This window comes from Sebastes umbrosus, chromosome 20, assembly GCF_015220745.1.
Source record: "Sebastes umbrosus isolate fSebUmb1 chromosome 20, fSebUmb1.pri, whole genome shotgun sequence".
Lineage (NCBI taxonomy): Eukaryota > Metazoa > Chordata > Actinopteri > Perciformes > Sebastidae > Sebastes > Sebastes umbrosus.
Window position 1 is genome coordinate 10,261,126 of NC_051288.1, and position 135,532 is coordinate 10,396,657.

General features: G+C 40.1%; 11 protein-coding genes across 25 annotated transcripts; 6 read left to right on the plus strand and 5 right to left on the minus strand.

The window, feature by feature from the left end:
* Positions 1 to 255: 255 nt before the first annotated feature.
* On the plus strand, positions 256 to 9,248 carry LOC119479715 (ras-related C3 botulinum toxin substrate 1). Its single transcript, XM_037755623.1, has 6 exons — positions 256 to 554; positions 3,906 to 3,977; positions 4,179 to 4,296; positions 4,806 to 4,868; positions 6,103 to 6,262; positions 7,743 to 9,248. Exons 1-6 carry the CDS (start codon positions 520 to 522, stop codon positions 7,871 to 7,873), a joined length of 579 nt encoding a protein of 192 aa, XP_037611551.1. The 5' UTR covers positions 256 to 519; the 3' UTR covers positions 7,874 to 9,248.
* A 2,555-nt stretch (positions 9,249 to 11,803) lies between these two features.
* Positions 11,804 to 18,487, minus strand: crym (crystallin, mu). Its single transcript, XM_037753891.1, has 8 exons — positions 18,174 to 18,487; positions 17,173 to 17,323; positions 13,959 to 14,021; positions 13,760 to 13,861; positions 12,733 to 12,916; positions 12,511 to 12,632; positions 12,322 to 12,406; positions 11,804 to 12,234 (listed from the first exon to the last, which is right to left on the minus strand). The coding sequence occupies exons 1-8, from the start codon at positions 18,338 to 18,340 to the stop codon at positions 12,161 to 12,163; spliced, it is 948 nt and encodes a 315-aa protein (XP_037609819.1). The 5' UTR covers positions 18,341 to 18,487; the 3' UTR covers positions 11,804 to 12,160.
* Positions 18,488 to 20,392: 1,905 nt separating this feature from the next.
* snu13b (SNU13 homolog, small nuclear ribonucleoprotein b (U4/U6.U5)) lies at positions 20,393 to 22,687 on the minus strand. Its single transcript, XM_037755141.1, has 3 exons — positions 22,475 to 22,687; positions 22,186 to 22,306; positions 20,393 to 20,736 (listed from the first exon to the last, which is right to left on the minus strand). The coding sequence occupies exons 1-3, from the start codon at positions 22,475 to 22,477 to the stop codon at positions 20,474 to 20,476; spliced, it is 387 nt and encodes a 128-aa protein (XP_037611069.1). The 5' UTR covers positions 22,478 to 22,687; the 3' UTR covers positions 20,393 to 20,473.
* A 2,138-nt stretch (positions 22,688 to 24,825) lies between these two features.
* Positions 24,826 to 32,793, plus strand: LOC119479488 (cytochrome b-c1 complex subunit 2, mitochondrial). 2 transcript variants are annotated; one of them, XM_037755140.1, is made up of 14 exons: positions 24,826 to 24,984; positions 27,598 to 27,684; positions 28,098 to 28,247; positions 28,407 to 28,471; positions 28,569 to 28,625; positions 28,875 to 28,999; positions 29,473 to 29,570; positions 29,661 to 29,718; positions 29,828 to 29,923; positions 30,046 to 30,245; positions 30,388 to 30,468; positions 30,559 to 30,635; positions 32,133 to 32,286; positions 32,463 to 32,793. In XM_037755140.1, the coding sequence occupies exons 1-14, from the start codon at positions 24,952 to 24,954 to the stop codon at positions 32,544 to 32,546; spliced, it is 1,365 nt and encodes a 454-aa protein (XP_037611068.1). In that variant the 5' UTR covers positions 24,826 to 24,951; the 3' UTR covers positions 32,547 to 32,793. The 2 variants fall into 2 exon arrangements, with proteins under 2 accessions (XP_037611068.1, XP_037611067.1); XM_037755139.1 differs by lacking the exon at positions 27,598 to 27,684 and adding an exon at positions 27,720 to 27,821 and having other exon boundaries at positions 24,830 to 24,984.
* Positions 32,794 to 34,890: 2,097 nt separating this feature from the next.
* On the plus strand, positions 34,891 to 46,919 carry LOC119479956 (uncharacterized protein C16orf52 homolog B-like). Of its 2 annotated transcripts, XM_037755981.1 has the most exons (4): positions 34,891 to 35,056; positions 35,156 to 35,303; positions 43,128 to 43,340; positions 45,709 to 46,919. In XM_037755981.1, exons 2-4 carry the CDS (start codon positions 35,198 to 35,200, stop codon positions 45,891 to 45,893), a joined length of 504 nt encoding a protein of 167 aa, XP_037611909.1. In that variant the 5' UTR covers positions 34,891 to 35,056; positions 35,156 to 35,197; the 3' UTR covers positions 45,894 to 46,919. The 2 variants fall into 2 exon arrangements, with proteins under 2 accessions (XP_037611909.1, XP_037611908.1); XM_037755980.1 differs by having other exon boundaries at positions 34,891 to 35,303.
* Positions 46,920 to 49,048: 2,129 nt separating this feature from the next.
* tmem235b (transmembrane protein 235b) lies at positions 49,049 to 57,750 on the minus strand. Its single transcript, XM_037754314.1, has 4 exons — positions 57,150 to 57,750; positions 56,945 to 57,025; positions 55,929 to 56,066; positions 49,049 to 49,854 (listed from the first exon to the last, which is right to left on the minus strand). The coding sequence occupies exons 1-4, from the start codon at positions 57,325 to 57,327 to the stop codon at positions 49,601 to 49,603; spliced, it is 651 nt and encodes a 216-aa protein (XP_037610242.1). The 5' UTR covers positions 57,328 to 57,750; the 3' UTR covers positions 49,049 to 49,600.
* Positions 57,751 to 58,498: 748 nt separating this feature from the next.
* On the minus strand, positions 58,499 to 62,739 carry birc5a (baculoviral IAP repeat containing 5a). Its single transcript, XM_037756134.1, has 4 exons — positions 62,504 to 62,739; positions 60,485 to 60,594; positions 58,987 to 59,104; positions 58,499 to 58,793 (listed from the first exon to the last, which is right to left on the minus strand). The coding sequence occupies exons 1-4, from the start codon at positions 62,609 to 62,611 to the stop codon at positions 58,701 to 58,703; spliced, it is 429 nt and encodes a 142-aa protein (XP_037612062.1). The 5' UTR covers positions 62,612 to 62,739; the 3' UTR covers positions 58,499 to 58,700.
* Positions 62,740 to 65,241: 2,502 nt separating this feature from the next.
* Positions 65,242 to 66,593, plus strand: LOC119478901 (keratin-associated protein 9-1-like). 12 transcript variants are annotated; one of them, XM_037753932.1, is made up of 5 exons: positions 65,242 to 65,459; positions 65,499 to 65,702; positions 65,733 to 65,762; positions 65,793 to 66,002; positions 66,046 to 66,593. In XM_037753932.1, the coding sequence occupies exons 1-5, from the start codon at positions 65,437 to 65,439 to the stop codon at positions 66,389 to 66,391; spliced, it is 813 nt and encodes a 270-aa protein (XP_037609860.1). In that variant the 5' UTR covers positions 65,242 to 65,436; the 3' UTR covers positions 66,392 to 66,593. The 12 variants fall into 12 exon arrangements, 11 of the variants coding, with proteins under 11 accessions (XP_037609860.1, XP_037609856.1, XP_037609857.1 ...); XM_037753928.1 differs by having other exon boundaries at positions 65,499 to 66,002; positions 66,046 to 66,255; positions 66,286 to 66,593; XM_037753929.1 differs by having other exon boundaries at positions 65,499 to 65,762.
* Positions 66,594 to 68,655: 2,062 nt separating this feature from the next.
* faap100 (FA core complex associated protein 100) lies at positions 68,656 to 75,768 on the plus strand. 2 transcript variants are annotated; one of them, XM_037756004.1, is made up of 8 exons: positions 68,657 to 69,026; positions 69,731 to 69,849; positions 70,790 to 71,664; positions 72,572 to 72,728; positions 72,814 to 73,717; positions 73,793 to 73,903; positions 74,875 to 74,961; positions 75,063 to 75,768. In XM_037756004.1, exons 1-8 carry the CDS (start codon positions 68,871 to 68,873, stop codon positions 75,192 to 75,194), a joined length of 2,541 nt encoding a protein of 846 aa, XP_037611932.1. In that variant the 5' UTR covers positions 68,657 to 68,870; the 3' UTR covers positions 75,195 to 75,768. The 2 variants fall into 2 exon arrangements, with proteins under 2 accessions (XP_037611933.1, XP_037611932.1); XM_037756005.1 differs by lacking the exon at positions 69,731 to 69,849 and having other exon boundaries at positions 68,656 to 69,026.
* A 3,731-nt stretch (positions 75,769 to 79,499) lies between these two features.
* On the minus strand, positions 79,500 to 97,380 carry fscn2b (fascin actin-bundling protein 2b, retinal). The gene is made up of 7 exons (XM_037756059.1): positions 97,217 to 97,380; positions 91,128 to 91,226; positions 90,299 to 91,025; positions 81,809 to 81,965; positions 80,616 to 80,737; positions 80,332 to 80,499; positions 79,500 to 80,132 (listed from the first exon to the last, which is right to left on the minus strand). Exons 1-7 carry the CDS (start codon positions 97,217 to 97,219, stop codon positions 79,927 to 79,929), a joined length of 1,482 nt encoding a protein of 493 aa, XP_037611987.1. The 5' UTR covers positions 97,220 to 97,380; the 3' UTR covers positions 79,500 to 79,926.
* A 14,837-nt stretch (positions 97,381 to 112,217) lies between these two features.
* LOC119480002 lies at positions 112,218 to 113,382 on the plus strand. Its single transcript, XM_037756060.1, has one exon. It carries the CDS (start codon positions 112,268 to 112,270, stop codon positions 113,297 to 113,299), a length of 1,032 nt encoding a protein of 343 aa, XP_037611988.1. The 5' UTR covers positions 112,218 to 112,267; the 3' UTR covers positions 113,300 to 113,382.
* Positions 113,383 to 135,532: the final 22,150 nt, after the last annotated feature.

Consider the following 135,532-nt stretch of genomic DNA (forward strand, 5'->3'; position numbering starts at 1 on the left):
TGCCCTGTTGCTGAAATGTGCTCTACAAATAAAGCTGCCTTGCCTTGCCTTTGAAAATCGCCATGCCAGTTTTTACTCGCCAAAATTAAGCGCACTTTTCATCAAACTCACTTTTTTTTTATAATATGGCACCTTTAAATCAGCAGCATGTTCCTGTAGTGACCACTAGATGGCAGTGTTTGACCGTCCTGCTCTGACCGGATGTGACGTGCAGGGATCTGATCTGCCGCTTCCTTTAACGGTGGGCGTTTTTCCCCTCAGTCTTGCCTCCAGAGTTTTTTTCCTGGGTGTTGCCAGCCTGGATTACAATCTAGGAGTTTCACCGGGTGTTTGCTGAGAAGAAGGAAGAGAGAAGCCGGATAATATCTGTTAACGACAACATCTATCAACTTTATTAGCACCGCTTATCAAAACCCTCTGACTTTGTTAAACGTTTACTTTACAAGCGACTCTTCATTTCTCTGTAACCGACGTCGAGCTGCTGCAGCGAGGTTACCATCGAGAGAGAGAGGCGTCCTGATGCAGGCCATTAAGTGTGTGGTGGTGGGCGACGGGTGAGTTAAACCATCTCTTTTCATCCTTACTTTGACTCTTCAATGTCCTGATTGTACTCACACAGTCAGGGTTTAAAAGCCAGCATACTTGTTGTGGTTGACCCAGTTAACCAGCAGTTGTCTAACGAGCCTCAGATAGATCAGAGAGAGCATGCCTTAACTTGAGCGACAGCTGTTGTTGTTGTGCTGCTCTCTGGTCCAGCTGGGTCAGACAGATTTATCTACATTGCTCTGGTTAGGTGGGACTGAAAAGGGGTCACAGCATGTCATTTATTAGACACATGACTCAGGCTGTCCATGTGCACAGATAAGATACTTTTTTTTTTTTATATTGTTCACTATTTAATATTAAATCTGTTGTGCACACTTTGTATGTTTTTCACTATCAATGCAGCCACTCAAGGCCTTGAAACAACATTTATTTTTTGTTGTATTAAAGGTCCCATATCGTGCTCATTTTCAAGTTCATATTTGTATTTTGTGTTTCTAGTAGAACATGTTTACATGCTGTAATGTTAAAAAAAAAACTTTATTTTCCTCATACTCTCAGCCTGAATATGCCTGTATTTACCCTCTGTCTGAAACGCTCCGTTTTAGCGCATTTTGACAGAATTGCAACAGAATTGCAACAGAATTGCGTTGCTAGTCACAACAGTTTGGGTCCATGTGTACTTCCTGTCAGCTGATGACATTCACATACACTGCAACAGGAATAAACTGGGACACATTTAGAACGTTTACGTTTAAAGTTGTGTCAAGGGTCTAAATATTGTACATTTGTGACGTCACAAATGGACAGAAATCCTGACAGCTTGTTTCAAATGTAGAGTTTCTGAATACGGGCTGTGTGTATTTCCCTGTTGATTGAGTGTTTCGATACTTTCACAGTATTTATTTAGGACTTAAGCCTGCTTTATAATAAAAAAACATGAAAATCTCACTTTTTTTATAATATGTCCCCTTTAAATGAAAATTAAGGTCCCACCCCAACTTAATAGGATCCCTTTGATGTATTTAAAACCGATGTCTTAGTCTGAACAGTAGCTAGTAATTATTCTCAATAATCTAAAGAACCCAGTCCATTTTTGGATTATACTATAGAGCACAAAATGGAGCATTTATAGCCAGCAAAAGCTTGGTATTTTTACTTGGTACATTCCTTAAAAACACGGAAAAAAAAAAAAACTGTGAACTTACAAAACGCATCATTCCTTGTTAGGCATGAAATGTGCTGTGTTTCAACAGAGGTTCACCATTTTATTATAAAAACTTTTAGAACAACATTTAAATATTGAATAAAAAAATAAAGCAACTTTAAATAAAATAAATAAAAAAGAGCATTACCTGCATAAGACTAAACTGAGGAATAAAAGTGGATAGAGAATAAGCAAATCACTGACCTTGATTGACCTCAAAACACTACTTTAAACATTGTAATACATACAGATTTATTATTTCTGATCGGACAATGCCATTTTTATAAGACTTTTTTTAGCTCTTGTCATCATTTTCAGGTAGCTGTTCTGACCTCTGATAGTTCACAATAAATGGCATTTAATGTTTTCAGACAGATAAATGCAAAATTCCAGTATTTTATTTTCACATCTTTAATATGCAAATGTATCTATTAAATTATTTTTGCTAATTGAAAAGTTGTAATGCTTTTGCTATTTTTTATAATGGTATTGCCTCTGTTTGTATATGTCATTGTTGTCTTGTTTTCCCTTTCTTTGTTTTTGTAATTGACTCAATGTCCTTGTAAATGAGGATCGTTCCTCAATAATCTTTCGGGGAAATAAATATAGGTTGAATGAATGAATGAAAGTTATTAGCACTCTTTGGGATTTATACCTGACCATTTTTCAGCTCAACTATGGACATTGTCACAAGTTTGTATTGTAATATTAAATATAGTTACACGCGATTATTTTGTCGTCAGCTTTTAGTATCATTCCATGGAGAGAAACGGCATGCCATGACAGCAGAGCATTTCATGTAGTAGGTCAGTCCATTGACTGCTTGTCTAGGACATTGTTTTCTTAAACCAAAGCTTAGATCTGGCAAAGTCATACTTGAAAGATATCGGCCACGATAACAGAGTCACATACACAATTTGCAATCCTGAATAAATGACTGAGGGGACTGTTGGTTTAATTTTTAAGCTGTAGTGGTGTACAAAGTCTTGCCTTTTCATCTGATGTGTTATTGACCCTGTGCTCACATCTTGTATCCGTTAACCCTAAGAGACCCAACATAGACCCGTTTATGTCTTTTTTAGGGTGTTACAGGGGGGTCTTTAGGGGGATATAGCAGGTCAACAGTAGATGTCACATAGAAGTGGTGTACATCATCTGAAAGCTGGGAACCTGAAGATTAATTTGAGATGCAGCTCAGCACTGTGTGTCAAGTTGTTTTAGTCATAAATCAGGAATAAACGTGAATTAATGAATTGATTCAAATAAATAGTAAAAGTGTATAAGGGCTAAGAATATCATGATGGAAGTATATGAAGGCCATTCCCATACTCGCTTATGTCTCATAATTTGTTGCAGCAATTTTTGGGTTGATACCGTTTGTTACAGAGATTTAGTACTAAATTAAAACATTTTTTACCACTCGAGAATTGATAAAAAATGATCAATAATCCTTCCAAAATACCACATTAAGACACCCGAGACCTTGAGGTGTCTTAATGTAGAGAAAGCCATGCTGTGATTTTGGTGTCAAAATCTTTTGACATTTGGAGATTTCTGCGAGAATTGCATTTTTTCTGCGATTGGATGGCACTTCTGTTCTGGAAACTGCTCACAAAGTGACTTATTGTCTATATACCTAGGAAAGCCACGCATCGCCTGAATGCCCTAGGTCTCTAGTTATAAATTAACACATTTATACTGCATTCAAAAAAACTATCTGGTTTTTCCCCAAACTGCATGTGATTATCATAAAGTGGGCACGTCTGTAAAGAGGAGACTCGTGGGTACCCATAGAACCCATTTTCATTCACATATCTTGAGGTCAGAGGTCAAGGGACCCCTTTGAAAATGGCAATTTGAGTTTTTCCCATGCCAAAATGTAGCCTAAATTCAAAGTGTTATTTAGCCTCCTCTCAACCATAAAACTGAGCCTGCTACAGCCTCTGAAAGACAGTAAAGTCGGTCGAGATCGCCGGCGATCAGAGGGTAGATATATTTATTTGACGACTGTAAAAGTAAACACAAGACTGCAAACACCCAGTCCTGACACAATTTCACTCAAGAATATACCGTAATTATAAAAACTGTGCGAATAAATTAAGCAGCGATGTCCAGGTCTCATCATTGTATTTTCTCCTCTCCTTTCTAATCCCAGGGCGGTGGGTAAAACATGCCTGCTCATCAGCTACACTACCAATGCCTTCCCTGGAGAGTACATCCCCACAGTGTAAGTAACACACACAGACACACACACCTCACATAAACAGCTCTGATATGGAGATGGTCAGCAGTTTGTTGAGAAATGTATTAACATCTATGCACAAGTTTCTCCTCACTGTATTGTACATTAAGATAAGACTTTATTTATCCTGAGGGAAATTGTTTAAATGCTTAATTTGTAACCTAACCACCACCTCCCTTCCTGCAGCTTTGACAACTACTCCGCCAATGTGATGGTCGATGGGAAACCAGTAAACCTGGGCCTGTGGGATACAGCCGGACAGGAGGACTACGACAGGCTCAGGCCTCTGTCCTACCCACAGACGGTATGTATATGCATTCACGCGCAGCATTAACAACCGCTTGTCTCAGACCACTGCCGTGCACAGACTAGTATCAGCCAGACACTGTTTTCACTTTGCCTGAATTGATTTGGAGTTATTCACTGGCCTGTAATGCTTAAGACAGTCTTTGCACTCAGCAGAGTAGAGCCTTGTATCCATAGTACCTATACACTGTCTGGAGGAAGTGAAAGGGAGCTCTTGTTTGCACTCTTTGTCCTGACAACAAACTGGCCTCTGTGCCAAAGACTCACAGGGAGCTGAGAGTTGGAGTCAGTGTGTATTTAACCAACACAGTCCAGATTTGTCTAGTTTTGTGAACCCTCATATCTGAACATTTGGGGTCCATTAAGTCAATATTTTATGCTATAGCTTCAGCATCACAGTGTTGATCCATTTTAAGATTTGTTTGTCCCAGTTGCAACAGAAACATCTCCACAGTGCTGATTTAAGTTTTCAATGTTGTATTGATGTTCATCATTTTCCCTCCTCAGGATGTGTTCCTGATTTGCTTTTCACTAGTCAGTCCAGCCTCCTTTGAAAACGTCCGTGCCAAGGTGAGAACAACCTGCTCTTTATCTCTGCAGATTGTCACATCTGCATATAATGGTCATATTAGGTTGCCTGTTTTCCATCAAATGTCCTGGTCAGATGGGTGGATTTCAGCCATTTGATTTGAACCATTTTTGACACAACTCTAAAATAAGGGTATTTTTATATTAGGTACAATTTGATTCGTACCGTGCTCGAGTACGATTGCTCCCTCTCTTCACTCCCCCGCCACTCAGCTTTCACATTAGTTAAGTTGTTCTGTACCCAAGTACATTTGCGTCATCATCCAACGTGTATTTGTTTCTGCATTTTATGTTGAGATCAGCTGTTCTAGTGGCGGAGCATACGTAAAACACTTTATTCAAAACTTGACAGAAACAAAATAAAACTCACCAAAAACCGTCGTTGTTAGTCTTTCCAACAATCACCATCTCTGGTTTGGTAAAATAAACCCTTATTTCACAGAGTTTGATATCAAAGTATGCCGACTCTACGCTCTGGGCCCGTTCAGACGTGGCACTAACATGCGTCTTGAGTGACCGCAGACGTTGTGACGTAATGTTGCAGGAAAGTCAGTAGTAATATCCTACATATTCATGAATTTGAGTACATTTTATTAACATCAAAAATATAAGGTTATCACCAGAACGAAAACACTGACACATCCCCCACAGTATGATAATAATGCACTTTGCGTGCTTAGTCTGATAGTCTGTAGATATGTTGACTATAAATAAGATGTATTACATAATTTAATGACAATGTGCAAAACGTTACGCACAAGACCATTCAAAATGTTGTTAGATGTAACGACGTAGCCATAGAAAGACATATTTCCAGGCAAAAACCAACTGTCAGTGTTGATCATCTGCAGATGGACCTTGACTTTGCCCTTAGTTTGCAAAATTCTGATTTTCGTATGGAGCATTGTATTGCTTTATGGAAATGTATGTTTTTTTATCATTTTAAAACTTCTTCAGAGGTAATGGTTAAATAGAAATGGATTATTTGAAGTTCAGTTGGTAAAGTAACAGGAATAAATGCCATATATTGTAACAGCAGGACTGACAATTGTCCAGTGTATTCTCTCTCAGAGGTCACATCATGTTGAATTTGGATAAGAACCTCTATCCAAAGAAATCTCTTCTGTTGTCAACCTGCTCACATTCCACACTGTCTGCCATACTGTCCCTCTGCATCCCGCCAGCTCTGACTCTATCCCCCTCTCTCCTCCTTCAGTGGTACCCTGAGGTGAGACACCACTGCCCGAACACGCCCATCATCCTGGTGGGCACCAAGCTGGATCTGAGAGACGACAAGGACACTATCGAAAAACTCAAGGAGAAGAAACTCACCCCCATCACCTACCCTCAGGGCTTGGCCATGGCTAAAGAAATAAGTCAGTTCAAACACCACGCATACACAGATAAAATGTTTAAATGATTTTAAGGTTGAGGCTGTTAAGCATGCAGGAGACCAGAGAGAAAGACGTTGTGTGTTCAGCTTTCAGTGCGTTTGTAGTTTGTAGCTTGTAACTGAATCTCTTGCATCCCCTGTTTGTTGCCTACTTTCAAATATCTGCAACCATCTGTCAAATACAGTAACAGAATCTTGATTCATAATCGATTAGTGCTGCCTAGTTTGTTTTCGTGAGCTGTGATTGACAGCTACTGTAGAGACAGCTCGGCTGATTGGTTTTGACTCGGGCGCCGTGGAATCTTGCAAATGCCATAGAGAAGGCAGAGGAAAATTACTTTTTTTCAGATTACCAGTCTCATGCACTACTGTCCTGATATAGTTACAGTTTTATAGAAATAACTTTTTATCATATTTGCTCAAAGTTACCCAACTGCAGCTTTCAGAACGTACTTTGTTTATTCATTTTGGTTGTTAAAGCAGCAGTCGGCGAGATTAGATTGGAGCAAAATGATTTAAAAATCATTATTTTTATTTTCATAAAACGGTCACTATATCCTGACAGTAGTGCATGAGACAGTTAATCTGAAAGAAATCGTGTGCCTCTGTGTCCTCCGGTGTCCTCCAGTGCTCCTAATGGCATTTGCAAAATTTCACAGACCGGAGGAAAACAACCAATCAGAGCCAAGCTGGAGCCTTGTCGTCTCTGAGCAGCTGTCAATCACTCGCAAACTCCGATCAAACGGTGAAACTAGGCAGCGCTGATCAAATATGAATCAATATTCTGTTACTGTAATGCCTATTTCTCATGTAAAATGTTTTCAGAAACATCTTGTAGTGCACTGTTTAGCTGTAAAATAAGAAAGTTTATGACCCCGCAGCGATGTTGAGATCTGTTGAGGAAATAGTACCGCCCACCAGCCGGAGCAAACTTTCTAATTTTAGAGCTAAACAGTGCGCTAAAAGATGTTACTGAAAACATTTGAGGCGAGAAATAGGCATTAGAGTAACAGAATATTGAATAATATTTAATCAGCGCTGCCTAGTTTGACCGTTTGATCAGAATTTGCGAGTGATTGACAGCTGCCTCCTCTGAATGAAGTCTGAAAACAGAGCCATGAGGAGGTGCAGAAGTGTAGTTTTCTCTCGGAGCACTAGAATTACAATATGCTAAAAGGTTATTATGACATTTTTGCCCAATGTTGCCAAAAACATTCTGCCTACTGAAGCTTTAACCTAACTTTAAATTCACTTCCAGCTATCATTTAAAGGGTATTAAAAAGCCATATTTGTTCTAAAAACCTTATGCACCCCAGATTTTGTTGGAATTTTACAGTGTACAGTCATACTGCTAAATGTATTCAAGCTTTAAAATATGTTCTGTATGTATGATGATTGCATGCGACCAAAAACAAGTTTGGTTTGCTGACTTGTTCCTCTGCTTTTCCTCCTCCGCCCACCAGGTTCAGTGAAGTATCTGGAGTGCTCCGCTTTGACGCAGCGCGGCCTTAAGACGGTGTTTGACGAAGCCATCAGGGCGGTCCTCTGCCCCCCACCCGCCAAGAAGAAGAGGAGGAAGTGCAGAATATTGTAATGGGGAGAACCACAGGGAGAAGGAAACACGGTTGCAGTCAGAACTCAGCTACTCAGAGGGAAGAAGATGATGGCTGGGTTCCCCAAATATCTATTCACCCCCTGTGTCCTTGCTTACATAGAAGCTCTGGTTAGATCAGACTTCCATCTGAAAGAACTCGACAGATTTAAGCAGCGCCGAAGGTTTTTTTCTGTCAGATCTGGTTTCTGTTTGCTTACATCTGTTTAGTCCTTTCAGATTGACTGGAATGAAGTGCTAAGACCTCTGGGAATATGAGGGTGGGAGATTTTGATTTTGGATCTGGGGGTTGATTTTAAGGAGAAAGAGGGAGGATTTTACAAAAAAAAAAAAAAAAATCATGGCATTTTTCTCAGACATTGTGAAGAAACACTACTTGAATGTGATTTTATCATGACGTTATCGTAGATTTAACTCTAAAAGAGGAGGAGGTCCCGCACTGCACTCTTTCCCCTACACACTACAAGATTCCTGCTGCCTTGATGAAATTTTACTTTAAGAAAAAAAATGTTTTTTTAGAAACTCTAATTTCTCCTTTTTTTTTTATTGTCAGTCTCTTGTCACCAGTGGTTGACGGACCGTTTTTGTTTACATGTGTCATCTGACTAGACTGAGGTGTTGCCAAAACTCAGTCAACGGTCATCACTTTGTAGTCACTAAATGAACACTAAAAACGTCTCTTTCCTTTTTAATTTTTGTTTTAACCATGCAGAAACAGTTTAACCCTTAAATGACTTAAAAAGAATTGTTGTAGCAGCTGCTAAGATAAGTAATAATGACTCTCTACAATTAACAAGCATTTAAAACACACAGTCTCTGCTAGATATTTAACAGGTGATTATCTCGTTTTGTTCCTAAAAGCGTTTTCTAGGTGAATCCATTGCTCTCTTCTCGCTATGTGTTAAATCAACACACAGTATTTTATGACCGACTGTCAGGCATGTGAAGGTGCAGTGCAGCCAGTGTTGTTGTGCTGGTTCATTCTCAGTCTGTAAAGGTTATATCATTTCAAGTTCACACTTGTTCTTGCTAATTTCGACCACATCTTTTACTGTTTTTTATGAAGTCTACGAGGCCAGTGTATTTGCACTCGTAGGATGCAACTGGTTTTAATGTCTTGGTTGTACAATATGAGCAGTAACTATTCAGCAAATACATTTTATTTTGATATGAGCAATGATCAAATTTCATGGGTGCTCTTAGGAACCACTGTAGATCTGGACTAATTTTATCAGTGTTTCAATGGGGCAGTGGAAGTGCACACTTGGATTTACTTTCTTGCTAAATGTGGTTTCATTTTCACTTAGTAATATGCATATTTTCTTTTTTTTTAGCAAATAAAATCATTGAAAATGAATTCTGTTGAATTTATATTTTCTATTCAAACACAAACAGTTCCGGGGAAATAATATAATCAAGGGATGCAAGTAATGATTTTTGTTTGTTTGAAAATGAAAACAGCATTTGACATTTCATTTTCAAAGATCTAACCTGCAGTGGACAATATTCAAATGCAATAAGTGGAACAGCTCCCCCAGGCTATTGCATTTACATTTTCACGTCACCACGCTCTTATGGTGTCAAAATGAAAATGAAAATCAGTCCTCTCAGCAAGGCGGGTCTTAAGTTAGGATGTCACTTCCTCGCTCAGTGACTAATGCTGCGTTCCCGCACAGAGGTCGGAATTTCCCCAACTGAAATTTCCAACTTCCGACCTCAGTTCTGAGGAAGTGTTATTTATTTTTCATCAAATTTCTCAGGAGAACGAATTTGATAAAGAGAATATGATTATTTGTGTGTATGTGTGTGTGTGTGTGTATATATATATAGATATAGATATAGATTATTATGCATATCTATATCTATATCTATATCAATGGTTCAGGCTGGTGGTGGTGGTGGTGGTGTAATGGTGTAGGGGATATTTTCTTGGCACACTTTGGGCCCCTTAGTACCAATTGAGCATCGTTTAAACGCCACGGCCTACCTGAGTATTGTTGCTGACCATGTCCATCACTTTATGACCACAGTGTACCAATCTTCTGATGGCTACTTCCAGCAGGATAATGTCACAAAACTCAAATCATGTCAAACTGGTTTCTTGAACATGACAATGAGTTCACTGTACTCCAATGGCTTCCACAGTCACCAGATCTCAATCCAATAGAGCACCTTTTGGATGTGGTGGAACGGGAGATTCGCATTATGGATGTGCAGCCGACAAATCTGCAGCAACTGCGTGATGCTATCATGTCAATATGGACCAAAATCTCTGAGGAATGTTTCCAACACCTTGTTGAATCTATGCTACGAAGAATTAAGGCAGTTCTGAAGGCAAAAGGGGGTCCAATCCGGTACAAGCAAGGTTTACCTAAGTAAGTGGCCAGTGAGTGTATATATATGATTTTTTTTAATTTAATGAACATACTATACTATGACTTTTTTAATTTTTTATGACATACTACACTGACTTTTTATTTTCTTCGACATACTATAGTATGACTTTTATTTTTTTGACATAATATACTATGACTTATTTTTTTTACATACTATACTATGATATTTTCTCAACGTACTATACTATGACTTTTTTTCCAACATACTATAATGTGACTTTTTTTTTTTTTTAGACATACTGTACTATGACTTTTTTAAATTTTTTCGACATACTATACTATGACTTTTTTTCCAACATACTATACTATCGACTTATTTTCATTTTTTTTACATACTATACTATGAATTTTTTTTTTTTAATTAACTTCCTATACTATGACTTTATTTTATTTAATGAACATATTATACTATGACCTATCTCCAGGGCCGGAGTCTCTGTTGTACTCTGCTCCTCTGCTCCTCTGCCTGCCTGCCTGCACTCAGCTCGCTCCACCTCACGTGCATGCGCGCACACTACACACTGCGGAAGAGTTAGTAGCTCTGAGAATATTTAGTGAATGTACAGTGGACTGTTGGTCTGGCTCCTCCAGACCAACAGAGGTTTTCCGTATCTTGTGAAGTGACGGGGCTCCGCAAGCGAGTCATTTATCGTCTCTGAACCGGGTGCCGTTGTCTCCCTCCGGCCGTGGTCGGGAGGCTGAAGCAGGAAAAGCCAACACTAGGATCAGCATCGATTCATGGAGAGACCTTCGTCTGGTCAGCTAACATTACTGCCAAGCAGCTGAAATATAGAGAGATATTGTGGTTTTAGCTGACATGTGTCGCCTCACTGTTTTGTGCGGCGCTCGTTCATGTCTATGTAGAGCGAGCACAAGCACGACGCTGACTTTCGTTGACTTAACGGCCACAGGTGTCGCTGTTAACAAGCATTTCTGATTCTTACAAACAGTCCCTTTAAGTCTTTGGAAATGAAATGTCAAATGCCGTTTTCCTTTTCAAATAGTTTGAAAATTGCATTTTAATCGTGACTTAAATAATGCTTGCACAAATGGAAAATCAGGTTACATTCTGACCCATTGCTTGTATTGCATTTTAATTTTCAAATTTGATTGAACATTTAAATAGTATCCACTGTACAGCAAGTTAAGTCTTTGAACATGAAATGTCAAATACCGTTTTCATTTTCAAATTGTCGGAAAATTGCATTTGCATTTTGACTTAAATATTGCTTGCACAGAAGGAAAATCCGGTCACATTGTTTATATTGCTTTTTAATTTACAGTGGGGTATAACTTTGAAAATTTAAATGTCAAACAGCTTTATATGGTCCAAGAACGCCCTTGCGAGTATGTGAAAATGAAAACTGTATTGTTGCATTTTCATTTTTAATCACATATGTATGTGTAACATTATAATATTGTGGAATTACATTTTCAAGTTTACATTATTTTAATAAAGTCCCCCTCTGTGCTATGATAACTCAATATCAACAAATCAAGAATGAAAAAAGTGTTATTTATGTAATAGCAAGCAACTTTATTGGAAGAAACATCACAGCAAAAAATTATGTAGTTGTTTTTTACTTAGAAATTGCAAGTGGGCTTATATGGTGTGTGGGCTTAATAGGGACGTATACCCTAAATGATTAATCAACTAAGCATTTCAGCATTAAATATACAGCTCAATGGCAAAATCGGTGTACTTATTTTAGGAGGTTTATCAGCAGTGTTTTTTTTATATAAAGTGGAGTAAAAATCCATTTGGACTGAATAGTGTATTATTTTCTCTCCTGTCTTAGATTGCCTTGATCTTGACCAGCTTGTGTGCCATAAAGGTCAAACAGAGAGGTCAAGATTGAAGTACATGGCCACTTCATAGTTTTCTGTTTTTTGCGTTCCATTGGTCAAATACCAGCTGAGCAGACACAGCATCTTCAACTCCCATTCCTGTTGTAAAAAACAAAACAAGTCTTAATGTACTGAAATAATACCTTCCACATAATATGGACTAGGCATACATGAAGTAGGGCTTACCAAGGGATTTGAACACGGTTGTCTTCTCTCTGTGGGCAGGTTTTGTCCCATTAATAACATCTCCGAGCTCTGCAAACACCTCAACCTAAAACAAGATATTTTATTCTACACATATTCTGAAAAGGGAGCCAGTAACACACACTTCAGTTATCTTATTGAGGCAGTTAGAAAGCACAAAGACAGACTCACCCCGGAGAGGATGACGTCGCCGGACTCTGTCATTGCTCCCTCCCTGCTGTCAGCGTACACCACCGCCTCCTTCATCAACACGTCGTCCAGCTCCCGCCAGTCTGGCCTGCAAGCTCCGACCGCTGCTCGGCAACAGGAGATAATCACAGTGGGAAATGCTGATCTAAAAATGTCACCTGTGTCCTCTTTAATTTTGTTTGTGTGTCGATTATTTCTTCTCACCTGCCACGTGGGCTCCTGGTTTGACCCACCGACCAAAAAGCACTGGTTCTGTACTTCTGGTTACCGTCACTATGGCATCTGCTCCCCTCACCGCCTCCTCCACTGAGGCACACGCCTTCACCGGACCGCTGACAGAGCTGCAAAACCTCTCCGCTCCCTGTTTTGAGCAGCTCCATACACGCACCTGTAGCGAGGATCCAGGAGAAGTGTAACAGTTTGGGAAAAACATATGTATATCAAATAATTACAAAACTAAATTCAACAGTATTCAATTAGTTCTCAATGTTTTAAGTTAGTTAGTTGTTCATGTATTTTTAAAGGATTTAAAGCTAGAAATACATTTATATATCACCATACAGTATTGGTGGTATTTGTACCAGACAATTCCCTAAAAACACAACCTGTTGTTTTTACACTTGTTGCTTGTCTGTATATATATATATATTGCTTGTCTGTATATATATATATATATATATATACATATATATATATATATATATAAATATTTTTTTTTTTTATTATTATTTTTTTTTATTTAAATGTATTGTTATTTATTATTAAAATAATAAATTGTACTCCAGCAAATTGGTAAAAAATCTTCAAAATTAACCGGAATTATTTAAATGAATTACAATTCAAGTGTAAATCTTTTTAATGTAGCAACAAATTGGACAAAACTTAAACAGGAATTCAAATTCCCGTATATAATGTAATAGTTTAGTAACATAGAACTGAATTGAATAGATCGGACCCATTGTCACCGATACCCGGTCCAGCTATTTGAGTCGGTATCGGCCCAATATCCAATCAGGTATCGGTGCATCCCTACCTGGCAGTAGCTTTATGCTTAGCATACAGGCATGAGTGGTATCAATCTTCTCATCTAACTCTGGGCAAGAATGCCGATGAATTTATTTGCCATTTGGAGTTCATAAAGTATATAAGTTAATGATTTTTGTGTAAATGACAATTTAGTGTTGTCCCACTTTATCAGTCACATGCAAATAAAGTGGTTCCTTGTATTTACCTCTTTAAATGAAAACATTTCTGTGAAGGCGTTATAATGGCTCAAGGCCTGTTTGCCAGTCCCCAAGATGGCCAACACTTCTGCCTCAGGGCTCATCAGCAGCTGCGTGATAAAAACACAGCAGAACAGCGTCAGAGTCAGAACAACAGGGAAAGATTAGAGAACAGGCATGAATAGATGTTGGAAAAAATGGAAGAACCTTAGCAGAGATGGCCGAGGCTGCAGCTGTCCTCATGGCTGTGATTAATTCTCCATCTATGACCTGCAGGTTGGAAACATGTTATGTGTAGCAACTCTAAATGTAATAACTATGCATAATGTAATTATTTAAATGTGATGAAAGCTCATAATGTAATAACCAGTACATAATGTGATAAAATCATGAGCACATAACGTAAGAGTTTTGTGCTTAATGTATTAAGTTATTACATTATGAGATGTATGTTGAATAATGTTGAATAATGTAATAAATTCAGCACATTTTTTCCTGTATGGGAACCCTTCTAACATTACATTAAATACATGATGCAAGATGCATAAGAGCCAATTGGCATATTAACTATCAACCCAATGTTGGTATTGTGACATGAACAATGACATGTTACCACAAGAAACACAACCTGAAATACACGAAAACCCAGAAAACACAATTACAACTCTGAAACTCAAGAGACTGGGACATAACTGGGACATAACCTGAAATACACGAAAACCCACAAACATAATTACAACTCTGAAACTCAAGCTCTACTGGGACATAACATAATGAAAAAAAAGTAAGAATAATCAATAAACTAAATAAAAAATAAGATTATAATAAAATAGAAAATAAAATTCATATCAATAGTTTCCCCATGTACTGACCACGTTATATCACGTCATGTGACGCTATGTCACTGAGTCATATGATGTTACGTCCGTAGAATAAGTTACGTAACAAGCGTACTTATTTTAAGCCAAACCATGAAGTTTTTCTCGTACCCTTACCAAATAGTTGCCTAAACCTAACCGCAATGGTTTCAATATTAACCACATGGTACAACGTTAACCGTGACTGTTAACCATGTGCCAAAATGAAAGACACAGTTTTGTAGATTATGTAATATGGTTTACTGCTTGGAGCAGCTAACATTTATAGTAACTGGAATAATAGTGTTTGGAACAATTAGTTCACAGCCATTATATTAAATTCTGCATCATCAACTTTGTAACGGTTCTCATTTGTCCAGGTCACTGGATATCTTGTAGTCCTGAATTCTGTCACACATCCAAGAGGCTTCAACAATTTGGAACTGATTGATGAAAATGTCCGGTAGACCAAACAGACAAAGTCCAGTTGCTGTAAATTGAGGACTCCATTTGTGTCATGAAAAACTAGAAGGGTTCCTATACTTTAAGAAGAATACAAGTTGAGTCCTCTTTTTCAAAATCATTACACTGTGTGCTGAATTTATTACATCATTCAACTATTTTTTGTTTAGTTTATAATATAATGTTTTTCTCTATGTAATAAGTTATTACATTAACCACAAAACTGTTATTACGTTATGCACTCATGGTTTTCTTACATGTGTTGATTACTACATTATGAGCTTTTATTACATTTAAATTATTACATTATGAGCTTTTATTACATTATGCGTTGCTACAGGCCTGACTGGGTGACTGGCTGTTAAACTAGGGATGCACCGATACCAGATTGGATATCGGGCCGATACTGATTCAAATAGCTGGATTGGGTAACGGTGACAATGGGGCCGATCTATTCAATTCAATACTATGTTTATATACTCGCATTTTAATACCTGTCTAAATTTTGACCAATTTGTTGCTGCATTAAAAAAGTTTACACTTGTAATTCCTGTTAATTGTTGTTGCTGGTTTCCAATTTATTTTAATAATAAATAACAATTCCGTAAATTTATACATATGTAATTATTTGTTATATTTTGGTTTACAAATTTAAGAAGCCTTTACAGAGATGATGATGCAGAATTTAATATAATGGCTGTGAAATAATTGTTCCAAACATTATTATTCCAGTTACAATAAATGTTACCTGCTCCAAGCAATAAATCATATTAGATAATCTACAAAACTGTGTCTCTCATTTTGGACACTAGGTGGCTCCTGTCCGGTCATATCCTTTGGATGGGTCCAAATAAATATCGTAACGTTATATTTTATTGCTTTTGCAGATTGCCCCCGGTAGTATCTTGACGCAGAAGGTTTGCTCGTGGTTAACACCTGGTTAACAGTCATGGTTAACGTTGTAACACGTGGTTAATATTGTGAAACCATTGCGGTTGGGTTTAGGCAACTATTTGGTAAGGGTAAGAAAAAACATCATGGTTTGGCTTAAAATAAGTACGCTTGTTACGTAACTTATTCTACGGACGCAACATCATATGACTCAGTGTCATAGCGTCAAGCCTGATGATGTCTTACACATAAAAGAATAATCCTAGTCACTTCAACATAGTGAGGCATACAGCTTATTAATCAAACACTGGTATCAGATCGGTACTCGGTAAAGCCCAAGTATCAGTATTAGGAGTGAAAAAGTCAGATTGGTGCATCCCTATGTTAAACCTACCTTTGGGACCTAAATGTTTAGAGTGGTGTTTTTATACAGTTATACCCCCTAGACCTCTAGGAGAACATTTTTATTCTCTCGTTCCCTCGAGTTAGTTATGTCATTCCCTCAAGTTAGTTATCTCGTTCTCTCGAGTTAGGTATCTCGTTCCCTCGAGTTAGGTATCTCGTTCCGATATCTCGTTCCCTCGAGTTAGGTATCTCGTTCCCTTGAGTTAGTAACTCGTTCCCTCGAGTTAGGTATCTCGTTCCCTTGAGTTAGTAACTCATTCCCTCGAGTTAGGTATCTCGTTCCCTCGAGTTAGGTATCTCGTTCCCTCGAGTTAGGTATCTCCTTCCCTCGAGTTAGGTATCTCGTTCCCTCGAGTTAGGTATCTCGTTCCCTCGAGTTAGGTATCTCGTTCCCTCGAGTTAGGTATCTCGTTCCCTCGAGTTAGGTATCTCGCTTCAGTGTAGTACCACCAAAATTACTTCACACATCAATGATCTCCTCATGGTTGTACTACAACATTTAGTTTGGAAAAAATATTGTTTTGCATAATTCTTTTGAATTTGTAATGGGAAAAATATTCAATGACTTCAGTATGATGCAGTGTAGTACCACCAAAATCACTTCACACATCAATGGTCTCTTCCTGATTATACCTATTAAACTAATTAAGACATTTTGATGGCACTACACTTTATAAAAGTGAAGTTATTGAATATTTTTCCAATTAAAAATTCACCAAAATTATGCAAAAGCATATTTTTCCAAACTAAGTGTTGTAGTAGTAGTTGCAGTTTCTTTTATTTATACATGCATTAGTGTTACTCACAGCCTTCACATTCCCATACTCTGGGTCCAAAAGCACCACTGTGGCTTGCGTGGATGGCAAAGTTGAGCCATCCTCCCTCTTGTAGAAACACACAAACTTTGTGCACAAGAGTCCATCATTCTCCATGTATGTGGGCATCAATCCCATGAAGCTGTAACAGGAGAAGGAGAGAGTGAGCACAGCAATAGCAACAGCGTGTCAATGATTAATTTAAGACTGAACTTTCATAGTTGGTGTGAATGCTGGTAGCAACAACATATGTTATTCTACTGAGTTTATTTTTATTTTTCGTCAGACAACTTTTTTTGCAACGCTACTCGTTCCACATTTTTCAACATAGAAACTCCATTCAAACATCAAAACATGCAGCTCAATTAGGACATGATGGCTATTACTTTTGTCATTCATAACTTTCATATTTTCAGAATTATTAACCATAATTCATCAAAAATTCTCCATTGAAATGAATGGAAGAAATGTTCCGAATTTAAACATTCTCAAGCATTTTCAACTCTTCACTGCTCATTCATACTTTCACCTAGAAACTCCATTCAAACTGTAAAATGTTCCACATCTTAGAACAGGAAATCTAGGGATTCACCTATTTTTTCAAAATAAAAGCCCAAGGAGGTAACTTTCTTAACAGGGAACTCAGAACTAACTATTTATAAGGCTTCAGCTGCTTTTAATGCAATTACAACTTCTATTTACTGATTCATAATCTTTTGATTCTGATTCTGTATCCTTCTTCATACAGATTAAAGCCAGCAGTGCAGTCTAGTGTCAGCTATTCAAAAACCTTCAAATATTCAACATCTTTTATACACTATTGGTATTATTCAACTTTTCAATGATATTCATACAAATTAAACCCATTCCCACTTTTCCATCTATTCCTACTACTTCACCTTCTTACAACATTTAAGCCAGCATTACAACGTAGCGTCAGCTCTTCAGCAGACAGCATTCACACTGACAGCATTCATTGCTTTTCTAGTTACCCGTGGTGTTTCTGCAGCGGCACCGTGGTGCGCACCGGCTGGATCACCTCCTTGCTGTCTCGTCTGGAGAACTTCCCCAAAGCTTCCTCCAGACGAGGGACAAGCTCTCTGAGATGCAGCAGACGCTCCACTTCATGCTCCCAGATAATAACAGGAGGCCCGGCCATTGCTTCCGCTTCTCTGATTCAGAGGAGTCGGTTAACTGGAGAGAGTTTGGTCCAAAGTTTGAGGTGAACGAGTTGCATTCAAGAGCCGCAGTGAGGTTAAACACTATGGTGGGGGGTGGGCAGCAAGCACGTCAATCATTCATCACCATGCACCGACTATGCATATAAAAAAATAAATCTATCAGACTGGCACCGCCCACAAATGCCCGTATGTGTGTGAAAAAGCAAAAATAAATAATAAAATAATAAATAAAATAAAATAATAAAATGTGTTTTTTTTTTATTTTTATAATGACTCGACATTCACTTGAGTATTTTTATGATCTTGCATCGGAATTTTTTCAGATCCACTGTAGTATCCGAGTACTTATTCCATCACTGTTCATCACTATTATTAATGATGCATTTTAATCTAGTAGCTGGTCCATGGATAAAGGATTTTAACATATTGTCTCATATTGAATTTTATGACGGAGTATTAGGGTCACATTGAGGGAAAAAATAAATCGGAGATTTCGAGAATAAAGTCATAAATTTATGAGAAAAAAGTCGTAATATTACGAGAATAAAGTTGTAATTTTACGAGAAAAAAGTCGTAATATACAAGAATAAAGTTGTAATTCTACAAGAAAAAAAGTCGATATCTTACGAGAATAAAGTTGTAATTTTACGAGAATAAAGTCATAATATTACGAGAATAAAGTTGTAATTTTACGAGAAAAAAGTCGTAATATTACGAGAATAAAGTCGTAATTTCACGTTTTATTTTAGAGGGGAAATAGAGCAGTGTGCCGGCTGTGTGAAAATGAGGAACGTGGAGCATCTTGTGAAGTTATACTTTAGTAAAGGTTTCACAAATAAGGAAATAGATCGTGCAAGAAACTGCATTTATTCCAAAGAAATAAACCGAGACAAACAGCTGCTATCCGTCCAGAAGGAGGCTCAGGCTGCTGTCCTCTCGCCCGTTTTGTTGGTTGCTGGTAATATGTTTTCCTAATATTACGACTTTTTTTCTCGTAAAGTTATGACTTTATTCTCGTAAAATTACGACTTTTTTTCTTGTAAAGTTATGACTTTATTCTCGTAATAAAATCTCAGATTGTTTCCCCCCTCAATGTGGCCCTAATACTCCATTGTAGAATCTAACCTTTTCAAATAAGAGGGTAACTAAAATTCTTTACAATAAGATTTTGTTAATTTTTCAGTTGCATGCTGCAGTCACATTACATACAGTATATTAGACTATTTAAATAATAGATAAAGGTCAGGTTAATCAATGTGAGGCTATTTGCTAAAGACAAACAATGACAATTCACCCAAGAAGCCCCTCTCTCTGGGTTCAGCGCAATGTGCCCAAAGGTGCACACTTTTAAGCAGCGAAAAGCCATCGGAAATAATGGGTTTCAGAGCAAAGTGGTGCCGTTGTCGCGTTCTTTTTGCAAGGTCCTTATAGATGGTAAATGGACTTGCATTTATATAGCACACTCAAAGCATTTTATACTACATATTCACACACACACACACACACACATTTATACACTGATGGCAGAGGCTGCCATACAAGGTGCCAACCTGCCCATGAGGATCTGATCTAAATACTCATTCACACACCGATGTCACAGCCTTCGGGAGAAATTTGGGTTTAAAAGTTTTACTCAAGGACACTTCGACATGTGACCGAAGGAGCCGAGGTTCGACCTCCGACCTTCCGATTGGACGACCCGCATTTGGCTGCAATGAAGACATGCAAACTATCTCTGCCGCACATTGCCCTACCTAGGGCTAAAATTCATATTTCTCCCCAAAAATTATTGATTTTAATATTAATTACAAATGACTTAAGGCACTTCTGATATTGTTAAAGGTTAACTACACAATCTGAATGAAAACATTTAAGAATGAAATGACCAAAACACCAGGTTTAAATAAAAAATTATTTTATTGTGAATCAAGTGATGCCTTAGCAGACTGACACACTAAAGTGGACACACTGTCCGAAGAAGTAAAAAAGGAAAACATCTACAATTTCTTGTCATGCGAAACTGTTTTTTTATCAAACAGAAGGTTATTTTCAATCTGGAATTTGTCTTCCCCCTCTTTCAAGAAGACTTTGTCACAACAGTGCAACAAAAATCAGACGAGCAGTCGCTCAATAGCCAATTGAAGAGACTGAATCTGCGGTTTGAGCTGAGACCCCTCCTTTATGGTGACTGAGGTAGCGATGACGGGGCGAGACACCCCGCAGGCCCGGCCAAGGGCCTGCTTGGAGCGGACAAACACGTACGGGACGTTCTTGTCCTCACAGAGCAGCGGCAGGTGGAGGATGATCTCCAGTGGTTCGGCATCAGCAGCCATCACAATGAACTCAGAGATGCCTCTGTTCAGGGTTTTAGTGGCTGAGGAAGAAGCAGGTTACAGTTAGTACAATGTATAACTCTTACAGTCTTTAATGCACACAACATTTAAATATATACATATCTCTCTTGGCCCTAGCTGTTATTTCTATTTCTGTGCAAGTACATTTAGAGAGATGCGTAAAAACTGGAGACAAATTCCTTGTATGCATCTACTTGACAAATAAAACTGATTCTGATTACACTGGTAGCCTATAGGCTTAGTTACCCTATCAGAATCAGCTCTAACACACTGGTTTTAGAACAGATTCTAAGATTATTCTGCAGATTGTTTTCTTGATTATTAGTCTATAATTTTTTTAAGTAGTGCAAAACTGCCATCACAACTTCCCAGAACCCAGAGCGACATCCTTAAATTACTTATTTTATTTAACGTGTAACTGTTAAATAAAACTGTTCAAAACCCAAAATGTATTTCACGTATCATCATATATTATAAAATATATAAGTCCTAATATAAAATATATAAGTCCTAATATTTGAGAAGCTGAAAAATGACTGAAAGATTAGTCAATAATCAAAAAAAGTTGGTGACTAATTTTTTTTGTTCAACTAATTGATTAATCCTTGCAGCTTTACCAAGGATAACAGTGATTTGTTAAAGACCTACAGTGAAGTTATTTTTCCAGGTTCAGTATTTTAAATGCACACATTTGTTTTTGTTTGTACTTGTTCACCTGAAGAGACCACCATGTTACATTGCTTCTTAAAGTGGCGGATAATCGGATAAACCCACATTTGAGACGTGTGTTTAGCATTATACAACATCCTCATTAACTTAAAGAAAAACAGTGCTTTCTATTGCAACAAAACTAACCTTATGTGATGATAAAACATGTAATCCCAGGTCAACAACCAGCACTACATTTTTTTAAAACATAAAAACATATTTTGTGGTGAAGTGGTATGAATCCCTATGTGTATTGAACAAGGCTTTTAATGTGCTGATTGAAATAATACCAATATATATATATATATATATATATATATATATATATATATATATATAAACTGATTTATGATTGATTTTACATTGGCTGTCAAAAGTCTGAAATTATTTAGCTCAAAAAACAACAACGTCCATTTAGCACTTCTTCAGGAGATAGTTTACTACTACTTACTTTTCAAACCAACATTTCAATTCAAATCACTTTATTTGTCCAGAGGGGCAATTGTAGAGGCTACAACGTACCACAAAATATGTTTTTATGTTTTAAAAAAATGTAGTGCTGGTTGTTGACCTGGGATTACATGTTTTATCACCACATAAGGTTAGTTTTGTTGCAACCAGGGTCTGGAAGTAACCTTTTTCCTTTAAAGAAGTTCATGTGAAAGCTCCAGAAGAGATACCAAATAGACTCAAATTAAAGGAACCAGCTTGTACGTAAACCCATTAGTTTCATTCTATTCCCAGTATGTAGGTTTCCTCACCTTCATTAGCCCCCTTCCTGAGCTGCTTGTAGTTGGAGGCTTGCTGCACCAGGTCCAGGATGGTCTTGGACAGCGTGGAGTCGGCCAGCGGGTAGGCCTTTGGGTTAACCTGAGGTTCAGTCTAATCATGGTACAAAAACACAATAAAACCACATTAACAACAGGGAAAGCAACATGTTTATACAGCGAACAAACACGAAGATGTTATGAGTTAAAGGTTAGTTCGCTCTGTAGCCGAGGTTCTTTAGCTAACAGGCAAGCTAATAGATAGCTAGCCTTCAACACTCACCATTGTAAAGTTGTTTTTCTGGTATTCCGGCCCTCTCGGCGAAATGCTTCACGGAGGACTATTGTCTTTCAACTAGGTTAGTAAGGGCAACAAGAAACTAGATTTTGTTTCCTGTATTTGATATGTTTTTGTGGCGTTAGTAACTCTCTAAGCTCTGTTGCATGCAGCCAGTTCAGACGTTCACCACACGTGTGAAGTTCCACACATGCGCACTGAGGACACCAGATCAAATCCACCGGAAGTGATCTTCCCCCTCCTCTTTTTTTTTTTAGAATCAGAATTAGAATCAGAATCAGAATCAGAATCAGAATTGTGTTTATTGCCAGGTGTAAGAGATTTACACTAGGAATTTGCTTTGGTTATGTTTTTGCAAGTCAAACAGTATAATAACAAAATAATAGATAAAAACGTTAGAATAAAATAAGAATAATAAAAAAAAAATTTAAAATCTAAGAATATCCAATATACAAAATAAGCTATAAACAAAAATAAACATGATATAAACAGATGCAAATAGTGCAAATATTGCCAGAGTGAACACATTTTTTTATTGAACAAATTCAAATTTACAAACAACATGGCTCATAGATCATTGCATTAGAGTAAAAGGACAAGTTGCATACAGAACAAGAACAGATAAAATATTATTTATTTATTATAATTATACATGAAAATAATAATAAATTTAATTAAGGGCTAGGGCTGTACCTGTAATTCATATTCTTCTATTATACTAAGAAGTTTCAATGCATTTTTGTTTTTCATGACTTTAAGGGCTTTTATGTAAGAAAGAAACTCATAAGGAAACACATTAAACCTAGGTTTTTCCCCATTGGTCTTTGTTATTATGCCTAAATGGGTTACAAGTTTAACTTACTTCTGTGTTTTACATAGAGCTATATGAACATGTGATTGGTTGCTATTTATTTTACATTATTTACTGTTTTTTTTAATATATGTACATTCTGTATTTTATTTTGTTTTCTGGGATTTTTACTCTCAGTACTTAGTATCCATTTGTGTGTGTCATGATACATGGATGTTATAATGTCTGTCTAATGAATCTTTTTTATTATTATTATTCCCCCAATACAACCTAAACAATCCTGAGAACAAAATCCCAGGGAGAGTAAAGAAGGTGTCCTTATAAATGCCTGATTAAAACCTGTATTCTTAATTCAATTTGTGAATCAAGTTATTTATTTCTCTTTTTAAACTACATTTTCAAATTTTAAATTCCATTATTTATTTATGAATTCATTAATATATTTTTAAATTATGTACTTATTGACTGTTTTATGGTGTTTTTGTAAATCCCTTTTACTATTTAATTTGTAAAGTCTTTTCATAATTCTTCTTTTTTATTGCCCATTAAAATGTAAAATAATGAAATACTTTGTAATTTTGTCCATTTATTCATAGATCAATAAATTAATTTGTAAACTCATTTATTGCCTATTTTTATTGTATAATTAGTTATTAATCAATTAAATGCTCTAATTACTATTTACATGACTCTTGTGGTCGTCCATAGTAAACAGCACAGTACAGAAGAAATAGCAAGAATGTTATGAAATGAAAAATAACCACTTCTCATGCATTTTGTGTTTACCTTTTGCAGTGTGGTTATATGCTATATATTGCATGTCTTAAAGGTCCCATATTGTAAATAGTGAGATTTGCATGTCGTTTATATATAAAGCAGGTTTAAGTGCTTTATAAATACTGTTAAACTATCAAAACCTCAATATACAGAGAAATACACACAGCCCGTATTCAGAAATTGTGTGTTTGAAACAAGCCGTTAGGATTTCTGTCCATTTGTGATGTCACAAATATACAATATTTAGACCATTACACGGTTTTAAACGTAAACATTCTAAATGAGTCTCAGTTTGTTTCCTGTTGCAGTGTATGTGAATAACATCAGCTGACAGGAAGTAAACATGCACCCAAACTGTTGCCTCGCAACGCAATAGCGTTGAAATGCACTAAAACGGAGCGTTTCAGACAGAGAGTAAATACAGGTATATTCAGGCTGACAGTATGAGGAAAATAAAGGTGTTTTTTTAACATCACAGCATGTGAACATGTTCTAGTAGGAACACAAAATACAAGTATGAACCAAAAAATGATATGGGACCTTTAATGGAAATATGTGTACATATTTTTTATATTCTCATTTTCTTATTTTTAATTTGAGTACTTATATTTCTTTACATATATTTTGCATATATCGTAGCACTATGTACACATTGCAGCGTTAAGTACATAATTTACATATCACCTTTATTTTTATCTTCTTACATTTTGTATGTTTATAAAAGAGCAACCGTAACCCTCTATTCGTCTCCGTGGCAACAGAGGGCGCCCTCTCATTGGCTCAGCGGTACTTCTGAGAGTGGAGAGGAACGCGCTGTGCATTCTGGGTAGGGCACTTTCAGGTCCGCCATATTGCTGACTGAAGGAGAGAGGAGATGAAGGGGATCCGGGGAATCACTCAGTTATCGGTGAGGACTCTGATAACTTATCATGTTTATCTGTGTGTGTCGGGGCACCCTGTCTGTGTCTCTCTGTAGAGATTCAGGGTCGTGTCTGGACAAGGTTGTGATGAAGAGGAGAGGAGGAAGCAGCTAGTCCTGACTGTGAGCTCCAGCAGGCTGCTAGTCCCACTACTGATAACCTTACATACTAAACACCACACAGGTCGTTAGACATCTAAACTCACTGGTAAACACACATTTACTCAACACATGGTGGGAGAAATGACAGCTAGCTTCTTGTAGGCTTGATTTAACATCCTTTCTCCACCACTAATGTTGACTAAGCTTGTGTGGCTCCACTTCTATTTACACATAATATTCAGTTACATTAGAGACTTGTGTTTAGCATTATACAACATCTACATTAACATAAAGAAAAACAGTGCTTTCTATTGTAACAAAACTAACCTTATGTGGTGATAAAACATGTAATCCCAGGTCAACAACCAGCACTACATTTTTTTAAAACACATTTTGTGGTGAGTGGTACAAATCCCTATGTGTATTGAACAAGGCTTTCAATGTGCTGATTGAAATAATACCAATATATGTCTAAAATGATTTATGATTTTTTATTTAGTTAGTTATTTATTTTTCCTTTCCTTCTTGGTATCGTTATGTGTGTGTACATATATGTATAATATATATATATATACATACATATATATATATGTATATATATGTATGTATAATATATACATATATATATATTATACATATATATATAATATATATATATGTATAATATATGTATAATATATATATATGTATAATATGTATAATATATATATATATGTATAATATATGTATAATATATATATATGTATAATATGTATAATATATATATGTATATATGTATAATCCATATATATATGTATAATATATATATATATATAATATATATAATAAATATATGTATAATATATATATGTATAGTTTTTATATATATATATATATATATATATATGTATAATATATATGTATATATATTATACATATATATATGTATAATATATATGTATTATATGTATAATAAATATATGTATAATATATATATATGTATAGTTTATATATATATATGTATAATATATATATATTATGACTGATGACTGAAATATATATATATATATATATATATATATATATATGACACAAAAACAACAACAACAAAGCACTCGAGACTTTCCTGAGAAATTCAAAATCAGATCAAACCAGGAGTCACATCACTAAATGTTATTGTCAGCTTTAAAAATAAAAAGGGTAGTGATAAAATTTTTGGAAACAATTTTTTTATCCATGCTGCTCAATAATCCGCGCCATACTGACCATGTAGCACATCGTCGCATCAACAGGGACAGAAGGACACAGAAAAAAAAGGACAGGACTGAAATATATATATATATATATATATATATAAATATATATATATATATATATATATATTTATATATATATTTCAGTCATTGTCAGGAATTATTGCATTTTTCCAGCAACCCAAAAATCAAAGTATTAAATAATAAGACATTTCCCTCACAAAAAAAAAAGATTTATGATTGATTTTACATTGGCTGTCAAAAGTCGGAAATTATTTAGCTCGAAAGACAACAACGTCCATTTAGTAGCTGTTCTTGAGCTTTCATAATACATGGTCTTCATAAGCAGATGGAGTTTGACCCGTTGTCAAGAGATTATAGATGTTTCTGGGCACTTCATGGGCTTCTCATCCATGTTGGTTTGAAAAGTAAGTAGTAGTAAACTATCTCCTGAAGAAGTTCATGGGAAAGCTCTGGAGCTTTCGCATGAAGAGAGAAAAAATATACAGGAAGGAGAGGAAAAAAATACAGATTTCTTAAGGCGCTTTGTATGAGACACACAAGGACACGAGTGAAGCAGAGCTCTTACACCTCATAACAACAATTATATTGTACATAAATTAAGGAAATTAAGGTAATAAACATAATACACATTATAGAACATGTACAACTAACATTCAGAAACAACTCATGTGCCACAATGTCTTATGTAATTATCCATGAAAATCCAAATTACTAACAGATAGATCAAACTAAACCTGCTTTATGTTGCACAATAAAAAATATTATAATAAATAATCTATGCAAGGTTGAAAGGTGTCAATCTCATTTTCAACACAAGTACGAGTGTTGTTCATCTGAGATACTAAATAGACTTGTGGTGAGATTATTTTGTCATATCTGAAGTCAGCACAGGGGCAATTACGAGAACATCAGATTTATGTATGGGCTACTGTAAAAGTTGTAACAAAAAGAAGAATTAGAAGACATATAGTATTTTAACAGCACCAAGATAGCAGTACAGGGTGTCCAGCTACGCTATATGAACTGTATGTTCTATGTGAGGATGCGTTCAAACTGAATACAATTAGTTTTGTGAAATATGTTGTGCACGAGAAGAAACGTAAATCATGTCAAGAAAATATAACGCCACTGATTCCATCATTTCACAATCTTACCTGCCTCCGATTTCCCTCGTCCATCAGTACATGAGCAAGCAACACATTAGTTGTAATGTCCCGCCTTCCCATTTTCTTTATTTTTCCAGACAAGGCTTTACGCGGCCCAGGCTGCCCGTAAGGTGGAGTTCACTGGGGCCGCCGAACACGTTAAGTTTCAGCCGCAGGATGTGCAGGTCAGTGGTTGTTGACTTGTGTTTCTTCTCCACAGAGACGGTTCCATGTGGCTGCCAGAACAGGCCAGTCCCTTGCTCAGCCTCTCGCTGGCCTCAAGCTCTCTCCAGGGGCTGCCCACTCATACCGGGACGTCCATGTATGTTGGGGGAGTGATGAGGATGGGTTGGCTGGGTCCGGACCGTGTGGTTTTGGGTCTGAGAAGTTGGTTTGCCTGTAGAAAAGGCATATGTTGCTTATGTTAAATGCTTTAGCGGTTTGTCTCTTCTCATTATGTCGAGTGTAAAATGTCCAATCATCTAACTAAATGTCCACATGATCTTAGATGACCCTTGTAAATTGAGGCTTACATGTTTACCTAAATGTCTATCTGTACTTAATGGAAATGATGAAACTAAAGGACATCTCTGTCCAGGTGACCAGACTGCCCAGTGGACTGGTGATCGCCTCCCTGGAGAACTATTCCCCAGCCTCCAAGATCGGAGTGTTTGTCAAGGCAGGCTGTCGTTATGAGACCCCTGACAACCAGGGGGTCACCCACCTCCTCCGGCTGGCCTCCAACCTGGTATGATGCTGCATAGCTTGCTACAGTTTCAACACCTAGTATTCATTTGGTTGTCCTTTTCTCCCTCAGTCGTAATTCAGTATTATTCATATAGCTATAAAGCACAAGATTTGCCTTCTGTCTCAGCTCGGTGTTGACTTGCATTTTCTGCTTATCCAGACCACTAAAGGAGCTTCATCTTTCAAGATATGCCGTGGTGTTGAGGCAGTGGGAGGCAGCCTGAGGTCAGTAACCTCCAATAAAACACACAACCAACCTTTTGAGTACAATTTTCTTCCTTGATCCGTATTCTTATCTGGATATCTGCACGTTCCTCTGCAGTGTGACTTCATCCAGAGAGAACATGATCTACACCGTTGACTGCCTGAGAGATGACATGTGAGTCTTTGAATAACATCAACGTTGTGATTGACACTACACGAGTCCCATGTTTGTATTAAAAGGAGACGACATGTTTTAGCATAATTTAGACTAAAAAGGTAGTTGTAAACACTCGTAGTTTGAGCTTGAATCAATGTGAATTACATGAGGGTGATAACAGTGTCTTACACCATATTTTGTCCTGGTTATGTTACGGGGAAGGATATCACTAACACGTTTTTCTCCCTTTTCATTATTTGTCCCCAGCGACACAGTGATGGAGTATTTGATCAACGTGACAACAGCCCCAGAGTTCCGGCCATGGGAGGTGTCAGACCTCACGCCCAGAGTGAAGATGGACAGGGCCCAGGCTGCACAGAGCGCTCAAATAGGTGCGCTTTTATTTCCCATGCGGTGCACACACAGACTGTTTATTTGGCCTGCAATAATCTGACTTTGTACCTCATTCCACTATTTACTTTTTATCGCCACCTGCCTGCTACAGAGCACAGCCTGATTAGCCTGAAGAGATGCCTCTTTGATGCTTGATTATACATGTCAGAAATGCCCTTCACTCATATTCTGTTTTCTTAACTTTGTTCTGGTTATAAACAACAGCAAAGGTTGTTGTTGTTTCATCTAATGGTTGGTGAAAGTCCGGTAATTTCCACAAAAATCTGTTATTTACGTATATTAAGTGACAAAAGCAGATGGCTTTAGACGGGAGAGCCAAATCCAATCACTCGTTCTTGGTCTCCACCAAACAGGCAGATATAATGATGCATCAATTAAGAAGACATCACAAAATGTTAGCTTTAACATGAGAATATCGCATCATGATCATTCCTCTTTCTGTGTTTTCCAGGTGTGATCGAAGGTCTGCATGAAGCTGCGTACAAGAACGCTCTCACTAACTCCCTGTACTGTCCTGACCACATGGTTGGCAACATCCACTCTGGGCATGTACGTATTTTTCCAGTGTTTATTCTTTAAGCCCTATGGTGTTAATATACCCATTTAAACCTTTCTAATGTTTGCAATTTTTTCCTCCAGCTGCACCAGTTTGTCCAGAACAATTTCACAAGCGCAAGAATGGCTCTTGTTGGACTTGGTAAGGGTCATTATACTTAAAAAAAATAATAACTTTATAATGATAGCAGAACTGTTTGAACTATGATGTGGTTATATGACGCTATTAATGGAAATACATTTTCCTTCAGGTGTGGACCACACGGTGCTGACGCAAGTTGGGGAGCAGTTCCTCAACATCCGCAGCGGGGCGGGCACCACAGGAGCAAAGGCTCAGTATCGTGGAGGTGAGCTGAACCGACGTTGTAAAACAAATCTGTATGTTGGTTGCACACCAGTGTGTTGCAACATCTGGAGTTTTCCACAGCTTAAATACTTCCAGTAAAACACCCTGAATTCTTCTCTCTAGGGGAGATTCGTCTGCCCGGCATCAGCAGTCTGGTCCACTCGGCGGTGGTGAGCCAGTCAGCGGCAGCGGGCACCGGCGAGGCTCTGGCCTTCAGCGTGCTGCAGCATTTACTGGGAGCTGGTCTGCATGTCAAGAGGGGCTCATGCGCCACCAGCAAACTGGTCCAGGGTGTTGCCAAGGCAACTGCTGACCCCTTTGATGTGAGTGGTTGTCAGTTCCTAATAAAAACTTTTAAAGCGATTTATACGCCGGGGCCTTGTCAGGATTAAATCATAATTCCAACAGTAGCCTACCTGTAACAACATTCTTCTCTTTTTCTTTTTTTTTCTTTTTTCTGAACAGGTCAGTGCTTTCAACTCGGGCTACTCTGACTCTGGTCTGTTTGGAGTCTACACCATTTCCCAGGCTGCAGCTGCTGGTGATGTGAGTATCCCATAGTCATGACAAGAGTCTGTTCAACAAGTAGCTGCTGTCTTTGTTTAAATTAAATCCTGTCCTCCTCTGTCTCTCCAGGTGATTAAGGCCGCTGTTGCCGAGGTGAAGGCTGTTGCTGATGGCGGAGTCACAGCTGCTGACCTCACTCGGGCCAAGTAAGACATACAGACAGACAGAGACACTAACTTAAAGCTGGAGTGTGGGACTTTTACATAGAAATGAATGACAAGCAAGTTCACACAATGCTGACTAAGCCTATCGCTCTCTGTATTTCTCAATATACCGGAGTTGCGGTGTCTTTCTTGCGCTGTCGCACCAGAAAAATGCCGATACAGCACATTTGTTCTCAGAACGAGTAGTGCATGAACTCCACAACAACGTCTTTACATGAGTAGTACACAAAGTGCTGTCAACCAACCTTGCTCACTCACTTACAGTTGGTAACAGTACAGTTGGTTACAAGGTATGTGTCACCCTACCTGTATTACCAAATACAGTGACAGGCAGGAAGGGGGGGTAGAGACCATAGCGTCAGCAGCTAGGAGTATGGCGGAAGCTATGAAGGAGAATCCCAAGAAGCGTTCTAGAAAAGTTTCTGGAGTGGATACTCCAGATAAAAAACAAACTCAGCATTCAGAAGAAGGATTAAAGTCCAAAAAATAAAGCGATTGCCAGTTAAAGAGCGCTCCTTGGGGCGGGGGAGGTGTGGCAGGCTCCCCTGCAGGCATACGTCATAATGACATTGACAGTTTTCATGTAATTCAAATAATACTATTTTTAATTACTCCCACTGCCAGCGGAGGGAGACAAAAGTTCTGCACTCCTTTAATATGACGCCTCTTTCAAACATTTAGTCTAAATTATGAATGCATTGAGAAAACAAATCTATATTTCTATTCCAGTTAACAATTAACACCAAAATGGATTTAATGGTAAAAAAATGATGTGGAAGAGATGAAGCCATGCAACCACTACTTTAAAGTAATTTAGGATAACAACCTCTATAACATCTGACTGAAATTGTGAGTAAGCATGAAGTACATTCCAATAAGCAGCTAAAGGAATAGTTTGAGTTTTTTGGGGGGAATTCACTTATGTGTTTTCTTGCCCAAAGTTGGAGAAGGAGATCCAAAACCACTTTCATATATTTACAGTAAATGTGTAGCTGGAGCAGGTTAGCTTAGCACAAACACTGGAAACAGAGGGAAACATCTGGCCTGGATCTGCCCAAAGATAAGAAACAGTACTGCACATAACCCCTTGTAAAAGGTTGAATTGTTGCTATTGCACATTTCTTTTAAAATAAATTAATGAAACGGGTTATATAATGTTAATTAGAGAGCTTTTGTGATGCTCGTGGGCGTATTGAGTTGCTGCTTTGGACAGAGCCAGGCTTGCTGTTTTCCCTCCATTTACACTATTCTTCTGTCTGCTGAGAGAAACTAAAAAAAGGCTATAAACTGGACTAATTACTCAGCTTAGCCTGCTTCCCCTGTGACCCGGCCCCGGATAGGAGGAAGAGCATAGATGTACTGGACTACATCTCATTTCCCCCCGTCATTCTTAACATTCAGAAGAAAATACATCAAGTTTTCCTCCTAGTTTCGCTCTATAATACCTTTATGATGCGCTTGTGTTTGTTTTCTCTGCAGGGCCCAGCTGAAGGCGCATTTCCTGATGTCTCTGGAGACTTCGGAGGGTTTGCTGGAGGCGATGGGCACTCAGGCTCTGGCCGAGGGATCCTACTGCTCCGCTGAGGAACTCTCCAAAAACATTGACAACGTCTCCTTGACTGATGTCTCCAACGTAAGACGTTTGGTTCCTGTCAGGATGGGACATAGTCATACATTACCTAAATTACTCCAGTTAGATAACAACGTTAAGATATCGTATAGTCTTTCATTTACTGTGTGAAAAATGTGTTTTGTAGTTAATATGTCGTAGTTAATAACGGTGCTCTTAACTTTCTCGTTAATCTGCAGGCTGCCAAGAAATTTGTGACCGGCAAGAAGACTATGGCATCCAGCGGCAACCTCATAAAAACACCCTTCGTGGATGAGATCTAAAGCCCTCCTCGTCACCTCGTACTGTGCCCAAAGCACAATTTGTTTCCTCTACAGTTTGACGAAAAACGGAAACAAGGCAACGCTGACGTTCTGAGGGATATAATGTCATAACACCATTGGGTATTTATAGGTGTTGTAACAGTATATATTCAGGTGTTGCTGCTCTTGCGCATCACAATGTCGTGCTCATCTGTTCACATTAACTGTATAGCTGATGTAAAATAATGAATAAATTCTATCTACCTTACAGAGTGTTTTGTGTGGTGTTTTATGTCCTAGATACTATAACAGTTTGACAGTTTATTCTTGCTGCTCCCTTGACTTGGAATCAGTTACAAAATGACCTGAATCTTGTCTCACTGAATGTCTATAAAGTGCTGCTAAAAGACTTGGACGCAAGCACATCTGGCTGTGGATGTTTTTAATGCTGATGATTTTTTTTTTATTCTGTAATTTACTCTTTTGTCTTCATTTTAAATTAAGTTTGTTTTATGTCTGCAACCGTGTAAGTGTGCTGCTGCCTATCTTGGCCAGGACACTCTTGAAAAAGAGATTTTTAATCTCAATGAGTCTTTACTCCTGGTTAGATGAAATAAAACTAAATAAATTCTTGACATTGGAAACAAGTACAAAACAATGCTAACTCAAAATCTACTTCTTGTTCCGGAGCTTTTGACCGAATCGGACTAATAAATAAGAATGAACTGTCAAGTCAACATGGATGAGAAGTCCAATGAAGTGCTCAAAATTATGGAAAGTTGAAACATTTACAAATCTAAGTAAACAGATAACTCAATCTAATAATGATGATGGCTAAACCTCTGTTTTTAAAAGCAGAACATATACTCGGGGAAACCTCCAGTTGGTCTCGGTAAAGATGAACGTTACTTATTTAGAATACTCAGAATCACAGCACTGGAGCAAATAACAAAAGGGTGGGAAAATAAACTAAACCCCCAGATTTTATAAAATGGAAAAGTGAAATTCAAGAAGTAAAAGTTATGGAAAAGGGAACTCACAAAATAAGGAATATGGAGGATGTTTTTGAGAAGAGATGGAGTCTAACAGAAGGAAAAATATAGCTACATGGGTTAACACACATGCACATATACATACTGTATGCTTGGAGGTGACCTGACATGTGAAGGAGGATGCATGTGTGTGCCCATGTAAATGATATTACTATATATTTGCCCGCACCTGCCTTTTATTTTGTATTAACTTATTTGTTTATTTAATTTATTATTATTACTCTCTTATTTTTGTATTTTTTTTTAATTCTATTCTTCCTTGTTATTATTATTTATTTTCTTAATTTCATTTCAATTTTTTAATGTTGAAGTTGTTTTCTCTAGTGTACTTAATGAGTTTGTCTATAAGCTCAACTACATAAAAAATTGGTTTATAAACTATTGTAATTACGAACTGTAAATTGTATATATGAAAACAACCTCGGAAAAAATAAAGTATAAAAAATAAAATAATAATGAAGGGGGTGGGGGGACAAAGGAGGACGTCTGCAGGACAGATAATAATGCACTATACTAATTTTTAACAGTCTCTTCTGCACTATACTCATTTTTAACAGTCTTTCCTGCACTATATTCACTTTTTTAATAGTCGTGTATCAGAGTTGTTACTCTGCACCATATTCAGTTTTAACAGTTTTCTTCATCTCCTTGTATTTTTATATCTGGTATATTTTTTTGTGCTTTGTACTTTGCACTACTAACTTTTTTACTGCCTTTTTACTAACATGTTTTGCACTATGGAACTGTGATGCTGGAAACTTGAATTTCCCTCAGGATCAATAAAGTTACTATCTATCTATGTATATATCTATCTATCTATCTATTAGCTCTTAGAAAAGAAAGAAAGGTGCCACTCAATTGCTAAATATGCTCAGCTTCTTTAGGAACTCTTTAAATGGTCACCCCTTGCATAAATTGTGATGATGCAAAAAAAAGTACCAGGAGCTATTTACAGGTTTTTCTCGCGAGAGTTGTCCACTACAGACATGGAGATGCGAGCTGCCTGAATTTCTACTTCTCATTGCTGAGAGAAGAGGACAGCACCGCCTTGCAGGAAACACACTGCCACACTGTGCGTTTCTTACGCTTTTTTAAAGAGGTAATCTGCGGATATTTAGCATATGAGTGTGGATATTTGAAGGGCTTTGGTTGGTGAGCATGGGCGGAGAGAAACAGCCTCCATCTGGAGGCAGAGAGAGCTGCGGGGCTCTGTGCACACTCAGGAAATAAGTCGACTGCATGCATGAATTTCACTGCTGGAGATTTAATTTTAAAGCACTTCTGCAAATGTCACCTGCATGTGTTGGAGCATCCGGAGCTAAGCGGTCCATGAGCCCGGGCAGCGAGCCTCTCCTCCGGCTGGAGAAGGACCAGCAGGTCGGGTCAAGATCAGCTGCTGCTGGAGGAATAAATGAAAATGAAAGGGGATGTTTTTGAGGAAACAGCCTGCATATATCACCGCCTGCGATCCTACGCAATGTGAGGACAAATCGTGGATCAAACCGACCCCTTTCATTATCACAAGTTTCCTTGTAGCTTTATAGGCTACTGACTTCTAGATGTCCCACCTCCCTTTAGGTGAGACAGAGACAGAGACACACTCCACCTGGGTCCTCCGACATGGATAAACTCACCGTGATATCAGGATGCCTCTTCCTCGCTGCAGACATCTTTGCCATCGCCAGCATCATCAACCCGGACTGGATCAGTACTGGAGAGTCATCTGGTAAGCTTGTTGTTGGCACTTTGGTCCACTTCTGCACTTCTGTGATATAGGGGGGCAGTTCATTGGATATATCACTGGGGGCAAATGTAACCTTAAATGGCATCTGTAGGAAAAATCACATAAAAATATAATAATAATAATAATAATAATAATAATAATAATAACAATAAATAATTATAATAATAATCTTTATTTGTATAGCACCTTTCTAAACATAGTTTCAAAGTGCTTTCACAGATACAAAAAAATCACATAAAAATATAATAATAATAATAATAATAATAATAATAATAATAATAATAAATAATTATAATAATAATCTTTATTTGTATAGCACCTTTCTAAACATAGTTTCAAAGTGCTTTCACAGATACAAAAAAATCACATAAAAATATAATAATAATAATAATAATAATAATAATAATAATCTTCATTTGTATAGCACCTTTCTAAACATAGTTTCAAAGTGCTTTCACAGATACAAAAAAATCACATAAAAATATAATAATAATAATAATAATAATAATAATAATAATAATAATAATAATCTTCATTTGTATAGCACCTTTCTAAACCTAGTTTCAAAGTGCTTGCACAGCTACAATGAAATACAGACAAAATAAACACAACAATAAAAGAACAAAACATAAAGACCAAATAATGAGAAAACTATAACCAGTGGTATCTAAACAATAAGTTACTACATAGAAGCCAAAAGAGAACAATACAAGGTGTGGGGAAAAGGTGCACTAAGCTGTTGCCTTACAGAGTTAAAAAAGCCATTTTATAAAAATGGGTTTTTAAAAGAGATTTAAAATTGGTAGTAGAGCTAGCTAACCTGAGGTCCTGAGGTAGGCTGTTCCACAGTATGTGTCAGAAGTCAGTAAATATCTCATAGAGAGTGCATAAAAGCAAACAAACATGTATAAATTGTCAGTGGAGTGTGTTTCTCCTTCAAATTAAATAATGTCATCTAGGGCTGTGTATGGGCAAGAATCTGGCGATACGATACGTATCGTGATACAGGGGGTAACGATTCAATATGTAAGGGATAATGTACAGCGAGCCGGTCATTGTTGTGAAAGAAACCCCGACAGGGCAATGCCGCACCCTGACGCGAGGCGGAGGGGTCTCGCATCGCCCTGAAGGGGCTTCTTTCACAATAATGACCTGCTAGCTGTACATTATCCCGCTTATTACACGGCTACTTACTTAGGAAATCAATAATTTGACACAAAAACGGTACGCCGGAGTCCGACATCAGAACTGCGCCTATAGCAACGGTCTGTTATACAGAAATAACAGACCGCAGAACGCTGTGATTGACCAATCAGAATCGAGTATTCAACACAGCCGTGCAATAAATTGCGATATATTGCGATATTGTAAGCAAGGCGATATATTGCGATTTTTTTCAAATCTAATTTTAGGAAAACATTTATAGTGTAAAGAACACACCACCATATGTATAAAATTGGAGTAAGAAAAAGTCACTATATGAAATGGCTACTATGGGGACTAACATCATTACACATGAATACATTTGGATTTATTGGATCCACAAGAGTCTCTGCTTTCCAGTTTATGCAATTCTAAGACTGTTTAGGGACCCCAGTACGCAGAAATATTCAAATACATTTTAGTATAGGTGAAAATAACACATTTATACTGCATGCAAAAAACTGCATTGTTTTTGCCCAAAACTGCATGTGATTATCAGAAAGTGGGCATGTCTGTAAAGGGGAGACTCATAGGGGGTCCCCATAGAACCCATTTTCATTCACACATGTTGAGGTCAGAGGTCAAGGGACCCCTTTGAGAATGGCCATGCCAGTTTTTCCTCGCAAAAATTTAGCATAACTTTGGATAGTTATTAAGCATTCTTCTCAACATGCAAGTATGACATGGTTTGTACCAAATGGAATAAAACTGAGCCCGCCGTCTGATTTTTAAGAGCTTAATAAAAAATCAATACAGCGTTTTGGAGAATCGATACAGCATCGCGATACTCATGTGTATCGATATTTTCTTACATCCCTAATGACATCATAGGTTATAACATTAACATAACAGATTTTTTCCTTCATCTGATGGCCGCCCAGATTTATCTTGGGACTCCTTGTATTGGACAGAAATATTACAATGTAGTGAATGAGTGGCAATGAACCAAAAACTAGACAGTAATAATGCTGTGTCTAAATTGTCTTCTGAGTCCAGCAAAGGTCAAGCAACCAAATGTTTAGGTACAAAAGCAACAATGTAGTGCCAGTCGTGTCTCTGTTATGTTGTAGCCTATTTTATTGTAACACGTTCAAATGTCCATGTTCTTCTTGCAAGATCATCTTCACTCATCCTTCAAAGTAAAATAGGGAGTGTGGCATCCACAACATTCGGGGTTTCTCTCCAGGAGCACTCATACTGTAAATATATGCCGTGTCATTATAGTCCAGTGCACTTTAAAGGCACAGTGTGTAGGATTCGGCGGCATCTAGTGGTGTGGTTGCAGATTGCAACCAACTGAGCACCCCTCTGTTCAATCCTCCCTTTCCAAGACCGTGATAACATGACCCACCAAGTGCACGTTACCGCAGTTTCAAAAGCGTGTCGGAGAATCTTCAGGTAATATAAAAAAGTGAAAGGCTCTCTCTAGAGTCAGTGTTTGGTTTGTCCATTCAGGGCTACTGTAGAAACATGGCAGAGCAACATGGCGGACTCTGTGAAGAGGACCCGCTCCCTATGTATATATGAAGGGCTCATTCTAAGCTAACGAAAACACAACGATTCTTAGCTTCAGGTGATTGTAAACTAATGAAAACATTGTTATGAATATTATATTTCATTTCTGCTTAGCGATCCCCGGAAAAGCTACACATTGTTCCTTTAAAGGCCCTAAAGCTAATTTTCTCAATCACTTTGTTTCATATTATGAATATTCAATATTATAGCGAATATTTAAGATTTTAAATCATGTTTAAATATATTTAATATGCACCATGATTGTGTCTGAGAGGATAATCCTGATTTACATCTACTGACGATTTGATGAACATTGCTTTATTAATATGACGGCGTCTGACGTCAATGTCAAACAACCGTTGTTCTGGACATACAGGCGTTGGCCAAATCCAGCAGTCTTCTACTTACAGTCAGCCTCCCTGGTTATTGCAATAGAGTAACATTCAGATGCAAAGTCCAGAAGCTAAACATTGACTAAAATTGATGCAACAGACAAACAGCACCACTACAGTATATGCACAGCTGCCCGAGGTTCTTGTCAGCCTCCATCCATAATGCTCCAGTGGAGCAGAGATAAGCAGGTAACCGGCGTGCCAAGTGGTTATTACAGGATTTAATTTGTTGTAAAAAAAATACTGACTGCTGCTGCAGGTTGAGCACATAACAAGCAGTTTTTTGTTGCGTAATTAAATGAGTAACCACGCACCAAATCTTTCTTTCTCAGTCGTCACAGTACAAAACGGACTGTAGTTCAGACCAACTCACACTGAAGGTTTTCCCTCGTAGTAAACAATGGTGTGAAATGACTGTACTTACTGTACTAAAAGCTTTTTGTTCCTGTTTAATTAGCCGAATAGTAATTACCTGAAGGCAGGAAGTGTTGTTTGGGAATGAAGATGTGGGACTTTTAATTAGGCCTCCTGGGAAAGTAATGCTTTCCACCTGGAGAATTAAAGCTCCTCGGGCTCAGGCATGACGTATTTTACCTTGAGTGCATAGTATATACGTAGAAGTAACTGCATCTGCTCTGATACATCTATTTAGTTGGATCTAGATTTTTTAAACACCCAGAAGAACAAGATGATTCAAACTTATATAGATAATATAATAAGCCCAAACTCCCTATGAATATGCACAACTTCTTATTAGCTATCACGATCATTTAGAATCACACCGTCGGTCACGGCTACACTTCAGTTTATTGTAGCTGCTGTTCAAACACCGATGTGTTCACGAGCGGCCCTATCAGTAGTGCTTTTCCATCTACCACAAGGTCAATATGCCTGTTGTTCACTCTGTGTACGAGCATATGCGACGGCGTGTTTGTGTGCTGAAGTGTGTGTTGTGTCGAGGGATTTAAAGAAGCAGGAGAGTATCTGAGTTTACGAAGTGTTCACTGAGTACAGGTTGAGGTTGACCACTTGTGAAACACACACATTTCCCACCGCTTCTGTCTTTTATTGGTTTTTGTAAGGCCACAGCACGACTGCCAGGACTCTATGGGTCTGTCTTATCATGGACATCTCATGTGTAATATTACTAATCTTTGAGCTAAAGCTAATTTATATTATTATAATTTGGAAATCAGTTAACAGACCAAGCCTACAGCCTCTCTTGCTCTTGAAAAACTTACACCGACGATTAAGGGACTTAAAATACTCTACCTTTGAGAAAATATGGAGATCTTTTATGGAGTTTCTAGAGGGGGAGAAATCTGCAGAAGCCTGTTTGCCTTGAATATGTGCTGATATCAAAATATATGTGCATTATTTTTGTTTAATTGATTTACTTATAATCAATAAATAATTGATCATGTATTATTATAGGTTAAGATACAACTTTATTGATCCCTGTTTGTACTTAAAGTACATTTTGATGCTAGTACTTTTCTACTTTTACTTAAGTAAAAGTTTGAAACTTTTATTTGTAACGGAGTATTTATACACTGTGGTATTGCTACTTTTATTGAAGTGAAAAATCTGAGTACATCATCTACCACTGCTTAAAACCTGTATTGCCTTCATACTCTGGCTATTCCTTGTATGTAATATACTAGTAATACCTGAAGTACCCATAACCAGACAACATATACAGTTGTTGTGGCATGTGCAAAGTCAAATTACTAATTTACTTTTTTCACTTTTTCTTAGTTTATCCTTATGCTACCATGGCTCTTGTTCATTTCTGTTGCTTAAGTTTATTAATTATCGCTCTCTTAATCATATTTTCATTAAAAACAAAAGCCACTTTCCACAATGGCATGAGGCAAAAACACATTTCTGTTGGACTTTGTATGTTTTTTTGGGATATGGAGTCCAGTATGCGAGGAAATGAATGCACTATTTACATTGTCCCCCACCCTGCGGTATGAAAGGATGTGTTGAAGGGGAACAGGATATCCTGTGTGTAGGGGAGATAGGTCAGCGTGCAGCAGGATGTGGTTCAGGCCTGGTCCTGCTATCATCACCCAGCACTGTATCCATGATCAGGAACTGAAGCCATTTCAAGCCAGCGATAAATATTTAAAGGGCTGATGGATATGGGAGTAGCATTATGAGCATGAATTAAATCTGTTGTCTGTTTTTCTAAGATTCGTAATTTTACTTGTACATATTTTACACATTATATATCGTTAAGTAACCAGATGTTTATTCAAAAGCAGCTTATTTTATGTAATTTAATTACATGATGCTTCAGTGCTTCCCCGTGTTTTTCCTGCACTCTTTGTGATATTGGTTACTTGTAATTTTGGCCATCGTGACAATTATGTTAATTCTACAGTCGCAGGGTTTAAATTGCCTTGAATAAATCCATAAATCCATAAAATGTAGAAAGCTCCTCTTTCTTCTGCGTCGGCTTGGCAGCCACTAACTGCTTGCTCAGGATAATAAGAAAGGAAAAGGAGGGAGACAAAAGAATAAATGAAGGTGTGGGAGGATTTAATTTAGCATTTATGTGCTGTATGTTGTGTCTTCTATGTAGTCAGACTGGACGCCGAGTTGAGCAGATGCAGTCTCTGTTGGGCTCCGGATGCGTGTGTGTTTATATGCTCCTACATGACATCACAGCGCCCACCAGGCTCTGTGAGACAGGAGGCCGTCAAATGACTTGCCATCTGATGTAGGGTCATTGATCTGTCCATTTCTTACATCTTACGGTTTCTCTCTCTCTCTCTCTCTCTCTCTCTCTCTCTGATGTTTTGGTGGTTCATGCCAGAACCCTGAGCCTGTTTGACGTCATTCATGAATCACTGGGGGGTCACTGCTGCCGCTGGCTCGCCGCCCAACAGATTGTTTCCATAGTGGGGAATCAGAGGGACTCCTGGGAGGTCATCATGTCTTACAGCCACAGTCAACATATGAACAAATGATGTCATATGTTGCTGGGTATTTGGCTTGAGTCTGTTATATGAAGCATACAAACTATGCTATAACCTTTCATATAATGGCTTTAATGTGCAGTAGACTGTGGAGTGTTATTATTATTATGAGTCACTTTCCGCAATTTTGTACTAAAATACAATCTGGACTGATGTGTTCTTTACTGTGGAGCCAGGTTAATGTTTTATCTCTTACAATCAATGAAAAAGTAATCTGATCTGAATGGGGTTAAAGCCCCTGAAATATTTTTATAAGAACAATGTATCAAATGATAATGTGAAAGGGGTCCCTCGTAGTCATGAACCTACAGAGAATATAACCCAAATCTGCACTTCCCGTCGGTTTTGTCGAGTTTTAAAGTGAGTTTCAGCTCATTGTTATAGCGGCTGGTCCGCAACTTTAGTGTCTTGGTTCACTCTCACAGCTTTAAGCATCATTTTTGGCCACAGCAGGAGGCAGTTTTCAATGAAAAGGCTCTAAAAAGCCATTCTACACTACCTGCTCAGCACCAAACAGCAAACACACAGTTGGATATGGTAGAGACCAAAAACAGAGCTAAAAGAAAGTGAATATTGGACTCACATTCTCCAGGAGGCCAGAAACACGACTCCAAATGAATGGCGATGTTACGTAACTGCTTAATGTGTGAATAAGCTTGCTAACAAGTTCGCCATATCAACTTATTATACGTCAACGTTGTGTTCACATCTTGTATCTGCTGCCCCCCAAAAAGTGGCCAAAAATCGGTTATTGCAGGTTTAAAGACTAATGACTAAATAGGCGATAATTAAACTCACAGTTCAGGCATTTTCCATTCGGAGCTTAAAGGTGCTAAATGGTGAGATTGGGAGCATTTCACAGCTGAGCCAACGGCTCGTAGCTAACGGTGCTAACAGCGCTAACATTGAAAACAACGGTAACAGTGCTGACAGAGCTAACAGTGTTAACCTGGGGGGAAATGGAGGGTGTGTGCTACGCTGCCGCGACAGCGCCGTCGGTCGCAACGGTGTTATCAGCTGTTATCGTATGAGAGCAGTGCAGAGCGGCGGCCGTTGGCTAGCCAATGGGGCACGCTCACATGCACAAACATGCAGTAAAAGCACGCACAGCCGGCCCAGCTATGTCAACGATATGCCACTACATCTTTACATAGAAAATAGTTGTTAATGCTCTGGATATCATACAGAGAACCTTTCACTGTCAACAAACTCAGCTAATCAGCTCCAACAGGACTGTGTGGATGTGCTTTGATCACATTTTACATTAATGCACTGTATGATGTTATGTATTTTGTCGTACCTATTGTTGCTGTTGTGATTAAATGTTGTCTTGTTATGTGTTGGATGCTGCTATTTGACCCTGTCTTGTCTAGGTCTCACTTGTAAAAGAGGTTTTAATCTCAATGTCACTTCCTAGTTAAATAAAGGTTATATATATATATATTTATATCACAACTGTCATCTGATTTTGATTCAGATGCTGCTAAATCCTGATGAGTACACGAAAATAAATCACAAGTGAAATAACCAAAACTATTTTAACTTTTGTGGGATATTTTGTTTACATGACGGACCCTATCACTTATAGTAAGAGAAGCTGATTGAGAAAATGGGTTTCAAGGGCCTTTAATATAAGTTTATGGGTAGTAACATTTTGTTTAATTTCTCTCTGTGCACATCTTACCTTCTGTTTTCCTGTCTCCATCCAGGCTCCCTGACTGTGGGCCTGGTCCGGCAGTGCCAGACCATCCACGGCCGAGACCGGACCTGCATCCCCCCGCAGCTGCCCCCAGAGTGGATCACCACGCTCTTCTTCATCATCCTGGGCATCATCTCCCTCACCGTCACCTGTGGTCTGCTGGTGATGTCACGCTGGCGCCGCGAGGCCGCCCGATACGCCCGATGGATCGCCTTCACAGGGAGTAGGTGGCATCCTCTTTCATCATAACCAGCTCTCCTTGAATCAATAGTGTCAAATTTCACGTGGCAAAATGTTTATATTAATACACCATGCCCATGCAGTTTCCAATCCACACTATATATATAGACAGAAATGATTTTTTTTCTCTTATCAAATGACATTCCAGAGTCAAGGACAACTGGAGGTGGCAAAGTTGAGAGCAAAACACAAGCAGTCTCCTAAACAGCAAATATCCTGCTTTAGAAAACTGGCATTATATCTTTTGCGTGTTTTTCCTGTAAAGCATCAGCGACCTTGGTAAACATAATTGTTCTGTGTCCAGTTTGCAGCTGTTATATAACAGGATTTATGATTATATATCGTTGCAACGTTGCTTTAATATCACTTAAACCTTTTAGCTTTAAAATAGCACATCAGGGTCTGAAATTAACTGCAGGTGGAGGCAAAACTGCCTATTTTATATATTATAAAAGGCCTGTGTAAGTAAGAGATGCTACTTGAGAATCTCCTGTAAAATAAATGGGGCTCACTTCGACATCAGCTTTTAGTCTGGTAATTATGTACATCTTGACAAAGTGACTGCAGAGGAGCTCTAATTGATGGGCCGCTTTCTATTTTTACAGGAAAGAGGCAGAGTTTGTCTATTAGAGCGGACCAGAGCAGGAGCTGCACTTCACTCGGCTCTAAATATGGAAAAATATTATGAAGCAGGTTCTCGCGAGTAGACCATCGGTACTGGAGGGCAGCTTTTAGTCACACATTATAATGAATGAATGAATGAATGAAAGCTTCATTAAAAACTGGTAAAGACGTGTTTTGAAGTTGACATGAAAAAACAAATATGTAATGATGAACCAAGAGTTGAGCAGTGTTTCTTTTTGTCAGATGAACTCCAGCACCCTGTGATTGACACACTGCTATTTATTACAACCATTTATCCGTTACTTTTAGCTAACTATTTCAACACGTCCTTTTAGCTATCTGTTTTAGACATTTATTCATTCCTTTAAGCTAACTAGCTGTTTATCTATTACATGTAGCAATCTGTTTTAACCATTTTATTCATTACTTCAAGCTAATTTGCCATTTAGGCATTAGTTTGAGCTAATTCACCATTTAGTAGGTTACATTTAGCTAACTGTTTTAACCATTACTCCAATACGATTAGTTAATTCACTATTATACCATTACTTTTCGCCAATTATACATTCCGTTAAGCAATTTTTTTAGCTTTATCTATTTCAACCATCTATCCGTTAGCTAACTATTTGAAGTGTTTTTCCATTACTGTTAGCTAACTGTTATCTGTTGGCTTGCTAACTACTTTTCATGCACTCTTAATGTGGTATTTAGTTGTTACAGCTGGCCTGATATTTGGACATATTTGTTTTTCAAATATGTTGAGCTACAGTACTCTACAACCTCTCCTCATTCTCCCTGGTAACTGCAGAAGTACCCCTCGTTGGGAAACGCTGGACTAGACGGGAAGTTAAAGTGTAACTCCACTCACTGCTAAAAAACATGGGCAAGGGGCACAGAGGGGTGACAGGGCGGTCTCTGAGTGGTAACGTACGTTTCATGACAAAGATAAGTCCCAACTGGTCAACAATGTCAGTATTGGCCTTGCAAGGATTTGGGCTGATTTAAAGAGGACCTATTATACACATTTTCAGGTGCGTACTTGTATTTTGGGTTTCTACTAGAACATGTTTACATGCTTCAATGTTCAAAAAACAATTTCCTTTTCTCATACCGGCTGTACTGCATCACCTCTTTCCGCCCTCTGTCTGAAATGCTCTGCTTGAGACAGACGGTGAAACAGAGAAAAAGCTGTGTCTGCTCTGATTGGTCAGCTGGCCCACTCTGTTGCGATTGGTCAACGGGACCAAACTCCTCGGACTCCGCTCCAGCTCCGCTTTAACTAGCTTTGTTTGAGGGCGTGCCAAAATAGCCGCTAGGCAGGTATTATGCAAATTAGTTACTTGGTGACATCACCGCGTTACGGAAGAAAAGGCTGGACTTCAAGGCGTTTCAGGCAGTTCAGGAGCAGTGTTTCTGTTTCTGTTTTTGGCGTGGACTTTGGGCTTTGTAACTTTGCAGACCTTTTACATGCACAAAAAACTAAATAACACACTAAAGGAAAGAGGGAAAGCACAAACGCATAATAGGTCCTCTTTAAAACAGTAGGTGGCGTGTTGAGACATTTTCAACCCATGAAATGCAGATTCTTATAAATTTGGTAAAAAAAAGTCAATATTAACACCAGCATTAATGTGTTTCATCACGTTACAGTCATATCATATAGTTTGTGAAGTGTGCAGTACCTCTTTAATCTTCTTTCTGTCCCTCTGTTTTGTCCTCTGTCACAGTGGTCCTGTTCTGCATGGCTGCTCTTATATTCCCCATCGGCTTCTACATCAACGAGGTTGGAGGACAGCCATATAAGCTCCCCAACAACACGGTGGTGGGCTCCTCCTACGTACTCTTCGTTCTGTCCATATTCTTCACCATTGTGGGACTGCTGTTTGCTGGGAAGGTATGCCTGCCCGGCTGACTTCCTCCTCTTTTTGTATCTTTGGAGAAACACCACCATTGGAGGCATATTTTGTTAGAATTGACTCTTCAGTTGGAGGTATTGTTGAAGTAGAACAAAACTGAGAAGCACCTGTTTGTGTTTCCCCCTTTGGATGAATTGTCACGGGAGCCGAAATTGTCGTGTTTCCATCCGTCCATCTGTTTGTTCAGAGACTGAGCTGGCGCAGAGAGATCTGAAATGGCCTCCATCATCGTCCATCCCGAACGATGACTGTGAAGTGGTGAACAGACAGGAGAATATAAAAAAAAAAACATGTTGGAAATGGATTCAAACATCAGGACTTTCAAGGGAGCCCTGTGGTCACCTCCAGTATGATGGAGGCTCTTCCCTGATCACAGCTGTAATATACACAATGAAGTTCCACTTTCTAGGCACATTTTATTTATTTAATTGTTCGGTTTCTCTTTTTGTAAAGGTATTTCTTTAATGTATCCCAGAGTTTCCCTGCCATTAATATGTGTGGTGGATCACTTTGCCTTAAAGAGCTATTAACCTTAAAATAACTATGATAATTGTTGAGTTAGTGTCGTTGGATCAATTATAAAATTCTGGATACATGAAATGATTTAGCTTAAAATGTTAGAACTGGAATTTAAAATGGGCTATCAGGCAACATCTGTCCAAATGATGATCATAATGGGGGTGAGTAATGTAAAGTCGTATCCATGGATGAGCTGGTCTCTACGATGCAGATCAGCGGTGAGCAGCAGGTCAAACCTGTTCTGGTCTCTCTATCACAGCTTTGTTAACTTTAGTGATGTAGTGAATGTATTATTCGCCTTTTTTCGCCTGTCGTTTAAACACTGTATGAAGAAATGACTGAATCTATGACTAGTTTGTTTTGTATATTTGAGACGTTGACGCCGACTTCATATCTGTCTAAATGAACAGACAGCCAGTCTGTGGCATTACCTACATGCACTGTGATGTTCTTGAATGAGCATGGAAGATCTCATCTCATTAAAAATGACTCATTGGAACACTGATTGTCTCAATTAGTTGGAACAATTTCTTTTTAGAAGACCATGTTGCTGTAATTATTTGCAATCTGGAACAGTTTACAGTGAGAAGGCCAGATGCAGACGAGCTAGCAGCAGTTAAAGAGGACTTATTATACTTTTGTGCTTTTTTCCCTTTCCTTTAGTGTGTTATATAGCTTTTGTTCATGTAAAAAGTCCACGCCAAAGGGAGTTACTCTCCCCCACAGAAACACTGCTCCTGAACTGCCTGAAACTCCTTGCTCTTTTCTTCCGTAACGTGGTGATGTCACCAAGTAACGCATAAAACTTAAACTTGATTATGATAGTCATATACATACATAAAATTTGCCTTGTGCATCCCAACCTGAGCATTTAGGAGCAGTGGGCTACCCGGGGAGCAACTTTGGGTTCAGTGTCTTGCTCAAGGACATTTTCGACATGTGGACAGTAAAAGCCGGGGATCAAACTGCCAACCTTGTGGTTGAAGGACGACCCGTTCTACCCACTAAGCCATAGCCGCTCCAGCATATTTGTGTAATACCTGCCTAGTGGCTAGTTTGAAACTCTCTCAAACAAAGCTAGTTAAAGCGGAGTCAGAAGAGTTTGATTCTGTTGACCAATCAGAGCAGATGGGGCTTTTTGGGAAGGGGGGTGGGGAGCATTTCAGACAGAGGGTGAAAAGAGGTGCTGCAACACAGCCGATATGTGACAAATAAGGTGTTTTTTGAACATTAAAGCATGTAAACATGTTCTGGTAGAAACACTCCAAAAAAATATGCACCTCAAGGAGTCAGAGTTGCGTACATCACACATTTTTTTTTGTTAATTCAAAGTGACAGTATTTTTGAAAGCCAACATATAGCCGCGGTTTGGTGAAAAACCTATTGCTATGTTTTGGTGATTTTAATTTTCTTAAAACTTAGGCTGAAGGATTTTGTTTTGGGTTGGCTCATAAAACGTTTTCACAGCTAATTTAATATCATTAGAGGTTAAAGAAGAAAAAGAATTGCACACTTTTTGTTAAAATTTTAGATTTTGCAGAAACATGAAGTTCATCTGATGGCTAAATTTAATCTTCAGTTTTCTGCAGATGCTTCTGCAGTGAAGCAGAGCTCGTTTTTGAGCAGAATCTCACACCCACTTTCTATCCTTTGTGTGGATGCACAGGATGTTTAGGTTGCCATAGGAACGTCTCAAAAAAGAATTTGGTGATGTGCGTATGTGTCTTTCTGTAAAGATCCAGTCAGCTAATGGGTGACAGCAGCAGGAATCCACTTGTCCCAATCTGCCCTCTACTGCTGCCTAAAGTGAAGGATACAAACTGCCTCCGACCTTCAAATCAAATCTCCCAGTCACAAGTGCTGCTATTCTAAGCCCTGAAAATATTGTCTAAGTTTTTCCTATTATGTCCTTTTTGTTGAGGAAAGAGAAACTGTGGTTCTGGTACCATAAAGTGAAGAGTATCTTCTCTCTCTCCATGGTGAAACAACTTTAAGGAACCACCTTGCTGAGGGTGGGTTTTATCAGACGCTGCTTCACGTTCCACGAGCTACTGTAGGTCTGAACATGGAAAAAATGCTTTTACATTTGAGTGCTCCTGACTCCTGGAACAAAATACAGCATCAATCCACTTATACCTTTTGGACATTTTTGAAATTTGATCTTAAATCTCCCAACTTCTACTTGTAATTTTTTTCACATAACTTTTATTTTACAGTATTAATACATCTGTCAAATCAATCTATCTTAATTACAAAATGCTAGTTTTTTTTTTTTACATACTGTACTTCCTTTTACATCTTAAAAATCCAAATGTATCTATCAAATTATTTTCCCTAATCGAAACGTTTTAAAGGCTTTTACTCTTTTTATAATGACATTGTCTCTTATCTGTTTGTATATCTCCCTCTTGTTGTTTTGTTTTCCTTTTCTTGGTTTTTGTAATTGACTCAATGTCATTGTAAAAAATGTAAAACCCCCAGTATGATACAGATACTGTTGTGCATCATACCCATATAGCACTGAAGGACCATGGCAACAGTTATGACTCTGAGGATAAAATGGTAAGATCAATGGGTTCAAAATACAGACAATAAGTCGTTGCAGTAGTGTAACATTTTTAAAGCTGCAGTCTCATGGAACAAATATTTATTACACATTTTCTATAGAAAAAGATGTAACTAACATGTCATTATATATACAACACTTTTAGGTTTGACTAATGGTGTTATAACACTGTAAACATTCAAAAGCAACAAACAGATACAGCTTACATCAAGTTAAGATTATATATAGACAATATGAAATGTTGTGAGAATAAAACATCTTATGTAACGTGAAATGATTTTAAATTGTGAGCTCTTCAGTTTAGTTTGGCACGGATTACATTTCTACAGTATGAGGTGCACGGACAGTGGATAACATGGAGCCACCTCAATTCAGACCACAAGAGGGCGCACTTGGTCAAATTTAACACACCTTTAGTCCACCACTTTATTTACTCTAAATCATCAACCGATTTAAGGGCATTAAACTTATAAAACCCCCTTTTAAAACAGTCCAAAACATCTTTAGTTCAACACTTTGTATTTTGTGAAAGCCTTAAATGGTGTCCAGCTATTGTTTTGTTACCTTGTCCTAAGGCAGAAGAACCACATGCCAGCAACACATGCAGCTCAGTACAGTTCAATCCTCCATCCTGAAGGTTTTGGATCCAACGTGGAGGCTCGTGTCACGCAGCTTGATCATGCGTGCGGCCACGAGCAGCAGCACGCCGGTGAGGAGCTCCAGGCCGTAGGAGAGCCAGGCCAGACCCAGAGACCAGCCGAAGGAGGTGTGAATATAGGACAGACCCTCGGGCCCCACCAGCCTCTCCGTCTCAGCCAGGGCCTGGTTCGAGTAAATGATGTAGAGGGTCACGCCACACAAGGTCAGCAGACCTGGAGAGACACATCACACACACACATACACAGAAAAAAAAGAGTTAAATCAGTGCTTTACTCATTATCTTGGCCATCTGTTCATTGACAAAAGTCTTAGATAAATTTGTGTTTACAGGCAAAAAACACTCAAGCTGGCATTGTACTCTGGCAATTAAAAAGCGGAAATCCGTACCAGTCACCAGTTCCATGCGGAGAGCTCATCAATAACACCAGTAATAACATCATGCCATTAGCTACCCAAATACCTCAAACTGTGAGAGACAGGAAATACACTGACGCATGTGTTCTGGTCATGAGAGACAACTGAGACACATACACAGTCCTCGCAAGTTTCAAAAGTGTTGCTATTGGAAACCATTTTAATTTTCCGAGGGCTTGCTACTGGTTTTAAGAGGATGCAAGTGGAGCGCAGAGGTTTCCCAGGGCGGGACTAATAATCGTTTTATTACAATTACACCCCGAGGTGCTACGGGCTCAGAGAGCGAGGAGGAAGCTGCTTCTGATGTCTCATTTTTATGCAGAGAAACACAAACAGGAGAGACGGACTAGAAATGGCCTCACATATTGTACAATTAGAAAGGACAACTATTACTACTACTACCACTACTACCACTACTACTACTACTACTACCACTACTACTACTACTACTACTACTACTACAGCTGAAACAGAAAAGTCAATTTATTGATTAGTGGATCTACAGGTTGTTATCAGCAATAATTTTGACAATTGATAAATTGTTAAAACCATTTTTTGAGTAAAAATAAGATAAGATTCACTGATACTAGCTTCTCGAATGTGAAGATTTGTATCTTCTGTGACAGTAGACTGAACATCTCTGAGGTTTTGGACGTCAGCTTGGGCTCTGGGAAATTACGATGGGTATTTTTAGCTAGGGATCTGCCTGTCCACTACTTTGGTCCAGACTCAAATATCCACAACAATCGGATGGTAAAATCCCCCCCCAAAAAAAGAGACATTCATGGTCCCCAGAGGATGAATCCTGATGACTTTTGGTGATCCCCTGATTTTTCCTCCAGCGCCACCATGAGGTTGCCATTTATGGTTTTGGAGTGAAATATCAACAACTATTGGATGGATTGCCATGACATTTGGTGCATGTTACCATTTATGTTCCCCACACGGGAGAAATACGTTTCTGTGACTTCCCTAACTTTTGCTCTGGCGCCATCATCAGGTCAAAATTTCAATTGGTCCAATACTTGTGTTTATGATCAATACCTGAAAATCTAAAGACACTCCAATGTACTGTATAGCGCTTAGGGCTGCAACTAACCATTATTTTCATTGTTGATTATTTGTTTGATCAATCGATTAGTTGATTGGTCTATAAAATGTCAGAAAGAGGCAAAAAATGTTGATCAGTGTTTCCCAAAGCCCAAGACGACGTCCTCCTCAAATGTCTTGATTTGTCCACAACTCAAAGAGATTCAGTTTACTGTCATGGAGGAGTAAAGAAACCAGAAAATATTCACATTTAAGAAGCTGGAATCAGAGAATTTAGACTTTTTTTTCTTGAAATATTTCCTCAAACTGATTTATAGATTTTTAAAATAGTTGGTATTTAATTTAATATCTGAGAACTCATCAATAAATCGATTAATTGCTGCAGCTCTAATAGCGGTAATTAGCAAATGTTAGCATGCTTAGTCACAGTAGCGTTTCCGATTTTCAGGCACTAATGGGCAGGCAATAATGTTTCATGGATCAGCTTCACAATAATAATGCTGTCATATTATGTACTTCTGCTGGAGTGTCTGGATCAGTGTTTTTAACATGGAGGCATCTTGTAAATGTTCTCATTTCAGAGGAAACTTCGTCAGAATGTCAATTACCCTGAAACTGAAATACTAGAGAAGCAGAGGAATGGCCCTGCAGGGAACCCACACAAATCCCCATTAGGCTGTTTAATGGTTGGTGAGGAAAGAAGCTGCGATATTACAACAAAGACGGAACACAGCAATTAACAGAGGAGTCTAATTTTATATTTATACATATGAGTGTATGTAGTACATACTATACGTATACACACAGTCTTGTAATAAGGCATGATCTCACTCTCACACTCTCACTTTTGGTGTTAACACACATTTCCTGTTTGCGTTGGGGGGGTTTATTAACACAATACATGCATACTGAGAATGCACAGGTATTCAACTTTAATTAAATACTTGTAACAGAATGTAATTAATTAATAAATATAATTTTGAGAGCAGAAGAAGGCTGAAAAACAAATGGGTCAAAGGCAAATTTGGGGGACAACAAAGACAAAGAAATAGCTGGTTTAGAGGCTGGGGAGGCTGGGATAATTCAAAAGACAGACAGTCAACAAGTTCACAAGACAACTCCAATCTAATTCGAGGCGTTATTCCATTCCACACACACTGCCATGTGCTGCTTATTAAAAGGGAGAACATTAAGAGTCTATTTAAGTAAGTGTTTCTCCATCACAAGGTCCTCTTTATAGAGGTCATAAGGCGTTGGCAGGAGAGGACCAAAGAGCTACGTTTATGTACACTTGAATAACTTGATTACTGTAAATAGCCAGATTAACATAATAGCGTTAACATGGTTAACAGTAATCTAACCCAAAAACCCTTATTTATGTAATCTGTTTGAAAGTAAAATAGTGATCAAATCGGATGTGTGGTAGGCAGCGTGCAGGAAGCAGTAGGTAAAAGAGAGACTTTGTTTCTGTTGTTCATTTTATTTAAATCAGGACATCCCATGAGATCAAATCTCTCGAATCAATAAGACCTTTTACCAAAAACAGTTGCATGTAGTTTTAGTTGTGATTCAAACATCATATTTATTTTTTTGCCAAAAACCATTACCATTTTATAACCACCAGCTACGGCTCCATTTTTCTTTTTTTAAATTAGAAACACTCATCTGTTTATTCTGCCACCTTTGTGGCACAGACTCAAAACACACACCGAAAGAAACACGACTCTGGTGTGTAACTATATATCAAGTTTAATTTGAAAGACTGATAAGTAATCCAGTTGTGTTAACTAAATAAAGACCTATTCTGACTCCGACCTTGATTTAGATCAGATAACCAGGTTAAAGGTGTTACATGGCAGTTTTTGGCAATGTCTTAATGTCTTAATCTTGTTAGGCTTTTTTTTTTTTTCCAGTTAGCGGCATTTTCTGTCAGTTCTTTCAGATGTGTGGCGTCTTCATTTCCTCAGCTTTAGCTCAAACGCCTTTTCATGTTAAACAGGTCATCAGGGTGAGTGCTGGGACGGGAACTTATCCATTTGAACAACGAAAGACACTAAGACGTTACATCATGTAGCTTTAAAGATCATTTTATGGTTTTGGCATGCGCGGCAGTAACAGTAAAAAGTTAATTCCTGTTAGTTTAGTATTTGCACAGAATCAACAACTATTAAAATACATTTAGATTATTAGATTAGATTAGATTTTTATTCTCCTGCAGTATAGCTGCCGATCAAAGCAGTAGCACATTAGCACAGAAGTTGATGTATGAAAAGAGAGCAACCGCCTCAAAATACATAAGAGTTTGCTGTAATATTCTCCACATCTCCATATATTACTGTTGCTTACCTACATATTGGAGAGCTATGTCTCCTTCATGTCCTTTATTTTTGATATAGTATTTAATTCATAGCTTTTTTAAAACTATTGTTGAGTTAGTCAACTTCTATATTATCCTTGTTTTAGTGGAGTGAAAGGAGCAGTAGTGTTACAATACGATCATATCATCGTTATTATAAAAATATGTATTCACAAAAAAAGTATTGATACCAAACACATTATAATTGAAAATTAAAAAAATATATATATTTTTGTTAAATTTCTTGCTATACACATGAAAAATGTTGAATGTTGAGACGCACAACAGTTGAACAGAGTTTCCGCCATTGATCATCATTTCATTTTGTCATATGGATCAACTAAAAAAAAGAATTGTGATGATGATTTTAACCTCGTCACCAACTACCCTTTTCGTTTACAGTATAAAAAACTTCTTAAAAGACATAAATATTCAGTATATCGCTTGTCTGTTTAGTTGCACTGCATATATTCTACATGAACCACCAAGTTGACGTCCCAGGATGTGCAAGGTTTCAAGAGGCCTCATCAAGTGTCATCTTCAAATGTCCCACACAAACAATGTGAAATTAAAGACGGTATGAAATGAAATACAGAACATTAGAATGACGCAAATTTGGTCTGCAAATCGTTTTCGAAGCAAATTCATTTCACCGTTGTGCCTCCCCAAGGACCAATAAAAGCTCTCATAACCCATCCGACAGAGTACAGGATGAAGCCTTCTGATGTAACAGAAGGATGAGCTGCTGCTGCTTCTACACACACACACACACCTGCCAGTTCATGCATACTTAACCAATATGGCCAAATCAAACAGCCAATCAGTCTTGGGCAGTAATAAACTTCAGTCCCTTTGGCCACATGAGGTCAATAACTATGAGCGAGGTCAATTTCAGCCCTGAGGCCCTGCACATAAAGTGTTCCCGTCTGCACAAATTAACCACATGGCTTTGCTTTACTGCCACACTCTCCAGCCATATATATACCACCAAACCCCGTCACAGATTTCTAGTGTTTTCCACTTCCGCCTGTAATATCATCAGTGTATTAAATGCTTTATGAATGGAGAGTGCGACCGGAAATCAACACCACATTGATTGGGGGCATTTTCTAATCCAAATCAAAAAGCCAAGAAATGTTATCTGTTCTGTGCTCTTTTAATCCGATTATTAATCATTCTGCTTCTGTGTTTATTTATTTATTTATCTATTTGTTTATTTGCAAGGGAGATATACAGAGAAACATTGACAGTTGCGGAAGCAGTGTCCCGATGTACTGTACACGTGTAGCTAAAGATAAGTAAGAGATAACGTACAGCGAGCCGGTCATTGTTGTGAATTATTACACGGCTTTGTTGAATACTGTGCGGCACCCCTCCGCTTTGTGTCGCTCTGTCGGGGTTTATTTCACAACAATGACCCGCCAGCTGTACATTATCCCGCTTATTACACAGCTACTTACTTAAGAAATCAATCATTTGAAACAAAAACCGTCCACCAGAGTACGACATCGACTACTTATGCCTTGGTGGGCAATGACAGTTTGAGTAATCATTAAAATTGTAAGTTACAGTTTCCATCAGAACAACTAAAACATCAAATGAATAACAAAATACTTACAAAAAGGGACCTTGCTGTTATTTGTAGGTCATATTATATTAATGAACTGTGTTTCAATGAGCATATTCTTTGACTTAAATGTTTTGTGCGACAAAAACAAACCTTAAGAATGATAGTTTCCAATCTATTTAAATTTTTAAAGCAGTGGGAGCAATTTTCCATTAACAGGCACCACTCCCACACTAAATGTATATAAAGAAAATGCTGTTTACAATTGGGGGGGAAAAAGTGTGAAGGCATTGCACAAAGATGAAGTGCAACACTTCTGAGGTACCTGTTCCTCACCGCACACAGCCATTTGAGTGAAATGATCTTCAACAACGTGTGTCGCCACAATTGACTCCTTTTATACCACCACCTAATGGCTCCGGCTTTATTTAACACCGAGGTTAATGGTCCAAAGCAGAATTACGTTGATGTGTACCTCTCTCTCTTTTGCACTTACTGTGCTGTAGTTTTATATATGTCATTTTTATTAACAACATCTTATTCAACTTGGTGGCAATAATGTCTAATTTCAATGTTTCAACCATGAATGAATCTTAAATGTGATAAAAGCGGCATTGTCGTCTGGATAGAAGACACAGGCACAGTAGCTGTGAGAGAGCATTGTTAATACTGGGTAGATGGGAAGTCCCTACTCTTTTATCTTTTGAAACTATTTGAAGAATTGCTAGTATTAATAGTAGCACTGATTCATATTGGTGCATGAGTGCCACTGGGCATTGTGGTTTTTGAATAGCTACTAAAATATCTTACTGGGTGCACACAATAACACGTCTTCAGCTACTGCAGCACTACATATGAAGACTGATACCACTGGGTGAAGGAACTGAACCTCAACTTACTGCAGGTGAGGAAATAGGAAGCCGTGCCGGTGAGGAGGAAGGGGCTGCGAGCCAGTGAGCTGACCAATCCACAGATGCCACCAAACAGCAGCATGACCAGGCTGAAGGGGAGCACCACCACTATTGCACTGTGCATGCCTGCACACAAACACAGATGGATATGGAGCATGTGTACACTGTTAAGAATTTCCCAGTAAAATAACAGTAAAGAACTGGCAGCAGGGTTGCCTTTATGTTACTGTCAAATTAACATTATTATACTGTCGCTGAAATTTACACCTTTGTACTGTTAATGAAAAATACAGTTTGAACTGTTTTTTTTTAATTAATTTCACAGTATTTTACAGTTAATTTACTGTTTAAAGATATATTATATAGCTGTTTTTCACCTTTCTTTTACATTATCTTACTGATAATGCACTATTTAGGTTGTATTTTTTAAATACATTCTAATAAACATTATTTTTTGCCTATAGATGAATAGACTTAGCAGGTTACAGACATAGGAATAGTCACACTAAATACAATTAAAGGCACTTGTTAAGAAAAAGGCTATAATAGACTTGTTGACACTTTTCCCAAAATGTCTGTCTATAGCTGGCTACAAGCACAGAATGCAAACCATAACAACATGTGAGTGAAAAACAATAAAGCTAATTCACTGATTTTACAATCATGTACAATGTACAAGCCTCACATGTGCAGATCAGGTCCCAGAATTAAAAAAATACTGCATGAAACTGTTACTGATGATACTTTAGACAGTTGATCAGCAGTAAAGTGATGTTTTTTAAGAATGCATTATAGTTCAGTTAAAAAACGGCCTATGAGTTTAATTTAACAGGTTTTCTTTTGTATTAACAGTAAAGCACTGTTTTTAGCAATAACAGGTTAATACTGTTGAAATCCTGCTGTAAATTAACAGCATTTTTTTTACAGTGTAGAGTTATGGCTGTCTTGACAATGAAACTTCATTAGCAGAGCATATGTGTTATGATGAGCAAAAGAGGACTCACTCAGCATGCGCAGCTCAGTCTCAGAGTACCTGGAGTAGTCAGCTGTGAAAGAGCCAATAGAGTCTGCGTTCATCTTCCCACCTGGATGTCACAATTAAAAAAGCACCAAAGTTATGTAAATATCTGCAATTTCACTCCATCACTAATTATTATATTAAAGCACTGTATTCTCAATCATTATGAAAGTTATGGAAAAGTAGCCCACCTTCGTGGATGCTCCACAGTCCCGAGTGGGAGCTCATGTCCTCAAAGTCGCTCATGTTCAAAGGATTCATCTGGATGATGTACCAATACTCGGTTCCGAGGGAAGCCGCCAAAGACCCGAAGCTCAGAAGACCGCAGATGCCGGCTGTGATCACCAGAGCGCCAAAGGTAACCTTCATCCTGCGTGGGGTGCGGGGTTTTTAACTCGTGCGTAACGCGGGTTTTCTAGTGTTGATCCGGTCTTTCAAACGTTGATGCAATCATTACGAGATGCGCAATAAATCCCGACAGTATTATGGTGATGTGCCCAAAAGCTGGTGGTTAAAATCTACAGGATGGAGATGGAGATGAACTTCTCCCTGACTGAATGACAGCTCCAGGAGGATAACAGCCTGACTGAGCAGCAGCAGCTTCTGTCTGGGAGGGACTTGAATGTATTCTGGAAGCGCACACGTTTACGCATGACATGGAGGGAGAAAATAAAGGAATATGGGGAGAGTCAGCTGTGGTTTAACAAAATAAGAGACAGAATAAGGATGCATACATCCTGCAAATCTTAAATGAGCACCACTGGACAGATCAGTCCAAGAATACCATCACCCAACAGTTTCATAGTACCGGTGACATTAGATACAGCCAGATCTTTTGAGTATTTCCCTCTTGCTACACTGTAAAAAAAAACATTTAAGAAATTTTACATTTTTTTGTCTGTATTTCAAAATGACAGAAAAAAAATGTTAAAATTACTAATATGTAAATGGTCTTAGATTTACAGTATTTTTTGTAACCATAAATTGTAATTATCTGTATTTAAGCTTTTCTTGATCATTTTTAAAGATAATTATTCTGTTTTTTAGAGGTTTATGACTCTATTTTAACAATTAATTTATGTTAGAAGAGAAGGATTTCATGGAATTCTAAAGATATTTCTTGTAAAAATACAGATTTTTTTCAAAACTTCTGAGAGTTAATGTAAATTTGGGATTTTGCAACGTAAAATTACATGTTTCATTTGTGATTTATATGTAAATGGTCTTAGATTTACAGTGTATGACTATTCTAACAATAAATATATGTTAAAAGTAAAATATTTCTTGTAAAATTACAGTAATAAAGGCTAATTATACAAAGATAATTACTGTTTTGTTTTTTTTACAGTTTATTTATGTTAATTTTTTCAGTTTTTTTAACAGACATTTTCTGGCGCCCCTGCTGCCTGTAAATTTCCGTTATTTTACACTTTTTTTTTTTTTAACAGTGTAGTTTTCACACATCTTCAGACTCACCTGCTACACTTTAGCACAATTCCCATCAGAATATCCCCTCAAAATAAAAAAATAAATAAGAGTGGTAAATAGAAAGAATATATTTAATAAAAGAATAAAAACAGATAACATGACAAGAGAAAACATTAAAAGGTGACAGATAAACGGTGTCACAAAGAAGACATGAAGGAAACACAGAAATATGTTCAGTGAGAAAACCAGTCAGCCAGCTACAATAAACCTCTCAAACACCGCCCCCATCTCATTCATCTGCATCTATTATCGTGTCACTCTTCACCCATAGCTGTCTTGATGATATCTGCTCTTCTCAGTTTGGCTGCGTCTTCGAACTTGGTGATAGCCTCGTTACAGGATTTGTTCTGCGAGTGGAGGAAATGAAATCAGGATCAGGATATTCGCAACATTTTGTAGACGTTAGTCATGAGGAAAAACAAAAGATAAAAGAACAGATTGGAAAAGTATGTTGGCGGTTACATAGTTTTATCTAAATTATGAATTGTGCATTGTGTTAGTCAGTCATTTGAAATGTAAGGAGTTCTCTTAAGGACGTACAATGATGAACTTGTGCCTCTCCTTCTGTAGTTTTAAGAATTCCTCCACAGTCAGCTCTTCTACTTTCTTCTTCAGGGCGATGAATTGGCAGGATGATGAATGAGATGCGTGCTCCTTTCTGGCAACAAAACAAAAGAATGATGAGGGGGAGACAAATAATTTCAAGGACGTGTAAAATGTGCACACACACATATGGGAAAGGAATGGACATTGTACCACGCGAAATGGACATGAGCCTGACTGCACTGTTGTACTTTTTCTACATCGCCCATGGGCATCATTTAAAGGGATTATGGATGTGGGAAACACCTGTACAGATTGTTTCGGTAAAGTTTCAGATGTCTACTGTGACTGTGATTTAAATCCATGGCATGTCATTTTCTAAACAGCTCTGTAACACTTCTATGATCAAAAATAATCTATTTCCTTAACGTTTCTGCTTTGAAATGTTTGTCTGTTTTCCAATACAAGTCTGCTTGCCGTGGAGAAAAGAGCTGGTAAACACCAACACTAAATTATCATATATACACACCATACTGAGAAGTTCAACAACAGCGATTGGTGCCATATCAATGACCATGAATATAAAGCAAATATTTACAGAGTTGAAGGTCTTAGTGATAACATTTGCCCACTGAATCAATTTTTTGACCATTTTTACCCTCTGAAATCTGTGGGATCGCCTGCGACCCCAACTGACTTTACTGTCTTTCTGGGTTTTAGAGCTAGAATGAAGCTACTGGTATCATATGAAACTAGAAAACCTAAGGAATCCATAATTTATGCTTGCTTGTCGGGGAAGGAGGCTAAATAACGCTCCAAAGTTAGGCTAAATTTTAGCGAGGGAAAACTGGCATGGCCATTTTCACAGGGGTCCTTTGACCAGCGATCAAGTTGCCAGTTAGTGTAGAAAAAATTAATGAACCTACATCTGTGCCAAATGTGTTGCTTTTATCGCAAAATGCACAACTGGTATGAATATTTCAACTTAGCTGCCCCACTATACCAGGCAGGGAGGGAGGGTCTTAAAAAAAGATACTATTGCGTTGCAATATGACAAATTAAGGGATCCAGTGTTTTTGGAGCTGGACCAATAATTTAAAAAAAGAAAAGGTTGCGGTATCTTTGCCTATGACCATTCTTTGTTAAATCCATGTCTCACAGGCCCCTAACTTTTTGGAAGAGCAATATTAAATTGCTGGAGTGTTCCTTTATATTATATGCATATACTGAGCATTTATTTTACTTTACAACCTACTTTATTACTTTGCCATTTGTTTTTATAATTCTGTTGTGCCATTGCTGGTTGTGAGCAATTCATCTTTTTACCCTGCTGAGTCATATCACATTTGTTACTAAATCAACATATTTCTGTAGAGAATTAAACTAATTACAAAAATAAGATAAACCCAAATTGATAAGGAAATGAAGCTGCATAAATCTACTGTCCTTTTATTTGCATTTCGGACCCATGAGCCTTGTAATGTGATTATCTTACTGTGGGTCATCCTCCGGCTCCCAGCCCTCCAGCTCTTTGAGGCAGAAGAAACACATGGCGATGTCTGGGCTGTTATCTGAAGGGGTGTGAATGAAGCCAGCTTTGGCCATCTGGGGAAACGAACAACAAAAACAGACCACATTTTAAATAAAGGATATTTTCTGTAGTTGTATTTAATGCTAAAATTTAACAGAAAATAAATCAACAACCAATGTTTTGTTCAGTTAATATTTTATAAGCAAAAATTACCATAACTGATCAGATGAACAGAAAATTAATTGTCAACTATTTTGATTAATTGATTTAGTAATTTTCCAATCAAGACCCACAAAACTGTCTCTAGTTCCAGCTTTTCAAACGTGAGGAATTGCTGCTTTTCTCTGTTTTGAATACAGTAATTATATATTGAATGTTTTTTGAGTTTTGTACTGCCTGTCAAGACAAATTGTCAGGTAATCGTAATGGGCATTTTTCACTATTTTCTGACATTGTATTGACCAAATGATTAGAGGAGATAAGACATTAAGTGCAGGCTCCAAAACGTCAGATGTTTTTTCCCCCCAGCTTTTTGGACGTGAGAATTTGCTGCTCTTTTCAGTTCTATATCATTGTAAACTGATTGTAAATATCTTTGGGTTTAGGAAATGTTGGACAAAACAAGCCATTTGAAGATGTCACATTGGGCCCTGGGAAATTGTGTTTCTTCACCATTTTCTGAAATGTGTGGACTAATAAATTACTTGAAAACATAACCAAGAAATTAGTCCATAATGAAAAGAATCATTAGTTGCAACCCTAGTTAGCTAGCTATGTATTTTTTATTTATTTAACCTTTATTTAACCTGGTTAGTCCCATTTAGATTAAAAACCTCTTTTCCAAGGTAGACCTGGCCAAGACGGTCAGCAGAAAGAACACAAAGTTGCACACACATTGACACAAATAGAGATAAAATACAATTCACAAACACTAAAAGGAACTTTTCTGTGAGTCAGCTGTACAACAAGGGGGCTAAAAACATTGGCATGCCATATTAACATTAACTAAAACCTGCTGTGTCTGAGCTCCAAGGTATGCAGGTATTTCAGCAAAACCACATACATTTTTATTTTTTTTTCAGAATATTTTATTTTCAAATTTTTTAGTTAACCAAATATACAAAACACAAACTCACACAAACATGGCTCCAAATTCCCTCCCTATCCCACCCACATATAAACTGAAAAAGAACCATACTCAAAAGGAGTATAGGCTAGTTAACTATCAATTGAATTAAAAAGGATATAGAAAAAAACAAATAAAGAAATCATAAATAAAGAGAAGCAGTATTCTGACTTATTCAGATGACTAATGATGTAACAAGTCTGATGTGATGTTGTAGGTGTTGGTAAGGAGTCCATATAGGTTAAATAGGGTTACAAATCTTCAGAGAGGTGTTGTATTCATTTCTGAGGGTATATGTGATCTTTTCAAGTGGAATGCAGATGTTCATTTCTAAAAGCCATCTAGATATGAGGAGATGGGAATCAGACTTCCATGTAATTGCTATACATATGCATAAAGCTATTTCTAGTTTCTTAAAAGGTGTACTAATGACTGAAATTCCCTTATAAGCACATTTGAGGAGGTAAATCCTGTAAGTCTTGTCATAATGTCAGAGAAGTCCTGCCAAAAGATGTTAAGTTTTGTACATGACCAGGTGCAATAATGCAAAAACGAGCCCTCCTCTATACCACATCTAAAACACGTGTTTGATATCTCAGGTCTGTATTTATATGCAATCTCTGTGGTGTGAAATAGAGTAAGTTATAATGGATCAATCTGTATCTAGCATTAGTAGTGGCTGATTTAATGTTACATTTTACCTAGTTAGTGTGAAATCCTACGGAAACGTTTCAAACTCAACCTACAGATAGATAACACCCAAAGTTACAGCGTGTTTCATTGAAATATAAGCTAACTGCTGTTGTTGCTACCCAGCAACAGTCTAAACGATTTAAACGGTTTTAACGGTCACTCACGTTCTCCGGAGTACACGAGCAGTCTTCGTCGAAAGGCCAGCCCGCGAAGGTTTTCAGTCTGTTCTCATAAAAGTACATTTTGATGTCCTCTTCGTTTAACGGCTCCATTTTTATTCGACGTTGAAATAAACGTCAATGACTTCAGCTTGAACTAGTTAGTGAGTTACCAGCCACCTGAAGGAGCGAGAGGAGCTACAGGAGTCTGTTTTCAAATCTCCGAGACTGATCACTTCAACTGTTCTGATTGGCTGATGAAGATCACGTGGGTCCCGTATTTCTTCTTCGTGGATCCGCACCATGAAAAAAATACGTAAGTGCGCATCCTAGTGTTGACCGGCGATAAGTATATATATAAGTATATATATAAGTATATATATAAGTATATATATTAATTTTGTTAGTGATATTGACTTATTATTTTATATATATATATATATATTAAGCTTGTTAGTGATATTGACTTATATATATATATATATATATTAATCTTGTTAGTGATATTGACTTATTATATATATATATATATATATATTAATCTTGTTAGTGATATTGACTTATTATATATATATATATATATCTTAATCTTGTTAGTGATATTGACTTATTATATATATATATATATATATATATATTAAGCTTGTTAGTGATATTGACTTATTATATATATATATATATATCTTAATCTTGTTAGTGATATTGACTTATTATATATATATATATATATATATTAATCTTGTTAGTGATATTGACTTATTATATATATATATATATATCTTAATCTTGTTAGTGATATTGACTTATTATATATATATATATATATATTAAGCTTGTTAGTGATATTGACTTATTATATATATATATATATATTAAGCTTGTTAGTGATATTGACTTATTATATATATATATATCTTAATCTTGTTAGTGATATTGACTTATTATATATATATATATATATATATTAAGCTTGTTAGTGATATTGACTTATTATATATATATATATATATATATTAAGCTTGTTAGTGATATTGACTTATTATATATATATATATCTTAATCTTGTTAGTGATATTGACTTATTATATATATATATATATATATTAATCTTGTTAGTGATATTGACTTATTATTATATATATATATATTAATCTTGTTAGTGATATTGACTTATTATATATATATCTTGTTTGTGATATTGACTTAATATATATAAATATATATATACATATATATTAATCTTGTTAGTGATATTGACTACAGAAATATTATATTTGGTTGCTATGACTACAGTGATAAAGACAGTAATGCATTTTTTCTTATTAATTTAATTTTAATTCTCGCGAAGTTCCACATTCCAAGTGTAAATTTACCCCAAAAAAAGCCTAATTTTGTTGTATTTATCAAAGAAATGGATCAATTTCTTCCTCACAAAACAAAAAAAAACCAAAATGAAAACAATGAATGTATGCAACATCTTTAAAGTTTTTAAGTGAAATTATTGTCATACTCTCGCGTGGTCTCTTTTTAATTTATTTTATTTTATGTTGGTTTTGTTTCATTTCTGTTGTCCTTTTATGTCTGGCACAGTTCTTTGTTTATGTTTTTGCTATGTTTCTTCTGTGTGTAAATGTTTTTAATGTTTTTTGCTGTTACTATGGATACTGTCATTTTGAAATAAAAAAAAAAATTAAGACCACAGAGTATAACGCATGCGCAGTGTAGCTGATGACGCGTTGATGACGCGTGACCCCCTCCTTCCAGAGCAACGCTGCTTTTCCTGCTGTCGTAACCAAGACAACCACAGACTCATTCGGCTGAAAGTCGCAAGTTCGTTTGATCGGAGGAGTCGGTTCCTCTCCTCTCCTCCTCCTCCTCTCCCTCCCTCTCTCTCTCTCTCTCTCTCTCTCTCTCCTCTCCTCTTTTCCCCGCAGATGTTCACTCTGCTTGTTGTTCCTCTGTCAGAGAGGAGGGAAGAGAAGGTGGAAGAGAGGCTCATGTTTCTCACATCTGACGTCACTGAGGAGACTACCTATGGCACATGCGCAGAGAATCTCATGATGTGACTTCGCATCACATCATGATGTGACGTCATCTGCTGCCTTTTATCATGACGTCATGGCTTTGATCTGGAACTCATATTTAAGATGAGATGAGCTGTATTGGGGAGATTTGCAGTGAAGGCTACAACAGCAAAGGGGATAGTGCAGAAAACTAGGAGCAGCAGTAGAAAACGAAACTCGCGATACAACACAGTGCAAAAAGCAAATATAGGCCAGCTGCTTTCCACACTTTTCATTTACAATGAGTTCTGAGGAGAGTACGATAATCAATATGCAGACAGAGTACGAACACATGACACCTCAGCTGCAGACACCTCAGCTGCAGATAGACTCCCCGGACAGACACGACCTGCTGAACCGTTATAACAAAATGGAGGCCGACAACGAACGCCTGAGAGATCAGATCAGGACATTGCAGATTAGGACAGGTTACCTGGAACCAAATGACCGTTGTGACAATACGCAGACAGAGGACAAACACCGGACAGCTCACCAGACGACACCTCAGGAGTGGACAGCCTACATGAAGGTAGCTCACCTGCTAAACCGGCATAACAAATCGCTGACAGAGGCCGAAGTCCTGAGAGCTAATCAGATGACACCTGAGCAGATGACAGATATCCTGGAAACAGTGAAGAGGAGTCTTAAGGCGAAGGATACATCATCTATGACGCTCCATGATGCTCTATCTGGGGATGAGAGCTTCTTGTGGACTGCACCTGAGGATCAGAACCTCCCAGAGGCTTCAGCTGATGAGGGTCTGACCAGAAGTTGGTGGCCCGGCATTGCTAACGTTCTACGGAAAGTAGCTTGGTGTGCTGGCTTCGCCGCTGTGGGTGTAGCGGCCTATAGTGTGTGGCAGCATACAAGCGTATAATGACTCCTGTCTACAGACACAGTTTTGGAGGTGTTAGGGTGATAGACCTCACACCGCACAGGGTGATCACCTCATGCGACATGAGGTGTGGCGCCGTCACCTCGTGCGACGTGAGGTGTGGCGATGTGACCTTGTGCGACGTGAGGTGTGGCGCCGTTACCTCGTGCGACGTGAGGTGTGGCGCCGTCACCTCGTGCGACGTGAGGTTTGGCGACGTGACCTCGTGCGACGTGAGGTGTGGCGCCGTCACCTCGTGCGACGTGAGGTGTGGCGACGTGACCTCTTGCGACGTGAGGTGTGGCGCCGTCACCTCGTGCGACGTGAGGTGTGGCGATGTGACCTTGTGCGACGTGAGGTGTGGCGCCGTTACCTCGTGCGACGTGAGGTGTGGCGCCGTCACCTCGTGCGACGTGAGGTTTGGCGACGTGACCTCGTGCGACGTGAGGTGTGGCGCCGTTACCTCGTGCGACGTGAGGTGTGGCGCCGTCACCTCGTGCGACGTGAGGTTTGGCGACGTGACCTCGTGCGACGTGAGGTGTGCCGCCGTCACCTCGTGCGACGTGAGGTGTGGCGCCTTCACCTCGTGCCCTAACCTCGTGCGACGTGAGGTGTGGCGCCGTCACCTCCTGCGACGTGAGGTGTGGCGCCGTCACCTCCTGCGACGTGAGGTGTGTCACCGTGACCTCGTGCGACGTGAGGTGTAGCACAGTCACTTCATGCGATATGAGGTGTGTCCCCGTGACCTCATGTGATATGAAGTGTAGCACCGTCAACTCGTGCGATATGAGGTGTGTCCCTGTGACCTCATGCGATATGAAGTGTAGCACCGTCACCTCATGCGATATGAGGTGTAGAGTTAGCATGTTCTCTTCGTGTCAGTGGGGTTTTTCTCCAGGTGTTCTGGTTTCCTCCGACGGTCCAAAGACATGCCTCATGACCTCTCGCATAACGTGAGCTGTGAAGGCTCAAATTCAGTGAGAGGTATTCAGAAAACACATTCTGAAAAATAAAAAAACTATTAATAAAATAAAATAAAAAAATAATAATAATTTTGAGGGGGAATTTAATCTGCAAAATGAAATAAGAATTAAATAAGGAAAACTGAGTATCATGATAATGAGAAAAATAAAAAATGAAAAACAAAATGAACACTTTACTTTGTTTCACTTTATTTCTATTATTTTATGTCGGACAAGTAACAAATAAGTGAAAAACAAAACAAGAACTAGAAGTGCACTCGGAGAGCACAGACATCCGCCAAGGCAGGGTTTCATGTACGTCGTTGATTGTTGGAAAGAGTAACGACGACGGTTTAGGTGAGTTTTATTTTGTTTCTGTCCAGTATGAATGAAGGGTTTTACGATGCTCCGCTACCTACAGCTGATCTCAACATGAACAAAAATACACCTGGATGATGGCGCACTATTCTCATAATATTATTACTTTTTTCTCTTAAACTTCAGATTTATTCTCATATTACTACTTTTTTTCTCTTAAACTTCTGACTTTATTTTCATAATTTACAAACATTAAGGCATTGTAATCTTAACTCAATACTTCTAACATACAAGGCACGATTGGATAGGAAAGATAACTTAAATTATAAAAAAATAATATAATAACAAAAATAAAAGAGGGGGTAGAAAATAATTCAAGGAACAAAAAAGAAATGCATAAATAAATAAATAATAATAAGACTGCACTCTTCCATAGTAGCTCTTGGGGTCATCATCATATATGTTCAGTTCTTCATAAGCTCTGAGGAGGAGACACTTTGCATGTTGTCCTTTCATTAGTCTTAAAGCACTGAGATGATTGTCCACAAGGTCCCTTTTGAAAATAGGGGTTTCATTTTCCTCTATTTGGATGCGTGGATGAAAAAATTTGCCAGCAGTATCAGATTGTTCAATATCAAATCACTCTTAATGTCCTTCATGTTAATGCCAAACACAATATTTTCTCTTGTGAGAGGAACAAGTAGTTGTTTTCTGTTTGACAGCCAGTCCTGCAAATAAGCCCCAAGACAAAAGAAGTCCATTTCAAAATAATGTCTAATATTTATCCATCCAATGAATTGCTAAGACTGAGATTTAATGTCGATCACAATAACTGCAACTTTTGTGAGACTGAGATTGAAACTACTGATCATCTGTTTTTCCACTTCCGGTTACTTTTCTTTTCTTTTCTTTTTTTTTCATTTGGCAAAATTTTCAAAATGACAGTATCCATAGTAACAGCAGAAAACTATAAAACACATTTACATACAGAAATGAAACAAAATCAACATAAAATAACAAAATAAAAAATAAAAAAAAGTCCACGCGAGAGTATGACAATAATTTCACTTAAAAACTTTAAAAGAAAGATGTCAATCATTTTATACTTGTTAACATTTTCTCAGATTTTGCACTGTACTATAGAAATATTATATCTGCTATGATTGCAGTGACAAAGACAGTAATGCATTTTTTCTTATTCATTTAATTTTAATTCTCGTTAACCCTCCTGTTGTCTTCCCGTCGACCATGCAACTTTTGTATTCCCGGGTCAAAATTGACCCGGTCTGGTTTGACTGTTTTTAAAGCATACATTATAAATTATCAACCAATTCTGTATTACACCTTTTTGGCCAACTTCATTCCAACTCATTACCACAAGTTTTACACTTTTTTGTGAATTCATGGTCAATAAACCTAATTTATATAAAATTAAACCTCATTTTTTTTAGGAAAAAAATGCAGAAATTATGAATTATTTGGACTATACTCAAAATTGGAGGAATAATGTTGATGGATTATCACACACCGGTAATATGTCAAAGTTCAGTCAGAATATTACAAATATCATAACGTAAAAAAAATGTTTAATGACAAAATTGACCCGGGAACACCACAGGTGCTATAATTTTTTGCAAAGACCATATAAGGGAACCATCCATGTAATTTTGGGGCAATTAGGTAAAAGACATCCATATTTATGATATAATGAAGTTTGAAAATGGGTCAAATTTGACCCAAAGACAACAGGAGGGTTAAGTTCCACATTCACAAGTGTTAATTTACCAAAAAAAAGCCTAACTTCTTTGTATTTCTGAAAGAAATGGAATTATATCTGTCAACAATTTCTTCCTCACAAAACAAAAAAGCAATGAAAACAATGAATGTATGCAATATCTTTAAAGTTTTTAAGTGAAATGATTGTCACTTCCGGTTACGTTTCATGGGTAATGTAGTTCTTGGCTGTGATTGGTCCAAAACGCGACGCGCGGAACTTTGTGATCACGTCCTCTATCAACAACCGGTTCAGCACGAGTCCAGTTTTGACATACATGTTCACTTTTATCATGTCTCACTCAGTTAAAAGTGTGGCTTGCGTCACATATGCGGACTAGTCGACTAGTTTCTTCTTCTTGGTCGGTGTTGGTGTTGTAGTCATGGAAGGACGCTGTGCTGTTGAGTCCTGGGCTGAGTTTGGCTCTTCAGGAACATCATGCACTCTGAAGGTCATGTTTGGTTTAGAGACAGATGTGTTCATCTGCACTGGAGGCGACGAGGTCTCTGTGTTCAGCTCTCAGGAGAGAAAAGTCACAGTGAGTTTTGTATTTATTTGTAGAGCACATTTCAGCAACAGGGCAATTCAAAGTGCTTTACATAAACATTCAAGAACATTTTGACAAAGTGCAAAAGAACATTAAGACACATAATTAAAACAGTTATAAAAACATTAAAGATTAGAAAATAAAAACAAGCTAAAAATAAAAGCTAGGATAGAAGCTACAATAGAGTATAACACACAAGAGTAAAAGCTCTAGTGCAGTATAAGATCATTATCTGGTTTAATAAGAGGCAGCAGCAAACAGGAAAGTTTGAAGCTTTGATTTAAAGAACTCAGAGTTGGAGTTGGTCCTGCAGGTTTCTGGGTTTTCCAGATATTTGGTGCATAAAAACTGAACTTCTGCATGTTTAGTTGTGACTCTGGGGACACTAAGCAGACCTGATCCAGATGACCTGAGAGGTCTGGATGGTTCATAACACAGCAGAAGATCAGAAATGTATTTTGGCCCTAAACCATTTAGTGCTTTGTAAACCAGCAGCAGTATTTTGAAATCAATTCTCTGAGAGACAGGGAGCCAGTGTAGAGACCTCAGAACTGGACTGATATGATCCACTTTCTTGGTCTTAGTGAGGACTCTAACACTGTTCTGTACACTGATCAGGCATCATTACAGAGATAGATAACTACTTAAGATAACTATGTTTACATGTTCTGTGTTTGACTGTTGTGTTGTTGCAGGCTGTCCTCCAGTTTCCTGGTCCTGTGACTGACCTGGTTGAAAGTCATGACAAGCAGCTCCTCTATGTAGCCTGTAGGAGCGGAGTTTATTGTGTCAGTTTACAATTTCTGCTATCCAGGTATGAATTCTTCATGTAGGTGGTTCAGGTTTACAGCAGCACTAGTTCCTCTAGAGCAGGGGTCAGCAACCTTTACTATCAAAAGAGCCATTTCAGGTAAAAAAAAAAAGAAGAAAAATAACATCTGTCTGGAGCCACAAAACATTTGATCATTGTGATGAAGGTAACACAGTTTATAGTCTAAGTATATGAGTCTAATACAGTGAGGGCCAATGGTGAAAATGTACTACGGAGTATTAGGGCCACATTGAGGGAAAAAACATCTGAGGTTTCCAGAATAAAGTCATAATTTTACGAGAAAAAAGTCGATATATTACGAGAATAAAGTCGTAATATTGCGAGAATAAAGTCATAACTTCACGAGAAAAAAAGTCGTAACATTAGGAAAATAAAGTCATAACTTTACGAGAATAAAGTCATAACTTTACGAGAAAAAAAGTCGTAATATTAAGAGAATAAAGTCACAACTTTACAAGAAAAAAGGGTCTTCATATTACGAGAATAAAGTCATAACTTTACGAGAAAAAAAGTCGTAATATTACAATAATAAAGTCATAACTTTACAAGAAAAAAAGAAAATAACACGTAAAATTAGTATTTTATAATATTATGACTTTATTCTCCTAATATTATGACTTTATTCTTGAAATCTCAGATTTATTTTTTTTCCTCAATGTGGCCCTAATACTCCATCGTACCGTCGTACCATAGACCTACAACATGATAAATAAAAATGAAAATGTAAACACCAAACAGTTATTTATTTCCATTTTTAAAAATCCACAGGGAGCCACTGGAGAGGAGCTAAAGAGCCGCATGTGGGTCTGGAGCCGCAGGTTGCAGACCCCTGTTCTAGTTCATAATCCAGTTGCCCATGTGCTCTATAAAATGTTATAATCCTGTCAATGCCTCTTACTTATGTGACCTTTCACCTCTGCAGAGCTCAAAGCTCCCCAGCTGATGCCTCCTCCAGTCCAGCTGAGCTGAGCATCTCTTCTGAGTTTCTTGCTGTTGCCGTAGAAGGAGTGTTATCGCTGCTCCTCGTCGGCGATGTACTCCTGACTCTTTCCCAGAGAGACACTTCCTGGTCGTTGACTCTGTACAGATCCTCAAACTATGAGATGCTGAGTTCATTCAGTCTACCGCTGGTCTCAGGAGTTGTACACAATGACACGGAGGCAAAGACGGGAATGAGAAGGACGCTGATTTGTGTCCATTCTAGTGACGCTTCCCCCTCCACTTCTTCCTCAGAGGCAACTTTAAGTGACGGCCACCACCGCCTCGAGTTGCTCCTCTTTAAACTTCTCTTTGGGATCGACGCCGCCCTCGCCAAGTCGCCAGTCATCCTCTGTGGCCTGCCAGACGGGTGCCTGTGTTTCCTCCCTCTGCGCCTCCCAGGATCAAGGCTCCGAGTCCTGCACAGCCTCGAGCAGCCAGTCGTATTCGTCGGAGCATCTGTTGTCACGGAAACAGGCCCGGGACATGCACAGTGTTTGGTGGCAGTGGGTGAACTGGGGAGGGTGGTGCTAATCAAAACGGACAAGGGAGGGTCAGAGGGAGGGGGCAGCAGAGCTGGTTTTATTGAGGGGTGTGTGCCGGGGCCTGTGACGTGCGGCTGTGTGGATAGAAACGGTCTCTACTACAGCACTGGGTCAGACCTGCTGGTCCTGGATCTGTCAGAGGGATCATCTAGGAGAGAGGGCCAAGAGAAGGATGAGGAGACACCCAGTAAGAGAGACGCCGCCCTCCAAAGCCCCACCGGTTTAAATGTGTGTAGAGTCGTCGCCTTGGCTCAGCCTACACGCAACACTGCAGGTAAGCAGGTCGAGCATACCACTGCTGTATAAAAATGAACCTGCAGACAATTGAAAATGTGTGTGTTAGGCAATAGATATGGCATGGTTTAGGTAGGGGTCAAGTGTGTTCAAGGGGCATCTGAGTCGGCTGCAGACCGGCAACTTTTTTAATGCAAAGAAATCAGAAAATAAGGGTGATATCATCATTCACAGTGATTGATTTGCCATCTCAAGTCTCTGCATGTTAGTTTACTGTCATACTAGTGAAAGTAATAGAAACCAGCGGCTGTGTGAAGCCAGAAGAACATCTGTTTATGCTGTTAAAGTTTGCATCGAGGTGTACAGCAGGCAGTGATCCTACTTAACATTTAAAGGGGAACTGTGCCCATTTTTTTCAAAATTCATACATGTTATTCCTATAGTCTAAGACAGTCCAAAAAAATATTAGTAAACATGAACAACTCTCTCCCAAATCCAAAAACTAGAGTGTTAAAACTCAAACTTGTGATGTCATAGGGTATAAAGTGAGGAGCTGCTCCATAGACAATGAATGGGAGAGATGTTATAGATGACACTGAGAGCACCCAGGGGAATGATCTGAGTATATGAGAACATTTTCTGTTTCACAACTGCCAACACTACAATAGAATAAAGCTCATTTGGGTATAAAAAGGAAAACAAACAAAATCAGTCTCCCATTCATTGTCTATGGAGCAGCTCCAGACTTTGTACTCCATGACATCACAAGTTTGAGACTTACTTCTCTGGTTTCTGGCTTTGAGAGAGAGTAGCTCATGTTCACAAATATTGATTGAACTTTCTTAGGCCTTGGAAATAACATATTTGAATTCTTAATTTAGGTGGTGTTCCCCTTTAACTCGTGACTCTGAATTCTTAAGACTAAACTAATTGCTTTTACACACCAGGTGAAGTTCAGCTGCTGGGTCTGTCTGTCAGAGGGCAGCTCCAGAGGATTACCTTACCTGTGGGGGGAGAGGATGCAAAATTGTCCAAGGTTCCTTCCACTCAGGTGGGCCGCAGCGTCAGGGACCTCCTGTCTGCCATCGGGGACGTCTGTGAAAGGTATACTCAACACCAGTACACATTTATTGTAGTTAATATTATCTTTCTGGGTATATAAATGTGATTTTGCTCGCTTTCCCTTTAGAGCGTCAGTGCTGAAAACTGCCATCAAATCCAAAAAACTAATACTGAGGCACCTGAATCAGGTGCTTAACATCAGCTTCCTGCTGATGACCGGTACAAACAGTGAAGAGCATCATCCCATCCAGGAGAAGCCAATCAGATGCCACGCTGTGACCATTTGGAGCAGATTGCTTCAAAGAGACTCCCTGAACCTGACATGCGTCCTGGATAATTCAAGTCCTTATGTTTTGGAAGGAGGCTGGACACTGAGCATCGCTGTGTTTCCTCTGTCCTGTCCTCCCAGTGCAGGAGGGGAAAGCTCCTCCACGCATTATTCATTCCCGTTCCACAACCTCCAACCAGGGGAGACGTTAGAAGTGTCGCTGCCGCTAGCTGCTGCAGGCGAAGCATCCTTCCCCGTGACAGTGAGATGCTCGCTCATCTTCTCGCTGTCGTGTCTCCTGGGAGAGGAGGCCGCGAACTTTCCCGGTCTGCAAAGCAGTTACGTCAGTTTGCCGTTGAACACGCTGACGGTGGATTGGTTGCACGCCCTGCAGGTGAACGGTCCCCATAAAAAAGCCACATCTCAATCAAACAACACAACAGATCCCATCCAAGCTTTTTTAAGATCACGGCAGATTAGATGCCGCGGAAGAGGGGAGGGAGGAGGAGAGAGAGTTTCGAAGCCTGAGCAGTATTCAGCGAGTGTTCGAGTGTCGTCAGAGTTACTGAGGGACACGCTGGTGTCGAAAGGCTCCGATTTGGACGCTCACAATGTGGGCCTTTCTCTGCTGGAGTGGCTGTTGTCTGAAGGTCCCGGAGGAGTGACGACGGGACACCGAGGAGACAAGATGGTACTCAGCAGCAGCTCAGTGGTCCATGCTCGAGGTCCAAACGGACACGCCATCAAACTGACTGTAAAAGAGGTAAAGAATGATCTAATATCATATTGATAAAAGTGAAGTTTTCTTGAATAAAACAGATGCTCCTTCGTTCTCCAGGTAAATATGGGGGAGAAAGAGGAGTCCCTGACCACGGCGGAGGTTCAGGTTGAGAGCTCATCCATAGCAGCAGTGTGTGGACTGCACCACGCTGTGCTGCGCCGGGTACAGGTACAAACACACTGTCATTTCTTTCCAGTATTCTCAGAGAAACTTACAGCAGGACGAGCTTTGTCTGACGTTTGCAGATTTTTTGATCCTACTTGGCACAGATGTAATGGATGTTTTTGAGGAGGATTTAGAACTCAGTGTTTCACAAGTGCACACTACAGGATTATGGAAACTGAACTCATTGAGTAAACTAACGACCCCTGACTATGTGACATATTTTATGGATATTTTATATTTTATTCAATGCATTACAATAACGGTACAGAACAACTGATAAACTGCACGATTAACCCAAATAGTGAAACAGTTATTTCCTGTCAATATTGCATCAGAGATGAGTTTTCCTGTTATTTTTAGAAAATTTGAATACAATTTACAATACAATTATCTGTATTGTGTATTTTTTTTTTTTTTTTTAACAATCATTCATACTTAATAGGCGTCGTTTATGACAAATTCAGTGTTTTTTCTCCCTGAAGCTTGGCCATTGTTCTATTAGCTCTTTGGTTGTTTTAATTGCGTACTTTTCTAATGCAGGACGAGGCTGTTTAGCAGAGAGGGAAGGCTCTGTGAATATAACTTGTATTCAGGTCTTCACCGTGCCCGTATCCTGTTTAAAAATAACTTTAAAAATAACATTTTCATTTAGTTTTCTTCACAGAAATGAATGACATGCTGAGACATAGGCCAACTGTATATTTAAAAAAAAAAAAAGGTGTCTTACACCCCTAAAAAAACATGAAGGCCTCACGACCCCCCCGTGAGCTTTGGCGTCCCCTAATGGGAGCCGGGACCCCCAGGTTGGGAACCACTGCCTTACACAATCATAATAATAAAGACTGGAGCTGCGACTAGACACCACAACTACCTCACGACTCAGGCTTGATGGTTACGTCTGCTTACAGCTTCTGATGTGAAAGTTTAATTTGAAATTCCTTCATCTTCATCGTCTGCTCTGTCCCTTCACACAGACTCTGTTGCAGAGGGCTCCTGAGAGAGCGGCTTCCACAAAGAGGATCCAGAGTTTAGGTTTAAGACAGGCACTGCAGCGGGCCGAGGTAAGACCGGATCATCTACGATTGTGTTTAAATATAAAGTACCTTGGTGTTATATCTTTTTTTTTTTTTAACCTTTCTTCATTGTCCTCTTCTCATGTCAGCACCTTCTGCAGCAGATCCAGCAAAGTCGAGTCTCGGGGGCCTTCAGCATGGGTGCGTCCGCGGGGCAGACGACCCGATCGCTACTCAGCATTTACCAAGAACTCAGAGAAAACCCTCTCCTAATAATTTAACGCTTGTTTTCGGGCCGAGCCTACGCAGCTGCCCTCGGGCTTGTGCAGTGATGTGACCTGTTCTTGCAGCTGACGCTTGACAAATAATGTCCATAAATGTCATTGTTATTGTAATTGTGCTTTTGCATCACTGTAAATGACTGTTACTATTTCATATTTTACACAAAGAAGAATTTATGACTCATTCTTTTCCATCATTATTTTGCTGTTGTACATGCTCTATAAATAATAACCAGCAACATTGCTTGTTGTTTGTGAGTCGTGTTTGTTCAGCTCAACCTCGCTCTACAAACCATCACATTCAACTCAAGGCGACCGAAGAGCTCAGGCGGAGTAAAAATATCTGCAATTACAGTCCAAATGGAAAAAACTCAGTCTTACAGCTGGGTGAAGGTTGCAGTTTCACAGTCTCCTGAAATGTGTCAGGCATGTCGGTGTAACAGTGACACCTGATGTATAACAGTTGTTCTTGAACAAGTGCGCACATTTACAGACGACTGGTAGACCTGCAGGAGTTTGATAACGCGTTGTTGATTTCCAGAAAGAATAAAAAAAGTGAGTAAATGAATTTGAATGAAGCTTGTGAACATCCTTGTTCAAGCATACATCAACTGAAATGAAGAAATGCTCAGTCCTCTCCGCAGACAGACAGGAGGGATCGGTATGTTGTTAGCAGCCTTCAAATGGATTATGTGACTCTTGCCTTACCCTCCACATAACATCAGATCAGCTCTGGTTATACGTGTAGCTTTTGCAGACAGCCGAATTGATTGTCAGTAATTGGAGCATTTACACATTTCAGGTGTTTTTCACAAGTAGAAGGTCGTCTAAGGACAGAAATTTCACACATTCTTCAACACTGCACCAAACAAGTTTGGATTAAAGCTAGAGTGAGACACCCCGAGAAAGAAGTGACAAAACTGATTGAAAGAGCAGAAATGTGGCACCAGCAGCTCTTTGACTTTTTGATAAACACCATAACTATTTCAGGGATTGAAACCTGCAGCGTTCTAGTGATGAATCACCTCCCTAAAACTCAGGATTGCTGGCAATAACACAAGAGGAAAAGCTTGGGGTGGGTAAAGAGAGGGTAGTCAGTGCCGGTGAGGTTATCAAGTAGGAACCTCACATCACCTCTAGAAGGCTCTGCAGAAATTATGGTGACCTTGCATGTCTCCAAGACATGAAGCAGTTTCTGTTTTAAAGGGGACATGTCATGAAAAACTCACTTTTTCAACGTTGCGCTCATACATTTGGGTATCTGGAGTGCCTACCAACCCACAAACTGAAATAAGACAACCCTAGCCTATAAAATATGTGATTCAACAAGCCATTCAGATTTGGCTCCCCTTCCTATGTCACATGCAGATGCACCATATTTTTCTCGCAAGCCAATCAGAGCAGACTGGGGGTATTAAAAGAGACAGGCGCTAAAACGGAGCGTTTCAGACAGAGGGTGAATACAGGTATATTCAGACAGACAGTATGAGAAAACTAAAGTGTTTTTTGAACATTAAAACATGTGAACATGTTCTAGTAGAAACCCAAAATACAAATATGAACCTGAAAATGAGCACCATATGTCCCCTTTAAAGCTCCTGTGAGGTTTTGTTTTAGCAGTAATGGTGCTTTGACGGTTGTGTTTAATGCTGTAGAGTTGCAAAATAAAGCTCTTAATACACGGTCATTAGTGTCTACAATGAATACATAATGTTTAAATCAGCCACAAGAATAAAACAGGCTGATCTCTTGAAATTCAACACTGAAAAACTAACCTCTGTTTGGTACAACTTCGAAGAAAGAATAGATGATAAAGTATAATGTTATTCGTAGTTATAAAGTGGGACCTGTTGTTCCTCTTGCTTTTGGATCACTAAGTGAAGACACGTTTTCATCAAGAGATCATGAACATTTATTCTCTTAATCTGAAGAAGAAGAAGAAGAAGGAGAGGATGACAGCAGGCAGTCCCATCAGGGTTGTCGGCTGTTTGTCAAAATAATTGCTGTTTTTAATGAGGAATTGAAAGACATTTAGCAGGAGAACAATAAATCAATACAGGAGGTATACCAGCTGACCAGTTTGACCACAGTTGGTGAGTGTCTCTCCCCAGTAGCAGCTCCTGCTCGGGCAAAAACATGGACAACTACTGCTGCTCGCCCTACGGCAAGAACAGTGAGGACTCCTCACTATAAATGTTTCTGAGGTGAAAACAGCACAAATTCCTGCTAACGCCACATCAGAAACCGTGAAAACAGCTGCTCCTACCATGACAACAACAGTACTGCTTGTATCATGGCTGAAACACTTCCTGTTCTTGACCAGTTATAAAAAGCAGTGGCCGGACTGGAGAGAGACTCTATAATCTCATCCAACAGTAACTGGCCAGAAACAGCATCCATGACTGGTGAGGAACTGATGCCACCTCCTGCTATCATCACAGAAACAGCAACCCCTGCTCGCATCCAGGTTGTAAATTGCGTAAGCCAAACTAACAGCAGGTCCTGACATGTGGAGTGTCAGACTGACGTCTCTGCTTCCTGTACAGACGCTGATGCCCTGATGCTTATGAATCCCAGCAATAGCAGACAATGAAGACAGAATCCCTCCTCTGCTCCAACAGTTGTCATTTTCTCTCAAAAAAGATAAACGTTGACTTCAACAAATCACAAATAAGTTACAGTAAGACCTGGAAGCCTCAGCAGCAATGAATCTGCACTATAGCAGATGATGAAGAAGAAACCCCTCCTCTGCTCCAACTTTAGATTCTACCTCCTCGCTGATTTCTAAATGCTGCTGCTTACAGTTATGCATTAGCAATACATTTTAAATTCCAATATAATAAAAGTACACTGAACACTGCTACCTAAAGTGTACTTATGATACTTTGTGTACATCCTGCTGCTAATAGGATTGTTCTTTTTTTGACTTGTGAACCCATAAAAATGAAGCAATGTCTACTTATGCCCCTTAATAGCACGGACATTACCAGAGTTTGGATATGATTGGTGAGCAGTTCAACCAAAGAGTGATTTCTCCTTCTCAGACTGTGTTATTTGAATGGTAAATGGACTATAGCGCCTTTCTAGTCTTCCAACCACTCAAAGCGCTTTACACTACATGTCTGCATTCACCCATTGACACACATCCATACACTGATGGCAGAGGCTGCATAGTGATGCCTCACATTTATCCTGCATTTGGGAGGTAATAACCCCCTATATTAGGAGGGACTGGTCAGAGGAGTATGATTGTATGTTGTTTACCCGCAGTCAAAAGGAAAGAGTCAAAGAGAAAGAGTATTACAAAAGCTTTTAAGTTCTTGTGTCTTGTATTACTGAGGGTGCTTGCACACCTGTAGTTCAGTTCATTTGGTCAGGACTAAGGTAAAAACAAAACAGAAGATAAATTGTTGTCTTTTAGTTCTGGTTCATGTTCACATTGTTTTTTTTTTTTACAAACAAATCAAGAGGAGGAAACAAATAGTTATACAGACTGAGTTGTGGGTCCATGTAGCGATGATGGTGCAGGATGACAGTCTGCAAAACTGTCCAATAAATGAGTCGGTCTGTATAACACATAGACTGTATGTACATTTATGTTATAAATTCTTTATATACAGTCTATGGTATAACACAAACCAGACCCAATTCCTACAATCCTGGTTTCCTGTGAAGATGGAAGTTTATTTTGAAAAGACTGTAGGCGTGTAACATGCGTAAATTGACACGTGGTGCTGGACGTTTGTAGGAGAACGCACAAAAAATGCTTTTCGCAAGATATCATACGAACTGTATGAGGATATGTTGCAATGTGACATTACTAAAACAGAACATAACCAGCCATATAAGTGCATTTTTTTGATCTTTATGTTGATAAAAGAAAGAAGAAATGTAGAAAAACAAAACAGGAACAAATGCTAAATCCACCCCCTTCCAGTTGCAGGTTGGAACGATCCTATTAGCACCGTGCTACCATGTGCTTGAGTCTTAGTTACAGTCTAGAAACCCAATCACTAATAAATATCCTCAGACAGCAGTACCATGCTAATGACTTGTAAAAGGTGACCTTACTTGTAACGGTGACTACGTCTGTCTCAAATGGCACTCTGATTCGTCGTACTTCTTCGACTGGATGAGTGTCATCATTCATTACACACCTGTGTCACCGCTTTGGTGCCTTGCTGTCAATAATGTAATACCTGTAAGGAGTTGTAGAAAGGCTAGGGGAGATAAAGACAAGGAGGAGGAGGATGCCATGAAAGGATATAGTTTGCATCTGCAGGGGTTCAAGGACATTGAGCAATCTACAGGAGGATTTTTTAATCTGTAGTTTAGCCTCAGATAATAAATAGATTTTGCAGCGGATGCTCGTTGAAAAAAAATCGAAAGGAACAACACAAAAACTCTAATGTTCATTCACACTATTTTTTGCCGTTTTGACATCAAGCACTGACTCAAAACATTGTTCAGTCCATCAAGTCTTTTCTTGGCTCAGTTCTTCATGTACTTTCACCAATTTTCAACATTATCTGTTGTGAGTTCTCTGTTGCAACCTCTTTGTATCAAGAAAGAGAAAAACAGTGGGGTGAAATCAGTACAGGCTGTGACTCGTCTCTGATGAGCAACTGTCTTCCACCTCAAAATACCACAGATGCTGGCTCTTCATTGGTGAATATCAGCCGATCAACTCAACGACGAGAGGGGTCACAGTTAGGATTAATATTGGATTGTGTTAATACTCCCAGAGGGCCGAGCTGCTCAGGCTGAACCCGTCTCCCTTCAGCGTGCCCCCCTGGTCTCCACGCAGGTATTTGCGGTTCTTGCCACGGATGGCGAGGCGACCGTGCTCCAGGAGCTCCAGAGTGAAATCCTCAGGGGCCTCGCCGTCCGAGCACACCAGCCCAGCGCTGTTCACGTACCAGAACCGGCCGTCCACGCCTGCAAGATTGAACACACAAACAGTAAATCAGCAGCAGCAGCAGTGTGTCAGTGATTCAAAGTGGATTAACAGGAGTGCGATCAAGTAATGCACTACACTTTTTCATTGCTGAAACACACATTTGTTTGAGAGAAGGGAGCAAAAAAACAAGAAGTAGTGATTAAATAAATTTTGTTTGAGTGGGTAGTACATCCTGACCTTTAATGTTGTACGCCCCGTTACTGAATTGCAGGGTGAAAATGTCGTAGACGGATCTGCTGCCGTCCAGCGTGTTGGAGTTCTTGTGGTGGCAGATGAATCCGTTCTCTCCTCTCAGGATCAGCATGGGTCGGTTGATCAGCTTCAAAGTGAGCTGCTCGTCCTCGCCTGACAAAAGGTGACAGGAAAAGACACATCAGAGGGAACACAAGGTAAATCAGAGGGAGGAGGTATATTAGTGAAGAGATGGGTAGAGGAGAACAAAACCTAAAACTCTCTCTCACCTATGGAATCACTGACAGCCAGCAGCTGGCCGTTCTTCTTGGTGCAGATGTATTTTCCATTGTTAGCCTTGAGTGCCACCTTGTGGCCAAGCCACTCCACTGAAAACATGGAGTTTGCTGTCCTGCAGTTGGGTATCACAGGGGAGAAAATTAAGACCTACCTTGATTTTAAGTGATCATATGTCTTGTTTGAAAATTTTTAATTTGTAAAGTAGGGTTACTAGTAATTCCAGCTGTTAGATAAAATTAGTGGAGTGAGAATTTCAAGATTTCCCTCTGAAATGTAGTGAAGTAAACGTATAAACTAGCATGAAATTGAAAAATTTAAGTAAATTAAAAGTACCTCAAAATTGTACTTAAGTACAGTACTTGAGTAAATGTACATAGTTACTTTCCACCAATGGAAATTATTATGATTACATGTTGAACGCATGTTTTTTTTATAAAATCAGATTTGTCAAGATACGTTTAGGGGGTTCAGATCTCACATTACTCAAATCAGTAATTTATCACTACAGTATATGCATGCAAGCAACTATCCCTATTATTTTCTTTCTTTCAGTGTTAGTCTTCAATCACTTCTATTTTCAATAGATTAATATATGCTAATTTCCATGACTGACTTGCATTTTCAATTATTTATTTATCATTTTTTATCAATTCTTGAGTGGTAAAAAATTGTTCGATTTAGCACCAAATCTGTGTAACAAATGGTATCAATGACAAATTGCTGCAACAATGTATGAGACAAAAGTGAGCATGGGAATGGCCATCATATACTTCTATCATAATTTTCTAAGCCCTTATACATTTTCAAAATGTATTTTAATTAGTTAATAATTTTCTTTAATTGCTGATTTATGACTAGAGCAACATGACACACAGAGCTGAACTGAATCTCAAATTAATCTTCAGGTTCCCAGCTTTCAGATGATGTACACCACTTCTATGTGGCATCTACTGTTGACCTGCTATCTCCCCCTAAAGACCCTATGTACCCCTCTAAAAAAGACAAAATGGGCCTATGAAAAAGAGGGGTGTATTGGAAAAGGATTAAAGGGGAACATTTATGTTTCGATAGTGAAGTCACTACAGAACAGTTCCTTTTGTAAACCTATATCTGTATTATAAAATGTAGAACTGACACATACAGTTAATGATGTATTCACTTTCATATGAGAGCATTCACTCACACTTCAGTGGCAGTGATTTGGATGCCTCCGTGGGCCACCAGATCCCAGTAGTTCCCCTGGCTGGTGCGGAACGTGCACTTCCTGGTTTCCTTGTCGATCTCCATCTGAAACGTCTCCATGTCTGTCTCGTCTTCCTGATTGGCTGCGAGGCTTACTCCTGGGAGGGGCATAGCAAGCATGTGATGTCATTAATACTTCGGCATGAAAACTTGAGAACTATTTAGTGTCTGGACTAGAAATCCATCCATTTTCTGCAGCTCACAATTTTTCTTTATTAATGGTCACTTTTAGTCATTTTTGAATTGTATTGCAGTAAATTGCATGTGTGTAGCTACTGGTGAAACTTAAAGGAATACTTCACCCACAACATGACCATTTGTATATCAATTACTCACCCTGTGTTACCTTGAATTCTTGAAGAAAACTTTGTTTTGCTCACGGGCTTCCACGGTGCACAAAGAGTCAAAAAATTGGAGAGAAAAATCTTGATGAATTGAAGTAAATGGGGGCTGTCTTTAACAACAACAAAACTATATTAAAAAACATCCGTTTACAAACTCTCACGCAACTCATGCCGTATAATCCAAGTTTGCTGTTGTTAAATGCGGCCCTCATTTACCACAACTCATCAAGACTTTTCTTTATTGTTCGTTCACCGTGGAGGCATTCAAGAAAAACACAGGTCTTCAAGAATTCAAGGCAACGCTGGGCGAGTAACTGATATACAAATGGTAATTTTGGGGTGAAGTATTCCTTTAAAGCAGCATCAATATGTGTGTGTTCACAAAAATACATACTGAATAGGTATAATTTGTGCATGAAATGAAACAAATTCCTCTACAGACCTCTTTTTTTTTGCTTTCTGGATTCTCAGTGGCGAAAACCAACAAAGTAATTTGGGAAAACGGCGACATAGCGGCTTGCTAATCAGGTTGTATTGTTATGTTTAGCTTGGCCCAGCATGAAAGAGTTGGTAATCACATTTGATCCAGGAATGTTGAGTTATTTTTAAGCGATTCCGTCTTAAACTGCACCCTTGATCTGACCTGCCAAGCATGTACTTTCCTGAGGGGTAAATACATTTTCACTGATTGTGGTTCTGGATGCATTTATGGACAGAATATATATGTAAATAAAATAAATGCACTATATGTATGTGCCCGTGTGGGAAAATCTTCCAGAGACAAGCGATCACACACTAAATGTGTAGATGCTTACAAAAAATATGTGCTATACGGAGATAGCAGAGATAACACTCACACTCTGCATCAATTAAATTGACACCTCTGATTGCCAAACACTTTATAGAAACCACTCAGAAACCAATTATTTTAGCATTTTCATTGCTAACACATCAAACAGGATATTGGTGCCAAACACGTGAGAAACATATCACACAACATCCTTCCCTCTCTGCTTTGGCGGCAGCTTTGCTATTAACCTCTTCTCTGTTTCAGAAGTCCTTTGTGACATTAAAACAGGCCACTGTTATGTTTTCAAGCGTCAGCATTATCATAAATGTTGGCAGAAAAGAAAACAATTTCTCACCACCAAGAGACGAACTGTAAAAAAAATAAAGTGTAAAATAATGGAAATTTTCCGGCGCCAGAAAATACTGTCCGTTAATTAAAATAAATAAACTGTAAGAAAAACCCAGTAATTATCTTTATATAATTAGCCTTTATTACTGTAATTTTACAAGAAATATTTTACTTTTAACATATATTTATTGTTAGAATAGTCATACACCGTAAATCTAAGACCATTTACATATAAATCACAAATGAAACATGTAATTTTACGTTGCAAAAGCCCAAATTTACATTAACTCAGAAGTTTTGCAAAAAAAATCTTTATTTTTACAAGAAATATTTTTAGAATTCCATGAAATCCTTTTCTTCTAACATAAATTAATTGTTAAAATAGTCATAAACCTCTAAAAAAACAGAATAATTATCTTTAAAAATGATCAAGAAAAGCTTAAATACAGATAATTACGATTGTGATTACAAAAAATACTGTAAATCTAAGACCAATTACATATAAATCCAAAATGAAACATAGTTTTTACATTTTTTTTCTGTCATTTTGAAATACAGACAAAAAATGTAAAAAAAAAAAAGTTTTTTTACAGTGCAGATTGCAGAGAGTTACTGTAAATCCCAAATTAGATGCATCCCAGTACAGTTTCTTAATCCTTTAACAACACTCATTTGAGCTCATCGCCCCCCCCTCTTATCTCTCCCTGCTCCCCTCTCTGGTCCCCCTTCTCTACCTTCCTCCCTTCCCCCATCTCTCCTCCCTCCTTACCTCTGACCCCCTCTACCCCCACTACCCCCGCCTCCCACCATCACCCCACCTCCGGCCCTGCCTATCTGCCCTCTTCACAGCGGGGCTCTGATATAATCAGCTTTCAAGTGCTACCCGTCCAATCCCTCAATCCCCTCAATAAAAGAATAAAGGAAAAACAGGAAAAGACCAGAGGATTTTATGGTCCACACTTAGCGGGATGTACAGATAATTACCAAGCCCTCTCAACCCTCCAGCTAACGGAGCGATGGCTGATCAAACATATGGAAAACGTGCCAAAAAATTTAACTGCATTAATGTGCTATTTTGTTTTATACATCTTAAAAGGACCCAAAGTATACTCTTGTATAGAGGGGAATTTTCTTTAACCAATACGAATCAAACTCTATTTGACAACAGTGCCTTAAAAAATAAAAATTATTTAAAGACTGAAACGTCAGAAATGAGGTTATTGGTAACCTACAGGCATGGAAAAATATCATTTTGTCCTCCAAAACGATCATAAAAGGGTAACAAAGAACAATACAATGCTAAACGAGAGTGAATATAAAGCTGAAAGCTCAAATTAGTCCATTGACGTATGAAAAAGCAACATGACATGGTCACAGCGGTAAACACACACTAGAGTACTTGTACTTGTACTATCTTGTTTTATGAATGAAGTGGTACACCAGTTGTGTTTGACCAATCAGCGACGGTCACCCATGCAAACTCTACCCCGAAAGTTCCCGAACTTCCAGAAAGTACTACCCCTCGACCAGGGCCTTTTTGGGGGATAAAATGTCCCCGGAAAATTAACTTAATTTAAATGCTGGTCCTTGCGGTCGAAACACAATGAGTTCCTCAAAAGGTTCCTAGTTCCGGGGAAAGTTCCTGTGGTGGAAAAGGGGCTTAAGTCTAACAGAGATGAGGCAAGCAATGCAAGTGGTTCAGTGAGGCTGTATTTAAGCACAGCGGTGCAAACATGCTCGCTAGAGGTACAGTATTCAGTACATGTACGAACAAATCTTTAAATTTAATTAAAATTTTCGACATGAACTGAAGGAGAGTTCCTCAGCTGAAGCAGTTCTGTTTCTGTAAAAAACAAAGACTTCTAGAGCATCCATCAGCTTTTGGAAGTCATGGCACCTCCTTCCTTTTCTCCAGCCATAACCATAACAGCTGAAGGCCAAGCATTTCTGGGAAAAAACGTAGCTAGTGAAAGCTTCTGGCTTCCCAATTTGGAAATTTGGCCAGGAAAACTATTTGCCCGTTTTGTAGCAGCAAGGTTGAGGCAGTTGAGGTAACCATTTAAGGTTTCCTTATCAGTCCTAACTTGGAAAGCTCACGTCATGCTTCTAAATGATCTGATTCATAAAAAGCACAAAAATGTATTCCTCTATAAATTCACAATAGTGGTAGACCCTCAGAAGGGAATGGATTCTTGTTTTTGAAAATCATTTTATTTTATTTATTATTTATTTTCTATATATTTATTTTCTGTTTATGTGTATCTTCATTTTGTGAGAGGTGCCATTTAACTGTCTAATTGTCTGATTGATACTCTGAAAATGTGTATTGATTATGGCCCTGTAAGAAAGGGAAAAGTTAAGAGAGAACGGGTGGGAGTGTGGGGGATGTTATGTTTGTTAAAGTAAATCCTGTATTGAATAAATTGCTTAACAATACTGATGTTTGTATTCCTCAGCATCAGTAGCCTCAGCGTACATCTTCATGTCCAGAGCTACTGTCATCAAAACCCTCCAGTATCAAAGAAACCATCATGCACAAAACACAAAGTACAGATAAGGCTGACAGTGATGTCATTAGATATGTAGGTATTTCGTCATACACCAAAGTATTGGACAAATTAAACAATACACCTCTTTACCGCTAGACTCCGCTAGACCTTGAATGTCTGTACAGAACGTCACGGTAATCCATCTGCTAGTTGTTGAGATATTCAGTTTGGACCAAAGTGTTGGACCAACCGATTGACCAACAATGCCGTTCCTGGGACCATGCATGCTGCTAACGTGGCAACCAAAGACAAAGATATGGTCTGCATGTCCTAAGTGAGGTCAACTCAGGTTTCTCCTATATTCTTTGGTGATGTGTTCTTATGGCTTCACAAGTAATAAACCTGAGCCCCCTATGATGCGCTGCATCAAGTGGTTTAAGGCTACCGAGGGATGCATGCATATAAATTACATCTGCATAATCCAACATAGATGCACATTCACGTACCGGTTTGAAGAGCCTGGTTACAGACGGCTTTTTGATTGAAAAATAAAAAAAAAAAGATTCTTCTTAAGATTGTACATCTGTGATTCATGGATGTGAATCGCATCTGTTTTATGAATCTTTTGGGGCATTTTGCTTTAATTTGATATCTGACCGTAGATACAAACTGGAGGAGGGAGAAAAGGGGATGACTTGCGACAAAGATGTCATGGTTACTGAGCTACCGGGACGCTTTAATCACATCGTATTCACACCCGATAAACTAGGTATCATGAGGTCTTACAACTGGTGAAATTATCATTGATCTTAAGTGCATTTGAAGCATACATTTCTGCCCCTCTACTCCGCACCTATGCCTGGGGGCCCCATCACTCTCATTCTCTCTCATCCCGACTCATGTCATGCTTTGTCTACCTATTCCATGTGTCCATTTCACACTAATTCAACCCAGAAATGATCCTCCGACAGGGCTCAGCTGGGACCTCGCAGCCGCTTCTCTGATAGATGAGAGGAGAGGGGATGGAGGAAGGAGAGGAGGACGGAGGAAGAGAAAGAAACAGAGAACGGGGGGGAGAAAGAGATTAGATACGCTGAAATCCAAGCCGGCAATCTGAGGATATCAATAGCTGTGTTGATGACCATCTTTGACACAGCAGTTGGTCAAGCATGCGAAATAAGGTGTTGTCATCATAGCCAGGATCGCCGATAAACTATGCAGAGGTACGCTCCTAATCAGCACACTACCCGGTGCATCTACACAAACACACACACAAAAAACAGGAGTGCCACATTTTGGACCAGACCCCAGATCCAGCTCCACTTTCCGGCGTTGTCCTACCTGCAGGCTGCAAGTGGAGCAGGCCTAACTAATCCATCAGCGATAGCTGGCTCTGACATCTATTATTAATGGTAAGCTGATGCCACTATCCCCCTGTCCCTTATTTTCCTTCTTTCTCCCAATCCTTCATCCTCCACAACTGTATTTTCTCTTCTTTTTTATTTCAGTCCATTCCTTTTTTTCTCTCTCGCTTATCTGGGCTGTGTGTGTGTGTGTGTGTGTGTGCGTGTGCGTGCATGCATGCATCACGTGTGCATGGGTGTATTTGTGTGCATGTGTTCACGTGTGTTAATGGAAAGTTTGTCTCTTTGGTCTATCAGCTCCTTTTCACTTTCAGGGCAGAGCGGACCACAGGGAGGCGATGAGAGACAAGATGACAGATCTACACGACATGCTAAGACACACACACACACACACACACACACACATACACACACACACATTGCAGGCAGTAAAGATAAAGAACAACTCAGGGCAGACAGAAATTTCTGCACTCCATTGCTGTTTCTTAAACACTTTTACATCTAAATTCATGCTCTACCTCGTAACAGGTGACCCTCTTTTATTACTAACCCATTTAATCACTTTAAAATAGATAGCCGACGTGACTCCTCTGCGCTAAATGGAGCAGAAACAAAGGTGCTAATATATGTGTAAAGACGAAGGTGACATAAGGGAGGATGAAGAGCCCACCTGTCTCCACACATACTCCTATTGTCCTCAAGTCCTTTGAGAGTTGTATCCTCCCTTCTCTGCTTTCCGTTTTTCCTCTTCATCCCCTTTAATCATCATGTCGAACACAGAGGTAGAAGGTAACAAGGTGTATTTAAAGAATTCTGAGGCGCTAGCATGGATGAATTTTTTTCATTTTGTACTTTTAGTCCAACTTTACGATTTAACCTTTCACCTATAATATAGATTTTTGTGTTTAAGAGTTTGTTTCCTTGATTTTCAGCAGCACATCAGCTCTCGCTGACTGACTGACTGACTGACTGACATGCTGGGGGTAACCGGGTTAGATTAGCGGGTTAGAGCGGGACCCGGAGGGGCAGAAGCTTTGGCCCCAGGTGAGAGGCAGCTTGGGTTTCTGAAAGCAGACTCCCCCCCCCTCGCCTTCCAGGAACAGGGGCCAACTTCATCAATAATTCAACACACCTCAACTCACCCCTCGCCGCAGCAGGATGGTACGGTTGTGTGTGGGGGCGAGTGTGTCGGAGGAAGATAAAGCTTTTGTTTGTGCAGAACAAGTGTAGGAAGAGAGAGGGAGAGATAGACAGTAACAGAAAAAAATGTGAGCAAGTATTTCTGTCTGTGCATACGTTGGTACATGAAGCTGCTTTGTATACTGCATGCGTTTTATACTGCACCGCATCTTTCAACCAATCAGTTTACAGTGCTCCCAGTCGTTTGGTTTGTGCCCGAAGCTCCCACTGCTACCCAGGAACAATGAGCAGCGAGAGATTCAGTTACAGCACCCGGGGCTGAAGTAACTCGACCCTGCAGACAAGAATCTGCAGCCTGCGGATGGGTGTCATGGCCAAGTATGCTGACAAGCACTGTTGGTGTATGCTAATCCGCCCCAAATCCAGTTTCAAATCAGACCAGCAAAACCATTTCAACCATCAACACTTGTTCAAGTCCATCTGGTGCGGCTCTGGTTAGATGAAACGTGATCGTCACAATTACAGTTTTTCTAGTTTAACACTGATCAAAGAACCTTGTTTTTGAGGGAAAACACAACTTTGAAGCCAATGCGGAGCAGGTGTAATCCATCAGTATAGCAGTGTGGTGTCGTGCCTGCACGCTGATCAAATAACCCCAATGGCCCCGTCACAAGACCGAAGAGTAAATACATAATACAGTATCAACACTGCAAAGCATATAGGTTACGAGCAGCTGTGTCAGTAAGCCCTAGGGGCAAAAGAGTGTTAACACCATTACCCAACAAAGCCAGGAGGTACATTTGAGAGGGAATGAAAGGGGCTTTTCGAACAGATCACCATTTATGATAGATGATTTGGCGTATTTGAGTATCCACCGTTTTAGGAACACTACACCTTTTCTGACAATGTTCATTTTTCACATTAAAGGGCCAGTGTGTAGCATTTACAAGAATCTATTGGTAGAAATGGAATATAATATTAATAATAAGTATGTTTTCTTTAGTGTATAATCACCTGAAAATACAAAATCGCAGTGTTTCCGTTGCCGTAGAATGAGCAGTTTATATCTACATACAGAGCGGGTCATTTACACGAAGCTGGCTGCCGTGTTTCTACAGTAGCCCAGAACGTACAAACCAAACACTGGCTCTAGAGAGGGCCATTCGTGTTAACGCGTCGGCCGCCGTAATTCTCCAACACACTAGGCACGCGGTAGAAGTTTCTGTTGGTTGCAATCTGCAACCTCACCACTAGATGTCGCTAAATCGCAAATACTGCACCTTTAAAACTCATTCATGCCAAAAGAAATTGCAAATTGTTGTCGAGGAGTCTATTTCTGTAGTTATTCCCAACATGGGTGCACAATAAATCTGTCACGAGTGTGAGACTTAACAGTGGACTGACCTGAATCCATTGCAGCCCTAAAACGAATGACGTGTTCGTCTCAGGTCGCCCAGATTAGGCTGATAGTCTCCCATATCAGCCTCATCTATCTTGTTTTCCTAGAAAGGTTCAATTATCCTATGTGGTGTCGATGCATGCTGATGTGCAGACTACATTACCCATAATTACCATGCATCCCTTATCAGTTGTCAATCATTAGAGAGTGGCCTATGCCCTCAATCATGCATATTAAGCATGCCCACTTCCTGTGAATTGTACGCTCAGTTTCCCGGGGGCGTATCAGTGCACAGTATGTACTCTATACAGGCTAGTAGTAGTAACTGTAGTAGTTGTAGTATTTGTTGCCCCTCTGCTTCGATGTAGGTCAGTGTGTGTCACCTAAAGGCTCATGTAACCACCCTCAGTGGCACATAGGGTCAGCCTTTGGCCATTTAATCAGACATTTGGGATCCTGTGTAAGACTTTAGGGAAGCTGTAAGAGCTGTGGCTTGTGAATGCATGCAAGGCCTCACCTGGCAAAACCAACTGCCGATGTGTCTGTGTTTTCCTTACCTTGTCTTATGGAGACGTATCGCCCATTGGCAGCCGTCAGAACCACCTGTGGGTGGCTCTCCTCTAGGTCAAACAGTTCATCTTTGCCCGGCTTGGAGCACCGTCCAGACCTCAGGGTGCCCGTAGGCCCCATGGGAGACAAATACTTCCCCTCGCAGTCTTTAAAGGCCAGCTTCCCACACTTCAGCTCCAGCGTGTACGCCGTGGCCCTCCCGCTCTCCGTCAAGAGCTTCCCGTCGTTGCTGAGGAAGCGGCTGTCGCAGGTTTTGAGGCAGTACTTCCCGTCCAGGTAGACGAGTGTCAGGAGCGCTGCCACACCCCAGGGGATGTTCATATCCACGGCGATTTCCCCATCCTCCATAGAGAGGTGGGCATAACGCTTGCGGGCCACAGACAGCAGGTTGGCTTGCGGATGCAGAGCCAGGTGCACCGCCCACAGCTCGGCGTCTGTTATCAGCTGGGCAAAGCAGGACAGGTAGTCCCGAGAGCCGCCGAAGAAGCGGAGGTGCTGCTCGGACTGCAGGGCCCAGCGACCATCCGATTGAGCCACGATGAGGAAGCGGCAGTCTGAGTTTTGCCCGTCAGCCTCACAGGTGACTTTGCCGTCCTTGTCGGAGGCCAGGTAGCGTCCCAGGTGGCTGCGCAAGTAGACCATCTGGGTGTCCTGGGAGTCCTGCTCCAGAGTCCATATCTGCTTCTTCTTCAGGCTGGGTGCTGACGCATTCAACTGAGAGACGAGGAAATGTGGCAACATAAAAGCATGAATACTTTTTTTTATCCTTAGATTTATGTTACAATTCTTCTTTTATATTGGATGACATGTTTGTACCTTGAAGCCAAAGGCCTCAGCAGTGAGGTAGCGACCCTCGTGGTTGATTAGACCAAACTGCAACTTCAAGGGACGGTTCCCATTAGCCGGCATCTTCACCTGTGGATTCAGGAATGTAACAGAAAAGGAGAACAAGGGGTGAGACAAGTTAGGGATGGAAGAAACAGTGGGAAAGGAGAAAGAGACCTGACGTGGGATGCAGGAGTGAGGGGTATGCATAAAAAAGGAGGAGGGGGTATAAAAGGTTTTTTAAAGAGGTGAGGAATAAGGAAGGGGATGAAGTCATGGAGAATGATGAAATGAGAAAGTCTTAAAGACAGGAAATCAATTCATTAAGGTACAGTATATAAAGCACTCTCAAGACCGCAAATTCCTTCCCCCGCCCATGCCTTCATTATACATTTTTCCAGCTACAGCCTCCTAATTTACTTACTGTGGTTTTTGTGGCTTCCCCTCTGCAGTTTCTGCGGCTCTAATTCCAGCTCCCAGATTTAAGAGGCTTCTTTTGCCAAGCGTCCTCTTGTAATTCTTTCTCTCTCCTCTCCTCTCCTCCGTCTCTCGCTGGTTCTGTTGATGGGGTCTCCCAGCTCCACTAACTCTCCTCACTCTAATCAGGCAGCAAAGACTTGAGTCAACTTTGATCTCTCTTTAGTCCGGCGTCAACCTCTCTTTCTCTAATTTTGTTCTTTACTGCTTATCTCCACTTCTGCAGCCGACCCTCTCTTGTTGAGCAGTGCTCTCTCGTCCAGCCTCACTCCTGTTCTTGCTTGACTTGTTATTCACCCTGAAGGCTCAATCACCTGGTCCCCCCTGACTAGCCTTCCCTGGGGTTTCGTTTTTTCCCCTCCTTTGGGCGACTAACTGTGGATCACATCAAATAGACTGACCTTCTTCTTCTTCTTCTTCACCTTCCTTGAAGTCCAGGTTCCTCACACAAAAGTTTGATCAGTGAAGAAGAACATCCTCGGCGGTCCTGCAAATTTTATGCTAGCGCATTGAAGGACTCCTTCACTCTTCCCCTAAACATAAGCCGTCCATCACAGACGAACTCGGCAACAAAGGGCGCTCGCCTCTGTAGTCTTAAGCCTCTCTCTGTCGCTTTTTCCTCCCATCCTCTCCTTCTCTCTCTCCGCCTTTCTCTAACCTGCCATGTGTATAATCCTGCCTTTCTCTGCGCTTTATTCGGAGCTCTGCACTTTGCCTCTTTCTGTGACACATAAAGACAGGTAAGTAGAAACAATGCGCGCACACACATGCACGCACGGCGCCGGGTAACCAGAGCACTCCCCGTGCCTTTGGGGTAGTTGCCTGAGTGCAGCTCTCCTTACGTGCCTATGCCGGGGGGTTTAGTTACACACCTTCTCTGATTGCAAGCTCTCTGGGTCGGTCCTAATGGGAGATGTGTCTGAGAGGCCGAGGGAGTCGCACTTTACATCCGAATTTGGGAGACAAGCAAAAGGAAAGGAGATGGCGGGTGTTGTAAAGGAAACAATAATAAGCTAATCAACATATGGGGTTTTGAATGACTGAGTGTGTGTGTGCAGCGAGTGCGCCTGCATGCATGTGTGTGTGTGTGTGTTTGTGTGTGAGTAATCAACCTTGCCAATCAGCCTATTATAAGTCTTCTTTGCAGAGTAAACAGACGTGTCTGTTCCTGAATCCATCTAATCCTGAACCCAATCATCCCAACCTGGCTAATCTACCGGCACGACCCCTCCCCTCCCTGCTCCTCACACACACACACACACACACACACACACACACACACACACACACACACGCGCACGCACACACACACACACACACACGCTCCCCCTTCTGCTTGTCAATGGCTATAAACATACACATAGACTCACTGACCCACAGCAACATGCGTGCAATCACCACACACACACACACAAAGGTCAGCGGAGGGTCTCGAGATTCATGGTAAACACCACCACCCACCCAAAGATTTACTCCTCCTGACCCAGACTTGAACTGCTGCACTTTACGCAAAATGTGATAAACAATGCATGTCACACACACACACACACACGTACACACACACACGTACACACAAACACAGATATTGAAGGACATGAGTGTTGTAATTGAGTGTGTGAACACTAAACAGACGTTCACTGCACATTTCTGAGATGCTGACTTAGATCGGCTTCCCAGTTGCAAGCCCGAAACGTTGCTGCTGTGCTTTTTTTCTCTGCTAGTTTTATCCCCACAGTATGTAACTAATATAGCTTTGTAGATACGATCAGAAGACAGGATCAGACCTGCCTCTGCAAAAAAGAAAACAGATTTCAAAATCAACTATCCAAATATCCTACTATCATGAACATGATCCCTTTTAACCCTCACGATATTTAAATAGGAACCTTATAAATGCTTCAAAATGTCCTAGAACCAACACCGGAATCAGACATGAAGCCAAACCTGTGGCTAATTGTGTTGCTTTTTTTTAATAATTAAATAATAATTATAGTTTTACTGGTTGCTGTAATGCAGTAAGCACTGGTTATTTGGTTTCTACTTGTTACTTTTTAATTATAACAGTTCATAAATGATGTTGTCCATTACAAAATGCTTTATTTTTTGGAGAGTTTTGAAGGCCTGGAGATGATTTAGGCTGACGCTGGCATGTGTATGTGTGTCATATCTTTTTAATAATGGCCATATGATAATGAAAAGTGTTCATTAAAATGCTGACTCTTCACATCAGCATTTATATCAACTGAGAATATTTAATGAGACTTCATTCAAAAACAAAATGTTGTATTGGTGACTATTATAGGCCTATTACCAACTGTTTCAGCAAATAAAAAAAACTAAAATTGCAATACTGACAACTAAGTAGTTGTTAGTGGTGACTATAAGATGAGGACAACTAAATTATTTGTATTGACTGTTGACTGACTGGTACTAGTAAGGGGTACAGTGAGCCGGTCATTGTTGTGAAATAAACCCCGACAGCGCGATAACGCACAGGTCTCTCATCGCCCTGAAGGGGTTTATTTCACAACGATGACCCGCTAGCTGTACATTATCCCGCTTATTGCACGGCTACTTACTTCAGAAATCAATAATTTGACACAAAAATGGTCCTCCAGAGTCCGACATCAGAACTGCGCCCATAGCAACGGTCTGTTATAAAGAAATAACAGACCGCAGAACACCGTGATTGACCAATCAGAATTGAATCTTCAACAAAGCTGTGTAATAAGTAAGTGTGCAGGTTCTTTACTACACAAGGCTCTACTGCTCAGCCTTCAGATGGCGTTGCTGCTCTGCAGACAGGAGGTCCCAGCCCGTTCTCATTCCCAGGGCGTCAAATACCAACGCTTTGTCACGGCGTTAGATACCGTCACATAAGGCACCCTTTAGGTATTTTAAAGAGCAAAACAAGACGCACAGGGCGGGCGGGGAGGAAGGGGCCCAACAACACAGGGCTTTCATCCAGGAGGCCGCTGTTCGTGTCCCGTGCGCAACGTTTCACTTTACAATCAGCTGTTGTTTCGTGTCCTGTGTTCACAACATCCAGTCACATTTTCACTGTGAAAACGTAGTAATTCTAAGCCCAACCATGTTGTGTTTTCCTAAACCTAACCTAACTAAGTGGTTTAGCCTATATTATGTAGTACATCAGGACATTTGAAAAACACTGCAGTCCATCTGTGTGTTCATAAACACACTTAATGATGTGGAGGAATCTCATCACTAAAAAACGTTCAGTTTGCCTCTCTACTTGTAGATAAAATGCTGGTAAGAAGAGCTGCATCGTGCATGTGTGCATATGTGTGTAACAACACTCCTTATCTTTAAAATAACACAAATAAATTGGAAATCAGATCATCACATTCCCCCATGCCTGAAATCCTCATCGGGGAAACATCTGCTGTCTCTCTCTCTCTCTCTCTATAAAACCACAAACATGCGTGCGACACACACACACAGAAAACACACTGGGTGGAAAAAAGGAGGCGCAGACAGACACAAATCAAAAAAAGTCATATACTGTTATTGTTATCAGTGCTATTATTTTCATTACTATCACTATTATCACTATTACTGTACTTCCTCCTCATATGTGTCCTATCCCACGCATCATTAGCTCGCTCTCCGTGGCCCCCGGGGGCTGCGTCATCGTCTGCTGTTGTGCCGGCGCTCCTGCTGCCGTCGGCGCGGTGACGCCTGTCGATAGCCAACCAGATGTTTTTTTTTTTTCTACTCCTTATTCCGGGACGGCGGCTGTGCAAGGTTCACCGTGGCAACCGTGGAATGGTGCTTTAGAAGCCATTACAGCGGTCCTCTGATGACACTCAAATAGCTATCATTACACCTCCTCCAAGGAGACACAGAGGGAGGAGGAGGGAGGGAGGGATGGAGGGAGGGGAGAAGGGAAGGATGGATGGGTGAAGGCTATATAGGAGGAGAGGAAGAGAGGTAGTGGAGGAGAAGATGAAGAGCAAGGAGAAGGAAGGGGGAAACAGCTGAAAGGTGACCAGTGGGAGACGGGTTAAGGGTGTAGGGAGACGGGAGGGGAGAATCGGCAAATTGCACAGGCAGACAGGGATGGGAAACCACGTTAGAGATATAGGAGGTGCATGGAAGAAGGGATGAGAGGCGAAGGGAGTGACTGAGGGAGAGAATGGGGAATTCAAAATGACCGTTCTGAGTTAACAGCCTCCAGCCTTTTTCTACCCTATTAAGTTCTATTCTGCCATTACTTGGGACTGCGGGGGGCTGCCTCATACCCCACAGTGCCCCCCTACTCTCACAGACACCCCCTCCCTACACACACTAACACATCCACAAATACACACTCCCTTCCATACTCTTCCTCCAGTCATCCTCTTCCTCCCTTTTTCCACTTTATAAGTAATTCTCCTCCCGCCTCACTCTCTCGTCTTCAGTTCAATTCCAGAGGTTGTGAACTGAATGAAAGAGAGATCACCTGGATCAATCTTTGAGGCCACTGCTTGTCCTTGTTGTTGCAAAAAGCAAAAAAAACAAGCTGTAAGGTTGTTTTTGCTGCTTTCTAGCTTTGTTCACTTTCCTTCCTCTCTATCCCTGACACATCAACTAGTATCAGGACCCAAATTTGCACCAAACACTGGGAGTTTGCGATACATGGAAACCTTGTTTGTACGACGACCATGTCGAAAATCAAAAGGAAAAAGGAAAGGAAACGGGAAAACTCACACACTGTTGCACATTCTGAGTGCTTCTAGACTGATTTGTCATATTTGAGGTATAAATGTACCTGCTTTAGTGTGAAAAAGAGTGAAAAGGGTATAAAAAAAAAGTTGTTTGCATATAATTTAAATCCTAAGATTGAGAACGCCTGACACAAATGTTTATCGAGAAGTAGGGCTGAACCGAATGCTTGGAATCTTCAAAACTTTGACTGCAGCCATGGTATTCGACCTCCAAATCTCTATTCAAATGCCTCGTTTTTAAAATGTTTTAATTTTTTTATATGTAAGTATGTAATAATAATGTATAAATTCCAAAATAGCACATGAATTAAGGAATAACCCCACAACATTATTAATTATTCATATTCAGCGACAATTATTAGCAGTTATTCTCAGACGGATACCGCTGTTTGTTGTGCGTAGAGGTGCATGTGTGTACAGTAATGCGGCAGTGGTACTGAAACGGGGGAGATGGAGACAGACAGAAGAACATGTCAGCCTGCTGCACCGCGAAGCTTCGAATACCTTCAAATATTTCCCACCGAAGCTTCGAAGCCTAAAGAAGGGTATCCGGGACAGCCCTACCGAGTCTGAGGATGCTGCCACCTACAAGAGCTTCAGTGAAATCACTATTTGACTGAAATGTCAGTGAAAAAAGGGGGACATGCTTTTACATGTGAAACCTGTCCTGTAACTGTCCATCAACTTTTTCTGTTTTTCTTTTTCGACATCTTCCTCTTTCCCTCATCAACAAACCTCCACCGTCTTCTTCCCACGTCTATTCTCCTTACACATTGGAGGACATCTCAGACTTTTTAAAGGAGAAACTTGACCCCCCCCCAAAAAACTACAGCGATAAAACAGTATTGTCCACAAAAAGCAACAACAGATTCCTACCATGCAGGGGCGGCTGTGGCTCAGGGGTAAGGCGGGTTAACACATGGTTGGCGGTTCGATCCCCGGCTCCTCCTGTCCGCATGTCGAAGCGTCCTTGAGCGAGACACTTTACAGCAGACACTGCTCCTAAAATGATTAGGATGGATGAAATGGAGAGGTCAAATGTCACGTATGTACCTGTATGTTTATGACGAATGACATCAAGTTGAAAGAAACATACCAGGTGGTGTCGGTGTGATAGATAGATAGTAACTTTATTGATCCCGAGGGAAATTCAAGTTTCCAGCATCACAGTTCCATAGTGCAAAACATGTTAGTAAAAAAGCAGTAAAAAAGTTAGTTGTGCAAAGTACAAAAAAATATACCAGATATAAAAATACAAGGCGATGAAGAAAAACTGTTAAAACTGAATTTAGTGCAGGGTAACAGCTGTGATACACGACTATTAAAAAAGGGCAGAAGACACTGTTAAAAATAATTATAGTGCAGGGTAAATGAATGTAAACACAACTATTCAATTGCAATAACAAAACAAACGTTTTAACCACCGTGTTTTTCCACTTTTTATGCATGTTGAAACAGTTGCATCCTCACACACACACACCTTGACTTGACCTGGCATGCTCACAGTTGTAATCCCCAAAGCCACCACAGGGAGGCGGTGTCAGCCTTCTCCTTCGGCTCCTTCATATGAGAACCTTTGCCTATATATTTTTTGGAGGTTAAAAAAAAAAGAGGGAGAAGATTGATGCGTGGTTTGTCAGTGTTGGTGCCTGTGTGACTGCATAGCGTAGGAGGGAATGACTTTAGTGCTATTTAAAATGGCTGCTTTTAATGTCTCCTTTTTTTTTTTTTGGAGGGGGGGGCTTTTTGCAAGAACTGAAAGGCGTCAACAACACGTGCAGCGTTATCAACTGTAAAACATCAGTGCAATTAAAAGGAGAGGAGGAGGAGGGATATTTCCCCATGTTTCAATCATTTCCAGAGTCTGTTTCTCTGCCATGTAATGCAGCCTTGTACATGGCATAACAGGAGCAGGTTTGACCCACACTTTTAGAGCCTGAACGTGTGAATGTGGGTTATACCTCACTGCTAAGCATGCATTTCTCATGTGCTTTTAATCCCATTGGTTTTCTTGCATGCCGATTTGATTATGATCAGGGCGACACACACGCACGCTTGCAAAAAAAGGCTGCAGCTCCATGTGCTCCTCTCCACTATGCTTCACTATATTACCCTTTTTTCTTTTAAATGTGTCTGAAACGAGGCTTTGAAACAGTCCCGGATTAACTGATGTATCGCGTTTCTAAAAACAAACCGCCTCTGAATCATTCATTAATTCACATTTGGCTATTACAGTGCGGGTTTTGTGTTTTATGAGCAGAGCAGCTCAGTTCCTGTGTGGTAGGAAAGAGTTAATAACAACGCTCTAAACGTGATGAGTGAGGGGGACTCTGTGAGAAAGCAGCGAGCCAATCAGCGTCGAGATTAACACCTTGCAAGGCTGTGATTGGCCACAAGCCTGGTCCGTTGTTGTTTGGAACTCAGAACCCACGTGGGGGCGCGAACCCTCATTTGAGCTCTCATTGGCTGAGCCTCCACACTCAAGACCCGCCCACAGAGTCTCGCTCTGTGATTGGCCGAGCTGCCGCATTGACTCCGCCCCCTCTCTCTCCCTCTCCTTCAGCCTTGTTTTTCCGTCCGCGAGGAAAAGGAAATATCCCTCTCGCGAGCTCCATGGGCTCGCGCGGGCAGCCGCATTCGACGTCGCCGGGCGACGAGTCTCCCGTTAGTTCATTTTAGCGCCAATTTTTCCCGCGACGTTTTGCTCTGTCTGTCTCTGCTGCTTCATGTTCTCTCTTCATAGAGCAGCAGCCTCTGTACCGGACACACACACACACACACACACACACACACACACACGTCCATGTTCATATGTGCAGCTTTGCAGTGACAGGACCATTAACCTTTAATGAATTAATTATATTACTAAAGATTAACAGGCAAGGGAGCTTAATCAAATTTGGTGTGTGAGAGTATAGCCTCTGGCCCCTATCTATCTATCTATCTATCTATCTATCTATCTATCTATCTATCTATCTATCTATCTATCTATCTATCTTTCTATCTATCTATCTATATCCTAAGTCCTTTTAACTTTGCCTCCTAACAACTATATTAGTCTGCATCACTAAAATATACGGATGTCTTATTAGAAGACTTATTAAAATGTAAATTTGGTTACTAAGAAACATTAAATGTTGCAGTTTAGGTAAAGCGCTTGATTTAAAGGGACTGTTTGTAACTTCTTACACGTATAAATCACCCTTGTCGGTGTCCCATGCGCGCTTGTGTGTGGCTACACTGTTCAGACTCAGACTCCAACACAAACTACACGGAAGTACCAAAACCGCAAAGTTATATGTAGTGAAGCCCGTCTTACAAAACAGTGTTGGCCGCGGTCGGAGGACGCGGGGGAGACCATAGCTTTGGTCTCCAGGGCCGGAGTCTCTGATGTACTCTGCTCCTCTGCCTGCTTGCCTTCACTCAGCTCGCTCCACCTCACGTGCATGCGCGTCCCTTTAAAGGGACTGTTTGTAAGAATCTGAAATGCTTGTTAACAGCGGCACCTGTGGCCGTTAAGTCAACGAAAGTCAGCATCCTGTTGGTCGCGCTTGTGCTCGCTCTACATAGACATGAACGAGCATCGCTCAAAACAGTGAGGCGACACACGTCAGCTAAAACCACAATATCACTCTATATTTCAGCTGCTTGGCAGTAATGTTAGCTGACCAGACGGAGGTCTTTCCACGAATCACTGCTGATCCTAGTGTTGGCTTTTCCTGGGCTCAGCCTCGGAGGGAACAGGGGAGACACCGGCACCAGGTCGGAGACGATAATGTAACTCGCTGCGGAGCTCCGTCACTTCACAAGACACGGGAAACCTCTGTTGGTCTGGAGGAGCTGCAGCAGTTATTTCTGCACAAACGTCCACTGGACATTTACTAGATATTCTCAGAGCTACGAAGTCTTCTGCAGTGTGTAGTGTGTGCGCATGTACGTGAGGTGGAGCGAGCTGAGTGAAGGCAAGCAGGCAGAGGAGCAGAGGAGCAGAGACTCCGGCCCTGGAGACCAAAGCTACGGTCTCCCCCGCGTTCTCCGACCGTGTTCTCCGACCGCGGCCAGAACTGTTTTGCAAGACGGGCTTCACTAGATATAACTTTGCGGTTTTGGTGCTTCCGTGTAGTTTGTGTTGGAGTCTGAGTCTGAACAGCATAGCCACACGGGAACGCACATATGCGAGCGTGCATGGGATACCGACCCGGGTGATTTATACGTGTAAGAAGTTACAAACAGTCCCTTTAAATGTGCAGTTGCAGTTTAGATAAAGTGCGTGATTTAAGCACAATTTTTTAAGGCAGAATTTTATGTGGCGAGGGATGAACTCCTGTAACAAGGCTCTGGTGGTAAAAGCTTATCTAAACTCATCTCAGCCTTTAAACTGAAAGAAGAAGATAGACGTGACAACACGGACTGTGAACTCTAGCTGCGTACTAAGTGGTAAGAAAACAACTTAAGGCTGCAGTGGGTAGAAATGGAGCAAATATGATTTAAAAAAGTTATTTTTATAAAACGGTCACTATATCCTGACAGCAGTAGCATGAGACAGGTAATCTGAAAAAAAAGCATCTGCCTCTGTGTCCTCTGGTGCTCCTAATGGCATCTGCAAAATTTCACAGACCGGAGGAAAACAACAAATGAGAGGGAACTAGGCAGCGCTGATCAAATATGAATCAATATTCTGTCACTGTAATGCCTATTTCTCTCCTCAAATGTTTTCAGAAACATATTGTAGTGAACTGTTTCGCTGTAAAATGAGAACGTTTGTGATCCGGCAGCCATGTTGCGATCAGTTGAGGAAATACCAAGCACCGGCCACCTACCGGAGCACAGCCAATAGGAACGCTCTCTCTCTGAAATGACCTGTGATTGGTCAAAGTCTCCCGTCACGGGCTATATTTTTTTAAAGCCTGAAAGCAGAGCCATGAGGAGGTGCAGAAGCCTAGTTTTCTCTCAGAACACTTGAATTACAATACGCTGAAAGATTATTATGGAATTTTTGCCCAATGATGTCAAAAATATACTGCCTACTGGAGGTTTAACGTCCATTTCAGCTGCAACGCTCCCTGCCTGATTCTGTTCCTTTTTTATCATGATTGTATCTATTGGCACAATTTGATACATTCTGCTGAACAAACTTCTTACTTTTCTAGTACATTTAGTGCTTTTTTCCCTCAGCTGTCTTTTCAGTTAGGTGCAATCAGGGCATATTTCTTAAAAAGAAACGTAAAAAAGCAAAACGCAGTGAGTGTATAAAAAGTAAGGCATCCAGGTTATATACTATACGACGCTAGGGGTTCACCTGTTGCAATTTTTTTTTTTTACGATTTTGAAATGAAATTTTTAATGCCAGAATCGTTATATTTGCTTCATTTGAGTCTATGCAGAGGTAGAAGGAAGATACTGCTTTTATTGTTGTAGTCTGAGATTTTTTTGGTTGCTGGAAAAAACAAATAATGCCCAACAATGACTGATATACAGTATTTGACTTCAGGACATCTCTGACTACATACATGCTGAAAATCAAACATTTTACTGTGTTAATTTAGATATTTTCCAAAGTAAAAGTCCCTTGAAGTGTATGATTTAACTTTTTCGCATGATCTAGTGTTTAAAAAGTTACAATAAATCATAATATCGAATCGCAATACATACTGAATCGGCATCCAAGTATCGTGATAGTATCGAATCTGGAGATAGGTGTATCGTTCCCGCCCTATAGGACGCTCATAAAAAACTAGTTGAATTAGAAAATGGTGATTCTCAGTGCAAGAAAAGTGCAATGTGTTCGCTCCTAACAGTTTAAAAGCAAAGCTCTACGTTGGTGCGCTGTCAAAACCTAATGAGAGCTTCGCTGAATGCTAACAAAATAATTGTTCTTATAGCTCGGTTCAAATGATGAGATGTTCAGATTTCATTATAAAGTGCAGTCCGCTTCGAAGATGGACAGAATACTATCAAATATTTTGTGTTTCAGAAAAATCAGCAACCACCACGCTTATTTAAATGATAAACTTTTCTTACTGCATCTCTTATTCTGTATGCACATGCACTTGCTTTTTCACAATTAAGGCCAACTATTATCTTGAAATTGTGTCTTCCATGCAGCTGGCGATACTTCCTGAGCCTCACAGACCCGCTACAGTGACTCTTTTTTGGGGATTTCTGCCTCCAGAACATCCCATCCCCTTCCTCCTCCTCTTGAATTGTTGAATAATGCTGCTAAACTAGGCTCAGATTGAATCTCCTGTCCATTCAGTTCACCTCGGAATCGAGATCAGTCGGCTTTTTCCTCGCCTCATCCTATGCCGGAGCCGTGCTGCGGATTTAGTTTGCCTCTGATCCAGCAGCAGCGGGCGCGGCGGCCCTCGCTGTGTCGCGGCTGCAGGAGGGGAGCTGGGCCAGCGGGGAAGGGGGATACCCCCCGCGTGCGCTCGGCAATTGTTGTCGTGGCGATGGTGGCCGTAGTGGTGGTTGCCAGGGAGATGGCGGTTGCTTGTCTGACCCGTCCCCCTCGTGCTGTCACCAGCATTATTGATGCACGCCGCTGCTTGGCATTGTGGGAGTGCGGGAGGGAGGGCGGAGAGGACAACGGTTAATGAGTTCAGGAGGAACAGGGACTCTCCCTGCTCTCCCTTTCCTTTCTCTGTTTCCTCATCACCTCGCTCCCTTCCCCTCTACCCCCTTCATTTCTCATGGGTGTCTGTCTTGTGCGAGTGTGCATTAAGAATGTGGGTCTCTCATGATCCATCATGGCAAAATGCACTTTCCCTCTCCTTCACACACACACACACACACACACACACACACACACACAGAAACACATACACACACACAACTAAACGGCATACAGACGGTGCACTCACAAAAACATGTTCTCCCACACCTTTACTCGAACAGCGCAACTGACTCATTCGCAACCACTCCTTTCCCGCTCACTTATACACACACACACACACACACACACACACACACACACACACACACACACAGATGCTGCCCTGCTGTTATGCCTGAAGGTAGGAGAGCTAGCAAGATTAATAATGACCCCTGACTCCCCATAGACAGACCCAAATATACACAGTTTGGAGAGAGAGAGAGAGAAAGAGCGAAGGCAAAGAGAGTGAAGGGAAGAACAAGGTGAGGCCAAATGGTGACTAAAAATACACAGTTTAGACACAAAGAGAGAGAGAAAACGTATACAGTTTAGAAAGTGATAGAGACGAGAAAAGTGTGAGAATTGGGCGAGAGGAGTTGAGGATGGGGGGTCGAGAGAGTATGTCAGCACTAATTAGGCTTTATTTCATTTTTCTCTATGCTGACACCTGAAAACTGAGAATCATTTTCAAAAGGTTAGGGTGTGTGTGTGTGCCAGGGGTACTTCAGGTTTCTCTTCCATAAAGTTAGGTAACGTGCAAGCGATAGATTAAAAAAATAATGGTCAAAATGGAAACAGCAGAGGCCGTGATAGCCTGGCTTTTAGTCATTAGTATGAAGCCCTTTCTCCTAAAAATGACGTTCCGGAACAACTAAACGGCATTCTTAATTATGTTTGGAAAGAAACGTATTTTGTCGCGGATTACGTTTGTCTTTTACATATCACAAATACGTTTGTAAATCCGTAGACGGCTGCAGCAAGTAGAATAACGAGCAACGCGCAGAGCAGGTGACGTAGTATTGGAGCAACCGTTAATGAAAGTTACGTGAAATAATAATGTTATTGGTCTAATAACAAGTATAGCCAGCGAGAAAGCCCACTACTAGCAGGCGGATGGGTCCAACAAACACAGGACTTTCCCCCAGGAGACCGCTGTTCGTGTACCATGTGAAACATTTAAAGCATTTTAAGCCAAACAATGATGGTTTGTTATCAAACTCATTATTGTTATTAACCCAGTAGCTTGGTTGCCTAAACCTAACTAAGTAGTGTTTTTTGTTTTGTTTCAAATTACAACACTAAGCACATATTTAAAACTGTTTAAAACTGCGACCGCAATCTGTGATAAAATGCGTTTCTTTCCAAACGTAATTGAGAATGCAGTTTAGTTGTATGGGAACGTAATTTAGTGGAAATGTTGGATCTTAAAATTTCCGTAATGCAACTCAATAGTGTCTCCAAGCCCAAGCCAAGATCAGACTTTAGTTAGCTCCTCCAGAACCATAGTCATGACTACTCACAGGTTGAGTAGTTCCACCTATGATGAGTAAACTGGTGTGTGAAAATAGGTCAAGCTGTTCTCATACAACGTTGGTAGCTACACCTATGAAAAGTAATGCACTATAATTTGTATATGTCCCAAAAAATCAATTCGTGATCCATGTAATTCTGAACCAGGAAGTATAGAGTGGCAAACACCGTGTAGGGAGGAGGTGGAGGTGAATGGGTGGGTCAAAAACGTTCACCCAGGAGACCGCTGTTCATACCCCGTGTGAAACCGGAAATCAACACTGATTTGTCAAGTAACTTCCATACATACAGTATGTTACGCCACATCCGGAGTCATTTTAACCTAAACTGCAATCTTTTCCTAAACCTAACTAAGTAGTTTTGTTGCCTAAACCTAACCAAGTTGATCTTTTCCTAAGTTTCCTGTGAAGACAGAAGTTTATTTTGAAAAGACTGGAACGGAAATTGACATGCGTCACGTGTTGCAGGACATTCGTAGGAAAACACACATAAAAATGAGGAATAACTTTTCGTAAGAAATCATATGAACCGTTGTATGAGGATACGTTGAATAGGTGCAATTGCCGCGTGGATTCTGTTACCTCTCAACAGTCTTTTGTTTCCCCCTCTATCCAGTCTTTGTGCTGAGCTAAGCTAATCGACTGCTAGCTATATTTAACGAACAGATCAGCGTATTTCCCAAAACATCAAACAATTCCTCTACTGTTACGGAAAGATTGTGGTCATGGTTATAAGACAACGTTGACTGCTGGTAGAACATACACATACATTAGGTGCTTTTAGGCATTTGAACAAACAGTCCATGCCTTGATCTTCCTTGTGAGAACAGTCTCGATACAGGTGTTGTCATTAATCTGTTTTTGTGTTGATTTTTCCAGACAACTCCATAATGATAATAATAATAACATTTAATTGAAGCCTTCACGAGCTGAAAACGCTAGTTTAGACGCACATTGTTTTCACACGTAACCAGTGTTTTCCACATAAGCTTCGTGTGAACGCAGCCTAAAGAGAGTGACGGCGAGAGTATTTGCTTTGACAGTGTGTTACTACCTCTCACTTTCTTACGCTAAAGCGCTCTCAGAGTTTTCTCAGCTGTCTCTCTCTGGGTCACACACACACACACACACACACACACACACACAGGCTTGAATGCATGTATGTGTGTGTATAGACGCACACAAACACTCACTAATACCAGCGGCAATATGCAGGAAAATACACAAACAGGGATGCACACACACACACACACAGGAGCGCTGGCATGGATTAATGTGTTTGGCTCAACTATTTCATTTATTACTGTTGGAGGCCTTTTGTGATGAGGGCATTTTTCAGGTTGCTAACCATTATTCCCTCTAGGCCCGAGGCTCACCAAAGGACGGTATGAGTGTGTGTGTGTGTGTGTGCATCAGTGTGAGATTTACCCAGCCTTATGGTTATAGTTATGGTCAAACCAAGTAGTCAGATTTTTTCTTTCTATTCTTCAGGGGATTCACGTTGCCATTTCTGACTGTACTTAATGCTCCCTCCCCATTTGTCAACACAAGCCTAAGCAGCTCGGAGGCCTGTTTGTTTTGCCATGAAAGGATTTTTTTTTGCACCTCTATCATACCTTGAAATATTGCTGAGTGTGCTATATCCATCAACATACCAAAAGTGTCTTAGAGAGGGAGGGAAAGACGTGGATAGAGAGAAACCACGTCACTCGTCTCTGTCCTGATGTTCTCCTCTCTCTTTCACCCCCCAGTGTATTAAAATGTGTTTACACAGTACTCGGATCAACTACAGCACAAATTACATGCACATAGAGATATAAACTCAAACCAGATGGCATTGCTTCTGCTCTGAATAATGGTTGGTGTTTGGTTCCGTTTTCATGGGCTTGACTCTGCCATCGCCTCGAGAGTAAATTAATTCATTGGTTTATTCTTGGTTCTCTTTGTTTGCGGAGGAACATTTGTTTTCTGGCCACTGGGCTAATGTGTGACAGTAATGCAATAATTAATTGAAATCATTCTGGGGGTCGGCCTTTTAAAAGGCAGGAAGCCATCATCATCAGTACCCTGCCTTCCACCTCTACATCATCACACTGATCAACTAAAATGTGTGATTGGCCAATGTGATCTCAGGGGAAGGCGTATAAATAGCACGCCACTTTTAAAAGGTACAGTGTGTAGGATTTGGCGACATCTAGTTGTGTGGTTGCGGATTGCAACCAACTGTGCGACCCTCCGCTCAGTCCTTCAAGACTGCGGTAAGGTGAGCCGCCAAGCGCAAAACAGTGGTAACGCTGTTCGAGCAGCGGAAGTCAGACGGCGGCCGGCGGTACCACGGTTTTGCACTCTGCGGCTCATGTTACTGTAGCTTCACAAGCGTGTTGGAGAAATACGTTGGCCATGAGGTTACGTAAAAACACGAAAGGCTCTCTCTAGAGCCAGTGTTTGGTTTGTCCGTTCTGGGCGACTGTAGAAACATGGCGGTAGATATGAAGGACTCATTCTAAGCTAACAAAAACACAACAATTCTTAGTTTCAGGTGATTATACACTGGATAAAACATAGTTAGGAATACTAATAGATCCCCCAAAATGTTAGACACTGTTCCTTTAAGGACTTTCCGCGTGTCATGATATGAATTTTAAGCTTTTCGCATGTAACATTGTGAAACGGCTCATCACAGTTATGTTTAAGCAACTAAAACTACGGTAACGGTCGCAGTTAGGTTTAGGCAACAAAACTACTTAGTTAGGGTTAGGAAAAACATTATGACTTGGCTTAAAATATGTATATAAACTACATAAAATACGCAAGTAAACACCTAAACACAAGTATGCAAAACACGTCACAAACGTCACTTTAAAAAAGCAAACAGCACTTTGGGTTTCACACGGGACACAATCAACGGTCTCCTGGTCGAAAGTCCTGCGTTTGTTTGACCCAATCCTCCTCCCCTTCCGCCCACAAGTAGACTTTCTTGATTTTTATATTACAGAGCGTCGCGTAGCATATTCACGCGGACAGGTTTACATTGCAGTGAGTGCAGACTAAATGGTGTTAGAGCAAGAAAAGGCATTGTGATAGCACGTGAAATTACTTAAGAAATTGGCGTGTTATTCATATTGGTGAGACCAGGCTGGTTTTGGCTCACAGGTACTAAAGCACTACAAGTGTTGTACTAAACTGAATGTAACAGGTTGAACCAGCGACAGACTGAACTGAGGACAATCAAAGTCACAGTTATGAATCGCGATGTGTTCACTTACTGCTGTACATACTAAAGTGACTTTTGAACGGCGATGTGTTCACTTAGCTTGGAAAAAAAGCCAACAAACTACATAGAAACGCTCATTTAGATATATTTGAGATTTTGGTTCTGAACAAGACATGTAAAGACATCTTTTGAAGACTGCTTTGCTTGAACTGGAAAGTGAGAGTATATCTGTGCAAGTGTCTTTGAAAACGTTAAAAACTGAAAAAGTTGTATTGCTGCTGTTGTGTTCCCGATTACATTTTTGTCGAGTTTCTGCTTTCATTACAAGGGCTGGATGCATTTCTATGGGTTGAGAAAATACGCCTAACCGATTTGTTAGTCTTAAAAATTAGTTGTCATAAATAAATAAAAAGACGAGAGAGGTTTTCTGAAAAGTTGACATCATGGTAATAAAAGAGTCTTTATCAGTACGTGGTTTTTATGAGGCCAACACACACAGAAGCAAAAAAAAAAAAAATCCTTTCATGCATTAATTTAATGGATGAAAGGGCCAAGAGTTAAAGTGGTTTCGAGCCAAAGCTCAGCCGCAGAGATAGACAAACATTTACTATAACGGGAAAGCTGCTAACATTTGTAGAAATACAGTGTCAAAATTGACCACAGATTTTAATCAACCTCTCAAACCTTCTGTGACACAGTGTCAACCAACGCTGTACAGCGAGAGCGTCACAAAGCTAGTATTCAGCGCCGCCATTCAAAAACAGCCTATTCCCAAGGCCAACACACAAAGATGCAGTTGGTGTAAGGACCAGAAAACCTGGAGCCCTGAGCAATGGACAGGAGTAAAATGATCTAATGAGCTGCCTTCATGTTTCTCTTACAGGTGTCATGAGAGTCCGCTGGGTCCAATGGCTCCTTTGTATGGCTTTATAACAGCGGAGGAATATGAGGCCAGTTTAGATGACGATGTCTGTGTGCACAATGCCAGAGAAATCCAGAATGAAGTCAAACACCGGTATAGAAATCTTTGTCATCTCTCAAAGAACTGGAGGCTTTTTTATCTTGCAAAAAATCTAAACACGCAGGCCTCGTGTAACAGCACTGGAAGAAGGACTGGGAGGAAAATTATACAAATTGAATATCCAGTACAGCCAGTAAGGAGTGGAGCTGCTGTCATGCAAATCCTGAACACCACGTGCTCGGGTTTTGAACCAAAAATATATTTGGCAATTAAAAGTTAAGATTTCTTGTCTCTCATTACATCTCTCAATCAAAAGCATTTCACTGTACTTTGGTGCTAAAAGTGTAATTAATTTTTTTGTTTATCTTATTGTCTATCTAAATTGAGTTCCAGGTCTTTCTCTCAGTGTAACTGGCCTTAAATTGTTTTTTACCATTACATTTTCCACATTACTTCTTACATATTAAATGAAAAAATAGGAAAATAATGACAAATGAGTTAATTAATTATCATATAATTATTATTATTATATTAAAATTAATTTCAATGTACAGTATGGCCTTTGGGGTAAAACACACTGCACATGTTAAAAGACATTAAAGGCCTTTATTACACGGCTTTGTTGAATACTCGATTCTGATTGGTCAATTGCGGCGTTCTACGGTCTGTTATTTCTTTATAGCAGACCGTTGTCATGTATAACAGACCGTTGCTATGGGCGCAGTTCTGGTGTCGGACTCTGGCGGACCATTTTTGTGTCAAATTATTGATTTCTTAAGTAAGTAACTGTGTACTAAGCAGGATAATGTACAGCTAGCGGGTCATTTTTGTGAAATAAACCCCTTCAGGGCGCCCTGTCGGGATTTATTTCACAACAATGACCTGCTCGCTGTACATTATCCCTTACTTACACACCGGCGGCGTGGCGCATAAATGACACGAAAAAGGCGAAATACTCGCCTGCAAATATTATATATCTTTTATTGTGAAAGGTAAGAATGGAAGGATTGGATCTGGTCTGCGCTGCCTTTGTCAAGGTTGAAAGAAGTAATAAAGTTTGCCGTCTTGGTTTGGACTACAGAGCCTCCGTGTTGTTGTTTCATAAATATAGGCGCAACTCAACCGGTTCAGCACAACATGATTGGTTGATGCTTTTATTCGCAGCCTCGTTACAGAAAAAAACGTCACTTTTTTTGCCGCGTAATGTGTGAAAGTACTCTGGACAAAAACTATTGATTTGCAAATTAATAGCACAAAAAAAAAAACGCCACCGGTGTGTCCTTGTATTATGTGTGAGAGGCAAAGTACATAGCATTTCATTAACTGGATGAAGCAATATGTTTTTGTATTCAGGGGTTAGAGTAAAAATAACTAGAACACAGGAAGCCTCGAGACGTTGGCATTCACACCACAATTCAACATAGTTGTTTTTTGTTAAATACCTATTGCATGAGTGTACTTCTTCCATTAGGGTTATTAAACCATAACGTATGTAACGATGCACATTGGTCAAACTCAACATAATCAAACTGGCATATTTATCGTGACACATTGTGCCGACAATGTTCATGACTGTTTCAGCTCTTACTCACATCTCACTTGTCTGACAACAGCCAAGATATTCAGGCTCTAGCTCGAGATAGACCTTTTGCCTGGGCATGCAGGCAATGTGCAGTATGTTGTGGGTAAGGAGGCATATCAGCCACATGAGCATAACGAGTTCAATATTTTTCACAGCTAAGTAAGTGCAGTAAGTAGTTGCTTCAAGTGTTCAAATGATAATGTTTTTTTGCACAGCGATGGGATCTTTTTAAACCCTCACATTTTTTTACTTTCAGGCATTTATACATGAAAACTCAATACAACAAGAGTTTTCTAATGTCACACAGGAAGCCAAAATGACTTGTCACCACTGTGGTCTGAGTCTGGAGTGCAGGGTTGCAGCAGGTGATGAATGTAACGACAGAATAGGCTCAGTTACACTTGATGATTCTGCACCAAAGCTAGTCGACAAATGGCGCTTTGTTTCATGTATGTATCATAACGACGGCTTATACATACGCCGTCCTTGGTCTTCCGGTTTCCCTTTTTGGATGACGAATACAGACTACCGTTACCTGCTGGTATGGAGTTATTTCCTCTCACGTTGGCTCAGAATATATGTGCTAGTTGGTCATTGGCTGTAGTCTTTGCAGTGTGTTCGAGTGCAGCTTTTTGGCCAAGACAGGCGACGTGAGGTGACGCAACGGTCGGTCTTCATCGCCACTAGTTCTTTGATATCGGCTTGTTGCGTCCGGGCCTTGAGAGCGACTAACTGGAATAGATTTTCTGCCCAAATTGGCCGAAAAAAGTTAGCTAAATCTGCCATATATGCCAATTTTTTGGTGATTGACAATTCTCGCTACTCAATTTTGTTTTGGTAGCAAAACATGTTTTGAGGTTCAATACCCAGCCTTAGTTATAAAAAACTAAACAACTTTTGTAGGGTGACATTTAAGGCTGTAACTATGGTTTAACATTTAGGCTATAGTGTGTAGCGTTCTATTATAAATGTTTAGAAAAATGTTTAGAATTAATTTAATGTATTCTTAAAGACAATGATAAAAGAGGGAATACACACTTCTCTCAGCAGGTGGGTAGAGATATACCATGAATAAAGAAGAACACTTTTGATGTCTAGTGGTTCTTCATCAAGTCAAATTTGGGTCATTCGTTTGTCTGAACATCAGTAGCACTTTGTTAAGAAACCATATATGTGCTGCTTATGACCTCCTTTTAATAATCTAAGAGTAATGGTGATTGAGGTTGTGGGTGGGGAGTGTGAATGCGGGAGTTTCCACATACGCATCATTAAACTAAACTTAAACCTCAAACCTGCGATGCTGTTGTCATGATCACTGACCGGACCGCACCACTGTCTAAGCTGTAAGTATGATCATTTATGTTATTTATTACAATCCTGCTCTGCCTTTAAGAGGTCGATAAATTACAGAAGAAAACAGGTTTGAATCTATATTGAACCCTGTATTTTCTTTGTAGCTTAATATCACAGAGAAAAACAAATAACCATGTAATATGTATATAATATGATAGAAAAAAGCGGTTATTTACTCTTAAGCAATGTTAAAACTTTGTGATATTTTGTGTTACTTAAACTGTTTATCTTCACTCATCAACATTTCTAAATTGTGTATGCCAAATGTATAATTTCTTTGCGAGAGATTTACCCCAAACTACTAAAATATGTGTTGTTTTGACATAAGATTGTATATAGTATATTTCCCTTCATATCCATTTTCTTTGTCGATTTTGGTACAGGGCATTTGAAGCACCGATGGGGGCGAAGGCAGCAGGAAGTGTATTTTGGGCACTCTTTCTGGTGCTGTTTCCTGTGTCAGGTACAGGTCTGCATCACATTATTGCTGTTATTGTTAGAAAGCTCTTGGCAACCAAGAGTGTTAATCAAGCAACATTTAATGCCTGTGCACTTTGTGTTCATTTTTTTATTGCAGTTCAACTATCATCACCCAGGTGTGTGACCTACAAACACAGAGAAACCTGTGGCGTAATGGGCTCATTCGTAGAGTTTCCCTGCTCTTTTCCCAATAATAGTCAGGTCATCTCAATATCAGGATGGTCCAAAAAAGTGAAACCCACAATGAAACCTCAACCCTTGAAAGAGATGCTCGCTTATTCGCTGCGAATGAACTACCTTGAACGTGGAAACAATGACTGCACGATTAAACTTAGAGATTTAAAAAAGACGGACGCATCCATTTACTATTTTGTATACAATTTTAGAAAAGTTACAGGTGATAGCGTGACATGTGATGGTGTACCTGGTGTGAGACTCAATATTTTTGCATCTCCTGTGAGAATCCGATTGGAGAAGCTTGTTGGGGGACCGGATGTGCCTGTTAAAGATTGGACAGTGATGGAGGGTCAGAGGATAATGCTGACTTGTGTCTCCACCTGCGCTGCAAATCTGAACTCCAACCCAAGCTATATCTGGTACAAGAACAGACTGCAATTAAATGGCAGCAGTGCAAACTCCCCCTACATGTCTTTGGACCCAATCAGTGATGAGGATACGGGCAGTTATGTCTGCGCCATGATTGGCTACAAAGATCTCCCCTCGTCTGCTGTCAATCTCAAAGTCCAGAGACGACCCAGAAACAGTGTGGTGTCTGAAATCTCTGACGGTGGATCAAAGGAGGACAGTGTACCGACTCAGACGCATGGAAGTGATCTGGAAGCTCAGAACTCGGACCAATTCTTCAATAAACGCAAAAGCAGGTTTACGTCCTTCTCTGTAATGCTTGTAGCCAGTGTTAGCATCGGATTGGTAATTACAATGATGGTGACTTTACTAGTCCTCAAATTAAAGAAGAAGAAGAAGAAAAAGAAGAAAAAGAGGAGAAGATGTGTTGGTTCAGTCCCTGGGCCTCCCAACCCAGACAGTGACTTCTACATGGCTCTGGATATCAACTCCATGTCTGCTGACTATGACACACTGGACACAGTGATACGCAGTCCAGCTACTGACCATGTTTATGAGAACATACAGCAGCCTGGAAACTCCAGCCTGGAAACTCCCTGAGATGAGAGAGAGGTTTTACAGCAGCCCACCACCAGTTTTGCATATGATCTCCCATGTACTGTGTATGCATTTCATGTTATTTCCAATTTCCACTGTGTAACCAGTGGGCAACCTCCGGGTCTGAAAAGTGAAGCCAATGCAAAAATGCCTTAAACTTGCATTCTCTCTAATAGCCAGCAGGGGGCGACTCCTCTGGTTGCAAAAAAGTCAGATTGTATAGAAGTCGATGAGAAAATGATCCTACTTCTCACTTGATTTATTACCTCAATAAACATTGTAAACATGAGTTTATGGTCTCAATTGCTAGTTTCAAGTCTTTTTCAATACAGCATGATGTTTATTTAGTAAATGAACATCATGCCGTATTGACATCATGCTCTGGTTGCCGCCTGGTCTGTACAAAAAGTTCACGGCAATCAATTTGATAGTTGAAGAGTTTCAGTTTGGACCAAAGTGGTGGATTTCATGAAGTTTTGTGAGACAGTGTTGCATGAGAAGAGAGAGAAATGTACAAACCTGAATCTACGTGTCATTTTTATCATTTATTTATCTGTGTATATGTTTTTTGTAGGGCTGTCAATCGATTAAAAAAGTACCTTAAAGGGAGATTTGTCAAGTATTTAATACTCTTATCAACATGGGAGTGGGCAAATATGTTTGCTTTATGCAAATATATGTATATATTTATTATTGGAAATCAATTAACAGCACAAAACAATGACAACTATTGTCCAGAAACCCTCACAGGTACTGCATTTAGCATAAATAATATGCTTAAATCATAACATGGCAAACTGCAGCCCAACAGGCAACAACAGCTGTCAGTGTGTCAGTGTGCTGACTTGACTATGACTTGCCCCAAACTGCATGGGATTATCATAAAGTGGGCATGTCTGTAAAGGGGAGACTCGTGGGTACCATAGAACCCATTTTCATTCACATATCTGGAGGTCAGAGGTCAAGGGACCCCTTTGAAAGTGACCATGCCAGTTTTTCCTCGCCAAAATTTAGCGCACGTTTGGATTGTTATTTAGCTTCCTTGGTAGCCTCCTTAGTAGGACATGGTTGGTACCAATGGATTCCTTAGGTTTTTCTAGTTTCATATGATACCAGTATCTTCACCCTACCTTTAAAAACCCGCTACAACTTAAAATCTTAAGTTGCGTTAATGCGTTAAAGAAATAAACGGTGTTAAAGTCTGAGTTTTTTGTATTGTTTTATGAGAGTATAGGCTTGCTTATAAGGTAGGGACAGACACACACACACACCTTTGCACAAGATTAGGATCTGCCAACATGAAAAGGGTGTATCCAGTTGCTAAAACACATACCTGTACTTTTGTTTTACCAACATGTCATCACTGTCTTCTGCTCTTGCTTGTTTCCGTGTGTGTGTGTGTGTGTGTGTGTGTGTCTCGGTACCTGCCATCATCCGCTGTGCGTGTGCGTACTCAGTCGCTCCGGCTAATGACATAAGTAAGCAGACATGTTCAACAACGTATTGGTGCATGTAAACATTGTACGCTGCAGCAGCCCCGTCCCTCCCTCCTTCTGTTCCTCCAAGCTTTTATCTCTCCTCTTATCTCCTGGCCTCTAAATCTGCTCCTCCATCGCTCCCTGCCTCTTCTGTCTCTACTCGCCTCTATCTGTTTATCTGCCTCTCTTCCTCGGGCATTCAAATCCTTCCCCCGGTGCGCTTTTCTTTCCTTTTTCCTCTTTATTATAATTTTTTCCTTCTCCTCTTCTAAAAAAACACCTCCACTGGCATTTATGTATTTCTCCTCGCAACTCCATCTGTCTGACGGTCTGCCTGCCTTTCCAGCCATTCATCCACCATCACTCTGTTGCTGATGTGGTGTGATGGAGGAAGTAAATAAACAGAGCCAAAGCCAGGAATCCTAAAAGATCTTGTCTTTGCATGAATGACGGTAATTCATCACCACCTTGTCTCTCTCTCTCTCACAGTTTCTCCTGCGTAGCCTATAGGAGGAGATTTATCTCTAATTGTAATAGTGAGTCAGGTGACGGAGGAGGGAGGGGGTGAGGGTTCACGGGAGAGAGGGAATTATTAAATGTCACCAGTAGTTTGATGCCACCTGGGGCCGAGATGCCATCTTTGTTTTGGGCTTACAGTTTGCTGCCGGTCACATGGATGCGTTTGGTTTATTGGCAGGTATTTTCATTTTTACTTTCCCTTCTGGCAACAGCTTTCTTCAAAAAAATAAATAGGAGACGTGTCTTGTGTTTTAAAAAGTCCTGTTTTTAGGTGTAAAGCGATACATGTGATGAATAATTGCAAACAATAGGTGGTGAAAAATAGAGGATATATTCTTCGGAGGTCCACCTCATTGTAGAAATCCCCCACCAAACCCCGGCTTCCTCCCTCCACCACCACCACCACCACCTCCACCTCCCTCCCTCCCCCCCCCATTACCAATTAGCTCTAAGGCCATAATGGATGTTGTTTGCCGTGTTTCCCTGTCAGCGGATTGAATTAGCGCCTCTGTGTGTGCGAATGTTTGTGTGTGTGTGTGTGCGTGAGTGATCATCTTATCGGCTCTTAGTACAGTAATGAAACACAGTTATAAATGGCTGCAATCCTGTTAACAAAACAGCACCTGAGTGTAGCCCGCTAGATAAATCAGAACTGGGCCGTCGCCACGCCGACCCGGCGGCTGTTGCTAAGGCGTTGGAATCACCGGGAGACAATTGAATCATTTGCTCACTGTCTGATAAAGCGTCTGTCTTTAACAACCGGATCACTGCTATAAAAAATAACACCATTTGTTATCAGTGTGTTTTTCCCCCCTTCCTTCACACGGGTCAGGAGAAGTCTGCTTGAATTTCTGGTTTTGTAATCAAACTGATATTACAGAGGAAAAACAAGGCAGTATATTTCTTTGTTTTGCAACATTTGGTGCTTTAAATGGGCTTTGCTTCTGGTCTTTCTTCATCGCACCATGGTGATATGGGTTGTCATGCATGCACTCTCTCTCACACACACACACACACATTCCTCTGTCTTTGTGCTGGGGGACTATTAAGACAGTGTCTAATGCTGCGACATACTCCAGTGCTCACACACTTAATTGTGTTAATGTTTGAGTTCACATAATCTTTCAGGGCTGTCATTCTCTTCAGATTATTCAGCCCTGTTTTCAATTACTGAGCGCCTTGGCACTGTAGGCCCAGAATGCATGATATACCTGCCCCTGTCCGTGTGTGTGTGTGAACTAAACCGGCAAAACAAAAGGATGAGGATGATGTAGCGGGAATTATTTTTGTGATGCCTTTACTTATTTTTTGCTACAAGGCTGCGTGCATGTGTATATTTGATCCTGTACATACATGCGAGTGTGTCTGCGACGTGCAGTCGTGTATTTATACAAGCAGCTCCGGCTTTCAACAGCCAGTCAGTTGAAAAATTGAACAGCTCCTCCTCTAACTCATCTTGAAACCTGTCTACAATAGTTTTGGCTACAGTCACCGATCACATCACATCATCAGTTATTGTGAATATGAGAAGAGTGAACTCTGTTAGCGTTTCGACACACCCACACACACACACACACACACACACACACACACACACACATAGGCAGCGGAGCATGAGTCAACTATACGGGAGTAAGAAAAATAAAAAGCACATAGCACAGCCGTTGCGTGCCGAACAGAGACCATTCGAGCAGATCAGTGGTGTGCGTGTGTGTGTGTGTGACACAGAAAGAGACAATGTGTGCACATAGTGTTTGTGTGTGTGTGTGTGTGTGTGTTTGTGTGTACTCGTGTCAATCATCCTTCAGTCTCGTTGCACCTTCCCGTCAACTGCAGGAATTTCCTCACCACGGTTTACTTACTGTCACACAAAGTAGTGTGTGTGTAACTGTGTACAGTGAGGATTATGGTTGGATATTCATGTGAAAGCTGAATTTACCAACACCCATTTAGCCGTAAATATTCCTCTGTATTGTGTTCTGTAATTTCTTAATGTGTTGAGGATAAAGTAGTGATAAACTACAGCCCATAATACAGTATGTGTGGTGATATTTCACTTCTACATGTGACCGACAGCTGGCAAATAATGTACAAGGTTAATGGCAAATATATACATTTATTACACGGCTTTTGTTGAATACTCGATTGTGATTGGCCAATCACGGTGTTCTACGGTCTGTTATTTCTTTGTAGCAGACCGCTGCTATGTATAATAGACCGTTGTAATAGACGCAGTTCTGATCTCGGACTCTGGAGGGCAATTTTTGTGTCAAATTATTGTTTTCTTAAGTAGCCGTGTAATAAGCTGGATAATGTACAGCGAGCCGGTCATTGTACATTATCCCTTACATAAGCGATAACAACCTACATAGTGATGAGCAGCATGCTCAGGCAGCAAACAGGAAGAAAACCAGATTATGTTAGTCACACTTTTTGTGGGTTTCATTTATATGATGGCGTATCAGGGCCATTGTAAGTAAAAAAAAATAATTACAGCGCCGGGGGAGGGGGTAATATTCCGAGAAAAAACTTGGGAGTTTCCGGGATTAAAATTGTAAATTTACGAGAAAGAAACTGTGATATTCTCTGAGATTAAAGTGGCAAATTTATAAGAAAAAAACTGCAGTAATGTGAGAGAGTCGGAGAGTGCAAAATACTTTAAAAACTTTAAAGGACAAAATTCACCATAATCTGTGGTTTAACAGAAGCGGTTGTGTTATGTGCCTTTTTGGTGTTGTTTTCCCGTCACACTGACACAGTGACAGTTGAAAGCCTCAGTGTGTAACGGTTGGTTTTTAGTGTTAGCTGTGCTGAAATGAATGACACGCCTTTGTGTAGTCAAAGAGAGAAGTTGTTTGTCTCTACTTTCCTTTAACTTCTACAATATTAGTATTTACTTACAGTATATTCATGAAAGAACACAGAGAGAACATGAAAGGACCTTCGCCTCGCTCAGAGGCCATGCTTACCATAATAACACTACTTAAGGAGCGACGAAATTCAGATGGTGGCTGGCGTTACCACGGTTTTGCATTCCTCGTAAATGTATAGCTTAATAATCTCGCAAATTTGTGAGTTTTTTCTGGTAAATTTACGAGAAAAAGAATTTAAGTCTTTAATCTCGGAAATTCTGAGTTTTTTTCTCAGAATATTACCCCCCCTCCTGCGGGTCCGTAATTTAATTTTTCACCTACAATGGCCCTAATACGCTGTCGTACATTTACCTCTGACCAAGAAGTGGCTTGCGGTGTCAAGGACGGCACAAACACACCATTTGAAGTGACAGTTTTGAGATAATTAGAGCTCTACGTAATACGCAGGATGTGTGTGAATCTGTGTTACAATAAGGACAGACATTGTCAACCGGATATGAAGCATGTATGATGTATTTGATCTTGAAAAGTGGACTTTAAAGGAGTCAGCCCCTGGGATGGGTTGCAGTTATACAGGGAATAGGTAGTTATCATGAGCAATGACAGCAGCCATGACTGGACAGACAAAGGTAAGCGCGCCACCTACAGAAACGTTGACTTCATTAAGGTTCAAGTGTTAATAGATAATACATATAAGCTTGTTGCCTATTTAGTCATGGGAATCAAATAGAGAAATATATAAGATTTGAAACTGAGGGGCTTTATGAAACACTCTACAGGTCTGTATAAATATGAAAAGTCTGTGGGAGATGAAAATTCACAGTTAAAATGTGGTGCTATAACATTTACATTTAAGTGCTTGTCATATTTCCTTCATTTTCATACTGACCAAAGACCAATATCATGGAGAATTGTGGTCTCATTTGTGCTGAAGTTTGACAGGACACTGAGCGTGACTTAACTAATCTGGATTTGCCTGTGGACGGCCTGCTGCTGAAGGGAAGGAGGACATCGCAAGTCATGCAGTCGTTTCTATTGACTGATCTTTAAAAAAGGCCGAGGTGTGAGGAGACATCTCCCTTCACAAACACTCATAAACACAAATGTCAGTTGTGTTTTGCATACTGTGTGGATTAGCTGGTTTATAACGTACTTTACTATCTGCATAACTGACGAGAAACTCCTCTGTGTGTGGCGGTGTTTATCTTTTCTAGGACCATCGTGTTCAACATGACACCAATGTGAGCACCTACATTTCGATTGCTGTCCCCGCCAAGTGTAAAGGAAAGAAAGCCTAGTAACAGGGACAGAAGAGAGGTGATCATGCTGCTCTGTACTGTCTTTGTAGGTGGTTGGGCCAACAGCTCTGAAAGCTTTTGCAGTAATTTGTGAGATGCACCTGTCATTTTATCACTGATAAAATGTAACGCCTACAGCTTATTAGCTACACTAAAGAGGTATTTCATGTAAAAAATATACACTCATCTTATTTAACCAAATACCTTCTACTTTCTGTGGTGATTGCTTTGTAATAAATAGTATATGTTGATTTCATCATGAGTAAGCATGTCTTCATCACTTCTCCTCCCACACAGATGGAAATGTGTGAGCAAATTAAAAACATTTTTGAAATTAGAAACCATTTTTTATTGACTTGTCCTATAATGATCGGCTACTCCCACCAATTTCTAGTGCCATGAAATTGCTCATATGTAGCCAACGTTCAGTCATTAAAATTCTTCTGCTTTTTTGCTTTAGGGGCCTTGTTTCAAATTCACTGCTTTCTCCATGATACACCTCTAAAACTGGGCATACGCACGATTTTAGACCGTTTCTGACCCGAATTTTGAGCCACACGACTCATTTTAGAGTCGGACCAAATTTCAGCTTCGTCGGGCGTCGTTTGGCGTGCAGTGTACAGGGGGTACCGAGGACCGATTAACTCCTCCCAACCGGCAGTCAGACAGTTGGATGAATTTCTGACATGTCCAAAATTTTGGTCGGCCGTCCACAAGCTCTCACACAGTTGAAGCAGAATCACGAGCCGATTCCCCAACGTCAGTGCCTTTTTTCTCCTCTTTTAGACAGTAATCCGAGCGTAGCTATCAAGTTAACAATGTAGAGTTTGAATAGATTACAATAGATATAGTAAAACGTAGCTAGCTTACCTCCAATTCTCTCTGCAAAATGGATAAGCCATTTTTTGACATTTCAGCAGACAGGATAGCAAAGACGATCAAAACAGCACGTTTCTGCCTTGTTAGCGTTGTGCCCCGTACAGACCTCTGCTAGCAAACACACTTTACCTGCCTCGGAGCTTTCAAATAAATCTTTATTGACAAGTGTCAACAGCCAGAACGGCCTTAAGGGGCCGACCAGCGGTGTTTTTTTTTCTTTCTATTTTACATGTACAGTGTGAGCACTGAGGTCGTGGCTGACGATCGGACCGTACAGTGTGAGCACATCAATTATGAGCTTTGGCTTTACATCGCAAACGATCTACTCGTACAGTAGGAGTGGGAATTACACAACAACATTTCTAAAATCGTACAGTATATGTCCAGTTTAAGCAAGGGCACTGCAAGTAGGGGGTCCAGGGAGCCACTGGCCCCCCCACTTTACGGCCCTGTCCTGCATTGCGAGAAACAATTTGATGCTCGCAGTACCGTGTGAAAATGGCCATGGTCGGGTTTAAGTGCAATCCACATTGGTCGTTGGTACAAGAGAAGGTAATGTGTGTAGCGAGTGTGTGGTTGAGCGAGAGAGAGAGAGAGAGACAGTGACGGTGGATGCACTCAGATCAGCTGTAGGTGATCGGAGCAGAGAAGAAATTAGCATTAAAGTTGTCTTGTGTTATGAAATGTACAGTGTCACACACACACTGAAATTCTGATATGAATCCGTCGCCGCTGCCTGTAGGCAAACGTATCTCCTTATATAGAGAAATGGAACGCACGCCTGTCAATTTAGAATGATTCTGACTCACTAACATACGCATGGTGGTGGAAAACAAAAACGGCCGGTGTGCACGTGTCATAAATCCATGCTTATTTTGTGTGCAAAGTGAGAACATTTCTACCACCACTGTCCCTATAATTGTATTAAACAGCTGCATAATGTCAATTTAAATGGCTTGGGCTCATGATATTGTGGAACGTATTTTTCCTACCCATCAAATAAAGTTATGCGTGAGTATTTAGTTTGAATTCGAGCTTAACCTATAGCCCAGATGTGGTTCAACTCTAGATATCCTCCAGATAAATTTGACTTATTATTATATGAATTATATGTAAGATCCATCTTGCTTACATTTTTACACAAGCAGGTTGGCTGGTCATACAGTCATAGCATATGAATAAGATAAACTAGGTTAATCTCACCATTAACACACCTTCAATGAATAAAAACAGGCCTCTATGAGCAAAGAGGAAATTAATTTCATATACTGCACTAGCATGGCAGCCACTATTCAGTAGAATACATTGTCATTTGTGACAAAATGCAAATGAAGTTCCTCAGTTGGTCAGGAATCCAATTTTCCAGAGAAGGATTTTGGAAGTGCAAAAAGCTCGCCGCCTATTTTACCTTTCTGTTTCTGCCTTTTGACAAACGGGGGCTAAATCTCTGTGTCGGGGCTGACCCTTTGTAAACGGGGCTGTGGGTCCGGTCAAGGCTGCAGGAGCCTCTTAGAAGAAGGACGGGGCCGGGGAGACAACTGAGGTTGTTTGCCATCAGGTGTGTGTGAAGATATCTCCAAACATTTGGACTCTGGAGATAACAACATGCCAGAGAGGGGGAGGCAGGGAGACAGACAGGGATGAGTGTATTTCCCTGGGACCACCTAAGCCGCCTAATCAAGATATGACTCCACTGCATGTGTGTGTGTGTGTGTGCGTGTGTTTGTGTGAGAGACAGACACAGAGAGAGAGTGTGTGTCTGTATGTGCCTGAGATAAAAGGCGGTGAATCAGAGGTTTCCCTCATCCTGATCCCCTATAGCAGGTGAAGCTCGGTGTGTGTGTGTCACACAACTTGGAGTCTGCTCCCACAGCCCCCATCACATCACCTAGACCATGGAGACCAGACCTGCACACCAGTAATGAGCAGTGTGCTGTTGTCTATGTCACTCACTATATATGTGTGTGTGTGTGTGTGTGTGTGTCTACGGGGGCGAGTGATAAACGTTAGCGCTGTGATGTTGCATTAATTGCGTGCAGAGTCTTTGGTTCCCCCTCGCACCGTTAATGAAGACACGACACGTCGCTCATTCCTCTCTGACGCTCGGCTTCGAGTGCCACTGTGGCCTCCGCTGCATTTGAGCACTGTAATTTGGCTTTTAAATGAAATAAATGAGTTATCCGGGAGATCCCAAGGATTACGATTATCATTATTTTTCCCTTAGTGACAAAACGCCACGCTGTGATTGGTTAATGACTTTCTTTTGAGTGGCAGCCGTCCTATGGGGTCGTCCGGAGCGAGGAAAATGGAGAGGGAGTGGAAGGCGCCAATCTGTACTACTAATGAGGTGCAATTATATCACTGACTGTCTGTTGACGTGACCCCACCAAAACCCTCCACACACACACACTTATGGCAAGCCCTAGCTTCAGAGACCCAATTTTAGGTGGTTGAATATGTGGATGTTAGCTGAACTGACGGCTAGCTAATGAAAAAATTCATTATTTTTGGGTCATTTATGTCTTACCTCTTTTTAGGAGTTTAGTTTATGTTCATTTTCCATATTAACCTCATGATTTAAAGGGGAACCACTGATTTTACATATCAAAGTCTGTTTACAGGTCTTGGGGAGGACTACTGTATATGTGAAAAAAGTACTTTAAGGGCGCTTTCATAAGCCATAGTCCGTTTGGCTAGTCCGAATCATAGGGAAGTTGAGACCTTTGGTTTGCTTTCTATTGAGTCTGGTTCGGTTTCACAGTGCACAAATTAAAGCGCACCAAATTAAAAAATATAACTAGCTGTGGGGCGTCTACGAAGGAGCGAATTTATCTTTTTCGTCTCGGGAGCTGCCACTTCTACGCAGGGAATCACAGACTTTGATATATTGCTGTCGTGTTTTCATTTTGATTCAGCACTGATCTGCTGTGCCCACGAATCCCTTCTACTCCAGTTTATCTCCAATGACATAAACTTTATTTAGCATATTCTGTATGTTCTCTTCGGCCCAGATGTCAAGCAAACATCGGCCTTCTGCAGAAGTCCAGGTCAGTCCTCTCCCACTCATGTTAACCTGTCGTTTACCTGTTTCAATCTCAACAAATGCCCGCGCAGGCAGCCTGTGTTTTGGTTCGCTTGGAAACCGTCCGATACCGCCTTTCGCAAGCGATCTCGAACCGGTTGTTTTGATCCGCACAAGAGTATGATTACTGCGATCACAACTGCCCAAATGAACCCCACCAGAGTTCCATTAAAACGGACTAAATGTTGACTTGTGAAAGCGTCCTCAAACTATCTATAGAAGTGCAATGCTAAATGAGTGTTTCAATTCACAAGATTGCATGTAGGTTTCAGTGCTTCTTTTTGAACAACCTCCCGACAAGAAGTTGGATCAACCAATTACACAGGACCACACAACATGGTGTTGAGTTCCAGGAGGTGTGTTCATTGGCTCCTCTGTGACCCAACCCAACCTGAGAGGGACTAGTGATGTAAAATACAACACGGACCCAAACCGACCTAAAAGCAATGGGACTAGAATTCTGAATTGGCTCAGATGGACCCGTGTCAAGAATATGTGGCTTAGGACTTAAGCCCCCTCAGACAGAGCGCGCTTTAGCAGCCTGGGGCAGCTTTTTGTAATTGTTTTCAATAATAGTGAAGCGTTTTACGCGCTGCTTTTGCTTCGCTGAGCACCTTGCAGGGGCCGACGGGCCGTGTTTTTCTATTTTACACGTACAATGTGAGCACTCAGGTCGTGGCTGACGATCATGACCGTACTGTGTGAGCACATCAATCGTGAGCTTTGGCTTTACATCGCATATGATTTACTCGTACAGTAGGAGTAGGAATTACACATCAACATTTCTAAAATCGTACAGTGTATGCCCAGCTTTAGGTAGCGTACAGTACACGGTTTGTGTTAAGCTTATGTTAGCACTTATTCGGTGGCTGCCCAGTCACGTATTTCCTCTACTTTGTTTTAAGCCTTTGTATTACAGCCTTGTTTTTTGATTTGATGCTTAAATGTCATGTTATCAAGCTTGTCTCTGGTCAAGTGAAAATCTAATTGACCTTAGAGACCTGTGGGAATAAAATCAGCCCTGAACCAGTAGTGAGGTAGTCTTGACCCAATGTGAGTTCGGGAAGTTGGAAAGTATTGCGAGACTAATACATTAAATTAGATATATTATTTCAGTATAAAGCCTAGACAGCCTTGTCCTTTAACACTGAATTCAGTTTTTTCTCTCAGGAGTAGCTGAATGATTTTACTCGGTTACTTCACTTAGATTTATGCACATTGCTAGATGGGATATATATTCCGTCTTTTCTAAAAGTCTATCTTAATGTATGGTCTTTCAGCCTATCACCTTGGATTACTTCATGTGCATATGCAGGAAAGATGATGATGTTAATTACTGTACGTTCACACGTTAATGGAGACTAGAAGTCTTTATGTCCACGCTGAAAGCAAAACTGAAGATCTGTTTGAGCCGAATTCACGGCACTGACGAGGCTGGAGTTTTTTGTTTTTTTTCTCCTGCTCAGTTTGTAGAAAGCCTTCCACTCTTCCCTTTGTCTGTTTCTCTGAATGCCTCTCTCATTGTCTCCGACTTCTTTCAGATAATCTCATTTAGACTTCCCCTCTTGATTCTCAAGCCTCCTTCTCTCTCTCTCTCTCTCTCAGCGGAGCTCCCCGCCTCTCTCCCATGGCTCTGTCTCTCTCTTTCTCACTCACTTCCTCTAAATGCACACAGTATTGATGTTTTTCTCTCCATCATGGCCCCTGTGATGCTTTTCCTCCTTTTAGTTCTCCCCCTTTGTCTCCCACCTTTTATTTGTCAAAGGTTCTCTGTAGTGTTTTCTCCCCAGGTATACTCTCCCTCATGCACACACATGTATAGATATTCCAGGGGTTTGACAGAGTTTTAGAAGGCCAAGACCGATACTGATTTTTGTTCTGAAACTGCTGATGGACAATATACATGTCAATGTACAATATCTAAAATGTCCCTGCTGAGCCAATGAATTATAGAAATGTCAGCCCCCCATGAAAGATACAATTGGAAAACATGCTATATTATGTTTCGGGATTGACATACAGATCAAATAAGAGAATATAAAAATGCCTGAACTGAGCAGGGCTGTCACTTTTTATTCAAAATTTGAACTACTGAAAAGATATATAATAATGCAATCTGTAATTATCTGTTTGAATTCAACACTTACAGTAAGCACAACAGGTTATTTTTGTTATTTTGGCTGAACCAGACGGCTACCTCCGGGTCTGAAAAGTGAAGCCGATGCGGAAGTGCCTTAAACTTGCATTCTTTCTAACAGCCAGCAGGGGGCGACTCCTCTGGTTGCAAAAAGAAGTCTGATTGTATAGAAGTCTATGAGAAAATGAGCCTACTTCTCACTTGATTTATTACCTCAGTAAACATTGTAAACACGAGTTTATGGTCTCAATCGCTAGTTTCAAGTCTTCTTCAATACAGCATGATGTTCATTTAGTAAATTATGGTCCTATTTAGAGTCTAATAGGCAACAAAACAGGGTATGCTTTAGGGCGTGGATACCTTGTTATTGACAGGTCGCTACCACGGCGTTGTCTGATCTGGGTGTTGTCCGTGTTTTACCATTTCACAGTGTGTTTTAAGTTCATTAAAGTTAATTTCAACATTTTGGTCGCCTAAAAATGTCTTATTCAGCGTTCGGTTGTACTTAGCTCCATCCTCTAATTGCACTTCTGGTTGCAAAAAACGATGATGGTGACGGCCAAAAACCAAGATGCCAAAATGCCGAACTCGAGGCTTCAAAACCGTAGTCCACAAACCAATGGCTGACATCAAGGTGATTACGTCCACTTCTTATAAACAGTCTCTGGGCTGAACGGGTAATCATGACACCAAACCATCTGAGGACTGTAATGTGTGGAAAAATTTGGGACATTGACTGAAAAATTGTGGGTAAAGGCAAGGCTGTTGGATTACGTGCGTGCCTCACAAAATTTTAAACATTGCGGCCTGCAGCTGGTTGGCTCATTGGTCTGTGGAACCCCCGATCCATCAGCACCAGATTACCAACATATTTATAAGGACCAGAAGAACAAAAAAGCAAGAAGCCTAGAAAACAACGCATGTTGTACGATGGCGACACACAACAGCCACTTTAAAAAAGTTTTATAAAGGAACGCCACAGCGGTTTTTCTATGTGCTGCTGTAGATTTGTCCACTGCGTCCCCTACAGTATCAGAGATTGATGGCAACTTCTGCACGGACGAGACACACACAAACACCTGCAGATTAGATGCTGAAAGCTTAAACTGGTCCAAGTCAGACTGGGGACCTTTGTTGCATGTCATCCCATCTATCTCCCCCCACATTTCCTGTCTTCTTCTTCCTCTACACCAACAATTAAAAGGCAAAAATGCACAACACATGCTTGTTTCCCAAAATGCATTTTTTTCTGCAGGTCATATAGTCAACACCAGACAACAACAGCATGACCAAAATGGCTTTGTAGCTGTTAATCTGGGACGCAACACAGCCCTCACATGAGGATTAATCTACAGTGAAACAGGTATTCTGTGGCGGTGATTCAGCTGTAACCTTCATGCTTCCTGCAATATTCAATATTAAATAAAGATCATTTCAACTTGATATATTGGCTTAACTGTAATAAAACACACACAAACGCACTCGAATGCACACACAACCCTCTCTTTTGACTGTAAAAGGCACATCGTGTCAAGCTGTATTTTACATTTACAAGCATATCTCCCAACAAGCCAATCTGAGGTGGTGAGGCCAGATGAGGCTGGCTGTATCACGGTCCATCTAGTCAGCAGTTGCTGGCCTTATAACACGGCCTGTATCCGAGCAGAAAGGATATTTAGGGAGAGACGTAGAGAGAGAGATGAATGATGGGTGGAAGGGAGGACGGATGAGAGAGATGTAAAAAGAGAAGGCTCATGTACAAGAGAGGCCTTAAAGAGCGGAGAGGTTGGTTTCAGCGCGTTTAAGAGCTTTGGCAGAGGAGCGGCTACTGCGACTGTGGTTTCGATGTGTGTGTGTGTGTGTGTGTGTGTGTGTGTGATAGGGGGAAAAGGATCTGGGGTATTTTCCTGGCATTTGATGGACAGCTTAACGCCCGGCTTGTAAAAACAGCAGAGCAAAATGTTCCACGTGCCAAAGGATGGGAGGAGGTCGCACACACACACGTACACACACACTCATGCACAATAAAAAGTGAAGTGCAGAGTTGTAGTCTTATTTATTAGGGATCCTGTGGTGTAGGTGAACAGTCACTGGGTGGTAGGGCAGCGCGAGCTAAAACCAGATGATATTTTCTTAACATTTCCCCTGATTACCTCCAACATCTCCCATCTGTAATCAGATTTTCAACATTTCCCTGTAGGGGAAGCCTGTTAAAACCCTCCTGCTGGTGACCACATAGCCTCAACTGGCTCTTGTGTGCAACTAATGAGATCGAGAGCAATAGTTCAGGCTGTATTGTAAGTTGTGCACAACGAATGGCGTGGAAAAAAGAGTGAAAGAGGAATGGTCTTGTTTGCACAATGGCAGACAGCGCTTGGACTGAACGATGAAATTCCCAGATGAGGGAGTTTCACACACTACATTTCGACTATTTACGTCCAACTATAAAATCTCTTTGGGTAGATCATCAGCTTCTCACCTACTCCCCTCCGCTCCTCTTGCCTTTCACCTTCCACATCACATTCACCTCCTCTCCAGTTCAGACCGGTGAACCGCGACGGAGGTGACGTCATTCCTCTGCGTTACAGCTAACGTTGCACAAGCTTTCCGTTTCACTACACCCGACCTCTCGGTGTCCTCATTCCTATTCCAATCTCAACACGACAGTCTTGAACGAGTGTTACAACATTTGTCGGGTGATTGAGCAACGGAAATGCAGGCTTGATGGAAACAGCCAGTTTGGTTACTGGTGGATGATTTTATACATACAGGACGTTTTGTTTTTCCGAACGAGCAGAAAAAGTAAAAGGTCTATATGCAAATACTAAAAATGCTGCTCGGCAAGCTCAAGTTATAACGGTTGTCAGGAACTGAGTTGAAAAGCAGAAATGTTAAGTGAATAATTTGTCAGTTTCATTGCAGGTATCAGAGTTGACAATGTCATGATTTGAGGCCTGTTCCTCAAGTAGAAGCATACAATCAAACTTGGTCTTTTCAAAAAAGATATTGAATGAACACTGCTGACCTTCAATAAATCAAATCCTGACTCAGACGCTATTAAGATAAAGGAGGGAGAACATCTCCTACTAAACACATGAGTAAACTGAGACAGACTGACTCAGTGATGGGGGCTTGACTTGACTTGACTCCCTCCATCTGTCGGTAAGCAGTCCTATACAGAGCAGAATGAGGTACAAACAAACATTTATTGAATAGAATATTTTCTATAGAATCTTAAGATAAGTGAATATTAACATTAAGTAAGGGATAATGTACAGCGAGCTGGTCATTGTTGTGAAATAAACCCCGAGAGGGCGATGCGGCATCCCAACGCAAACAATGACCCGCTAGCTGTACATTATCCACTTATTACACGGCTACTTACTTAAGTAATTTGACACAAAAACGGTCCTAAATTTGGCTGAATTATAAAAGGCAGAAGTGGTAAAATTAAGAGCCGTTTGGGAGCCGAAAGAGTCGGATCTTCCTGGTGAGCTGAGCCAAATGAACCGGTTCACTAAAAAGAGCCGGAATTCCCATCACTACTAGGTTAGCATGGTTAACATTAGTTAGAGAGAGATGCACTGTAACTTAACCTTACTGTTATTAGCTGACATTAAACTTGGAGAGGAGAAAACACAAGTCTTTACCTGACTGTTGTTCCCGCAATTCATTCTAATGAGGTGTTTTTCTCTCTTCTCGTCACCTTTTCGCTTCATCCTCTCATCAAAGTTGTAAACATTTGACAGCAGCGGGAGGCGGGGCCTAATTTGCGTAATTTGCGTGACCTTACGTAACTTACGTAGTGAGCGTACGTCGCTGCCCTGCGTACAACAACATATAAAAGACTCATTTTCAAGAGAGGGGGATTTTTATGGAAGTTTTTATGAGACTTTATTAGTTGTAACCCACAGAAGACATTCCACAAATATGTACCATGATCGGCAAATATTTCACTACCCACAAACGTATTTTTGTATTTGTGTTGTGTAAAGTCACAAGTTATGCGTATTTGCAAATCGTCCTGTATTTTTGTGAATGGAAATACAAAAATACGTTTCTGTACTTTTTTTTGTATGTATTTCATTGTTTTTATTGGATTGTTTTCCACTGTTTGGTTAGGTTTCTCTGCACATTTTGTGTACTTAACTTTTGTTGTATTTTTAAAATTATGTTAGTTTAGATCTTTCTTCCTTTTTTGTTATTGTTTTTTTTTCTCCTGGGGTTGGGTGGCTTCTTGACCTCTTCTGACACATTTCTTTTTTTTTTTTCATTGACTGGATTTTGTGCAGTTTTATATATGTGCAAATAAATAACATAAATATGAACATGATTATTGCTGGCCTCCATGTCCTTGTGCGATTGGATTCACTGGATGAATGATAAAATAAGTATAAGTAACATATTAGGCTACTTTATGGTTATATATTATCTGATGTTTATATGATGAGAAGATTTAATGACCCATTACATTGTAATCAGTTTGTCATATTTAAATTTTTCACAGTGAAGAGCAATTTCTCTAACCTAGCTATTAAACCATTTATATATCATTTATTATCCAGATGATACATAATGGTGTTTTCTGGTGGTGAAAAAGACTCTAAAATATATGTGCGATACGTCCTACGTATATGAAATGTTCACCCTGGTGTGAGTCAGACTAACTCAGTGTGTAAGAAGCATGTGGTGCCAAGTGTCTCAGAATAAAAGACGCAGAGACTCATTTATCCCCACAGCAACACTGATTCATTTGCACATATAACGATGCTTGCCTCAGCAACTGTGTTTTGCAGTGATGAGTGTGTTTTTTGCATTGTTAACATACTGTTATTTGTCTGTTTGTCAGTGTTATATCAGCTTTGTTTAGTCCAAATAAATAACAACAATAAATGCAGTCAGTTTTTAAGCAAAGGACATGTCCAGAAAACATAAATATGCAGACCCTGAAAATGGCAAAAACCCATTTTTAACTAGTTAAATTTGTGGTTTTCAACCTCCAATTAATCCCTGCATGTAAAAGGACAAATCAATAAGTTTAAGGCATTCACACAGGTTAAAATGAATCATGATAGATTGACAAGCTTATACCAAACACTATGAGATATCAAAACAGTCATGAAACCAAAATAAATCCAAGACATAAAAGAACAGTCTAGAGATTACGCTACAGTACAGACCTACAGTATTTGCTATATAATGCAGTGATTTGTTATGTACATGTATTCTAAACCCGTCAGCAAAGTGGATTCCCTTTAAGGCCCCATAAAAAAGAAAGTGAACATAGTGCCCGCCACAAATAAAGCAGGCTTCCCTTGGGCAAGGCATTAACAGGACGCGTCAGCCCTCCAAACGTCATCATACAGTTTGATATTAACTTCTACATCGGTCTAATCAATGTAAATGCCGGAAGACTCATCCGTCTGAGCTCAACATACAGTTTACAAAAGTACACTCGTGGACGCGATGAGCCGACATGCACTAACTAAAAAGATACGCTCTCGTTCTCAGTGTCTTCTCCTCATGAAGCAGATGCAGAATGACATGCAACAAAAGTCCCTTAATCCCCCCTATGCCTCTTCTGGTCACACTTAACCACAAGCTGTTTAATACACCGAAACAACACTGGTTTCTTCTCTCTCAAAAGACAGTTGGCCGAGGTCACATGACTTCCATTCTTGGAGTGGAGGTCACATGATATAAGGCTCCAAAATGGTGTCTGGTGGAGGGTTCACACCAAGGCCTATTGAAAGAGGCTGGATCACGGTTTTGAGCTCTGGGCTATAACACATGCGCAGTGTAACAGTTGCTGAGGTTGTGCGTTACTATGACGCATTGATGACTCTCCTTGGTTCACACCGAGCCTCAAGGTGCACCACACTTTAAAGCAAATTTTCGTCACGGAAATGGTGGAATTACAACTTCCTTGACTGTCACGTGATGCCATTGGGCCCAAAAATACTTTTTCTCATATAAACTTACATTGGGAAAGAGACGTCTGTAACTCAGCGGATCATTTCTTTTGAGGTAAATCAACTTCCCAGTATGAACACTTGAATAGCCCTTATTTAAATCATTAGGTCCTAAAAGTTGTAAAATGCACTAATAGCTGAATCCAGAGTTATTTCCCTTCCTCCGTTCATGTGAATGAGACCCAGACCGAGGCTGGAGCAAGGGTTGGGAGGTGTGGTTAAAGGAAACGCTACTGCGCCTGCTCTGTGGGCCCAATGGATGCGGAAGATCGCCGGATGATCCGGGTACTTTATCACTCGGCAGTCGAGTCATTTTGGCTTCATGCGCCACTGAGCAACTCTCATAGGAATGAACGGGAGCCCACCTCCAAGGCTGTATCCAGGTTTTATTATGCATCCATGCTGCCCCACATCTTCTTGAACAACTGTACATGTCCATGTGCTGGATATCACTACATCCATGCTTTTTGTGGTTGTTGTCCAGGTTGGTGTCGCTGTGAGGAAAGTCCCAACATGCCGATTGGTGGTGACTCACAGGAAATGAAGGGTTCATCTTTAGCATTAATCACAACCACGGTGTGACGAGGGCCTCTGACAGAACAACCAATCTGCTCGCTTCCCTCCCTCCTTCCATCCATACCACACTCACTCTGTCATAATGAGGAGCTGCCACTCAAACTGCTCCGAGCCGCACTTATTGCAACAGCGCCGAGGTTACAGGACGAGCCGGCTCAGCTGGGATTAAAGTCTCAGTTGCATTTGTTGAAACAGACTTTAGAGCAATACAGTGGGCAAATCTGGAGGAAAGAGTTGGGGGAACAAAGGCTGCCTGTGCTGCAACACGCTGGATGGGCCAGATGAAATTTAGCTTATGAATTGAAACACATGCATTATGCATAATGAACAGAGGCCGAAGGGAAAGAGAGACAGAGAGGAGACATCTTGTCATCACTAAAGGAGAGCGATGGAAAGATGGACAAAGGAGATGTCCCAAGGGACTATGCACTCATTCTGCATGGCTGCCTAGCCGTCACCATGGAAACTGTGTGTGTATGTGTGTGTGTGCACTGGCGACCAACAGTGAGCTGGAGGGTGTGTGTGTGTGTGTGTTATGAGGAGGGGGAATAATGTGTAGGTGCAACGCGGGAGGCCTCCAACTGTGTTAGCATGAATACCTTCGAAACTCACTATGATCACATTCCACGTCACATGTGTGTGTGTCGGTGTGTGTGTGTGTGTCACAGACAGAGAGAGCCTGTGGACCGAGAGATCTTATCATTTTAAAAGCAGGACCCTCCGTTGATGAGTGATCTGCTGGATGGTGTGATTGATGAAGGACGGAGTGATGAACGCTTGATGAGATGAAAGAGTGAAGAGCCATCAGCACGCAAACGACGACTCTCACACACACACACACACACACACAGTGAGACGAAGCCCATGACTAAGGCCTCTGATGTGCGTGTGCAGGCAACACGCATGCAGGCGTACTTGAACGGACACACAAACTTATAGAACCAAAAGACACATTATGCAAAAACACACACACACACACACACACACACACACACACACACACACACCTCCGTGGAAGATGAAGGGACGATTATAGATGAAACGTTTTCTTTGAGCCGACAGGAACGTGACATGAATAGCACAGAGGAGGCTGTAGTACTATCATATACATGCACATACATAGATATGTATATAGATAGATAGATAGATAGGTAGATCACACACTCGCTGGTTAACGTGCTGGTGACAAAGTTAGTGTTAAACTTCTTTCTTTGCTTGTAATTTATTAGTTGTTTTTTTCCTGCAACTCTCTCCAGAGAGGAGAGCAATTTGTCTGTGGTCAGGCCACACACACACACACACACACACACACACACACACACAAACATTTACTTTTTCTTATTTTCTGTCTTTTGCCATTCTCTTATTTTCTCTTATTTTTGTCTTACACTGGCCATAGTCTTTGAAATAAAGTAAATTGATTAAATGATTGATTCTTCAATTTATTTATTAATTGATACGCAACCCCTTGGAACACACACATACACACACACGCACACACACACCCCTGGCACCTGAGGAGAGTGCCCTTGCTGTGCCAGGCTGTGCCAACATGTGGGTGCAGTTACAGTATAGAAACACTGCCAAGACCACTCTGGGCAGGGCAAACAGCTGCCAGGGGCACACACATACACTCTCTCTTAGCTGTCCACACACACACACACACACACACACACACAATCTTAAACCTGCAGCCTCGCTCACACACCTATCCTGCGCTTTCACGACCACAGGAACATAGCCACAAAAATTCTCCGCACAGCTTCCTCACACACACACACACACACACACACACACCCGGCAAGTAATCCACACATAATCCTCCACCTCTTCCTCCGTCTCCCTTTCTCATGCAAACACACACACACACACACACACACACACACACACAGATACATACACACTTTGCTGAGTCAATGCGGATAACAAAAGACCAAAATATAACCAGGATTTCCCCCGCCTGTCTTGATATTCTGTTGTGTGATATATAGGAAGCTTAACTGTTCCATTGATTTTGTACTGTACATTCCTGGTGTGTTGGTTCAGCTCTGCTCACTCAGCGTGGCGTCTTAATCTCTCAGGATCGCTGTCAGTTGATGAATCGTCAGTCATACAGGCCGAGCAGAGCGGCTTTCAGCTTTAGGGACTGTAGGCAGAGAAGTTTAGACAGGAGAAAAACGTAAAACAGACACTGTGTGAAGGCATATGTGTAACATGGTTTTATATTATCAGTCTGAGCTTTCGAGATGAGCAACGGGTCTGCCGGGGCTACTTTCAGTGCAGAAATTGCTATGTTTACCAATTATTCTCTAAATTGTTAATTAATTTTCTGCCATTTATTACCATGGTAACTATGTCTTGACATTAGCCCTGTTCGACTGGGACTAGTATTACCTGGGCTCCTCTTGTGATTTGTAATAACTGCAGAGGTCGTCTGTTTTCTTAATTGCCGTGAATCTGCCGTGTGCGTTAAGTGTAACGTAAAAAAAAAAAAAATCAATTGCAAATTACCTTCCATGTCTCACCGAACGCATAGGTCATCGGGTAATATTTGTTCTGTGTCTCAGTAATTAGAGTTTTTGATTTAAAGAAGAACATTTTAGGGATTTTCTATACATGTTTTTTTCTTATTTGGGGCTAAGAATAGCTCACACTGTGGTGGTTAATTGTGATTGAGAGCCTGGATTGAATTTGGGGTGAAAATGCAGGGAGCTCATCCAGCTACTCAGCATGGGGAGCCATTTAGAGGAGCTTACTGTAAATCAGTAATATTAGGAATTTACCCCCCATGTCTGTGTTTTTGTGCAGGAAACACAGAAAGGGGGGATAAATTCCCAAATTGTACAAAGTTTATTGGTGAATCTTGACTGGTGAGAACAGGGTTACAGTTGGGTTTCAGTTATGTATGGGAAGAGAAAACTAATGATAGAAATAATAAAAAAAAACTCAGTGAAAAAAAAATGTGAGATGCAACCCAAACTGTTATTTTCAGTTCAGTGTTCATTTTCAGAAATACACTTATTGCTTTCTTTTCAGGAATTAAGGCCTTCGCCCAGTAAGTCTATTTTTTTCATCGGAAATTGTCGCACGTTTAAAAATAAATATAACCTCACATTGTGTCAATCACATTTACACACCGACTCCGAAACATTCCTCCGTTATTATTGTTTTCGGAACTGATTTGATTTCCTGCATTTTTTTTTTTACATCCGTCAGAGTTGTTTGACCACTCAGAGCCACCGTAAATGCAAACACGTCATCATCCAGAAAACGCATCTGATAAACTGATTCACTTCGATCATTTGTCTCCCAGCAACAAAAAATAAAGTGAAGACTACAGAGATGAGGAATTTAAAGATAGATTGTGGCAGGTGATTGCAGAACAGCTTGGAATCTGGGATGGTCGCAAAACAAAGGAAGTA

Excerpts from the sequence above, each read along its gene's own strand:
- fscn2b (XM_037756059.1), bottom strand. Across the intron at positions 80,738-81,808 it reads CAAATCACTGCCACTGAAGT|GACAGCAAACTCCATGTTTT; the intron begins GTGAGTGAATGC and ends ACCCAACTGCAG. Across the intron at positions 80,500-80,615 it reads GGCTGTCAGTGATTCCATAG|GCGAGGACGAGCAGCTCACT; the intron begins GTGAGAGAGAGT and ends ACCTTTTGTCAG.
- LOC119480002 (XM_037756060.1), top strand. The coding sequence starts at position 112,268 with ATGGGCTCATTCGTAGAGTTTCCCTGCTCTTTTCCCAATAATAGTCAG.
- birc5a (XM_037756134.1), bottom strand. The coding sequence starts at position 62,611 with ATGGAGCCGTTAAACGAAGAGGACATCAAAATGTACTTTTATGAGAAC. Across the intron at positions 60,595-62,503 it reads GCTCGTGTACTCCGGAGAAC|ATGGCCAAAGCTGGCTTCAT; the intron begins GTGAGTGACCGT and ends TCGTTTCCCCAG. Across the intron at positions 59,105-60,484 it reads GAGCCGGAGGATGACCCACA|AAAGGAGCACGCATCTCATT; the intron begins GTAAGATAATCA and ends TTTTGTTGCCAG.
- LOC119479715 (XM_037755623.1), top strand. The coding sequence starts at position 520 with ATGCAGGCCATTAAGTGTGTGGTGGTGGGCGACGG. Across the intron at positions 555-3,905 it reads TGTGTGGTGGTGGGCGACGG|GGCGGTGGGTAAAACATGCC; the intron begins GTGAGTTAAACC and ends TTCTAATCCCAG. Across the intron at positions 4,297-4,805 it reads CTCTGTCCTACCCACAGACG|GATGTGTTCCTGATTTGCTT; the intron begins GTATGTATATGC and ends TTCCCTCCTCAG.
- faap100 (XM_037756004.1), top strand. The coding sequence starts at position 68,871 with ATGGAAGGACGCTGTGCTGTTGAGTCCTGGGCTGAGTTTGGCTCTTCA. Across the intron at positions 73,904-74,874 it reads CTGTGCTGCGCCGGGTACAG|ACTCTGTTGCAGAGGGCTCC; the intron begins GTACAAACACAC and ends CCCTTCACACAG. Across the intron at positions 74,962-75,062 it reads AGGCACTGCAGCGGGCCGAG|CACCTTCTGCAGCAGATCCA; the intron begins GTAAGACCGGAT and ends TTCTCATGTCAG.
- LOC119479488 (XM_037755139.1), top strand. The coding sequence starts at position 24,952 with ATGAAGGGGATCCGGGGAATCACTCAGTTATCG. Across the intron at positions 29,571-29,660 it reads GCAACATCCACTCTGGGCAT|CTGCACCAGTTTGTCCAGAA; the intron begins GTACGTATTTTT and ends TTTTTCCTCCAG. Across the intron at positions 30,246-30,387 it reads CAACTGCTGACCCCTTTGAT|GTCAGTGCTTTCAACTCGGG; the intron begins GTGAGTGGTTGT and ends TTTTCTGAACAG.
- snu13b (XM_037755141.1), bottom strand. Across the intron at positions 20,737-22,185 it reads CAGGAAGGGGGCTAATGAAG|CCACTAAAACCCTGAACAGA; the intron begins GTGAGGAAACCT and ends CTTCTTCCTCAG.
- tmem235b (XM_037754314.1), bottom strand. The coding sequence starts at position 57,327 with ATGAAGGTTACCTTTGGCGCTCTGGTGATCACAGCCGGCATCTGCGGT. Across the intron at positions 56,067-56,944 it reads GACTGAGCTGCGCATGCTGA|GCATGCACAGTGCAATAGTG; the intron begins GTGAGTCCTCTT and ends GTTTGTGTGCAG. Across the intron at positions 49,855-55,928 it reads TTCCTATTTCCTCACCTGCA|GTCTGCTGACCTTGTGTGGC; the intron begins GTAAGTTGAGGT and ends GTGTCTCTCCAG.
- LOC119478901 (XM_037753926.1), top strand. The coding sequence starts at position 65,437 with ATGACTCCTGTCTACAGACACAG. Across the intron at positions 65,460-65,498 it reads ACTCCTGTCTACAGACACAG|GGTGATCACCTCATGCGACA; the intron begins TTTTGGAGGTGT and ends CACACCGCACAG. Across the intron at positions 66,003-66,045 it reads GTCACCTCGTGCGACGTGAG|GTGTGGCGCCGTCACCTCCT; the intron begins GTGTGGCGCCTT and ends GTGCGACGTGAG.
- LOC119479956 (XM_037755980.1), top strand. The coding sequence starts at position 35,198 with ATGGATAAACTCACCGTGATATCAGGATGCCTCTTCCTCGCTGCAGAC. Across the intron at positions 35,304-43,127 it reads CAGTACTGGAGAGTCATCTG|GCTCCCTGACTGTGGGCCTG; the intron begins GTAAGCTTGTTG and ends GTCTCCATCCAG. Across the intron at positions 43,341-45,708 it reads ATGGATCGCCTTCACAGGGA|TGGTCCTGTTCTGCATGGCT; the intron begins GTAGGTGGCATC and ends CCTCTGTCACAG.
- crym (XM_037753891.1), bottom strand. The coding sequence starts at position 18,340 with ATGGCCGGGCCTCCTGTTATTATCTGGGAGCATGAAGTGGAGCGTCTG. Across the intron at positions 13,862-13,958 it reads CCTCGGCCATCTCTGCTAAG|CTGCTGATGAGCCCTGAGGC; the intron begins GTTCTTCCATTT and ends TTTATCACGCAG. Across the intron at positions 12,633-12,732 it reads ACCAGGAGCCCACGTGGCAG|CGGTCGGAGCTTGCAGGCCA; the intron begins GTGAGAAGAAAT and ends GTTGCCGAGCAG.